Source organism: Impatiens glandulifera, chromosome 7, assembly GCF_907164915.1.
Source record: "Impatiens glandulifera chromosome 7, dImpGla2.1, whole genome shotgun sequence".
Lineage (NCBI taxonomy): Eukaryota > Viridiplantae > Streptophyta > Magnoliopsida > Ericales > Balsaminaceae > Impatiens > Impatiens glandulifera.
The window spans coordinates 90,302-212,509 of NC_061868.1; the positions used below are offsets into that span (position 1 = coordinate 90,302).

The 122,208-nt window shown below is 34.5% G+C and overlaps 4 protein-coding genes across 5 annotated transcripts; 1 reads left to right on the forward strand and 3 right to left on the reverse strand.

Moving 5' to 3' along the window:
• Positions 1-26,579: 26,579 nt before the first annotated feature.
• On the reverse strand, positions 26,580-27,557 carry LOC124910223 (cell number regulator 2-like). The gene is made up of 4 exons (XM_047450842.1): positions 27,390-27,557; positions 27,235-27,306; positions 26,943-27,155; positions 26,580-26,861 (listed from the first exon to the last, which is right to left on the reverse strand). The coding sequence occupies exons 1-4, from the start codon at positions 27,514-27,516 to the stop codon at positions 26,773-26,775; spliced, it is 501 nt and encodes a 166-aa protein (XP_047306798.1). The 5' UTR covers positions 27,517-27,557; the 3' UTR covers positions 26,580-26,772.
• A 13,345-nt stretch (positions 27,558-40,902) lies between these two features.
• Positions 40,903-42,026, forward strand: LOC124944394. The gene is made up of 2 exons (XM_047484641.1): positions 40,903-41,306; positions 41,414-42,026. Exons 1-2 carry the CDS (start codon positions 40,916-40,918, stop codon positions 41,446-41,448), a joined length of 426 nt encoding a protein of 141 aa, XP_047340597.1. The 5' UTR covers positions 40,903-40,915; the 3' UTR covers positions 41,449-42,026.
• An 8,960-nt stretch (positions 42,027-50,986) lies between these two features.
• On the reverse strand, positions 50,987-63,865 carry LOC124945566 (protein PLANT CADMIUM RESISTANCE 2-like). Of its 2 annotated transcripts, none has more exons than XM_047486021.1 (4): positions 63,621-63,865; positions 63,459-63,530; positions 63,161-63,373; positions 50,987-51,198 (listed from the first exon to the last, which is right to left on the reverse strand). In XM_047486021.1, the coding sequence occupies exons 1-4, from the start codon at positions 63,796-63,798 to the stop codon at positions 51,110-51,112; spliced, it is 552 nt and encodes a 183-aa protein (XP_047341977.1). In that variant the 5' UTR covers positions 63,799-63,865; the 3' UTR covers positions 50,987-51,109. The 2 variants fall into 2 exon arrangements, with proteins under 2 accessions (XP_047341977.1, XP_047341976.1); XM_047486020.1 differs by lacking the exon at positions 50,987-51,198 and adding an exon at positions 62,730-63,076 and having other exon boundaries at positions 63,621-63,862.
• A 505-nt stretch (positions 63,866-64,370) lies between these two features.
• Positions 64,371-115,853, reverse strand: LOC124945017 (serine/threonine-protein kinase ATM). The gene is made up of 79 exons (XM_047485381.1): positions 115,543-115,853; positions 115,257-115,365; positions 115,027-115,170; positions 114,088-114,249; positions 113,820-114,015; positions 113,597-113,753; positions 113,374-113,513; positions 113,207-113,294; positions 112,245-112,348; positions 108,939-109,037; positions 108,577-108,633; positions 108,360-108,441; positions 108,076-108,150; positions 106,662-106,703; positions 106,496-106,566; positions 105,298-105,346; positions 105,082-105,153; positions 101,504-101,659; positions 101,330-101,419; positions 101,060-101,238; positions 99,344-99,926; positions 99,163-99,234; positions 98,918-99,070; positions 98,142-98,267; positions 97,714-97,841; positions 97,129-97,285; positions 95,924-95,970; positions 95,783-95,846; positions 95,565-95,639; positions 95,168-95,287; positions 92,427-92,612; positions 90,743-90,864; positions 90,594-90,663; positions 90,379-90,506; positions 89,211-89,352; positions 88,952-89,092; positions 88,306-88,404; positions 88,159-88,205; positions 85,469-85,637; positions 85,148-85,366; positions 84,161-84,232; positions 83,679-83,748; positions 81,315-81,432; positions 81,093-81,216; positions 80,829-80,972; positions 80,323-80,430; positions 79,799-79,846; positions 79,578-79,682; positions 79,370-79,456; positions 76,421-76,735; positions 76,225-76,337; positions 75,230-75,296; positions 74,787-74,861; positions 74,139-74,261; positions 73,714-73,878; positions 73,539-73,637; positions 72,738-72,889; positions 72,444-72,645; positions 72,323-72,370; positions 72,128-72,211; positions 71,772-71,855; positions 71,518-71,598; positions 71,241-71,327; positions 71,063-71,125; positions 69,572-69,712; positions 69,415-69,471; positions 69,243-69,302; positions 69,064-69,158; positions 68,881-68,989; positions 68,133-68,222; positions 66,514-66,593; positions 66,349-66,427; positions 65,788-65,834; positions 65,593-65,692; positions 65,321-65,452; positions 65,092-65,226; positions 64,953-65,018; positions 64,721-64,864; positions 64,371-64,638 (listed from the first exon to the last, which is right to left on the reverse strand). Exons 1-79 carry the CDS (start codon positions 115,615-115,617, stop codon positions 64,561-64,563), a joined length of 9,042 nt encoding a protein of 3,013 aa, XP_047341337.1. The 5' UTR covers positions 115,618-115,853; the 3' UTR covers positions 64,371-64,560.
• Between the last annotated feature and the right edge of the window lie 6,355 nt (positions 115,854-122,208).

A 122,208-nucleotide genomic window follows, 5' to 3' on the forward strand; every position in this document is an offset into this window, starting at 1 on the left:
AAGTTATTATACTTTGAATATTCAAAGTTTCATTTAAATACCTTGGATATTTATAAATAAATAAAATAACATACTATATATATATATATTAACGTTTTTTTTAATTTAAAAATAAAAATTTCATTATGTATAATTTTGTTATTTTTATAATTAAAATAATTGTTTTGAATTGTTAGTTTAGTTGTCGACTAGATTAGATGTTAGATTAAATTTTGCAATTTAAAATTTTGAATTAATTAGTTAGCATTTTTATTATAATTAGAATTGTTTCTTAGAAATACGAATAATTAAAAATAAAATTACTTATTTGTTTTTAAACAAAATATTTTTTATAGGATGAAAGGAGATGTGTGACTCTCCAATAGGCCAATCCAAGATCCACATGCAAGATCTGGATAAGATTTGTGAATGGGGCAAAGAAGATCCAAATCAAAGACAAGTCAACCCGAAATAAGGCCAAGGGAAAGATCCAATTGACAGATCTGACCGATGACCCGACCTATGGCTTGACCCATTCCCGAGATCTGACCCATGGAATCAAATACTAAAAAGGAAAAGATGAATGCAATGTTCACATTCATGATGGTGACGGTTGCGAATCTTGAAGTCCCAATCCAATCATGTGTGGTCAAGGAAAAAAAGAAGTTATCAAGAAAAAAGGAAGAAGTTGCTAAGGAAAAAGGAAGAGAACCGTTGGGAAATCAAAAGAGGAAGAAGGATTCAACCGTGAGTTGAAGAGGAGCATGAAGACTTGGTTACTTTTTGAATTAAAAATTAAAATGACCAAGTATTACATCATTTATCAATTAGAGCTTAAATCCCATTGGTTATGACTTGACATTTTGTGACATGTCAAGTGGAGATTGCTCCATATTTTTAAACATTTGTAGATGTTTAAAATGAAAATCTTTTTCTAACGTCAAGTGTGTTAAATGGGCCTTTGGACCCTAAGGTTTAATGGAATTCCATATAAATACCACCCTTGTGCACTTGCACAAGATACTCTTTTTCACTCTCAAGTGTCCCTAGGCTGCCCTTTCTATTTCTCCACAAAACTGCTCTCTTTAAAAACCTAAACAAGAGCACCAACTAGTGTGTTTGTGAGACGTCCCTGCTCATATATTAATAACTACTACTCAACATGCATCTATATTTAACTTTAAGAGCCCTAGATGAAGCCATATACACCTGTTCTGTTCAAAAAGATATTTTATATATACATGCTGCATCAAACAGCCACAAGTACTACAATAGGATGGCCTATAACCCATCATGCAAACATGTTTCTGTACAAGTATTATACACATACAACATTAGACAGCAAGGAAAGGACCCAAAAATAAAAGCCAAGTGTTGATACAAAAGACAAGTAAATCTACAGCCTCGGTCCCTCCTTCCACACTTCCTCCCACAACTTGCACCTCTCCAAGCCCCATTCCTTCAAGTGTACAAAAGCTAAGGCTGGGTACCTACACCACACACAACATAATGAGTCTAAAGACTCAGCAAGCAATTTAATATTGTAAAACCTGCTGGAATGCTTTTCTTTTAAAAAAGAAAGATGTATACATAAAAGATTCATACTTTCAAAGAGATGATCAGTCCATAAAAAGCCATATGCATGTTTATAAAATATGAGTTAATGGGCCTGTACAGTAACATCTTGAGCCATGTTTGACCCTACACCATTCAGAGCTGATCCTGAAGGCTAGGAATCTGTTTGAGCCATATTTGGAAAAGGCACAATTAGGAGTCCATCCCTAAAAGCCCTAAACCTGTTTGGACCTTCTTTGGGTTGGGCAGCAATAAATAGAGCTCATGCTAAATATTCTGTTCCCATAATAAATTCAGCCAGTACATGTGGAATTGGCTGACTAGAGCTCATGCCAGCCAGCCTCCTCCCTTATCCGTCAATACTCCTTCATCCATCATAGTATGTGCCCATGTATGCATAAAACTGAAGGGTTTCTGTTTTATGAAACTTTATACTTAACAAATCAAGAAACCCTAGTATTTTCTTGAAAAGATGATGACTATTGATATGCTTGATAAAACAGTATGTTTATAAACCAGATTGGTCCATAAAACCCATGTTAAGCCATAAAAACATATATTTCAAACATATATAAAATCTGGGCAGAAAGTACTTGATATAAATAGCTATGTGTGGGTTTTAAGAGTGGTTTTGAGAAAAACTTGCCTTAATTTCGAGATTGGATCAAGAAGATAGGATTTGTTAGGGTTGCTCTTGCTTCTCTTCAAAGCTCCTATGTTTGGCTTATAGAGAGAGAAATTGAAATTTGCTAAGGATGAAAATAAATGGCTAAGGGTTATATTTAAAGGGCTGATATGCAAGGTGGATTGCATGCAGCTAGGCTAAATGGAAAGCATGCAGCTAGGCTAAATGGAAAGCATGCAGCTAGGCTAAATGGAAAGCATGCAAATGGTTATTGTGGAGTGTTTTTAGGATGCCATGTGTCCAAATTAATTAATAGGCAAGTTGGTTTAATTATTGACTAATGAGGGAATTAATTAGGATTAAACTTATCCTAATTATTCTAGTGGGTCCCTTCACATGGGTCCATGCCACTTGCTGTTTTTATTAAAATTTGGCTAAGTATAAATAAAAGTCTCTAGTATACCCTGTCCCTTATACCTTCTGCTATTTTTATAAGTTAACACATAACAATTATATCCCAAATCATAATAGCAGCAGCATATTTATCCCTTCATATTAAGTGTAAGTCTCTTATATCATGGTTCTTCCTACAAACTGTCCCATAATATAATTAGCACAACCCTTTTATATTTCAGTCCCTAGTAATAATAATACAAGTCTCTTCCTAAAATGACCCATAAATAAATACATAAGGGTGAACAATTCCAGAATTGCACCCTTGACCCTACTAGACTTTCCTAACAGAAAAAGATGAGTTTGGACATAACAATTCTACCCTACTTATAAAAATTTCGACCCCGAAATTTACTTACGAAACAGTTCAGGATAATTCTGCTGCATATCCTGCTCTACTTCCCAGGTGGCCTCTTCTACTGAACTGTTGTGCCAAAGCACCTTGACCATAATTACTTCTTTATTTCTTAACTTCCGGGTTTGCCTGGCCAGGATCTGGGTTGGTCTCTCCTCATATGATAGATCTTTTGCTAACTGAACTTCTTCATACTGAATCACATGGTTGGCATTAGGAATGTACTTCCTCAAGTTGGACACATGAAAGACATTGTGAACAGCAGCAAGGCTCGGAGGCAATGCTAATCTATATGCAACTTCACCAACTGCCTCCAGAATCTCAAAAGGCCCTATATATCTTGGATTCAATTTTCCCTTCTTTCCAAACCGAATGATACCCTTGCAAGGAGATACCTTAAGAAACACATGGTCGCCTTTGTTGAAGATAATGTCCCGGCGCTTCTTATCTGCATAACTTTTCTGCCGGCTTTGAGCGGTTAACAACCTTTCCCTGATCTTGCTGACTAAGGAAACTGTGTTGGAAACGATCTCAGGCCCTATTAACACCCTTTCCCCAACTTCATCCCAATGCAGGGGAGTTCTACACTTCTTCCCATAGAGAGCTTCAAATGGTGCCATGCCAATAGAAGATTGATAACTGTTGTTGTAGGCAAACTCTACCAATGGCAGCCTGGATTCCCAATCACCACCAAAATCAATAAGGCATGCCCTTAGCAGATCTTCTAGGATTTGAATTACTCTTTCAGATTGGCCATCTGTTTGGGGGTGAAAGGCAGTACTGAATGCTAGCTTTGTCCCCAAACCTTTGTGCAAGCTTTCCCAGAAGTGAGAGGTAAAACGAGGGTCTCGGTCGGACACGATTCTGGTTGGAATGCCGTGGAGCCTAACGATCTCTTGTAAGTACAGCTCTGCGTATTGATTCATTGAAAAAGTTGTCTTTACCGGAAGAAAGTGTGCTGACTTAGTAAGACGATCAACTATTACCCAGATGGCATTCATTTTCCTCAAGGTCAAAGGTAACCCAACCACAAAATCCATAGCAATATCATCCCATTTCGAAACAGGTATGGGCAGTGGGCAAAGAAGTCCAGAAGGCCTTTGACGCTCCACCTTAACTTGCTGGCAAGTTAAGCATTCACTAACGTACTTGATGATATCCCTCTTCATACCCGGCCACCAATACAACATCTGTAGATCTTTGAACATTTTGGTGCTCCCTGGATGAATAGAATATGGAGTAGTGTGTGCTTCAACCAATAATTCTTGCCTTAAAGGACCTACTGAAGGTACCCATAATCGATTCCTGTGATACACCAGATTATTCCTCGTGCTATACAAAGGTGTCTCTCGCTTCTCATCTCTTTGCTTCCATAATGTGAGTTGTGGGTCATCAGCTTGTCCCAACCTAATTCTTTCCACAAGATCAGGAACAATGGCTAGAGTTGCAAGAATGCACTCCTGCCTTGGCTCAATCACAGTCAGCTCTAATCTTTCAAACTCTTGAATCAGGTCAGACTGGGCAGTAATTTGATTAAGCGAACCAGACTTACGGCTTAAGGCATCAGCTACAACATTGACCCTCCCAGGTTGATAAACGATTTCACAATCATAATCTTTAATCAGCTCCAGCCAACGCCGCTGCCTCATATTCAACTCCTTTTGAGTAAATAAATATTTCAAACTTTGATGATCCGTGAATATTTGAGACTTCTCACCATAAAGATAATGCCTCCAGATTTTAAGAGCAAAGACTACAGCAGCTAATTCCAAGTCATGGGTTGGATAATTCCTTTCATGAATCTTCAGTTGCCTTGAAGCATAAGCCACTACATTCCCGTTTTGCATAAGAACAGCTCCTAGACCACACTTTGATGCATCTGTGCAAACCACAAAGTTGCCTACTCCTTCTGGAATGGTAAGCACTGGGGCAGAAATCAGGCACCGCTTTAACTTATTAAAACTTGTCTCGCATTCATCAGACCACACAAATTTCACATTCTTGCGCGTTAGAGTTGTAAGAGGCAGTGCTATCTTGGAAAAGCCCTTGATGAACCTCCTATAATAGCCTGCTAATCCAAGAAAGCTCCTCACCTCAGTCATATTCTTTGGCGTCGCCCACTCCTTGACTGTTTCCACCTTTGATGGGTCAACTTCCAACCCCTTTGCTGAAATAATATGCCCCAAGAAAGCAATCTGTTTGAGCCAGAAATCACACTTACTTAACTTAGCAAACAGCTGATTTTCTTTTAAGACTTGCAAAACTATAGCCAAGTGTTGCCTATGCTCTTCCTCCGAACGCGAATAGATTAATATATCATCTAAGAAAACCACCACGAACTGATCCAAATACGAATGGAATACCTTATGCATCAGCTCCATGAACACAGCTGGTGCATTGGTTAGTCCAAACGGCAGAACCAAGAACTCATAATGTCCATAGCGGGTTCGGAATGCAGTTATCTTTACATCTTCTTCCTTGATTCTCAACTGATGATACCCAGAACGCAGATCAATCTTGGAAAACACCACAGCACCTTGAAGTTGATCAAACAGGTCATCAATTCTGGGCAAGGGATACTTGTTCTGAACTGTCACCTTGTTCAACTCTCTATAATCAATACACAACCTTTTGGACCCATCTTTCTTATTAACAAGAAGGACTGGTGCACCCCACGGAGACACACTTGGGCGGATAAAACCCTTGTCCAAATAATCTTGCAATTGATCTTTCAGCTCTTTCATTTCTGTAGGAGCTAAACGATAAGGCGCCTTTGAAATTGGCAGTGTCCCTGGCTTCAAAGTTATAGAGAACTCCACATCACGTTTTGGCGGCAAACTTGAAATATCATCCGGAAATACACTAGGGAAATCTCTCACTACTTCAATATCTTCCAACTTAAGTTTCTGCCCAACTACCATAGCACAATTATAAGACATCACCCTAGTGGCTCTTTTCACAAACAGTTGCTGCCTTTTAAAATCTGGACTCGTACGAAACAGAAAGGTCTTCCCATACTGATCTGTTAACACCACTGTCTTCTTATTACAATTAATCTGCGCCTCATGACGGAATAACCAGTCCATACCTAGGATCACATCAAATCCTACCATATCTACTACAACAAGATCTGCTAACATCTTATGGTTCTGATTATAAACTGGACAGGCCTTAATAATCTTATTAGAATTCAGGTGAGAGCCTGAAGGAAATGATATGCTATATGCCATCAAAGACTCCTCAGGTTTTAAACCAGCTTTTTGAACAAAACATGTAGTAATAAAAGAATGTGTTGCTCCAGTGTCTATCAAAGTGTTGGCTAAAATATTTGCTATTAGAAGATTACCCGTAATGATCGTGGTCTTCGGGTCGGCCTCCTCCCTTGTCATCGAGTAAACTCTCCCTGGTGCAACCTCATTCTTCTTGGGACAGTCTCTTTGGAAGTGCCCTCGCTGCTTACATGTAAAACAAACATTGGACCCTTGCATACAGCTCCCTATATGAGTCCTCCCACAGATGGTACATGCTGGAATTGGAGTGTTGGAAGATTTGGCTGAAGATACTGATCCAGCTGGTTGAACCCTCCTTGACTGTTGTGACTGTTGGGGCCTTTGGGAAAATCTTTGGTTATTGTTGTTGTTGTTGTTGTAGAAGTTCCTTGGCTGTTGAGAATGCTGTGAAGTAGCAGCCTGATTATAAGATGACTGGGGCATGGCATTTCGATTGAATGACAGATTGAAAGGCCTCTTCGTTGCTGGACCATGAAACTCCCTCCCTTGATAACTGCCCCTCTTGGCCTGGCCCTCCTTAATGATATCTTGTCTGTCCTTCTCCACCATTAGAGCTCGATCAATTGTTTCTCGCATAGAGGAAGGATTACTAAGCCTCACATTCATACGGATCGTAGGATTAAGGCCCTCAAGAAAGCGATTAAGCTCCATGGAAGCGTTGCAGGTCACCATTGGAGCAAAGTATTTACCTCTTTCAAACCTCTTCACATAATCTGCAATACTAGAATCCCCTTGCTTGATTTCCAGAAATTCCTGCGCTAGCTTGTTTCTTGTGCTCAAAGTAAAATACTTGCCATAGAAAACCTCTTTAAATTCCTCCCATGAGATATTGTTAAGATCAAGCGCTGCCTTAGCACCCTTCCACCAAATTCTAGCGTCATCCTTCAGCATAAACGTGGCACACCTGACCCTTTCCTCCTCTGAAATCTGCATTAACTCAAAGATAGTTTCCATAGCCTGTACCCACTCTTCAGCAACAATAGGATCTGAACTGCCCTTGAACTCAGCTGGCTTAAAGGTCATGAATTGCTTGTACGCAGGGGCTTGCCCTCCCTCCTGGTTGTTGTGAGTACTACTATGATTATTATTCTGAAACATTACCCTCATTTGCTCCGCTTGAAGACGATTCTGCTCCTTCAAGGTCTCAATTAATCCTGTCAAGAGTGTATTCTGATCTTGCTCTGTTGCTGCAGAAGATGATGAAGACTGGGCCTTGGCAGCTTTCCCCATTATCTTAGATCTAAAATCACATATAGACCCTAAGAAAATCTTAGCATATTTTCAAACCATATACACTGAATTCTTATTCTCTATCATCGATCCTAATATCATATTTAATCACATAAAACTTACAAACATTTGAAGGCGAGATCTTGGAGATGAAACTGTAGGAGCTGGAGTGTGGAAGTGCTAAGGATCGGGACCGTTGCTCTGATACCAACTGTGACGTCCCTGCTCATATATTAATAACTACTACTCAACATGCATCTATATTTAACTTTAAGAGTCCTAGATGAAGCCATATACACCTGTTCTGTTCAAAAAGATATTTTATATATACATGCTGCATCAAACAGCCACAAGTACTACAATAGGATGGCCTATAACCCATCATGCAAACATGTTTCTGTACAAGTATTATACACATACAACATTAGACAGCAAGGAAAGGACCCAAAAATAAAAGCCAAGTGTTGATACAAAAGACAAGTAAATCTACAGCCTCGGTCCCTCCTTCCACACTTCCTCCCACAACTTGCACCTCTCCAAGCCCCATTCCTTCAAGTGTACAAAAGCTAAGGCTGGGTACCTACACCACACACAACATAATGAGTCTAAAGACTCAGCAAGCAATTTAATATTGTAAAACCTGCTGGAATGCTTTTCTTTTAAAAAGAAAGATGTATACATAAAAGATTCATACTTTCAAAGAGATGATCAGTCCATAAAAAACAATATGCATGTTTATAAAATATGAGTTAATGGGCCTGTACAGTAACATCTTGAGCCATATTTGACCCTACACCATTCAGAGCTGATCCTGAAGGCTAGGAATCTGTTTGAGCCATATTTGGAAAAGGCACAATTAGGAGTCCATCCCTAAAAGCCCTAAACCTGTTTGGACCTTCTTTGGGTTGGGCAGCAATAAATAGAGCTCATGCTAAATATTCTGTTCCCATAATAAATTCAGCCAGTACATGTGGAATTGGCTGACTAGAGCTCATGCCAGCCAGCCTCCTCCCTTATCCGTCAATACTCCTTCATCCATCATAGTATGTGCCCATGTATGCATAAAACTGAAGGGTTTCTGTTTTATGAAACTTTATACTTAACAAATCAAGAAACCCTAGTATTTTCTTGAAAAGATGATGACTATTGATATGCTTGATAAAACAGTATGTTTATAAACCAGATTAGTCCATAAAACCCATGTTAAGCCATAAAAACATATATTTCAAACATATATAGAATCTGGGCAGAAAGTACTTGATATAAATAGCTATGTGTGGGTTTTAAGAGGGATTTTTAGAAAAACTTGCCTTAATTTCGAGATTGGATCAAGAAGATAGGATTTGTTAGGGTTGTTCTTGCTTCTCTTCAAAGCTCCTATGTTTGGCTTATAGAGAGAGAAATTGAAATTTGCTAAGGATGAAAATAAATGGCTAAGGGTTATATTTAAAGGGCTGATATGCAAGGTGGATTGCATGCAGCTAGGCTAAATGGAAAGCATGCAGCTAGGCTAAATGGAAAGCATGCAGCTAGGCTAAATGGAAAGCATGCAAATGGTTATTGTGGAGTGTTTTTAGGATGCCATGTGTCCAAATTAATTAATAGACAAGTTGGTTTAATTATTGACTAATGAGGGAATTAATTAGGATTAAACTTATCCTAATTATTCTAGTGGGTCCCTTCACATGGGTCCATGCCACTTGCTGTTTTTATTAAAATTTGGCTAAGTATAAATAAAAGTCTCTAGTATACCCTGTCCCTTATACCTTCTGGCTATATTTATAAGTTAACACATAACAATTATATCCCAAATCATAATAGCAGCAGCATATTTATCCCTTCATATTAAGTGTAAGTCTCTTATATCATGGTTCTTCCTACAAACTGTCCCATAATATAATTAGCACAACCCTTTTTATATTTCAGTCCCTAGTAATAATAATACAAGTCTCTTCCTAAAATGACCCATAAATAAATACATAAGGGTGAACAATTCCAGAATTGCACCCTTGACCCTACTAGACTTTCCTAACAGAAAAAGATGAGTTTGGACATAACAGTTTGTGTCTCAAGTCTCTTTCTTATAGTTTTCATCCCTTTTATAAGATCTAAGGAGCAACCCCATTGTAAGCTCCCTCTTCATCTTTTATTTTATTTTATATATATTTCAATGCATTGTCTATTACACATTATAAGAAATGCATGTTTTTTTTTACTTTATTTAGTGTTTGATGTTTAATTTCGTGAATTCTATGTAAATATGTATATTATGTAATGTAAATAAACCTTAAAAAACCAAAATATTAGGCTTAAATAAAACTATAACCGAAAAAACTTTAAAAATTATCAAAATTAACGAAAGACAAGCTTTATAGGTCATCTATGTCTTTAAAAGCCTAAAATCAAATTTCTTTCGATCTAGTTTTCAATATTCTGTAAATAAATCATTTCAGATCGAACAGAAATTGAATTTGAATAAAAATAATAGCACTTGACCGAAGAAATTAAAAGAAAACTTTAAAAATGGCTAAAACTTTAAACTGTCTGCCTTGTTTTTTAGTTTCTGTAATAAATATTCGGTCAAGTTTTGATTTATATTGTATATTATTTTAAAATTAAGTATTATGAACATTGTAGTCCATATAGATCCAACATATAACATAATAAAAATAGATTTGATTGAAAGACATTGAAAACTGATCCTAGAATGGCTACAAATAGACTTTTCTGCACTGATCATCATTTAATCTAGTTAAAGTTCGGTCAAGGTTAGTATTTTCTTGCATATTATGATATTCTTATGTGTTAGGGACAATACAGTCCAAGCATATTTAAAATATAACATGATTTGCATAAATTTGACCCATGATAAGTGATGAAACCATAAAATTGGCTTAAAATTGAGTGTTTTTGCATTGATTTATAATTTCCTTGATTTTAATCCAAATGATGTTCTGTTTTTTTTTTTTATATATTATGTTAATAATATGAGTTAACAAAATTTCAGTTAAAAAATATTTGAAAAGGGAGCCATTTAAACCTACCAAAATGATAATATTAGGGCTGCAGACGTTTATAACTGGATAACGAAGTACCCACTGTAGCGACGCTTGTTCTTCAGCCTTCCAGCGCTTCTCAAGGGTTCCGACTCTTTTCAGGCGACACTTACTTTGCTGCAGCTGCTGGACCAGGCTCCTGACGCTCTGTTAACGGCGCTTGCTGTATTCTTCAGTTTTCTCTTTGTTTATTCTTTATTTTTGTATAAGTTATTTTTTTTAGATTTAGGTTTTGACATTTTATTTATTTGTTTAGTTATGTTTGTGGCTTTTTTGATCCTAGGTTAGAAAAAATTTAAAATTAAACCCTTAATTAAAATTGAACCTATCCCTAACTTAGACTTATAATTTTTTTTCTTGAACTACAATTTTTTATAAAACCCAAAAAGAAATAAAAAGTTTAGGGCATTTATATAATTTACTTCAATAAAGTTCTTAAAAATCAATCTAGACTTAGGCCAATTAAATTTTGATCAATAATTTACTTAATTTTGGTTTTTAGGATAATTTTATGTGTGAATTATTTATTTTTCTTTTTCTTTAAATTTTGTCCTTGTTTATTCTTTCTTTTTCTTTCATCTAGTGCAAACCCTTTTATTGTTAAAATGGAAAATTATAAATAGTAAAGAGTAAGGAATTTAAAAGAAATGCCAACATAAATTAGTAGAAACTTTAGAGACGTTGTGGGACATAACGTCTAAAAACACTGTCCCACACGTAACCAAACGCCAAACTCACTCTCTTAATTTCCTAATTTTTAAAATTAGGTGACGACTCTCTAGTCGTGAGGTTAATTAATATTGAAAAGTTAAAATATGCATATGACATACTTCCCATTAAAAAATTCCCAATCTCTTCCAGATTCGATAAGAATGTAAGATATGGAGTGGTCTACAAAGTCTCATTTTATAAACTTAAAATTTTCAAACCTTAAAATTAATTCCCTCATGTTTTCAAAATAATTTTTTTAAAGAGCATCTCAGATTTTTCAAACTCGTCGATCAAAAAATATTTTTAAAATCGATCACAATTGCCAACAGAATGTTCGACTAGAATGTCGATGTGGGGGTAAAGGAAAGCTATCCTTAGGCCTCTCTTTGTTTAGATCACATTAATCTATACACACGCGAATACTTCCGTCCTTTTTTTAAGACGGGAACCACATTGGCTATCAATGTGGGGTAGTCCATAGTTTTGAGAAATTTTGTTTCCAACCTTTTTTGGACTTATTCTTTAACCTTGGCAACAACCTCAGTTTTCATCCGACTTAACCTTTATTTAACGGGTTTAGCCTCTAGATTAAGAGGAATCTGATGTCAAACGATAGTAGGATCTACTCCAGGCATACCTTGTAAGACTCGGCGAACACGTCTTTTTTGGTCTTTAGCAATTCAATCATCTCATGACGTTCGTCATCACTCAGGCTTTGTCCAATCAACACAATTTGAGGATCGTCCTGAGTATTGAGGTTCACTTCAATTGTTGTTTCAGCCACATAAACGATTTCGTCCTCGTATTCCAAGAAGTTTTTCATTTCAAAATCAAATTCAGACTGGAATGAAATATCATTATCATCTGACATATATTCGAAATCGTACTCTAGAGTTTTATTGGATGCTTTATTACAAAAAGAAAATGATATCTCATCAAGATTGTCATTACAAACTTCTTTATTTATTACAACATCAAACTCTATTTCACAATCCAAAAGGGATGTGATATTGTCATCAACACTCAGGTTGATTCCATGAGCTTTATCATCTGCTAGTAGGTTTGTGAAGTTTATCTTACAAGAGTTTTCATCAACATCCACGTCCTCGTCCGTCAGAGAAAACTTTTATAGGGTTTCATGCCAACAAGCAGTCCTTTTCCTAATCATATTAAGGAATGAATTATGATCAAAAGAACAATCTAAAAAGATTTCTAAACTTGTAGAGAGGGTTTGTAAAACTTGGTTGAAGAAAGGTTTAGGAAAATCAAAACACACTATGGTTTCCCCTTCCTGGATAAACTGGCCATTTAGGACTGGAGGAATATATATATTTCTTATAAATTTTACCTTTTCTGGATTCCTCACCCTCTATCGGAGTATAACCTACACCGAAGTTGTCTAAGTCGTAATAAGACTAGGGGAAAGACGTCATGCCAGTAGCATTCGGCCCTAGACCCATTCTTGGGAAATATTCCATTTTCTGCATGAAACGTAGGGAGAAGAGGCTGTAGGGATTAAAGTCAGGAGTGGAAGAGGAATCATGACATTGCCTAAATATATAGCAGATGTCGAATCCACTTAACTCAATCTATGGGTTAGTGGAGTGAGTTCAACCGACAATGGCTACGACATATTTCTCACCTTTTATGGTGACGAGTTTGCCGTTAGTCATGAAACAAATTTTCTGATGCAGGGTGGAGGCAAGAGCTTTGGCTTGATGCAACCAAGGTCGTCCCAAGATTAGGTTGTATGATGGTCGCATGTTGATTACGTAAAAATCTACCTCAAAAGGTCTATTGGCCACATAGATCGTTGTTCGAAAGCTACCCATAATTTCTCGACGAGAATTATCAAAGCCACGCATGCACATGTATGAGGGAAGAACTTTATCAGTAGAAATGCCGATCTTTTGGAGAGTTTTATAGGGAAATATGTTCAATGCTGAACCATTTTTTGATTAGAGTCATAATAATGAATTTATCAGCCATCTTTACAGAAATGTAAAGAGCCTTAACATGAGGTTCATCGGGAGAAAATAGGTCTTTGTCCTCGAAACCTATCATGTTGATCTGAGGAGTTATTGAGATGATACCAACTAACTCTTCAAGAGTCGTGTTGGCTGGTATACTAGCCTAGCTAGTTCATTCAGAACAGCCTGCCCGTGTTCAATAGAATGCATTAGGATTTCCTAGATGAAAACATTGATATTGGTCTTATTAAGATGAGCAAGAAGATTATCACCAGAGTTTAAAGCTTTGGGCTCCTTCTCCCTTCTTGGATCATTGGATGGTCTAAGACGATTAACTATAGAGACTGTTTTCATGAAACTAGACTGGAAGTCGGCTCCACTTTAGGTCGCTGAGACTTCTCGTTGCACTATTTTTGGAGCACTCAAAATGGGATTGTCAATAATCCACCAATTTCGAGGTACTGCTGGTGGAGGCGGAGCTCGTCGATCCTCCTTCATGGGCCATGGGTTGACCATATTAACCTCCAGATGGTTAATAGGTTCGTCCACAGAAATCAGGTTGAGCTGATGATCGGGCAACAGATTGCTCGCGATTTATGGCTTAGGAATGATCTTTTGATCAATCAAGTCTTGACACTGATGCTTAAGGGCACTACAATTATCAAAAGAGTGACCCTTTATTTGATGATATACACACCATGCCCCTTCAAACTTTCCAAGGAACTCCACACCCTCTCGAAGATCTAAGGGCTTGATGAGGTTCCTATACTAAAGGAGGATAAAATCTTGACTCAGGGTCATGCCCAAATCGTCAAAAGTTCTAAAAGGTCTTGGGACCCTCAGTATTGGTGGTTTTGATTTCTCCGGGACATTTGTTTTAGCCAACACCGGTTTGCTCAAACTGGGTTTAGGAGGAGCCGAGGCCTAATAAGCAGCTGCGACCTGGTGAATTTCGGCATTGTCCTTCCCTTGAGGTCGAGGAGGAGCAACATATGCCTTCACGGTTTTACCCTCTTTTTTCTTTCATTGTCAAAGACTTCGTCAATGTTATTGCCAGTTTTGAAGAGTTTCTTCATGTTTTGGAAAGTTTTGACATCGAAGCCAAAAGAATATCGACCGTTAACATTATCCAGAATCATGTCGATTTGTCTTTGTTCGCTAGGTAGAGAATCAATCTCTTTAGCAACAACTTTCCACCTTTCAATGAAGACCGCAAAATTTTCGTTTTGACATTGTTTCACATTCTTGAGCTTTTTCTCAAGTTGTTCTAAGCTAAGATGCATGCTGAAACGTTCTATGAAGGCTTATGCGAGTTCGTCGATAGTATAGAGAAAAACTATCTTCTTTTGGTGATACCAACATAGGGCTGCACTATCTAATACTGAGGAAATAGATGGGGGACTAGTTGATTCTCCTAGATATAAAGGTGTCATAGCCGTTGTGTATATCTGGAAGAAAGAAGTACATCCAGTCTTGCCTACATACTTTCACAAAGAAGGTAGATTTATCCCAAAAGGGATCATTGCGTGTTCACTAGTTTTCAAGGCATTTTTCCAATCATGGTGTTCATCCAAGCTGCCTTTGGTCAATTGATTGAGCTTCTCTTGGAACTTGTCATAGTTAGCATTCAATTGAACCATTTGGACCTCGTATTCTGTAGGAGGAATGATCATAGGGTTTACCCCTTCTTGGCCATTGGGGTTATCAGCAACCTCTGGATGAGTCCTTGCTGATCTATTATCATCTTCAGGAGGCTCTTCATAGAGAGATGTTTCTTTCACACGACGATTTTGAGGATTGACCCTGATCAGAATGGCCATATGTATGGCTGGTGGTAGATATCGTAACGAGGATGGCTGCTTTGGAATAGGGATGGCAGGCTTAGTCATCAAGCTCGTTAATATCGCCAACTGTTTAGTTACTTGCTGAAGAGTAACTTTCATCTCAACAAATTTAGTTGGAGATATTGTATCTTTATCGTTCTTTGGAGTTCCTTCAGCCATGGCTTGGCGCACAAAATCTCCAGTTCTTGAATCTCTTCTTCGTGGGGTTGTACTTGTTCAAAAGTGACCGACGCACTATTGCAAAGAGAGAAAGATGAAGCTTTTTCTGATGTAAAATACAAATGCAAGATATGAGACATTAATTTAAGAGAACAATGATCTTATTCATGATTCGATTAGATAGACAAACATAGAGTTATATATATAAACATACTCGCAACATTTGTTACAAAGACTCTCTTATTGATATTTTATAAAAGAGTCTAAATGGGAAAACGTCCTAAATCAAAGCAAAAACTTCCTAAGTCCAGACATAGTCTAGTTCGATATAAGAATTCTCTTCTACTTCAGGTTGGTAAGCTCTCTCATACTGGTTAGAGATAAGGTCTTAGTTTTTCCTTCGTCTTGTCGTGATATTTAGCTGAAAGGCATCATGCCATTGGCCAAGGTACTCTGCATGGAGCCTTCGGGTTATAGGCCTATCGTTTGCAATATTAGGTTCTACATGGCTATGGACAAACTGTTTGAACAGTTCATGGGTATGATAGTGAGTGATCCATTCTAAACCCATGAGAAGAACAAGTGCCTTGTCGTACATCATGAAGGTCATCTTCTCGATGGGGTACCAGGGAAGGATGTCCCATGTTTCATTATTATCAAGTATTGTGATTTCATGCAGAGCTTCCCTCATCCTTTAATATTGAACGAAGGGAGATAAAACGCTACTAAATAGAAATGGCAAGCACTTGAGCTTGTCAAGCAACCAGATGTAGAGGATTAAGGGAGAGCCCCTCTTACTCATGGTAGGAGATCGATAAGAGTTGTTCAGACCCATGAGTGTTTCTACCAATACAATTCCAAAAGGGTCTTTGTTGCCTTTACATAGCTGATGTTCTACCTCAACGATCTTTGAGGAAGGCTTGTCGTTTGCTGGCCTGATGAAGTAGTGAGAAAGTAGGGCGGACATCGTGATCATGGATGATCCTGCTTTTATTGGGACTTCTCCATATTTGATTTCCAATTCGGCCCAAGTTGGAAAATTGATGCTCATTCTAGAGATGATGGCATCAGAGGTTTCTTCAGAGTAGTGGTACTCCTTTTGTAGAAGTCTATGAACGACTTTAAATGTATACCATTCTTGTTATCTATCATTAGAATATCCCAGAATTCTTCTATGGTGGGGCACATGATCCTACTTCCGAGGACGTAGGCTCTTTGATCAGGATTCCACCTTTGTTGCATTTCCATCATTAAGTTATTGTTGATTTTATATTTCAGGAACTTCAGGATGGGTTTGAAACTATAGTCTTCAAAGAACCACCAATTTTCACGAAAGTGCTTCATCCACGGGAGCAACTCGACATTCGTCAACATGGCCATCGTGGATGACTGTGACAGTATGAGAGAATGTATTGCAATCATAACAACAAAAGCAAATGCGTATGCAAATAACATGACCTATAGATAAACATCTAGTAAGGTTTTATACATATTTTTCTTTCAAAATAAAGAACTTCCGAGGTTACATTTCAAAATTTCGGAGTTCTTTAGAGTTCGCTTAGTTAATTATACTAGGCTTCTAATCCTTTGCCTCTTTGTAAAAAAGGGTAAGACGTAGGGCTCCTCTTCAAGGGGAGAGATTTCGACTACAACAAGTGGAGGTGACAAAGACTTCATTTTCTTCTTCCGCTTTTTGAAGGTGGAATTCGTCCATGATTTGGTCGATGTAGTCTATGCAATCTATGGGGATTCCCATCTTGATGCAATCATTCTATAGCTCGAGATAATTAGAGAAGTCATTGTGTTGGATTAGAATTTCTATGGACACCACACAGTCATGGCAAGGGGCATGTATTGACGCCCAAACTTCTTGAACAACTCACTAGTGTAGTACGTCGTAATCCACTTGATGCCCATAAGTAAAATTATGGATTGGTCACTCATCAGATAGATCATTTTCTTGATACCGTACCATGGAAAAAGCTCTCGAATGTTATCGTTGTCCTGGACATGGAGCTCTGACTTGACATGCCTGAAGCGTCGATTCTAGAGGGCGGCATCTATCACGTTTCCAGGAAGTGGAGGATGAATACACTTCATCTTCTCTTGAAGTCAGACGTAGAGTATGGTATGAGCTCCTCTAGGAAAAATATGACTCGTTGAGACTCATCCGTGTCTCTGCCAGGATGATCCCAGTAGGATCCTTATTTCCATATCTAAGATGATAGACTACTTCCAAGATTTTTGAGGATGAAGGGCGATTGCTTGAGGGAGTAAGAAGGAAATGAACTACCATAATGGTCATGGTGAGCAGAGAAGTGCCAAAGTTTAGTGGAGGGTTTTTTTCCATTTTGGGTTGCTACCTTAACCTAGTGAGGAAGATCCAAGTAAGTTCTAGTGAGAATCTTGTCTTCCATGGTTCTCGTGTAGTCAAGCTCATCTTGGAGGAGTTGTTTAAGAGACATGGATTCTGTGAAGGGTTTGAGCCTCATGATGTTTTTCTTTGGAACATCATTAAGGCTTTGAACTCTCAATAGTTGGGTAAATCTGACGATCCTCTAGCATAAAGGCGCGGTGCACCGGATCCCAATTGTGCTGCATCTTCATCATGAAGCCATGATGGAGGCTGTGATTAGTGTAATTGAGAGCGGTGTTGAGCCCAAAGGCGTTGTAATACCATGTTGACTCATTGAAGTGGTGGGTCCACATGAATAGATCCTCGTTGTCTAACAAGGCCATTATGCGATGTATAATCAACTTTGACAAACATGTCGTTTGATTTTGATAAAAGCGAACATGCTTAGAGATGTTTAGTATATCTATTATAAATATATGCATGTACAATAAATAAGCACGTACTAAGTTAACTTGTCGAGGCCTTGCTATTTGGGCACGTCCAAACAACGCTTGGATAAAGTAACCATGTTTTGTGTGCTAAGGTTTATGTCGAGGTTTGGGTGGGAAACTCTCCCCACCATCGCTAAGATCGCATCTCAAAGGATGTACCAAAACCGATAGGGGGATTCACTCCGAGTTCCTAGTTTTTTCTCACGCAACATCTCTCGGTCACAGACCGATATGATCAGTCTTCACGTAATTGTAGGAGTACATAATTTCAATCTGGTACTTCTTCACGTAAGTCTGTGTGATATACCCATTCAAGGCAAGTATTAAGGTAGAATCTAGGTATAGGGTAAAACATAAGTACATGTTGGGGTGATGGACCCCTTAAGTTGGACTATTGTGAGAGTGAAATATTATAAATAGCAATTTATAAATAGCTAGAGTTTTGTTTATTTTATTCTTTCAAAATAAAAACAATAATCCCCAGTAGAGTCGCCAAGAGAGTTGTATGCAACCCCCATGGTCTTTGTCTCGTTCCATATCTTAGCACGTGTCAAAAGACACATGACAATATGAATGGACTACCGTGAGGAGGCTCGAGGTTCGGTGCGTTTCAACCTTGGTTTGCATGCCAGTCATCTTTTAAAATGAAACATTTAATTTTTAAAAGATTTTGAAAATACCTGGAGCGGTAAGAAATTAATTATGTAAAAATAATTAATCCTTTGTACAAATTTGAAATAATCCCCAGTAGAGTCACTAAGAGAGTTGTATGCAACCCCATGGTCTTTGTCTCGTTCCATAGCTTAGCACGTGTCAAAAGACACATGACAATATGAAGGGACTACCGTGAGGAGGCTCGAGGTTTGGTGCGTTTCAACCTTGGTTTGCATGCCAGTCATCTTTTAAAATGAAACATTTAATTTTTAAAAGATTTTGAAAATACTTGGAGCGGTAAGAAATTAATTATGTAAAAATAATTAATCCTTTGTACAAATTTGAAATTATTTGGGAGGCAAATAACAAGATAACCTGAACCCAATTTAAATTAATTAAACATAATCAATTTAAATATTATTTATTTAAAAATCAGAGTCGCTAAGAGATTTTATGAAAATCAATAAAATGATACATGTACAAACGTATGTATACCAGAGTGGTTCGTTTTCTGTTTATACTTGAGAAAGGGCTTTCGCGCTATGTCCTCCACACCCGCTTAAGGACGGTTTTCGAAAATCTTTTAAAATAAACAAAGCCTGCTTTTATAAATCCAATTATAACATTCTGTTACGTGCGGCTCATTTAAAACCTCGGCCCTAAAATATTTTATTCATCCGTCTCTCGGCCCAAGTGTCTATACGGGCCCGTTTATGTTTTTTATGGAATAATTCTGTTTTGTTTACTTTCTCTTTTATCTTTCTTTGAAACTGAATTCTGTTATTTTGAAAGTTTGTTGTAACCGAATACTCTTGGGCAAACCAACCTCTTTAAATGGTGATGCCCACCCCACTTTTTGGGGCTATGAATTGAATATTTTGGAACTTGGTGTTTAAGTTATCTCTCGGCCCTCCTCCCCTTCTTGGACCGCTAGGTGTAAACTAGTGGTATTTCTCCCCTCCCCCTCGGCTCTTCTCTCCCTAACCTCGAATTCACCTCTAATTCTATGTCCGCTGCGCTAGAGTGTTGAATTCCATCATCGGTCCCGAACATCAAGAACCCGTTTCTTGAATTAAAGAACTTGAAAGGCTCGGCCATAATTAAAACTCCTAACATCTTGGTATCAGAGCTGGCCGATTCTCAACATGGTAGAAACTCGCCAGCAATCGGAAATGGAAGCGCTCAAGGCCCTGATTGAAAACTTGTCCCAACAAACAGCAGCAATGCAAGCTGCCATAGACCGTAGATTTGATGTTGCTGAAGAAAGAATGGCGGCCCTTGAAAGCGGGGCATCTGGAAACATGCAAGAACCCCGCCCCAGACCCTATGATGATAATTCTTGCCACGGTCCTTCACCATTTAGGCCCCCGCACCCTGGCCAGAACCGCGATCAACACTATGCTCCTCCTACTCGGCTAACCAAGGTCGATTTTCCTCGGTTTGATGGGTCGGATGTCGAGGGCTGGCTAATTTCTGCCGAGCAATTTTTCAGAGTGGACAAAACTAAGGATGCCACTAAATTAGAAATCGCCCCCATTCATTTTTCTGGAGAAGCAAGAATGTGGTACGGGTCATATCTTCAAAACCGAAATCATATGGAGGCCCTATCTTGGGCCGTGTTCAAGAGAGACCTTATGACTCAATTCGGGCCATCTATACATGATACACCAATGAGACAGCTAATGAATTTAAAACAGGTTGGGTCGGTTCAAGAATATAACCTCCGGTACATGTCGATCTCTCAAAAGTTATTACATATGCCAAGGGACTACGTCATTGATTGTTATTTGTCCGGTCTAAGGGAAGAGATTGCGAACTGCATCAGGTTGCGATTTCCAGATTCTTTAAACGAAGCAATGGCCATGGCTAAAGTCCAAGAAGCAACATATCGGTCCTTAATGAGCAGTGGTAACTTGTACAGCGCTGAAGCATCATTGCTGCCCACGCCATCCAATATCAACACAGCCGGGCCGAGCACCAATACTGAATTCAAGAACTCATCATATGGGTCCTCTTCAAATGCAAACCAGGGCCATGTTAAGCAATTAGACTCAGCCTCAATGGATGAAAAGCGAAAGAAGGGTCTATGCTATTCTTGCAATGAAAAATGGCAACCAAACCATAGGTGTAAATCAAAGTTATTCATGGTCTCGGCCAATCAAGAAGATCAAGAACCTGACCAAGAACCTGTTTTGGATGATTTTCCTTCATTGCTCGGCTCAAGGGATGAACCAGCCATATCCTTACATGCCCTGACCGGGTCTAAAGCCTTCCAAACGCTCCAGATTCTTGGCAAAATTGGGAACCTGCCGGTGGTGATCTTGATCGATACAGGCAGCACCCATAATTTTATCAATAGCAGGATTTTGGAGAAAATAGACCACAAAAGCATAGCAACCCAGGTACAATCGGTTAGAGTGGTTGATGGATCTAATGTTTTATGTTCTAGTGTTTGCAAGGACTTGAAGTGGTCGATGGAAGGCAATGAATACCAAACAGAAATGAAGGTAATTTCCATGGACGGATATGATATTGTATTGGGAATTGAATGGCTGATTACTCTAGGCCCGTCTTCTTGGGACTTTGAAAAGCTGACCCTATCCTATGATAAGCAAGACAGAACCACGGTCCTTAAAGGGATTCCTCGGTCGCAGGCCAGTTTGATGCATGGAAACCAGCTGGAAAAGACCCTAGATGAATATATTGTTGCTGCCAAAATGCAAGTAAAGAGTAATCCCGAAGGCCAAACTGTTTCACTCGCTGCAATGACTTTGGAAGATATTCCTAATGATCTAATTAGAAGCTATGGCTCATTCGATCCTGCTATTATGCTGGTTCGGGAAAAAGACTTGGCCTGGATTTTTGAGCCAAGTATGGAGTTTAATCGAAGTTGGAAGAAATTATTTTTGCACCAGGCGCTGGGGACATTGCAGCAACCAAGGCCAGCTTTAAACACTGAAAAACTCGACCTTGGGTGCAGAGAAATTCCAGAAAGGGGCGGAGTGGCAAGCGACCCGGCAGCGCAAAGGACCGCAAGGACCCGGCCAGTTCCACTACTGAAGCGATTCTGCCGAAAGTTTTTTGTGAAAATACGGTCTTATGCTGCGACCTTTGCTGAATGTGCCGAAGCCCGACCGAAGCAATAGTTTTGAAGTTGAAGATGCATATTAGAGGTTGACCAGTCCATGTTCTTTTCGTCGAGGGCGACGAATCTCGAAGGGGGGGGATTATGTTACGTGCGGCTCATTTAAAACCTCGGCCCTAAAATATTTTATTCATCCGTCTCTCGGCTCAAGTGTCTATACGAGCCCGTTTATGTTTTTTATGGAATAATTCTGTTTTGTTTACTTTCTCTTTTATCTTTCTTTGAAACTGAATTCTGTTATTTTGAAAGTTTGTTGTAACCGAATACTCTTGGGCAAACCAACCTCTTTAAATGGTGATGCCCACCCCACTTTTTGGGGCTATGAATTGAATATTTTGGAACTTGGTGTTTAAGTTATCTCTCGGCCCTCCTCCCCTTCTTGGACCGCTAGGTGTAAACTAGTGGTATTTCTCCCCTCCCCCTCGGCTCTTCTCTCCCTAACCTCGAATTCACCTCTAATTCTATGTCCGCTGCGCTAGAGTGTTGAATTCCATCATCGGTCCCGAACATCAAGAACCCGTTTCTTGAATTAAAGAACTTGAAAGGCTCGGCTATAATTAAAACTCCTAACACATTCCTTATCTTTAATTAGTAGTCTAGGGGTCCTAAGTAAGGATAGACTTTAAATAATTGTACAAAATTATTCAATGAAGGGGTGTGTATTTGTTGCGTTAATGTTCAGATTTAACCAAATCTGAAAATATTAGAGGATATTGTTATAATTTAAAAATAAATTCCAAATGGATCCTTATCCAAAACATTGGTTTAGGAAATATCCCGAAAATATAAAAATATCATTTTCAGACCTTTCGGGATTATTTAAAAATGAGTTCGAGATCCAAAAGTACAAAATTTTGAAAAAGGGAAACCAAATAGGCCTTAGGACCGAAGTCCAAGGGTCTGGGTTCGGTTTGGAAGATCTAGGCTCGGTCGGGCTCGGTTAAGATTGGAGTGGTCCGGACTGTGGCTTGGTCGCATGGGTCAAGGGCCGTAGAGCTCGGTCCTAGGCTCGGGAGGCTCGATCCCAAATTCGGTTGGCTCAGTCCCGAGTAAAGTCCATCGGTCTAGGTGCTTAGTCCTAAGCTAAGTGAGGCTCGGTCCTAATCATTGGTCATAGGCTAAAAGGCTCTCGGTCCTAGGTTAAAGTAAGGCTCGATCCTAGGTTAGAAATATCGGTCATAGGCTAAGAGAAGGACTCAGTCCTATGTCAAAAACTCGATCGGGCTGCATAGTCCTAGGATAAAACCATCGGTCGGGCTCCACGGTCCTAGGCTGAAACCATTGGTCGCGGGGCTTGGTCATTTCTTAAGAACACTTGTCCTAGTCCTCAGACCTAACTGATGAACACCGATCTTGGGTTAGAAACTCGTTCCGGGGTGCATTTTCTCGGTCCTAGGATTCTCAGTCCTGGGTTTGTTTTCTCAGCCCTGGCTGATGAACAAGACCGAGGATCATAGGTCCTAGGCTAAAACCTTAGGACCGAATGTTCTTATTTTGGTCCAAAATTTTAGAAGTCTATAACTTTTGATTGGGATCATGAAATTATGATCCGTAAGCTATATTAAGTTCATATGATCATGAAGAATAAAATTCCTAGCATAAATCACGATTTTGAAGCCCTTACAAGGATCAATTTTAAAAAACCATTTCTAAGTTAAATTTTGGAATCTTTTAAATTAAGATGTTTCAAGACCTAATTTTTGATCCATTGGCTTTGAAATGGTAAATATAGTCGATCTAAACCAAAACAAGAACATCATAGCATCATTAAAACAATTTTTGAAGATTGAATCAAAATCCAAATATTTTCAAAAATAAGATTTGATCAAACATGATCAAAGTGATGAAATGGTTGCCTTGGAATTCATCATAACATGCTAACAAACATGTTTAACAACTAATTGGATAAAAAAATCCGGAATAAAAGCAAAAACACAGAATTTCAAAAATCCATTTTTTAAGCTTTATTTTTTAATTTCAATTTGATCAAACATGATTACAATTGCTTGGAAATCATTCAAACATTATAAAAAACATGTATAGAAACTAACTGGATTAAAAAAAATCCAGATTTAAACCAAGAACACAAAGATTTTTAAAAAATAAGTTTTCAAACTTTGATTTTCAAAATTTTTAATTCAGGTTGATTTGATTGATTCTCTTTTAATAGAAAGTTCATACATATATAATGATACACAAAGATTGTGAGGTAATTGTTTGATAGTTTGGTAGTGGAAAGGTAAGTGACTATTTATAGTGTCCTAATGTCGGTCGTGGAGGGATAATTCGAGATGAATTTGACCTCTGACGATCTTATCCCTAATTTTATCCTAACAACTGGAATCCTTATCCAAGGCATGATAAGGCTAGAGGATAAGGGCGAAGTGTAAGCGCCGACAAGAGGAGCACGTGGCCAAAAAAATCAAAGGATTTGATCGCCTATCGGGGAAGCTAAAGCTTCTAGAAGATCGCACGCCGACGAGGTCACGTTTCCAACAAAGTCTGCGTCCTAGTGAAGAAGACGGTCAAAACGACATCGTTTCGGTTAATGGCGTCATGCGTTTCGTTGGCGGTCAGCGGCTTGACTAACGGGGTTAGTCAGTCCCATTAGTTGATCCAATACGGGCGCGTGGCTTTTCCACATCCGGCTGTGTGGGAGCGTCTAAGTTATTGGATGAGATCTGAGTGCTCATTTTATGGTCCAGGATCATGCTGCAAAGATTTAACAAAATTTATGCTGCACAAGATTATACAATTTTATTTTTATTTAAAAGATAATTCAAAATCAATTTTTAATCGCTTTTAAATCCATTTCATCACCAAAAATTTTACAATAAATATTTCTGGAATCATAATAACAATTATGATCATATTTCATTTTGGTATTTTGGAAATTTTGGGCTATTTTATTTGATTGATTTAAGTCATAAATTAAAAATAATTCATGATTAAATCACAATTAAATATTTTCACCCTATTTTTTGGGTCCATTTTGGGTAAATAAATATAATATTTTATCCCCAAATTATTTTTGGAATTTTGAATAGTTTCCACAATTAGGGTTTAATTATTACAATAATTTCCACATTTTTAGGTTTTGTTAACTTGATACCAGCGTAATAGGTACATACCCCTTTTAATAATTTTGTACAATTATTTACCCCATTTAAACATATCCTTGTTTAGGACCCCTATACTACTAAAATAGAATAAAATGTTATAAATAAATTTTTTTAAATAGCTAGAGTATTTTTTTAAAATAATCGTCGTTCTTTGACGGACGTAGAGGACATAACACGAAAGCTCTTTCCCGAGTGTAACTAAGACACGAACCCTTACAAAAATTCTGGTATAAATACGTTTATACACGTAACATTTTATTAATTTTCATAAAATCACTTAGCGACTCTAATTTTCAAATAATTAATCTTTCTAAATTAGTTATGTTTATTTAATTTGAACCGGGTTTGGCCAAATTACTATGTGGCCTCAGATTATTAAAATTTGAATAAAAGTTAATTATTTTTATATAATTAATCTTTAAAGTTTTAGGTATTATCAAATTTTTTTAAAAATTAAATGTTTCATTTCGAAAGATTTTTGACACGCAAGCTAAGATTGAAATACATTAAACCTCAAATAACTCCGCAATGTATTCCCCGTATTGTCACGTGACACACGTGCTCAGCGACCGATGGAGAGCCAATTATCGGTGTGAATTCCCGGGGTTCACATGTGAAATTAAGTAATTAATATCAATAATTGTTTAAATTGAAATGGGTTGAAAGAGATGAGAAGATAATATTTAAGGAAAATAAAAAGAATGGATCTAAAGAGAGATGAGAGATAATATTTTAGGAAAATAAAAAGAAAGATGAATAGACATGAAAAAGATTTCCAAAATTTTGGACACATAATTTATGTAATTGCAGTAATTGCTTTACTCTGACCGGACTGACCTATTGTGAATGATTGCAAATGGACAATATAATTTCAGCCAACCATTCAGAAATTAGGATATTTAGTAGAATAATTTAATTTATTCGACCAGCTTTTATTTCCTTATTTTTTTCTTAATTTTATCTATATAAACATGCATGCATCCAACTTAATTGGTAATGCATGCATAGTGTTTGATATTTTGTTTTTACTGACAATTGAGAAATGAATTAAAATAGGTTTTGATTAAAAATAAATAAAAATAGGATATCTTAACATCTTAATTAATTGTAGTCTTACTTACAAGTGATATTTTGTAATCTTAACATGGTGGATAAGTTAAAGTAACATACTAGTATATTGTTGAGATATTAGGACATGAAACATCTTTTAATGCAAGAAAAACAGTACCAAACAATTGCAAGGATAAAAGAAATCAACTAAAAACGTTACGTAAGTATTACAACGATTCTCTCAAAATTAAAATTAAAACTCTTGACTTTCTAAAATATAAAGTTACATTTTTAAATAATCCACAACTATGTTCAAATCTCTATAAGAAGCCTCTAAAATATTGTCATACATTTTGTTTAATTATACTATCATAACATAATCTAATTTCATTATGTATTAATCTTATTTTTTATATCAAAATTATACACAAAAATATATAATTTTATTTTGTTTAATATCTATTTTTCATGTACCAAGATGATGTATCATTAACATAGGTTAATAACAATAATATAAATCCAACATAAATACATGTAATTAATATAAGAAAACAAACAACAACATTTCTGTTCAAATAACCATGAAACATCAAATGCAGAGGTACAACAAACCAACCAAGCATCAGAATTCAGCAACTTCAAGCAAATTAATAATAAGAACATTATTTTCATAAACAAAATAACATAGTATTATATGGGTGGGTGGATTAACGTGTCATCCCCCCGTACCCTCCACTAGGAGGAGGAGGCACCATTGCAACATCACGGTTCTGCCTTTCAACGTTTCCATGCCATCCTAATTATATATATAGATGATGAATGAATTAATGGTTTTAATAAGGAATTGAAGGTAGGTAAAGGTTGAGAGAGTACTAACCTAGGGACATGTCAAAACCTTGGTTTTTGAGCTCACGGTGTTCTTGACAAAGGGCGCATGTCTCGCAGAAACAATGAATCAAGCAGTCTCCACAAGGGGTTTCAGGGAGAGAATATTGCTTCCTCAACTTTGACCGGTAGCAGCACGAGTAGCAGCACGTGCATCCAACCAACATTAGTATTAGAGTATACAGAGCCCCACTAGCACAACAAGCTAATCAATATTCAAAACAATATATTAAATCAAATCCAATAAAATCATATCATGAATCAATCAATCAATCACTACTTACAAGTAGATCCTCTGTCCACTATCTCCGCAATCCGTCCAAAAGTGATGCATGGACACCAGAAAGTTAAGCAGCCTGCAACAACAAAAGTAGATTACCAATTTTTTTATTAATTAATAAACCAAATTCAAAGAAGAAGAATCAAACAAATTACTTACAGTTTGGAACATCTTCAAAACAGTCACAAAGACCGGTAGACCAATTACTACCACTTCTCTGTTGCTGTTGCCCATATGCCGCAGCCGGAATCGCCGATGCCAGATGAGGGTTTTTCTCATCGTACATTTTCTTTCTAATAATATCTTACTCCTTCCACCAAGGATTAATATTTAGTGTTTGTTGTCTGTCTATATATGTAGGAGGAATTAGGAAGGAGACTAAGGAAGCTTCAAAGAAAAGTCTTTCATCATGTCAACCTCGTCATCCCTTCCCTTTGAAAAGTCTAATTTCAAATTAAATTAAAAACTTAAATGGAATGTCAGAAACTAAAATGTAATCTCTTGATATACTAAATTGTAATGTCTAATATATTAAACTGTAATGTCTTATAGCTTAAACTTTTATGTCATTTAACCTAAACTATAATGTAACGTCCCAAAATTATACTTTTCACGACCGAGCGTCTTCGGTCTTGGATAAGACTTAGGGCCGAGGATACAGGAACCCAGGACCGAGTAGTCTGACCGATGATCTTGCAGATGAAGGATTTATCAGGCAAGTACTTTTTTTTTACTGTTTTCTAAACCCACACAAGGGATATGGATTCAAAGAATTGACGGATATAGGGGAGGATGGCTACCTGCATGAGCTCTTGTAGTCTAATTCCAAATATGACTAAGGAATTGACGGATGTATGCCTTTCCTTTAGGATCAGCTCTGAAGGATTAGGGTCCCAATATGGCTCAGATGTAACTGTAATTGTTGACGGAAGATATACTCTTAAAAACCCTCATGGATGCAATGTAGTAAAATGTCTTCTTTTAAATGTTTGTTGGGTCTATCGACTCACTATGCTTGTGTGGTGTAGGGGAACCCAGCCACAGTTTTTATGAACGGTGAAAGAAGATTTGGAGTCGAGCATGGTGCAGAAGATGCATGTGGAAGGAGGGACCGAGACCGTATGATCGACTTTTATATCACCATTTTCAATGATCATGTCCAAAAGGCACCCTAGAGCTTCCGCATTTATGATCGAAATCACGTTGAAATAGGTGCATGAAAGTAGGATTTTAGGGTCTCACAATTTGGTATCAGAGCAATGATTCTGAACCTTAGTACTTTTACACACATGCTCTTACAGTTGCACCTCCAAGATTTCGACTTCAGGTCGGTAAATTGTTTTAAATGATGTTTTGCATGACATGAAACAGGTTTTCATAATGATTGGAAATAATGTTTTCATGAAACCATTTTCATAATCACAATAGTAGAACTGTCCATATGATCGAATTTTGGGGTCGAAATTCATTATTAGGTGGGTAGTTTGTAACGTCCCAAAATTTTACTTTTCACAAACGAGCGTCTTCGGTCTTGGCTAAGACTTAGGACCGAGGATATGGAAACTCAGGACCGAGTAGTCCGACCGATGATCCTACAGATGATCCTACAGATGAAGGATTTATCTGGAAAAAACTTTTTCTATTGTTTTCTAAACCCACACAATGCTATATGTTCATGTATTTTATATAAACGATGCAAATAGTTTTCAAAGTATGTTTTCATTGCATGTCCATGATTTCTAAAGAATGATGATTTTATATAAGGGATATGGATTCAAAGGAATTGACAGATATAGGGGAGAATGGCTACCGACATAATCTCTGGTAGTCTGATTCTAAATATGGTTGAGGAATTGACGGATGGATGTCTTTCCTTCAGGATCATCTCTGAAGAATTAGGGTCCCAATATGGCTCAGATGTAATTGTACATTGTTGACTGATGATATACCCTTAAAAACCCTCATGAATGCAATGCAGTAAAATGTCTTCTTTTAAATACTTGTTGGGTCTATCGACTCACTATACTTGTGTGGTGTAGGGGGACTCAACTACGGTTTTTATGAACGGTGAAGGAAGATTTGGAGTCGAGCATGGTGTAGGATATGTGTGTGGAAGGAGGGACCAATACCGTAGGACTGAATTTTATATCACTCTTTTCAATGATCATGTCCAAAAGGCACCCTAGAGCTTCCGCATTTATGATCGAAATCACGTTGAAATAGGTGCATGAAAGTAGGTTTTTAGGGCCTCACATATAATGTCTGATATACTAAACTATAATGTCTAATATACTAAATTGTAATGTCTTATAACCTAAACTGTAATGTCTTATAACTTAAACTCTAATGTCTTGTAACCTAAACTTTAACGTGTTTCTAACATTTAAAGTCTAACATTTCTAACAGTCGCGGTCTAACATTTCAAACATTTCATTTCACTGTCTAAAATGTTTTAATCGATTCTTACCTTTCAGTTTCAGCGTTATTATAAAACTTCTTCTTCTTTGTTTTCAGTGTTGGCTTCGTTCAGACTCTTTCTTGTTTTGTTCAGACTCTTCTTTGCTTGGTTCTTAGTCTTCTTGGCTTCCTCATTCTTCGAGAAATTAAAGACCACAATTTATTTTTCTGAATCCTAAACATAATAGAAGGTCACAAGTTAAACAAACTACTGTACTCAAGTAGTTTAAAAGAATTGACATTTTTTTACCATTTTGAGATTGAAGAACGAAACTTGATGTAGAACGGAAATGAGACTGAAAGAGTATTAATTGAACTTGATGTAAAATGGAAACATAATGCAGGCCATTAGAAGAATTCTACGGTTTTAAATCTATGCACTATAGGAGAACAAAAACGGAAAATGTAAAAGGCGATTAGAAGAATGCTACGTTTTTGAATCTTTGGAAGACAGGCGAACGATGGCTACGGTTTGAATATCTCGACGATAAGAGAACATACGATGGCTAAGATTTGAATCTTCGAACGATAAACGCACGATAGTTTTTGTTCACTATGTGGATTTTCTGGGTTATAGGGTTAATAGGAATCCAAAGCATCATGCCATGGCGCGCTCTGATATTTGGAAATGAATTTAATTAAAAAAAAGTTCCATGCTGGCATGCCACGGGGGAGTCGCTAGGGGGAATCGCTACCCAGTCGATCCCCCTATCATTATTTTTTAAATATTTTGTAGATTAAAAATAAAGCCAATGGAGGGAAGAAAGTCGATTTAAAATAAGTTTCAAGGCAGGAAAAGGGTCATGATCTAGTGCAGCCGAAATTAAAGAAAATAGTTGCAGCAGATCATGCGACCATCGAATGAGCACCTAAGCATCATCCAACGGATAATAGTTAACCGCATAACACCAAATCAACTAATGCTCAGGCTAACGTCGTTATTCCAAATGAGGATGAAACATTAATCACTAACAAAACGCCACACTCAGACGCGCATCTGCGCAATGATCCGAAAAAACATCGTTTCAACCCCGAATTGTCTTCTTCCTCGCGATGAACAAGATGAACATCGACCAATACACCACCAAATGACTTGATTCAAAGGCTGAAACTACCACCCTAAATTGGAGATCATTTCACATATGATCATAGGCTCAATAATGGCCTAGAAGGATAATAATGATCGAATGAGGATAAAAGACATTAATGGCCTTTTGTCAAAAATTAGACCCACATGATCCTCTAACCGACCTTTACTGGCTATAAATAGGTTTTTTACCAAGACGACGGTAAGGATAAGAATCTTAAGCCTCCCATCCAACTTCTACAGAATTCGCCTTAGAAATTTTCTTAAGCATTTGAAAATTTTGGAAATTTTGTGTAAAACTCTATGGCTAGTTTATGGATCACTCACTATAAGCGTCAATACATGATGTAATTCAAGTTACGAATTAAAATTGAAATGCATACATTTCAGTTCAACAAGTCCTTTATACTACTTAATTGTTTATTTTCTTGATTTAATTAAATCCTAGGATCGTTTTAAATCTTTATGTTGAAATCAATTTGAACAAATCAAGTTTAATCAAGAATACTCAAAAAGTTTCATAATTCATTCTTAAAGATGTTAGAGTAATTTGAATCATTTCAAATCGGGCTGAAATATATTTACTTAAAAACCCAAAATCTCAAAATTTTAGAAAAATTCAATTCTTGAATTGGTCAAAACTGATAGCCAATATTTATATTATGGTTCAAATCAATTCTAAAATGTATAAAGAAGTTGTTCGTAAGTTCCAAATGTTGAATTAGAATCTTAAAATTAAAAATCTAATTTTCACCCAAGAACTGAATTCGACCCTTTCCTGGTTGAATGATTCCATGGGATGATGATCATATTCTATATGGGAAGACAAAGCTTCTCATATCTTGAATCAACAGATGAAGACTTGTGTCAAAATCTTAAAACATGCACAAAGCTCATTGCCTAAGGTTGAAGTCGACCGATAATCTTCACCCTGGCTTGGTTTCCGACCAAGAAATCTAGCCAGACCTTGCATCCGACCGAGTAAATTTGAACCTAATCAAAAAATGTTGAAATTATTTCCAATATTTGGGTACATATATTATTTAATAATTGTATATTAGTTGTTATCATAATAAAGATTAAAGCCCAAATAAAGTGATCTATTAAAATATAAAGGTTATGGGCTTATTTAGACATCTATAATAAGTATGGGGACATATTTGTGTAGAAGCAGAAATACCATTCATTATTTCGTTGATGGGCCGAATAATAAATGGGTATATTAGGGCTAGGTCCCCAACCCATATAGATAGTCTACCTATTTGTTTCTCTCATCGAACAATAAGGATTTAGTTCATCTCTCAAGAACTCTCAAGAAGGCTATCGATATAGGGTTGGAAGACTTAAACCCCACCCACATCAAACATTCCGATCCAGGTCCAGATCAAGAACGAGAAGATCCACATTCAGATTAAGGTCCAGATCCAAGATCAAGAAGAAGAGAATAACGAAGAACGACTTAATGAACCGTTCTTCATTAAAGATCCAGATACGTTTCTGCAATTACAGTTTATCTCAATTTATCGACATAGAGTATATAGATTATAGACTTGAGGATTAAAGATTTAGACTAAAGAAACTAACAAGTGGTATCAGAGCCATCTCTATGTCTATCTATTGAAATTTAGGTTTATAAGAATTTTAAAACATATTCATATATGTTCTTCATCTATTTCGATCAGAACTAATAAGGATTAGTATAGATCATTGAATTTGTAAGGGTTTAATGATATTAGTAAAGATGATAAGAACTAATAAGGATTAGTATAGATCATTGGATTTGTAAGGATCATTGGATTTGTAAGGGTTTAATGATAAGGATAATAATGATAGGGAAGTTGAATAGGTTTTTTTTTTTGGTTTTCTTTACACGAAGAAAATAATTCTAAATAATATATATATTTGTTATTAATTATAGAATTAATTATATTAATTATTATTTAAATAATTAATTAAAGAAATATATATTATATACAATATATACATATATATGGAATTTAGTAATTATAATTAATTAAAGAATTCAGATTTTAGAATAATAATTAATTATGATTAATTATTATTAATTAAGGAATTAATTAATTATATAATTATGCTAATTTTTTTTAAAGAATTTGTCAAATTAATAATTAAAGAATTAATTAAGGAATTTAATATTTTAAGAATAATAATTAATTATTAATATTATTAATTAAGGAATTAGTTATATATATTGAGGAATTAATTAAGGAATTTAATGTTTTAAGAATAATAATTAATTATTATTATTATTATTAATTAAGGAATGTAATTATATATATATTGAGGAATTATGGAATAAAGAACCCTTCAAATTCTAATTAAGTTTTTTTTTTTTATATAACTTAATTAAGATATTAAGTCATAAAAGAAATTAAGGATGACATTAAAGGTATAGAAAGAAAATAAAATCAAGAATTATATATATAATTTTTAGTAAGAATATTTGAAGAGTTATATATATATATATATAATTAAGAAAGTGAGATACGATTAGATATATAATTAAGAAGATATTAATCAATATATTATATATATAATTAAGAAAGTGAGATATGATTAGATAATTAAGAAGATATTAATCAATATATTATATATATTTTGGTTATATTTGATATATATACAATTTTGTATGAATTTAATAGTAATTATAAAAGAATCTTAACCTATTAATTAAGGAATTTTGAATTTTAGAATAATAATTTATTATCATTCTAATTATATAATAATTATATAAGTATGTAAGGAATTAAGGAATTCAGTTTTTTTGGAATAATAATTAATTATTATAATTAATTTAAGGAATTAAAATAATAATAATAATATATATAAGGAATTAAGGAATTCAGTTTTGGAATAATAATTAATTATTATAATTAATTTAAGGAATTAAAATAATAATAATAATATTTTAATTAGTTAAATATTGAAGAAATATTTATTCGTGAAAATAATTGTGAATGTATTAATACATTTATATACAATTAAGAATAAAGTAAAATATATTATGGAATTCTAGAATTTTAAAAACTTTAATATATATCTATGATATATGTTATGATTTTTGAGAATTAAGTAAAGAAAAATAGTTACTTATCATGTTTATAATCTTTTATAAATATTGATTACATTAAGTTTGTAATATATATTTAATGAATTAGTATAAAAACGATGTATCATCCATTTAATTTATGAAATGTATTGAATATATTCAGAAATTAAGAAAAAGTCAATTTATATAAATATATTCAGAAATTAAGAAAAGACAAGAATAAAGAGATTATTATTTTTAATAATAATAATAATTTATAATTAATGAATAAATAAATATAATTAAGTTATTTATCAAGAATTAAGGAAATCAATTAACCTAATAATTGATAAATTTAGAATTTTGGGTAATCTGTGTAATTGATTATTTAATTGTTTATTATTATTATTATATTTGGATGAATAATCAATCATGTTATATTACACATTCGAATATATATACATATTTCGGTCTTATGTATATATTGTGTTGATTGATATTAAGAAATAATTGAGTGATTAGTAAAATCACAATTACTTGTTTTATGTAACACATATGGAATTTATGCAATTTTTGATACATAAAACAACATTCGGATTTTCGGTATTAATAACACATTCAAAAATTTGGTACAATTTTAGGCCCACTTAAATTTGTAATTATGCGGTTGTTAATCGGCCCAAAGGAAGATTAATAATTGGTCGGATTGCAAATTTAAATAATGTACAAATTATTAATTTATAGAACATATTTGTTTTATAAGATTAAGACGGTTGTGTTTGTAACTATGCGATTATTAATCGAACAAAAGGAAGTTTAATAATTGGTCGAGTTACACACTTAAAGTATGTACATAATTTATTAATTTATTAAATCAATTAATTGAAGCAACATCCTACTAAAGTAGGCTCTCTTGTGAAAGTTAATATGTTTTATAAATTAAGAAGGTAGTGTGTATGTATTTCATGCGGTTATTTAATCGGCCCAAAGAAAGATAAATAATTGGTCAGAATAACATTATGCACATGTGGTAATAAATATGTAACAATTATTCGGTGGGCCATGTGAATAATTGGAATATCCAAAGATAACCAATTATTTGACAGGACTTATTGTTAATATTTGATTACTACAAAAGAGTACCGTTTGCAAGTTAATATTTAATGTCCAAAGACTAAATATTAATGTTGCGTTTGGTATCTTATGATGAGACGTACCATTATTTTGAATTTATGTGATTATTAAAATTTTGTGAGTATGGTTGTTCATTTGTTTTGTTATCTAATCAAGTTAACACTTCTGCTTATACGGATTATTTTTTTGTCAACATCTTAAGTTCATTTTATATGATATAATTTTTAAGACATATTTAGAATTTGTTGTATTTTTAAGAATTATATCTAAAATGGTTAAAATTGCTAAGGGTATTATTAGAATAAAGATTTCATAAATAATATATGTTTTATTTTGTTTCAAAAGTAATGCATTAAAGTCAGAGTTACAATAATGTATTCTCATGCATCTAATTTGGATTTTCTTATTTACACTTAAGTTAATTGATGTGAATTGTAGTTGTCTAAAGGGAGACATAGTCTCTATATGAACTCACATCAATTGTGTGTAGGAAAAATAAAAGATTGAAACAAAAATAACATAAATAATGTTCACTTAGCAAATACCTTAATACATAATAAAGAAATAAAGTTGTAAGAATTGCAGATATTGCACCTAAAAGAAAATTACTAAAGAAAGTGGTGCATAAAAGAATACATATTATAGTTTGTTTTGTTTGTTTTAAGAGTAATTTAACTTCAGTACTCACACACATTTGATGGTAACTTCATTATTACTATATAAAGTAAATGTGTTGATTTACGGTTGAGTTAGTTGTCAAAAGTCAATTGATGGTGAAAGAAACATCGGTGTGGACATTGGCAATTCATATTAAAGATGAAGAAATAAAGACCTACTTTAGATACTCTTTATTTGGAAACAAACATTTATGGAATATCTTCATGTAATTGATTCATTTGGAAGGAAGAATTAAGAATTACAACTTATATATGGAATAAAGATTTAACTAAAACAACTAGAGAATTCTTTTGGGGTTGTCCAGTTAAGGTCAGACCTTATAGGTCTAAAGAAAATAAACTAGACTAAAGAATTTCTAGATGTTAATTATTGGATATTTTGAAAGATCTAGAGATAAATTTAGTCTCATAAGTACTTCAAGATTAGCCTTGAAAATAAATATATATACATAATACTCCTTAAACAAGAGTTTAATGTATGTTCTAGATTATATGAATCAAGAAATTAAGTACATTTATGATGTTGGACAAATACTTGAAGGATCCTAGTTTGGATCATTAAGAAAGCAACCAAACAACTAATGTGATATTTTAAGAACAAAACATTACATACTCATATAGTGAAATCGAATCGGATAGAGATCATTTGGTATTTTGATTCGATTTTTTTTTGGATACCAAAACAGTCGGAAATTCGTGCCACATACTTTTAGTTTAATTATTAGTTTAAAGAATTAATTCTTGTAAGAGTGTTAAGCAGACACTAGAATTAATTCGACATGATGGCAGAATTTATTAGGTGTTTTGTGACATTCAATTAAAGAATTTGACTGCAAAATTTTGTCACGAGGTTGCAAATTATGGATGATATAGAAAGACCACTAAAGTTATTACGTGACAATAATTTGCAGTTCTTTTACTTTAATAGTAATATGAGTTTGACTAAGTCGAACTATTTGGAAAATAAATAATTCAGAATGTTTATTTATCTATTAAGCATATTTGGACAAACTCTAAAATTACGGATCCGTTCTCTAAATATTTGTTATCCGAGGTCTTTCATGAACATATTGTTCATATGTATATTACATATTTAGATGATATACAGTTTTAGTGGGAGTTTGTATTGTGATGCTTGTATAGATACAATTTGGAATTTATGTGCACATTAAAGATTTAGTTTCTAAAGAAATTAAAGATTTAGTTTTTAAAGAAAATCAAGATTTTAAAGTTATTCATATTGATCTCTATAAGGAATAAAGGAGGACCAGTTGGTATTAGACATGTTAAAGATCACACTACATGTTAATCCACACTACACACCCATGTTTAATCTATGTCATTTGATTGTATTGACATATGTGACTATTGAGGGTTAAGTTACGAATTAATGTAACAAAAACCGCTTTAATCCTATGTTGTTATAATTGATGGACGAGATTGATATAGATGTATTTGTAATGATAACAATATTTTGAGCTCTTAAGGTTATAATATACAATTGAAGGAAATATTATATGACCCAAGTGGGAGATTGTTGGAATTATTTCCAATATTTGGGTACATATATTATTTAATAATTGTATATTAGTTGTTATCATAATAAAGATTAAAGCCCAAATAAAGTGATCTATTAAAATATAAAGGTTATGGGCTTATTTAGACATCTATAATAAGTATGGGGACATATTTGTGTAGAAGCAGAAATACCATTCATTATTTCGTTGATGGGCCGAATAATAAATGGGTATATTAGGGCTAGGTCCCCAACCCATATAGATAGTCTACCTATTTGTTTCTCTCATCGAACAATAAGAATTTAGTTCATCTCTCAAGAACTCTCAAGAAGGCTATCGATATAGGGTTGGAAGACTTAAACCCCACCCACATCAAACATTCCGATCCAGGTCCAGATCAAGAACGAGAAGATCCACATTCAGATTAAGGTCCAGATCCAAGATCAAGAAGAAGAGAATAACGAAGAACGGCTTAATGAACCGTTCTTCATTAAAGATCCAGATACGTTTCCGCAATTACAGTTTATCTCAATTTATCGACATAGAGTATATAGATTATAGACTTGAGGATTAAAGATTTAGACTAAAGAAACTAACAAAAAATTCTAGCGCCCGATCAAAGAAATTCGGCCTAACCTAGTTTTCGACCTAGAAAACCATTTAGACACCCTTCCCAATTGAAAATCAATGCGTGCGACCGAGAGTTCAACCTCCGCATTGACCGGGCATCCGGGCCCATTGACTTCGGGCCAAATTAAACCCCAAACATGCATGTTCGATCCATTTCGTGACATGGACACCTATATAAGGGCTTGTTTGTTTAAGGATTTTGATTTCTAATTGTTTTTAACAATTAAAAGCCCTAAATTATTTTTAAAATATCTGAAAAAATAAAAAATGATATTAAAATACTTTTACATTTTTTTTATAAAAAATATTTTAACAAAGGTCTGTTTGAATTTATTTTTAATTTTTAATTCTCTAAACTGTTATTTTTTAGGTACTTTTTTCTATAACTTTAAATGTAAGAAAAACTAATACATGTATACAAATTGAAAAATAATTGATTAAATAAAATATAATTAAACCAATTTTTTAAAAAAATAGTCAAAATTTATGAAGTAGATACCGTTTTTTAACGGGCACGAATGATATAGCGCGAAATTCATTTTTCGAGTGTCACCAAACATCGAACTCAATAGAATTTTTGAAAAATTACGTTTATACACGTATACAAATATTTTATCAATTTAAAAAATTAAAATCAATTGGACTCTATATTCAAATAAACAATTTTTTTAATTAATTTAAAAAATGATTTTCTTAATCATATATAATTTGATTATTATAAAGTTATATATTATTTAAATTTGATCATAAAATTAAATATTTTTATAATTAATTTTGAAATACCAAAATACATTTTTTATAATTTTTTTAAATAAAATATTTTCAACACATAAAACAAAAAAAAAATTAAACATAGCTTTCCGGTAAAAGGAATCTTCGGACGTTACATGTGCAATATTGAAAAACACATTAACTTAGATGTGTAAATTTTAATTTTAATTAATAACATGATTTACAAAATAAATGATAGCTAATAGTCCGTTGGAGGAAACTTCTAAACATTTGTTAATTTAGATTGATTAAGTTTGATTTAAAGAAAGTTAATTAAATTTATAAAATTTAATTAAATTAATGGTCAACCTTTTTTTTTATTAAAGAGTCATCACTTGATTAAAAAATATCAAAAATATTTTTACATATCTGATCATTTTATCAGATATTATTCTTGTTGAGTTTGATTTTAGTGATACTTGAGAAATGACTTTTACGTTTGTCCATTTTACCCGTTAAAAATAATTTTTATTTCACAAAATTTTGGCTTTATTTAGAAAATTAGATTTTTACATTTTATTTGTCTAATTATTTTTTCGTTTTTTAGACATAAATTTAAATTTGACATTTTAAATTTTAAAAAATTAAATAAATATCAATATCTGCTATTAATGTCAAAAATTGTGAAAATGGTATTTGAAAATACCAATTTAAAGAACTTAAGTTTAAAAATAAATCTAAACGGTCCTTTAATAAAATATTTTTTTTATAAAATATTTAAACATCATTTTCAATTTTTTTTTAAAAATGGTTTAACCCTTTAAATGTTGAAAATCATTTAAAATACAAAAGGATTAAACAAACGGGCCCTAGACTGGGCTAGACCAGGCGCTAGGTGGATTGTCAGTCGAAGGTGCACGGTCTGGGAGCACATTGGGCCAGCTGATGCGCGGTCTGAGTCAGGGTCAACGCGGTCTAGTCTTCAGTCATTGAGAAGCGCATGGGTAACTTAGCAATGTGCGCTACACTTGGACGTTGAAGGATGGGTTTTGGCCTAGTCCCGGGTCATCTTAAATTTTCAATCAGACCAAAATAGCAAGTTTTAGTCTGGGACTATGAAACTCTTGTTGGAATTAAATGGTTTAATTAATAAATTAAAGTTTAATAATTGGGATAACTACCCACTAATTAGTAATAACTACCCATTTGGAATAACTACCCACTAACTAGTAACTACCCATTAAGGTCTCTTTGATGGAAAGAGAGGGATTATAAATATAGTGTTAAGGTCCCTAAGGCCATTATCTCATCTAAGAAAAACACCATCGATAAGAGATAAATCGGTTTTAGAAGATCGAAACTTTAAAGTATCAAGAAGAATGGCTGGAGGTAAGTTTAAATTATTTTTCCGCATTAGATCTAAATAAAAGAGTTGTTAGATCATTAAGTATATAAATTCTACATTTGGTATCAGAGCCTTAAAAACTTCTGCCTTCTTTGTTAATGAAACTTATTTATAATATTTCTGCACTAATTCAAGAAAGTTTCGTTCATTTAATTATTATGGTTGATTCACGTTATTTATAATTTGAGTATATTTTATAAATGTTATTGTGAATTAAAATGTCAAATGATTCGATTGATTTAGCTAATTAAAGAATAGCCACAGCATCTTTAGTTAGGCTGAAAAATAATTGTTTGGAATCATATTAACATTATTGTAATTAATTTCATTAATATAATAGATTTTATCCCACAGGAATTTCTATTATTTGTATGTGATTAATTGGGATGAAATATCATGTTATATATTTTTTTAATTACCCACAGGAGTTAAGAAAATGAATGATTTGATAGTTTTATCATAAGGTTATGAATGTATCTGACTGAATTGAATCTTTAGCCCACAGGCAAGTTTTATGTCATTAGATATATTTTAATTTAAGCATGATTTACATTGGTAAACATGATTTTGTTTATTTGCCTCAACTTATTTTAAACATGTATAATTGAATTTTACAGTTATGATACCTGGTACTGTTACTGATATCAAGTGTGAGATTCCCGAACTTGTGGGTGATAATTATAAGATCTGGAAAGAAAGGATTTTGCTTCATTTGGGATGTTTAGACATTGATGATGCTATAAGGAAAGATGAGCCAATCATTGATGATGAGAGTACTACGGATGATTTACTTCTTCATGAACGATGGGATCGATCTAATCGTCTCAGTATGATGTTCATAAAGACTAAAATATCTGAGAGTATTCGTGGCTCAATTGAAGAGCATAAAAATGTCAAAGCATTACTGAAAGGAGTTGATGAACAGTTTGCAACTTCTGATAAAGCTCTTGTCAGTACTCTTATAATCAAGTTCACAACCACGAGGCTCACTACTATGAGGGGTGTGCGTGAGCATATCATGAAGCTACGGGACATTGCGGCTCAACTAAAAAGACTTGAGGTTGATATGTCAGAGTCTTTCCTGGTGCACTACATACTAGCGACCCTTCCATCTGCGTACGGAGCCTTTAAAGTCTCCTACAACACACATAAGGAGAAATGGTCAATTAATGAACTTATGACCATGTGTGTTCAGGAAGAGAATAGGTTGTCAATGGATTTGGGTGAGAGTGCATTTACAGTTACACATGGAAAAGACCAGAAATCTCATAAGCCAAAAGGGAAAGGAAAATTATCGGCAACCGGAGGGATTAAGAAAGACCCAAAGGATATAAGGTGTTTCTTTTGTAATAAGAGAGGACACGTTAAAAAGGATTGCCTAAAGTATCCGATATGGCTTGAGAAGAAAGGTAATTTAATCTCTTTTGTCTGTTATGAATCTAATATGGTTGATATTAATTATAACACATGGTGGATTGATTCTGGTTCTACAATCCATGTTTCTAATACCTTACAGGGTATGCGAAACCTAAGGAAGCCAACACCAAATGAAGAACGCATCTATTCCGGAAATGGGATGCAATCACGTGTGGAGGCTGTTGGGACATGTTATTTAATTTTAAGTAGTGGTTTTAATTTGTGTTTAGAAAAGACCTTTTATGTTCCTAACTTTACTAGGAATTTAATTTCTATTTCAAAGCTTGTACCTTTGGGATACTCTTTCAACTTTTATGGAATGTCGTTTGCTTTATTCTATAAATCTAGTAATGTTGGAAATGGTACACTGTTGAATGGTCTTTTTTCTATTAATTTACAAAATGACGCTGCTTATAATACTTTACATGATCAATCTGGTGTAAAACGTTGTGTTATAAATGAAGATTCCTCTACTTTATGGCACCGTAGATTGGGACACATTTCTATTGATAGAATTAAAAGATTAGTAAAAGATGGAGTACTTAGTACTTTAGATTTTACTGATTTTAATACATGTGTGGACTGCATTAAGGGAAAGCAGACCAATAAATCCAAGAAAGGTGCTACAAGGAGTACAACCATTTTAGAAATTATCCATTCAGATATTTGTTGTCCTGATATGGATATGGTTAGTCCGAAATACTTCATCTCTTTCATTGATAATTACTCACGATATATGTATATCTACTTTCTTCATTCTAAAGATGAAGCTTTAGACGCCTTTAAAGTATTCAAGGCGGAAATAGAAAAACAATGCGATAAGCAAATTAAGATTGTGAGAACAGACAGAGGTGGAGAATATTATGGTAGATACACTGAGAAGGGACAAGTGGCTGGTCCATTTGCTAAGTTTCTTCAAGAACATGGTATTGTGCCCCAATATACTATGCCTGGTTCTCCGGACCAAAATGGGGTTGCAGAAAGAAGAAACCGGACTTTGATAGACATGGTACGGAGTATGATGAGTAACTCCAATTTTCCAAAGTCATTATGGATTGATGCTCTAAAAACGGCTGTGTATATATTAAACCGAGTTCCAACCAAGGCTGTCCCAAAAACACCATTTGAATTATGGAAATGTTGGAAACCGAGTTTGCAACATATACGCGTTTGGGGATGTCCGTGTGAAGTAAGAGTTTATAATCCGAAAGAAAAGAAACTAGACCCAAGGACTATTAGTGGATATTTTATTGGATATGCCGAAAGATCTAAGGGTTATAGATTCTATTGTCCTACTCACAGCACTAGAATTGTGGAATCGAGAAATGCAAAATTTCTTGAGAATGACTTGATTAGTGGGAGCGACCGATCCTGGAACATCGTTCCAGATAAAGATCATTATGATGTGCAACCATCATGCCCAAGTGATAGATTGATTGTTGTTAACAATAACCCTCCAGTACAATCGGTTATTGTAAGAACAATTACTGAAAATCCACAAGTTGTTGAAAATGAACCAGTAGATCAAATTTCTCAAGAGTTACCTGAGAGAGTTATGCAACCAGTTGATCAACAAGTTTTACAAAATAATGTTGATCCAACATTAAGAAGATCTACTAGAATAAAGAGATCAACAATATCTGATGATTATATTGTGTATCTACAAGAATCGGATTTTAATGTCGGAGCCGAAAATGATCCTGAAACATTTTCACAAGCTATAAGTTGTGCAGAATCAAAATTCTGGCATGACGCCATGAAGGATGAGATGGATTCTATGACTGTCAATGAAGTCTGGGATCTTGTCGCGTTGCCTGATGGTGTAAAAGCCATTGGATGTAGATGGGTCTTCAAAACAAAGAAAGACTCAATGGGCAACATTGAAAGATATAAAGCAAGACTTGTTGCTAAGGGATTCACTCAAAGGGAAGGAATTGACTACAAGGATACATTTTCTCCTGTATCAAAGAAAGATTCACTTCGCATAATCATGGCATTAGTTGCATATTTTGATTTAGAATTGCAACAAATGGATGTGAAAACGGCTTTTCTCAATGGAGAACTAGAGGAAGAGGTATACATGAAACAACTTGAAGGATTTTCCTCTAGTAATGGTGAACATTTAGTATGCAAGCTTAAGAAATCCATATACGAATTGAAACAAGCTTCCCGTCAATGGTATTTGAAATTCCATGATGTTGTCTCTTCGTTTGGTTTTGTAGAGAATGTTATGGATCATTGTATATACCTAAAGGTCAGTGGGAGCAAGTTTTGTTTCCTTGTTCTATATGTGGATGATATTCTACTTGCTGCAAATGACAAGGGTTTGTTATATGAGGTGAAACAATTTCTCTCTAAGAACTTTGATATGAAGGATATGGGTGATGCGTCTTATGTCATTGGCATTAAGATACATAGAGACAGAAAAAGAAGAGTTTTGGGTCTGTCTCAGGAAACCTATATCAATAAGCTTTTAGAAAGATTTCGGATGAAAGATTGTTCACCAAGTATAGCTCCCGTTGTTAAGGGTGATAAATTTTGTTTGAACCAATCCCCAAGGAATGATCTCGAAAGAGAACAAATGAAAAACATTCCATATGCTTCTGCTGTTGGAAGCCTGATGTATGCTCAAGTTTGTACAAGACCTGACATTGCATTTATTGTTGGGGTATTGGGAAGATATCAAAGTAATCCAGGTTTAGACCACTGGAAAGCTGCAAAGAAAGTGATGAGATACCTTCAAGGAACGAAGGATTACATGCTTACATTTAGACGGACTGATACTCTAGAAGTGGTAGGCTACTCCGATGCAGATTTTGCTGGATGTATTGATTCACGAAAATCAACATCTGGTTATGTTTTTATGCTTTCTGGTGGAGCTGTATCTTGGAGGAGTGCAAAGCAGAGATTGATTGCAACCTCCACTATGGAAGCCGAATTTGTATCGTGTTTTGAGGCTACTTCGCATGGTGTATGGATGAAGAGTTTTATTGATGGGCTTAGAATTATGGATTCTATCTCTAGGCCATTGCAATTGTTTTGTGACAACTCAGCTGCAATCTTTATGGCTAAGAATAATAAGAGTGGTAGTCGAAGTAAACACATCGACATTGAATACTTAGCCATTAGAGAACGTGTTAAGGAAAAGAAAGTGGTCATTGAACACATTAGCACTAAGTTGATGATTGCTGATCCTTTGACTAAAGGCATGCCACCAAAGAATTTCAAGGATCATGTAGAACGAATGGGACTTAGTTCTGTTTTATGATTTTATTTATTGTAAGAACAATGTTTTAAGTGAAACTCTAATAAGTAATGATTTCTCATATTTGATTTACGTTATGCGCATATTGATCGTTTTTGAGAAATAATAAAGTTCGGACCTAGAATAAACATATGGTTTATTCATTGAGTTTTATGGGTTGTTATTGAGAAATGTGATGCATTGTGATACATAGAAGATGATTCTCAATTTTAGAGGATTTATCGCTATGATTCATGTATCAAATTTCTTATTGTGATATGATTTTATTTATTAAACCAAGTGGGAGAATGTTGGAATTAAATGGTTTAATTAATAAATTAAAGTTTAATAATTGGGATAACTACCCACTAATTAGTAATAACTACCCATTTGGAATAACTACCCACTAACTAGTAATTACCCATTAAGGTCTCTTTGATGGAAAGAGAGGGATTATAAATATAGTGTTAAGGTCCCTAAGGCCATTATCTCATCTAAGAAAAACACCATCGATAAGAGATAAATCGGTTTTAGAAGATCGAAACTTTAAAGTATCAAGAAGAATGGCTGGAGGTAAGTTTAAATTATTTTTCCGCATTAGATCTAAATAAAAGAGTTGTTAGATCATTAAGTATATAAATTCTACAACTCTACTAATAGATTTGAGGACATGTGAAGCTTTGTCTCCCTATTTAAAACTTGTTTGAGATAGTTCGGAGATATCATTCACCCGATAAAGGGATTGTTAGATCTCCGACTAAAAGTGACTAAAAAATGAGATTTTGTGTTTGTGAGTTCCAATTTGAATTTGAATTGTATCAAAAGATTTAGTAGGTTCATTAGGGTTGAAACTAACCATTTAAATTGAACTAGTTGTTCATCTTAGTCATTTTCTAAACTTAAATTTGAAGGTTTTTTTTGTAAAAAATTTGAGCGAACAATCTTTAAAGTTCTTAGAATTAATTTGAAAATATTTCTAACCTCATATAAAAGGTGTTAGGATACTTTTGAGATCACTGTTCTTGAGCTAAAAATTCAAGAACAAAAACCTTAATCTTTAGAAATTTCAATTCAAAATTGGGTCTTTCCAATTTAGCTTTATTAATTGAAATTGATTTCGATAGAAAGTTCTTAAATAATCTTATAATCATATTTAAATAAAAAAACCTAAGAATTGTGCAATATTGAAAAACACATGAACTGAGATCTATAAATTTTAATTTTAATTCCTAACATGAATTACAGTATGAATGATAGCTTGTAGTGAGTTGGATAACACCCCTAAACTATTGTTGAAAATTTTAGATGGATTAAAATCGAACTTATAAACTTTATATAAGATTTAAAAAAAACTTTAAAAGTTTGAAAATTTTAATGTTGAAATTATAGAGCTTGATTATGACTTGAGGTTGATTTTTTGTTTTTTTGTCTTGGCCAGTGATCCCTTTTATAACCTCCTTGAGTCGGTTGATGAGCCAAGTTGATTGAATTAAGGACCAAAGACATTAATGACTTTGTCTTGCTCGATCAATTTTTATCTATTTAGGTCATAATTGGACTACTTTTAGAATGATGGGTTCCGCTTCTTCTTTGAAGTGTGACTAATCTCCGCGGGTTAAGCAAATAGTTCATTAACACATTTAACCATTTAACTAGGCGCATAACTTGTCGTCTGACGGGCTCAAACTCAAGACCTCAAGGAGGCTGGGGATATCCATCTCTTGTTGTCTCTAGGCTAAATGATGGATGATCATAATGAGACTTATGATCATAGGAGAAATGATCAACAAGCTAAGGTGGTCATTTGGCGCGAAATGATCAACAAGCTAAGGTAGTCATTTGCCTTTTTGAAATTCATCATTTGGTCAAGTATTCACGAAGTTTAATTTTTTGAAAAATCAAATTTCACGTCTTGTTCTTATCCTGGCGTGGACAAGATGAACAAGAGGCAAAACATCGTCGTTCGTCCTTTGGCATGGACGCTTTTGCGCGCCGTTTACATTTGGTCTGCGTTCCGTCAGCATGTGCGTAAGCCTTGTTGATTGCGCACTACGTGGCCTGGGCCTGATTTGATTTGGGTCAAACGGCTTTGGCCCCGTTTGGCTTTCACCCTTCTTATTTTTGTATTTATTTTTATTTAATTGAAAAATAAATAAAATAAATTAATAGATATTTATTTTTGTCTATTTTATATATTATATTGTGTATTTTAGGGTTTTTATTTTTAAGCATTTTGGGATTAAAATGATTACAACATTTATCCAACATAATTATAATTAAACCCTAAATTTAATTAATTTATGTTAATTATATAAATCTTCTTCCAAAATACTTAAAAACAATAATTAAAATTGATCAAACGGTCGGATGACATCTTATTTGAAATCTCACCATTTTGAAATCCTTATTATTAAAATTATACATAACAAAGTTTTGTATTCACGGTTTTAAAATGTCGTTAACTAATTATCTTAATGACATTTATAAATTAAAAATACAAAAAATTCAATGTCACTAATATTTAACTACCGAATTTCAGCGAATTAAAGTTTTGACTACTAAATTCCAGAGTAGTCAAAATTCTCACTTCGCTAATTAAATTAGTGATATTGATATTTTATTTATTTATAAATGTTATGAAGATAATAAATTAATTACGTTTAAAATTGTCTATACAAAACCTTATTTTGTATAACTTTAACAATAACTAGTCATAAATTGTGATGTTTGAAAGAAGATATTTGTAATTATTTTTAGTTGTTGCAGCAGGATCTTGAACAATTAGATGAGCGTTCAGGCATCATCCAACAATCCAGGTGCTCCCACACAGTCCGCTACAACGAATCAAGCGTGTATCTTCCATATTGGAACAACTAACGGGATGGACTAACCTCGTTAATCAAAATTGCTGACCGCGGATAGAACACAAACGACATTTGACGAAGCCACACTGTTTTAGTTTTCTTCTTAGCCGGGACGTAGGGCTCGTCGGATTCACGATCGTCGTCGGCATGGTTCTTCAAGAAGGGACAACTAATGCTACGGGCGTCCTTATCCCTTCAAAATTTAAGCCTCATCATCACCGACAATACCTCTTATCTAGAAGCTTTATCCTGTCCTAGATAAGGCTACCACAGATTAGGGATAAGATCATTGGAGGGCATTTTCGACTTGAATTGGCTTACCCCAACCGACCTTAGGGTAATATAAATACTCCCTAATAATTTATACAACAAATCATTAAACAATTACACAATACGACCTGAATCAAAGATTGAAAAATCAGTCAAGAACCGGTTTTTGTCAAAATCTTCTTCAACGACTTCTGCTTCGATCTAGGCTTTTGGATAGTCTTTAGTACATCCAATGAGTGTTCTCCAAGTGTTGGTATTAATCCAGAACGCTTGAATTTCAGTTTGTAATTGAAAATTTGATTTTTTTTCAAATTTTCTTGTTTGATCGGATTTGATATGTTCTAGGACTTATTCATGTGATTTCTATGTTTAGAATAATTCCTTATATCATGTATGAACTTTATGTTAAAAGAGAATCGATCAAATCAACTTAAATTAAGAATTTCAAAATTTTGAGTTTGAAAACTGGATTTTAAAAAAAAATTGTGTTCTTGGTTTTAATTTGGATTTTTTGATCAAATTATTTGTTATACATGTTTGTTGAAATGTTAGAATTATTTCAAGAAACTGTAGCATCGTTTTGATCATTTTTTTTTTATCAAATTGTGTTTTTAAAAATTTTGGATTTTGATTCAATCTTTAAAAAAATGTTTTAATGCTTGAATAATGTTCTTGTTTTGGTTGTGTTTAACTATATTCATCATTTCAAAGCTAATGAAACAAAAATTAGGCCTTGAAATGACCTAATTTGAAAAATCCCAAAATTTGACCGTGAAATGTTGTTTTGAAATGGATCTTTGTAAAGATTCAATAATAGTAATTTATGTTAGAGCTTTTGTTCTTCATTATAATATGAACTAACTGTAACTTATAGATCATGATTCCATGATCTAAATCAAAAGTTATGGACTTTTAAAATTTTGACCAAAATAAGAACACCCGGTCCTAAGGTTTTAGCCTAAGACCGGTAATCTTCAGTCCTATTCTTTAGCCGCGACCGAGAAAACGAACCCGGATCAAAACATGGGACCGAGAAAACTTAGCCTCCGATCGAAGATCAGGATTGGCGTTCTTCAGCTTCGACCAAGGATCACGACCTATGTTCTTGAGGAAGGACTGAGCCCTAAGACCGATTGTTTTAGCCCAGAACTGAGGACTCCAACTGAGTTTTCTAGCTTAGGACCAAGCACTCCCTTTAGCCTATGATCGATGTTTCTAATCTTAGGGTCGAGCCCCCACTTAGCCTATGACCGATAAAACTAACCATAACCTTAGACCTAGGACCGAGAACTACCTAACCTTAGGACCGAGAACCTAGACCAGTAGACTTGACCTAGGACCGAGCCTCTTAGGTCTAGGACTGAGCATCATGAGTTTGGGACCGAGTCTCCCGAACCCAGAACCGAGATCTTTGGTCCCTTGACTCATACGACCTGAGCTCTAGTTCGGACCACCCCAGTCTTGAACGAGCCCGACCAAGCCTAGATCGGCTAACCGAACCCAAACCCTAGGACTCGGGTCCTAAGTCCTGTTTGATTCTAATTTTCAAAATTCAAAATTATTTTTGTAATTTTGGAACCCGAATCTATTTTCAAATAATCCTGAAAGGTTAGAAAATGACTAAGGCCCCGTTTGGAATTTATTTTTAAATTCTAATGCCTTCTTCTGACATTTTTAGGTTTTGTTAACTTGATACCAGCACAATAGGTACATACCCCTTTTAATAATTTTGTACAATTATTTACCCCATTTAAACATATCTTTGTTTAGAACCCTAGACTACTAAATAAGAATAAAATGTTATAAATAATTTTTTTTAAATAGCCAGAGTATTTTTTTTAAATAATTGTCGTTCTTTGACGGACGCAAAGGACATAGCACAAAAGCTAGCTCTTTCCCGAGCGTAACTAAGACACGAACCCTTACAAAAATTCTGGTTATTGATTTTCATAAAATCACTTGGCGACTCTGATTTTCAAATAAATAATATTTCTAAATTAGTTATGTTTATTTAATTTGAACCGAGTTTGGCCAAATTATTATTTGGCTTCAGATTATTAAAATTTGAATAAAAGTTAATTATTTTTATATAATTCATCTTTAAAGTTCTAGGTATTATCAAAATCTTTTACAAACTAAATGTTTAATTTCGAAAGATTTCTGACACGCAAACCAAGATTGAAATGCATTGAACCTCAAATAACTCTACGATGTATTCCCTGTATTGCCACGTGACGCACATGCTCAACGACGGATGGAGAGCCAATTCCCGGGGTTCACAATGTGAAATTAAATAATTAGTATCAATAATTGTTTAAATTGAAATGGATTTAAAGAGATGAGAAGATAATATTGAAGAAAAATAAAAAGAATAGATCTAAAGAGAGATGAGAAGATAATATTTTAGGAAAATAAAAAGAAAGATGAATAGACATGAAAATGATTTCCAAAATTTTGGACACATAATTGACTAAATTGCAGTAATTGCTTTACTCGGACCGGACTGACCTATTGTGAATGATTGCAAATGGACAATATAATTTCAGCCAACCATTCAGAAATTAGGATATTTAGTAGAATAATATAATTTATTCGGCCAGCTTTTATTTCCTTATTTTTTTCTTAATTTTATTTATATAAACATGCATGCATCCAACTTAATTGGTAATGCATGCATAGTGTTTGATATTTTGCTTTTACTGACAATTGAGAAATGAATTAAAATAGGTTTTGATTAAAAATAAATAAAAATAGGATATCTTAACATCTTAATTAATTGTAGTCTTACTTACAAATGATATTTTGTAATCTTAACATGGTGGATAAATTAAAGTAACATACTAGTATATTGTTGAGATATTAGGACATGAAACATCTTTTATGCAAGAAAAACAGTACCAAACAATTACAAAAATAAAAGAAATCAACTAAAAACGTTACGTAAGTATTACACCGATTTTCTCAAAATTAAAACTCTTAGACTTTCTAAAATATAAAGTTACATTTTAAAATAATTCACAACTATGTTCAAATCTCTAATCTCTATAAGAAGCCTCTAAAATATTGTCATACATTTTGTTTAATTATATCATCATAACAGAATCTAATTTTTTTATGTATTAATCTTATTTTTTATATCAAAATTATACACAAAAATATATAATTTTATTTTGTTTAATATTTATTTTTCATGTACCAAGATGATGTATCATCATAATAACAATAATATAAATCCAACATAAATACATGTAATTAATATAAGGAAACAAACAACATTTCTGTTCAAATAACCATGAAACATCAAATGCAGAGGTACAACAAACCAACCAAACATCAGAATTCAGCAACTTGAAGCAAATTAATAATAAGAACATTATTTTCATTAACAAAATAACATAGTATTATATCGGTGGGTGGATTAACGTGTCATCCCCCGGTACCCTCCACTAGGAGGAGGAGGCACCATTGCAACATCACGGTTCTGCCTTTCAACGTTTCCATGCCATCCTAATATATATATATAGGCCCGGCCCTGGGGTAAGGCAACCTATGCAGTTGCATGGGGTCCCCAACTTTATAGGCCCCCAATTTATATTATTAATATTCTTTTTCTTTTTTTTTTCTCTTTTCATATTAATATATTTATAATTTTTTATTTACTCGTTTATATCTAATTTTATTTCATATTATATATAAATATTAATTATATTAAACGCTATTATTTGGGCCTCTTTTCTAACCTAATATATAATTAATATTAGTAATATTAATCATAATTTTTTAACCTAATCGGATAAGCAGAGCGGCGGCCGCTCTTTTCTAACCTAATATCTAATATTAATAGTATTTTTTAACCTAATCGACTAAGTGACCATCATTTAATCATTTTATATTATAAGTTTCTAAGTCTAACCCTAAATCCTAACTAATCGGCCGCCATCATTTTATATTCTAAGTTTCTCCTAATCGGCCGCCATCATTTTATATTCTAAGTTTCTCAGTCTAACCCTAAATTTCAGCCGTAATTTTCTATTTCATATCTTTTAACTTATCTCTTGATTCTATCGATCTTCAAATTCATATAATAATTTTCTAATCCTAATCCCTACTAAGTCGGAGACTTCAAGTTTACAAATTCATAACAACAATCATATTTTGAGGTAATGATGTTACTTATTAGTTATTTGTTTAATTTTTTCTTATTCTTATTGTTTATCTTTAATCTTTACTACCTTATAAACTAAAATATCAATCATTAAATTTTTTCTTATTGTAAAGTAGTGATATCATATTATCAATATTATCTCAAATCAGGCTATTACAAAAAACAAATCTCAAATCAGGCTATTACAAAAACAAATCACCCGCCAGGTATTTTTTTTCCTCATTTTTGAAGTCTAGATCTAGTTAAATACTTTTACTAAAAATTAGTTTAAATATTTTAGGTTAACATGACGAAGAAGACTATAAATGATAAAGATCGAATAAGATTTCGGAAATATGAGTCTGGTGCTTCTAAAAGAAATATCAAGAAACGACATGAGGCAATGACCGAATCATTAGTGGGTTCGATTTCAAAATTGTTCAATGCTAAAAATTAACGTTCTCTACATTTAAGTCAAGATGATAATGAAGAAAATGATAGAGTAAGAGTAGAAGATGAAATATTGGAAGAGCCTGTTATTAATCTTGAGAATGAAGTGGTCCAAGTGGATAATGAAGAAAATAATAGGATTGAAGATAATATACTTGAACAACCAATGACTACGGATGTTAATATTGAATTTGAAAAGGATGTTGACGTTAATTATGATCCAGGGTTGTGGGGAAATATGAATGATTCAAAAAGGATAATGTTAGTTCAACGAGGTCCTATTAAGATTCTAAAAGATAAGTTTCCTAAGGATAATATAAGTGGGAGACGTTTTTCCTCTAATTTTTACGTTTCTATTCTTCTCAATGGTGAGAAACAAGAAAGGAAATGGCTCGTTTATTCAAATGAGTTGAATAAGGTCTTTTGTTTTTATTGCAAATTATTTAAGCATAATACAATGACAAGTAGTTTGGCCGGAGATGGAAATAATGATTGGAGTAACCTTTATTCAAAGATTAAAGTCCATGAAAGTAATTCGGAACACATCCTCAATGTTCTAAGATGTAATGAATTGGAGAAAAGGCTACAACAAAATACAACACTTGACAAGAAGAGGGAAGAACTAATCAACAAAGAGACAAATCGTTGGAAGTTAATACTAACTTGAATAATTGGGAGTGTAAAGTATTTTTCACGAAATAATTTGCCTTTTCGTGGGTCTAGTGAGAAGATTTATGAGAATAATAATGGACTTTTTTATCAGCTTATTGAATTTCTTGCGGAATTTGATTCTACTATGAAAGAACACCTTCAAATGATGGTAGATAAAAAAATTCACTATCATTATCTTAGCCACAAAATTCAAAATTAATTGATAAATTTGTTGGCGGAAGAGATAAAAGAAAAAATCCTCAAGAAGATTTCAAAAGCTAAATACTTTTCCATTATCCTAGACTGTAATCCGGATATAAGTCATCAAGAACAAATGACTATTGTTATAAGATGTGTGGATATTGATGATATTATTGTCAAGGTGCATGAGTTCTTTCTTGGGTTTATAAATGTTGAAGACACGTCGGGGCTTGGACTTTTCAAACGACTAGAAGATGTTTTGATTGAACTTCACCTCAACATTGATGATATAAGAGGACAAGGTTATGACAATGGCTCCAATATGAAAGGTAAACATCAAGGTGTACAAAAAATGTTACTTGATGTAAATCCTAGAGCATTTTATATTCCATGTGGATGCCATAGTTTAAACCTTGTTATATGTGATATTGCAAAATCTTGTGACCAAGCAAAAGATTTTTTTGGATATCTTCAAAAGATTTATACATTGTTTTCGGGTTCAACGCAACGGTGGGATCTTCTTAAAATATTTGTGAAGAATTTGACACCAAAGCCCTTGTCGACGACTCGTTGGGAAAGTCGTATTGAAAGCGTTAGAGCAATAAAAAATCAAGTGGTTGAGTTTAGAGATGCTCTGGTTGAATTATCTATTACAGAAAAGCATGATCAAATTGGGAGGATAGAAGCTAAAGGCTTGTGGATGTCTGCTTTAGAAGATTTTGAGTTCTTAATTAGCTTATGCATTTGGTACAAACTTTTAGATAAAGTTAATCGTGTTAGTAAATTGCTTCAACAAGAAGATATAGAAATTGATGATGCAATTACAAGATTGAAGGAGCTCATTATATATTTTGAAAATGTTAGAGAATGTGGTTTTGAAGATTTGATGGAGGAAGCTAGAACTCTTGCACGTAAAGTTGACATTGATCCAGTGTTTGTTCAAAAAAGAGTTTCTCGAAGACCGAAGAAGTTTGATGAGGGTGTGAATGATTATGTCGGTGGTAATCAATCATTAGAGGATAAATTTAGAATTACATATTTTCTCCGCATTATAGACCAAGCTCTTACATCGCTTCGGGATCGGTTTGAACAACTTGAACGTTTTGAAGAACTCTTTGGATTTTTGTTCAATGGAAAATTCAAAAGTGTTAGTGAAGAGCAATTGAGGCAGGATTGCACTAAATTAGAAAATTTCTTGAAACACAATCAACAAATGGACATTGATGGGGATGCGTTATTTAAAGAGCTCATTAATTTGAAGACAATATTACCGGCAGAAGTAAAAAGATCAATTGACATCCTTAATTTTACAAGGTCATTATGGGAAGCAGGTAGTTTTCAAAATGTAGGGATCGTTTATCGAATTTTATTGACTATACCGGTTACTGTTGCTTCAGCAGAGAGAAGTTTTTCCAAGTTGAAGTTAATAAAGACTTACTTACGAAGTACAATGTCACAAGAAAGATTAAATGGATTAGCGATGATACCAATTGAAAAGGAGTGCTTAGAACAATTAGAATATGATGACTTAATTGAAAATTTTGCTTCCAAAAATGCAAGGAGATGTATGTTTTCATAGTTTGTTTGTTTTTTTAGATCGATATGTGTGTTTTCATAGTTGTTAATTATTATTGTATATTTTTTTCATATAAAACTTATTATATTAATGTTTTTGATATTTATTATGAAATGTTTTATATATGAGATATTGTTGTTATATATTTAATTCAGATTATATATTTTGTTAATTAAAATATTTATAATTATTAATTAAAAAAAATTAAAAAAAAATATTTATAATATTAGGGGCCACAAAATGTAAAATTGCATTGGGCCCCAATCCTCAGGGCCGACCCTATATATATATATATAATGAATAAATGAATGGATGATTTTAATAATAAAATTAAGGAGTTTAAGGTAACCTAACCTAGGTAAAGAGAGAATATATATACTGACTGACCTAGGGACATGTTGAAACCTTGGTTTTTGAGCTCACTGTCACGGACCATTGGTATGGGGTGCACATGTCAAGCCTACAAGGTGCATTTTCCAGAATATTCATGTCTTGGGTCATTTCTGAAACTCTCTAGAATCCTCTAGGAGTTCCTGGATTTTTGTTGGTTACGGAACTCTCTAGATTTATCCAGGAGTTCCCTTTTATGAGTGAGGTCATGGAACTCTCTAGATTTATCTAGGAGTTCCTCTTTTGTAAGTAGGGTCATGGAACTTTCTAGAATTCTCTAGGATGTTCCTTTTGTATGTAAGGTGGAAGAACTCTCTAGAATTCTCTAGGAGTTCTCATGTATAGGTGCTAGTAGAATTCTCTAGAAATATCTAGGAATTATTGGGTCTATGTTAGGTAATAGAAGTGTCTAGAAAACACTAGGTCTAGGAGGATCTAGAATGATCCATACACTTGTATATAAACAAGTCTAGGACACTCAACTCAAAACAACCATTGTTCAAAACACTCAACACTTATAATACCTCACTCTTGTAAGCAATAAACAAGATATTCTCCAAGCTCTTTCTCTCTCAAATTGTTCCATCTTCTTACATATTTTAAGAGGCTGACTAGCTAGGATTGCGACAATCTAGCCTAGTGTCGCACGGGAGCGAAAGTGGTATCGCATCCACGTTTGTGCTTCCGCATTGAAAGAAGAGATGGATTCAAGTTCCAAAGTCACAAAGGTTTCGACCGGAAAACAGAAGGACAAGAGGTCCAAGAGGGACAAGTCCGTCGAGAGGAGTGTCGACATGGAAGCGCGGGTGACCCGGCTTGAGGAAGGCATGTCCGAGCACCAGGAGGCTCTCGAAGTGTTTAGCGCGGTGGCCGAGAGGGTGACGAAGTTGGATGAGGCTGGTGAAAAGTTGGAGAACGAGGTGATGGGGGTCATTAACAATATGAACCGGAGCATTCGTGACGAAGTGCTGGGATCGGTTCGAGGGGAGGTTAATGATATCCGCCATGAAGTGCTCGAGACAATCTGGGGAGAAATCCATGCGATGGTCGAGGCCCTCCGGAGGGATATCTTGGGGAGGCTAGAATCGATGGAAAGGCGGATTGGGAGGAATGGAGGGGAACATAGAGGTGCGGCACCTCAACGGATAGATGTTCCTAAGACAACTCCGTTCAAAGGCTCGAGGAGTGCAAGGGAAGTGGAGGACTTCCTTTGGAACATGGAGAGGTATTTTCGGGCATCAAACATACTAGATGACCGTGGCAAGTTGGAGACAACACTTTTTTTCCTGCAAGAGATGGCACTACTGTGGTGGAGGAGGCGGGAAGTAGACATTGAACGAGGTACGCTGCGAATGGAGACGTGGGAGGACTTCAAGACCGAGTTCAAGCGCCAATTCTTCCCAGAGAACGCCGAGTTCGAGGCTAGGAAAAGGTTGAATCAACTTGTGCACGACAGGAGCATCAAGGAGTATGTGAAGGAGTTCCAGGAGTTGATGCTTGAGTTACCGAGTCCAACGGAACAAGAGGCCATGTTCGCGTTTGTGAATGACCTTAAGACTTGGGCGCAATTGGAGCTGCAAAGGGCCAAGGTGCGGGACGTCTCCGAGGCAATCGCGGTTGCAGAAAGACTGTTAGAGCTCAAAGTGTTTGTGGATAGGCCGAAGATCCTCAGGGACGAGGAGAAAAATCGTGGGGGAGACCGCCCACGTGACCAGGAGAAAGGTGGGGGAGACCGCCCACCTAGGAAGGGGCATGCACATAACAACTCTGTGGGGAAAACCGACGACTTGGGTAAGCCAAGAGTGTGTCAGATTTGTGGTGCTCATAATCACATAAAGTTTATGTGCCCATTAAAGGGGGAAAAGGTTGCAGCAGTGAAAGGACATGAGTCTTCCGGGGAAGAGGATGGGACTCGGGTGGGTTCCTTGAGACTGCTCAACGCTGCGAAGACTAGTGTTGCGAAGCCGATCAAGGGAACTAAGAGTGGCTCTTTGTTCGTGGAAGCTTGGATCGGGGGAAGACGCATTAAGGCACTAGTGGATATAGGGGCTACGCACAACTTCATGCGAGAAGGAGTAGCCAAGGCGTTGGGTCTGCGGATCAGCCCAACAAAAGGGACGGTGAAGTCCTTTGATGTAGCCAAGCCAGTGGCCGGGGAGGCTAGGAAAGTGCACACCAGGATCGGAGACTGATATGGGACGGTCTCGTTTACCTTGGTCCCAATGGAAGACTACGACGTAGTGTTGGGACTACAATGGTGCGATCAGGTACGCGCTTGCATAATGCCTTATTCCGATTCCTTAATCATTTTGGATCACGGGAAGTCTAGCGTGATTCCAACAAGGAGAGAATCAGAGGGAATAGGCATGTTCTCGGCAATGCGATTCAGCCGAGGTCGCAAATGTGGTAAAGGGGCTTTTACCACTTTTGCTAGGGTGGATGATGGGGACGGTTCCAAAAGGAAAGGACAAGTACCAAAGGAAGTCCAAAGGAGGTGCAAGGTCTTCGAGCGGCTCAAGACTAAAGGCACGAAACCATCAGATCCACAAGGTTTGGCCACAGGCAACGTGGGCCAAAGTCAGTCCGCCTTCACTCGCGTCAAGTGCATAGGAAAGGAAGCAGGGCGTGCAGTCAGGAAAGGGGATGGTGAAAGGGGGAAGTTGCCCCCGCAACAGTTAAAGTCTCTACGGTCTATGCTCAAGGGGCTTGTGCGCAGATTCGAGAGACCATTTTCAATCGAGAGACGTGTGAGAAATATCTAATATCGGTTGGAGCTGGCGGCCATAGGTGCACCCGATGCCGTGACGTGCAAGGGGGAGGAAGAGCACTTAGGGGACGCCAGGAAGAAGATCACCATGCATCGTTCTAAGGTCGTTCCGAGGTCGGCCACGACTTAGGTGGGGGAGAATGTCACGGACCATTAGTATGGGGTGCACATGTCAAGCCTACAAGGTGCATTTTCCAGAATATTAATGTCTTGGGTCATTTCTGGAACTCTCTACAATCCTCTAGGAGTTCCTGGATTTTTGTTGGTCATGAAACTCTCTAGATTTATCTAGGAGTTCCCCTTTTATGAGTGAGGTCATGGAACTCTCTAGATTTATCTAGGAGTTCCTCTTTTGTAAGTAGGGTCATGGAACTTTCTAGAATTCTCTACGAAGTTCCTTTTGTATGTAAGGTGGGAGAACTCTCTAAAATTCTCTAGGAGTTCTCATGTATAGGTGCTAGTAGAATTCTCTAGAAATATCTAGGAACTCTTGGGTCTAGATTAGGTAATAGAAGTGTCTAGAAAACACTAGGTCTAGGAGGATCTAGAATGATCCATACACTTGTATATAAACAAGTCTAGGACACTCAACTCAAAACAACCATTGTTCAAAACACTCAACACTTGTAATACCTCACTCTTGTAAGTAATAAACAAGATATTCTCCAAGCTCTTTCTCTCTAAAATTGTTCCATCTTCTTACATATTTTAAGAGGCTGACTAGCTAGGATTGAGGCAATCTAGCCTAGTGCCGCACGGGACGAGGTGATATTCGGCGACCGAGTTTCTTCCCGTGACATCGCGGTGTTCTTGACAAAGGGCGCATGTCTCGCAGAAACAATGAATCAAGCGGTCTCCACAAGGGGTTTCAGGGAGAGAATATTGCTTCCTCAACTTTGACCGGTAGAAGCACGAGTAGCAGCACGTGCATCCAACCAACATTAGTATTAGAGTATACAGAGCCCCACTAGCACAACAAGCTAATCAATATTCAAAACAATATATTAAATCAAATCCAATAAAATCATATCATGAATCAATCAATCAAATACTACTTACAAGTAGATCCTCTGTCCACTATCTCTGCAATCCGTCCAAAAGTGATGCATGGACACCAGAAAGTTAAGCCTGCAACATTAACAAAAGTAGATTACCAAATTTTTTATTAATTAATAACCAAATTCAAAGAAGAAGAATCAAACAAATTACTTACAGTTTGGAACATCTTTCATCGCAGACTCCCACTAACTAATTCATCAGATTTAATTGCTTCCTCAAAGCATTCCGGTTCACCTCTATCTGTCAACAAGATATAGTTCAAAAATGGAGACCACCTCTCAACTAGTTTTTGATTCCTTGACGATCTTCTCAACTGTATAACCGGTGTTTGCTGATTTACCTCTGGGGCCACATTCTCAACAATTTCGTCTTCAACAACACATTGTTCTTCTTCGACAGTCGGTATATATTCAGCTGAAAAATCTCTCAAATTGACTATACTAGTCTCTTCCAACTTGGAATCACCATCTGATGTCTTCCCAACACAATCTTTGTAGAGAACATGTTCATTGAAGATAACATTTCTGTTACGAATGATCTTCCGATTTTGATTATCCAAAAAACGATAACCAAACTCGATATCACCATAACCAATGAAAAAACATTTATTAGACTTTGGATCAAGCTTGCTCCTATCACATTCATTAATATGAACATATGATAAACAACCAAACAGTTTCAAATAAGAAAGGTTTACCTTTTTATTGCTCTAGGCTTCTTCAGGAATTCTGAATTCAAGAGGAACAGAGAGTCCCTTGTTTATCAAATATGCAGCAGTATTAATAGCTTCTGTCAAGAAGGTTTTAGGCAGCCCTGCATGCAATCTCATGCTTCTAGCACGCTCGTTCAATGTTCGATTCATTCGTTCAGCTACTCCATTCTCTTGAGGCGTTCGGGGAACAGTCTTCACCATACTGATCCCATTCACGACACAATACTCTTTGAAATCTGAATTGATATATTCATCTCCGTTGTCGGATCTCAAGCACTTAACTTTCTGATTTGTTTCATTTTCAACCAAAGCCTTCCATTTCTTGAAAATAGCAAATACTTCAGACTTGTGCTTCATAAAATATACTCATACATTTCTTTTCGAATCATCTATAAATGTCACGTAGTATTGTGATCCGCCAATAGAAGAAACATGTGCAGGTCCCCACACATCAGTGTGTACCAACTCTAGCTTTTCTTTTTTGAGCTCCTTCCCAATTTTTAAGAAACTCACCCGTTTCTGTTTTCCAAGAATGCAGGTTTCACATAACTGATGTTCAACAGACTTCAGTTCTGGAATCTGTCCATTCTTCAAAAAAAATTTGATCCCTTTTTCGCTCATATGACCCAACCTGCAATGCCACAGCTCACCGTTCTTTGAGTCATCAACTACAGCAACAACTGATTCTCTACAAGTTGAAGTCGTGTATAACGTTCCAGTTTTGTGACCTCGAGCAACAACTATTGCTCCTTTAGTCACCTTCCACGCACCATTTCCACAACTGAAATTGTGACCTTCTTCATCAAGTTGTGTAACAGAGATCAAATTGCGTATTAAACCTGGAATGTGTCTCACCTTATTAATCTTCCAAACAGAACCATTTGCCATCTTTAATTTGATGTCCTCATGCCAACAATATCTAATGGCTCACCATCTACGAGATAAACTTTCCCACAATTTCCAGCCACATAATTCTCCATTAATTCTTTGTGGGCAGTGGTGTGGAAAGACGCTCCTGAGTCCAAAACCCATGAATCTATCAGGCTATCAACAGTCAAGTAACGCATCAGTGACAGATTCTGCAACAACGTTGGCTGCATCATTTTTATCATCACCATTTTTCTTTGGTGCTTTGCAGTTCCTCTTTAAATGACCATGTTTACCACAATTACAGCACTCAAATGTCCGCGCAGACTTGGACTGACTCCTCCTGCTCCTTGACATAGATCTACTCTTATCTCGGTTGAAATTTCTATCATTACCTCTTCCCCAGTTTTCCACATTCAGAGCAGAACTTTTGAATGTTTCACCAGAATCAATTTTACGAGCTTCTTCAGCAAGAATACGATCTCTAACTTCAACAAATTTCAGTTTAGCATTTCCAACTGAATTATTAATTGCTGCCCTCATAGGTTTCCAACTATTTGATAGAGATGCTAACAAAATTAGGGCACTAACTTCATCCCCAAAATCAATCTCAACAGATAGCAATTGATTCACAATTGTATTGAATTCATTCAAATGAGTAGTGACAGAAGTACCATCAACCATTCTTAAGAAAAAATAGTCTTTTCATTTAGTATACCTTGTTGTTAGCAGATGATTTCTCATACATATCAGAAAGAGCTTTCATTAGACCCATGGTGGTCTTCTCCTTTGCTACATTGTGAGCAACCGTCTTGACTAGCGTCAATCGGACAACTCCCAAAACTTGTCTATCAAGGAGTTTCCATTCAGCTTCATCCATCTTCTCTGGTTTCTCACTCAAAGGAACATGAAGCTTCTTTCCATAGAGATAATCTTCAATCTGAATTCTCCAGGAGGCATAATCTGTCCCATCAAATCTTCCAATCCCATGTTCTATACTGTTCTTTTTTGCCATCATTTCCAATGCTCAGATCTAGCCTAGCTGCTATGATACCAGTTTTTAGAATTTGTATATTCCAAATCCGACCTGCTTGAAAACAATCTGTAAAAAACACAAGAATACACAGATTTATAGTGGTTCACTCAAATTGAGCTACATCCACTTCAGCAACCATCAAATTTCACTATGAAGAAGAAGAAGAAATACAGAGTTTTTGCATTACACTTTATCTCTTTAAAATTCTGTCTTGTTAATGTAAACCCTTAATAATCACATATTTATAGGGTAAACATTCAGGTAATAAACCTAAATAACTTTGGTCAGGCCCAAGCCCAAAACCAAAAAGAAAACCCAATAAACTTTAATTAACAATGTAGAGTTTATTATAAGTGTAGGCTCCATAACTCAACAGACACTTTTAAACTCTGGTTAAAACTTTTAGATGTATTAAGTTTGATTTAAAGAAATTTAATTTATAAAATTTAATTAAATTAATTGTCGCCACTTAATTAAAAGACATAAAGAATATATATATATATATATATATATATATATATATATATATATATATATATATATATATATATATATATATATATATATATATAAACGTAATTTTATCAAAGATTCTTTTTGAGTTTGATGTTTGGTGATACTCGAGAAATGACTCTTACGTTTGTCCAACGTACCCGTTAAAAACGATCTTTATTTGCCCAAGAATTAAATTTTTACGTTTTATTTGCCTAATTATTTTTCATTTTTTAGACATATATTTAAATTTGACATTTTAAATTTTAAAATATTAAATAAATATCTATATCTGCAATTGATGAGTATAATAGACTTCTATCTTTACCATCTAAAATGTTACATAAGTATTACAACGAAACTCTCTCAAAATTAAAACTCACACAACTCAAAAGGATGTGATACTCTCAATTGTAAAGACTTGACTTTTAAAATATTTTGTTGCATTTAAAAATAATTTTCAACTACATCAACATCAATCATTATTTTGTCCAAATATCTTTAAGAGCCTCCAAAATATTGTATTATCATAACATTTAATTTAATTTTGTGTTAATGTTATTTTCTTATATCCAAATTATAAAATATATATATATATATATATATATATATATATATATATAATTTTATTTTGTTTAATATATTTTTTAATGTACCAAAATGAATATTTAAACTAGGTTAATAACAATAATGTAAAGCCAACCTCTAAATATATATATCATTATAATAATATGTGCATGAGATAAATACATAGAATTAATATATGAAAACAAACAACAACTCTGAACATCAAATGCAGAGGTACATACAACAAACCAACCAAACATAAGAATTCATCAACTTGAAGCAAATTAATAATAATAATAATAAGAGCATTTATTTTCATTAAAATCAATAAGCATTCATATACTCCCTTATATATATATGGGTAGGTGGGTTGATTAATTAACGTGTCATCCCCCCATACTCTCCTCCACTAGGGGGAGGAGGCACCATTGCAACGTCACCACGGTTCTGCCTTTCAACGTTTCCATGCCATCCTAATTATTGACAAATGATTTTATTAATAATTAATTAATTAATTTAATTAGGAATTTTGAAGGTAACCTAAACTTCTGACTGACCTAGGGACATGTCGAAACCTTGGTTTTTGAGCTCACGGTATTCTTGACAAAGGGCGCATGTCTCGCAGAAACAATGAATCAAGCAGTCTCCACAAGGGGTTTCAGGGAGAGAATATTGCTTCCTCATCTTTGTCCGGTAGAAGCACGAGTAGCAGCACGTGCATCCAACCAACATCAGTATTAGAGTATACAGAGCCCCACTAGCTCCACAAGCTAATCAATATTAAATCAAATCAAATCATATCATGAATCCAATAAAATCATCATATCATGAATCAATGAATCAATCATTACTTACAAGTAGATCCTCTGTCTACTATCTCCGCAATCTGTCCAAAAGTGATACATGGACACCAGAAAGTTAAGCAGCCTGCAACATTAACAAAAAGTAGATGTATACCAAATTCAAATAATAATAATAATAATAAGAAGAAGAATGAAACAAATTAATTAATCTTACAGTTTGGAACATCTTCAAAACAGCCACAGAGACCGGTAGACCAATTATTATTACTACCTCCTCCTCCTCCTCCCTGTTGTTGTCCATATGCTGCAGCCGGAAATCCACTACTTACCGGCTGCCCATATACGACCGGTGGCGCCGATGGCAGATGAGGGTGGTTTTTCTCATCGTACATTTTCTTTCTAATAATAATATATCTTACTCACTCCTAATTCCTAGCTCCAAGGATTAATATCTAGTCAGTCTGTCTATAAATAAATAAATAAATAAATAGGAGACTAGGGAAGCTTCAAAGAAAAGTCTTTCATCATCATCCCATCCCTTCCCTTCCCTTCCCTTCCCACTTTGAAAAGTCTAATGTCAAAAGTAAATTAAATTGTTTTTTCCTCTTAGCTTCCATTTGGACGTTAATGAGGTTGGGCTAATATTTCCAGACTAAAATGTATAACAATTCAAACAATAATATTTATTAATGATAAATATTGATCAAGCGTGTGAGATACTACTCTTATCATTTGTTTAATTGTCTGTCTGTCTGTCTGGTGAAGGCCCTATTTAACTAACTTTGATTGGATTTGACTGGATAAGATAGCTTCTTTCCATTTCGATGACCTTTCATCAAACTCTTTATTTATTATTACTGTCACAAATCTTCATGTCCGCGTCAGCTCATCCTTTTTCATACATACATATATATTTATAAGTGTTGTGTAGCTTTCTGAGAGAATGTTTCTTACTTTCTTTCTTTCTTTTAAAACAATTGAACATGAATCAAAAATAATGTCAAAAAAACCAACTGATCCAGATCGATCACTAGGTCATACAAGATTTTTCTAAAACTTTGTTTAATGGAAAAAAAAATAATCAAATATCTCGTCGTCAACATTATCTTAAGGGAAAACAATAAAAAATAACAAAGGAATAATCCATCGCGTTTTTACAGCCAAGCTCCCCATCCGGGAAACATTTGGCACAATCGATCAGGATCAATAGCATCTTGTATCAGTTGTTGAACCTGCAAGACCAAATTTAAATGAATCTCAACTTGATTAACGACGACAACAATAAGAATAATAATAATAATATAATCTACATACCTGGCCATGCTCGCTTCTCATTTCACCTTCTTCATATCCATCCAACTTCTGTTTGACACGCATCAGTGCACGCGCTGCATCCTTATTTCCTTCGTATTCATCTTCTGAATCTTCTAAGCTGGTTTCCAAATCATCATCCGTTTCCTGCCCCAAATAATACAGATCTCACTACTTAATTTACACTTAATAGTATAAATACTTCCTGCTAGCCCAGATAAGTTTGTGTACACACCTTCTGTCGTTGCAAAGCCTTTAGAGGGGACAGAGCCCATTTGTACAACGGATCATGAATAAAAACCTACACGATTCTAATTTTGTTAGCAACAACATAATTGTTTTTGATAAAAATAATATATATCTTTGTACTTTACTTGAACAATAGTTAAAAGTGCTTCTTTGTTGGAGCGCATGACATGGAGTGTTTCCTCACAGCATCTCCTGAAAACCCCTTCAACACCTGTAACACCCATACCATCTATGATGTCTCTCGTTAATCTGAAAGGTACCTGCAATAAATTGTTTCGACGAGATGTCATCATAATTGTAATCATGATGAACATTACTAAAACCGACACAAAAAAACGTTTGTGCGAGACAAACCCGTTCAGGCGTTTTCAGCATCAACCCTTGTTCAAAGGCAACGCCAAGATCAATATGAACAACCTCTGCAGTTGCCTGATCTATTAAAATATTCATTGAATGTCTATCCCCAAGACCCACAATGTAGCTTACCTGAACAATAATAATTTTAAGAGTTTGAGTAAAATCTTTCTTCTCGATTAAATAATTTAATTAGCAGACTAATTTTTTTAACAGTTCAGTAAAATCTTTCTTTTTTCTTCTTGATCAATCACCAATCACAATTTACCCACCATAGAACTAGCCGCTACACTCCGAGTATAGTCAAGCCTTTTGTCGAACCAGTCAGCGGGATGTAGAAATCTCTCCAAGAAAAAATAATGCATGACAGGCCTTCACAGAGAATGACTGAATTATAATGTGTCAACTAAAAAACATCACATGTATGGGCATGTTATATATGTATTATAAGAAAAGAAATTATAAACCTGAAGTTTTGGCAGACTTCTTCAAAAGCTTTACGCTTGTTATGTTCCTGAAAATCAAATTAATTTTTTTGGTAAATTGTTTCAAGAGTAACATGGGGCTACTATATGTTATTTCCATCATTGCAAGCTACTAAGAACGAGTAAAGATAAAATAAGGTCCAAGAAGAAGGAGCCGTATTTAGCTGCTAGGGATTTTAAGGGTGAATATGAAGTGTGATTGAGCAGAAAAGTTTCAGCTTGTTTTCTGTAGAATTTTTATTTTTTAAAGTTAATCTTTTTTTTCAAGGAAAAACCTTGTTTCATGAAAAAGTGGATTATTTGGGTTAAATGACTGAACGATCCTTTATATATAATATTTTAAAATGTTATAAAAAAATTAAAGTAAGGGTATTTCAGTTAATGAATGAATGATGAAGCGATTCATGATGGGATAAGGGGTTGTTAAATCCAATTTTTTTTTATCAAACAAGGCCTTTTTTTATGTACATAGTGCATGTGAAACTATGCTCCAACAAAAAGTTAGGAAATCTTATCTGCCTAAGAGAAGCATGTGATACTTGCCTTAGCCATATGCTCCCGACATTTGGGAAATGTCCAATCGTCTACACCATATCGGCCATGGGCTCCACCATTTCTTGTACTAAACGTCAAATATGTAAAAGCTAGATTATTTAAGCATTACTGATGTGATTGCATGAAATTGGTAGTACAATGGTAAAAACTCACCTCCCTATAAGATATTCACCAAGAGGAAGAGTTCCGTTTACCCATTCAAGAACACCAGCACTTGGAGTAAATGGTACAACCTGTTTATTAACAGAAGATAATAAGAATAATACATTGAATGTCAAACTGAATCATGAGTGAGATATTCTGAAATGAACCAAGAAAATAGGATGTGGACCCTCCCTACTAATATCACCATACCCTATACCTTAAATTTTGCATCCGGTTTAGGTCACTCTTCTATACAAAGATTTACCATAAGATGTGTCTCATCGGCCAACTTGTAGGCCATAGTTAGAGTTTTATCCGGAGCCTTAAATTTGGAGCTAATCACTCTTGGTTAATATGTAGTCTTTCTATTTTATTTTTATTTTCACCATTTAGCATAGAACTTGTTCACCAGCTCATAGTTCATGCATATATTGTTCAATTTTAGATTATTTTGTATACCATCTATAATGTAGTCACAAACTTGAAACTTGTTTTACCCAAAATTTTATGTCACAGTTTAATTATAGTAGGGCGATCCCCTTTTCTAGCCTAGCGGCAACAAGAGGTGGATATCCCACAACCTCCCTGGAGGTCCTGGGTTCGAACCCGTCAAGCAATAAGTTCCGCTCACCTAGTTAATTGGTTAAGTGTGTTTGTGGGCTATGTACTTAACCCGCGGGGATTAGTTGCACTCCGAAGGAGAAGTGAAACCCAACGTTCTCAAAAATAAATTATAGTAGAGCTGTGTACATGAGATTATTTCTTTAAAATGCTTTTTTTACTTTTGTACCTCCAAAGCACACGGCTCTTTTGTATTGGAGTGGATTGTCGTTTGGTTTACACCTTGAAGAACCGCCTGTGACAGCTAGGGTTGATTTTGTATTTAATGTCTAGATGAGGTGGAGAGGAGGATATGCTATTTTGATGAAAGTCTGTAATCCTCACCTTTATTCTATTCTAACCTCACTTTACTCTTCTATTTGCCCATCTTCTATCTGCCTTCTCACCCCCTTTACTGTACTGTTATAGCTCACAGTTTTCATAGGTTGAACTAGATGATATTGCAAATAGTAAAAGAAAAAATCATTGGACCTATTAAAGTAATCAGGGATACTGGTTGGCTACAAATCTCCTGATACCCAAGGACCTTTACAACAAGATTGCCTTTGTAAAAGACAATACAGTGGTGAATAGGAGGAAATATTGGCTGCTCGTGAGACACTTCATCTATATCTCTCACACATATTGGTTTTCCTGTTAGTGTGGTAGGCCAATGCATGAGCAACTCTACAAAAGAACACATTAACGCAGTCCATAGAATCTTTTGATATCTAAATAGAATTCTACGCAAAGGATTGTTGTTTCAAAAGAATGAGGATTGTGACATCCAGTATACTTAGATGCTGAGTAGGCTAGGAATATTTGTGATGGACAATTGGCCAGTGCACACAAGTTTGGAAATCTAGTCACTTGGAGTGGCAAGAAACATTCGGGCAAAGTAATTTAATATATATCACGTAGTGTAAAGAACCAGTCCAATAGAACAAGATAAAATGAATATATAAATAAAAATAATGTCATGAAGGTAAAGTAGGAGATTTATCTATGTAAGAGGTTTCAATCTTTACCTTATAAGTTCTTATTTTTAATCTCCTTTTCCATGTATCTCGATGGTTAAGCAAAAATGTGTTGACTAGACTGAAAAATTGTTCCATCACCTGCATATCCAATAAAAAAGTACATCCCCAGTCATTAAGAACAGTCAGTTAGTGATGGTCCATTAACATTTAACATGAATAGTTAGAGGATGAAAACTGAGATTCTCACCATATAAAATTGCTATATTCTGATATCCTTGAAGAACAATAGAAAGGTTCAACAACAAAAGCATGTGATAACAATTTTTCAGTAGTTTACCAAACTTGATAAATGTGAATTTCTGCATCACTCAATTGACTAATATCTTCCCTTGACCTCTTCAAATATTATATTTTGTGGTTATTAAATCTGAACTCAAGATAAGTTTCCAAACATGCTGCATTAAGGGTTTAACTATTCTATTCTTCTTTGTTAATTTTTAAACCAAGGTTTTTTCCCTGGAGGATGCTAGCAAAACATCTCATCGCCACCCACTTCAATCAAGTGCTTTCAGTGACAATCAAAGGTGAGACAACCTTTAAGTCTCTTATCACTTGAGCTACCTTGGTTGGTGGGTTCAAATATTATCTTTTCTCTTCCAGAATTTGGGTACAACTATTTTGCCCCTAGTGAAGCTAATAATTAGTTGCATTATTTGTGTTCACAAGCTATAGATATTTCAGTTTGCAGTTAGAACTAGCTATATAAGGAAACAAACATAATTATGAGAGGCCCTACAGCATCTTGACGTAGGTCATCATTTCCTGATTTTGCTAACTGTCGGTATTTGTTACCATCAGAACCAAAGCACTCAACAACTTTTGGAGCATTTATGCCATTCATGATCCTGCATTTTGTTAGAAAGGCATTACAAATGAGGAGAAGAAGCATGTAGTTAGCTATTTCAGATAACAGACATACATCACTGTATCTGATAAGCCTCTAAAGTATGGGAAAGAGCCTTCGGGGTATTCACAGCTTCTATCAACTGGAAAATTGGACGTCACCACAGGCACCTGAAGTGTCAACATAAAGCACAATGCATGTGAATGCTTTACAAACTAAAAAGAAACTGATAGAGGATAAGTAAAACTACTTACAAGCTCAAGTTGGCGAACACCCCTAATATCTCTGGGTAGGGTAACTTTTTTGTTGGTATCCTGTTCACCTTATCTCATTAGTAATTTTCCTTTACAGGGTGTTATACATAATGGAGCAATGAAGATCCCTTTAAAGTGATTAATAATAAGAGCTGGTAATTGTGAGACTAACCTCTCTCTTAGTTTCTAATTCAGCAAGTTTGATGTAAATCTCCACCATTTGCTTCATCTTAGATGAAAATTGAAAAAGACAAGCATTCTTAGAACTACCAAGAATAAATATATACAGGAGAGATTATTAAATGAGTGAAAAGAGAACAAAAACTCACCTGCCTAATAGTTGCTCCATGATATGAAGACAACTCCTTCAAGAGGTTCTCAGCTGCAAGTTTTTTGTCCATATCCACCACAAATGAGTTTCTGCTGCGCTGCTTGTCCTTAATACGATCACCATTTGCAAGGGCAAGAAGCTGTAGACATAAAGCATATGAATGTTTAGAAGATAAACTATATACTGTTATGAGAGGGGTCTGCGGCTAGCGGTTAATTTTGATGTTATTCCATTACTATAAATAAGGAATTATAGAGATGTCAACTTTTTATTAGAAAAAAGAACGCAAGAAGAGTTCAAATATTACAAAGTCGTGAAATGGGAAGAAAAAAAACAAAATAACAATACAAAGTTGGAAATGAGCCTTTAGCTCGTGTTTTTATTTCTTCCAGCCTAGAGACTAAGAGTAGGACCTTTTAAATTGAATTGATGCCTTTCTTGAATGAGTATTTGTCTATGGCGCAAAAGATAGTGAATTGTTTAGTGAAAATTTTATCTGTCATCTAGGATTTCTCTCCTCTTTTGAATAAAATAGTTCTCCGTTTTCCTAAAAAAAATAAAAATAATAAATCTCTCCTCATCTATGGCTATATCATTCTCAATTTGCTCTTAGATTGTTAAGAGCTCTTCTCTTCTTTTCTCATCTCAAACTCAATTCTCTTTCATATTGAAATCTTCTAATTCATGTAATGCTCAGTTAGTTTAAGCCTAATTCTTGTTCAATGCGTATCACTGGTATTATAAGAGCACTCCTTAAATGTTAAATGAAAGTGGAAGTCATGGCTTGGGGTCATGCTAACTTCCTACATTAAAAAAAAGAACCCTAGTACAAGAGCACTATTCTTGCATGTGAGGTGAATCTGAAGGCATGAAGTTGTAAGACGCAACTTCGAAGTTAATCCAGAAAAAGGATTGGACGGAATTCCGCAGAAGATTGGAGATTTATTGTTTCCGGAACTAAAGAAGAAGAAGATGAAGATTCGAGGAATTCAGTAGCAAGGAGAGTCACGACAGAGCTTTTGCTCCTTGACTTGTGCACGACGAAAGTGCGCAGGCATTGCTGCGAGATCAATTATAGTCGTAGTTCACATTCAGATCCAACCAAAAGTTGAAGACGATCAAAAGTAGATTCGAAGAAGACGATCGATCATTAATTGCACCAATGAGTTAAGATCTCAATAGGAGGTAGCATTCGTCCGCAATTCTTTTATTTATTTTTTTGGGAAAACGGCATAGTGCCATTTTATTAAATAAAGTCCCAATGTCTTTACAAACAAGTTTGGGCGAGAATTGGATTTCTTGGATCTGCTTTTGCATCTCGACGGCCATGTGTCCTGTCATTATTAATGGTAGCTCTAAGGGATTTTTTTTTAATGTTCGAGAGGCCTTATCTCCATTCCTGTTGGTTATGGAAGCTCTTTCCCACATTGATTAATCGACATGAATGATCTTACTAAAACATAAGAATAATAAGAATCAGTGTACTTACCTGAAAGATGGTATGATATGGATGATCAATAGCCATCTTTTTCACAAGAGCAACCAATGCGAACTGTAGGAATAACAAATTAACAGAAAACAGAAGGTTTGTGATTGAAATGTATGATATAGCAAGTAGTACGGATAAAGTACAAATGAAAATTGGATATATCATCTCTGCTTTATGCCTGAAAACTGTTAGATGCTTGACCATCCCTTGACCCCATCCTTGAAGCTATCTGATAAACCAGTGGTAAGAATTTGTAGGATTGAACCTGCAAAATATAACAGATAAGAATTTAAAGGGAATTTATGAAGTATTACAAATTTTAATTTCCAATTACAATGTTCTGGCATTAAACACATTTAAGAAGTATTAAAATTTTGATTTCCAATTAGAACTAATGAGCAATAATTCCATCACCACCAAAGAAGAGGACCAAGAACCAATAGAGCCCATCTTACCTCTTCTATGGTTCTGAGCATGGCATCTATAACTATTTGACTAGAAGAGGGGCTGAACCACAAGGACAAAAGACGAAACACCTGAAACATTGATAATCCCCTTTGTTGAGTGAATGGTGTAAAGAAAATATGATTTTGAAACTTTACAACAATAGTTCCAAATTCATTTTAAGAGTATAGCATCAAATAGAGAAATGGATAAATCTAGCAGAAAATGGCTGTGTTCTTAAGAAGACATGGAACAAATGGATTACCACTCTAACATCATATTTATCACCAATCACAAGACAACGCTCATACCCCTCCAGGGCCACGATAAGGAAATTGTCCCTGTCACCCTACATAGTAGACGAAAACAAACATAACCAGATATTAGTTGACAGGAGAACTATGAAGGTTGACTATGAAGGAAGTACATTCCATAATGAACTCAGGAAATGGACAATGCATAAAATAGCTGAAGTTCTCTTGGAAAGAGTCTTAGACCATATGCAGTCACACATGCAAAGTGTCCCCCATCCCCCAAAAAATACAGGAAAGATATAAAATGTTTCATCTTTGTTAGTCGTGAGAAGTGAAAAATTCTAAAAATACGAATCACAAAGAGAACCTGCAATTTTTCGGCCTCCTCTTTGTCCATTGCAAGTTGCTTTTGTAACTCTAGAATTTTAACTGAGTAGTCTGTTTTGTCCCCCTGAGTACAACAGATTTAAAATGATAATACAAATTTTTACAATTTACTTTACCATTTCAATTATAGTGTATGTATGACATGAATTTTTTTTACTATTTATTGATGGATTACCTTGGATGAACTTCTTAATCTTCTAATAAGAGCTTCCAACTCCTTTGTCTGCAAGTTCACATAAATAAATGAATTTTGATGCACTATCATCTCTTTTGCAGTCAATTACAAAATAAATTACTTTGTGTTTTCTTAATCTCATTGCTGCCTTCCATTCACTGGAGTTGAGTCTATCTTCATAGCTTCTGAACAATGCATCTGCATAATGGGCAAGGTGGAAACGAGTTTGACTTTGTCTTGCAACAGTCTTTGAGCTTGGGTCTTCAATATCCTCCGTAACAGTAACAGCACGCTTTAAATACTTTTCTAGTATTGTTCTCGAACTACAAATTATAATCACACAAAAGGAAAAACAATCTTATTGAAGGACTCAAAAATCTTGATGGTTGTCAAATTGCAATGACGTCTAACTAACTTGCTAGATCGGGTTTCAGCAAGCCACTTCCCAACTAATTGACATGCATCAGAAATAACTTCACTGGATTGGCAGTTTTCCAAGATATACTTTCCTAGGTTGATAGCCATCTCATGTTGACTTTGCTTCCGTAAAAGCTTAGCTTCTTCAAGCTGAAGAAAGATGAAGAATCTCATTACCATAGCTTTCATCCATTGAAGAAGTAAAACATTCTCGAAGATATAAAAATTTAAAATGCAGACATCCATGTATATAAATAGAATTGTTTAAGTGGGGGGTCATGGTTGTGGATTGTCATGCGAGTTCTCCTCTAATTCCAAATGTATATAAATAGAATTAGAACTATAATATATTTTCTATAAGTATGTTGACTGTAAGTGAGTGGAATCATCCTCTATGCAATTGGTGTTGAAATTAGACTTGGTAATAGCAAAATTATGTTCAATTAATTTATTATTAATAAATAAATTTAGTTTCATTACTTATATGATTATCACAAGTTCATTGAATAGAAAAAAAAGCTGTCGCAATTTTATGTTACGAACTAATTTATTAAATAGGATATTATGAGATTTGTCTTTGTAAATGTTAAAAGCATATTCTATTCCATATAAAATAGTAAACGAATGAATTCAACAGAAGATGTTGATAAGTCAACAAACTATTACTAATGAATTCAAAATCTCTTAGAAGGAGAGTCAATTTAACTATTATTTAAATATTATACCACAAAATAAAGTGAGACAACTAAATATAAATTAGAAATATAGTACTCCTGTCAAAGTAGTAGTAGGCTCTTACCCTTCCATGCCAATAATGGTTGGAATATTGCTCACCCATCCCTGCGCAGATATATTTGAACTCATGCAATGCTTCAGCAGCTTGAGAAAACCTAGAACCCTGCAATTTTTTGTTAAAAACAAGTAACCTGACTATACTTGATGATACATATTAAGGAATTTTATTTGTATGATACCTTCCGAAGAGTTGATGCAGACTTCAGAAGATGTTCTATTGTGCATTCCTTGCAGTTCAAAATTTGAAGTAAGACTCTTCGGAATGATATGAAGGGTTCTAACAAACTCATATGCAACTGTGCTCTTTTTAAAATACAACCCCAGTCTGTATTTAGCCAAGACAACTGCATACAAGTGTTCAGAGTTACTACACAGTAAAATATAAATGTCCTTTTTAGGAACAAACCATTGGGTCTTGATGTCCTTCATGCATTACTCTACATTCCTTTTAAATATTTGTAATAGACAATAGTGCTCACGGAGTAGGGAACGTAGACATCCAATCTTAAAGGAAATTTGCCTTGAGTTGACAAAGAAAATTCAAAAATAAAACATATTCTTTTCATATTACTGTGGCATGTGAAAATGTGGAGTATCATGGCACCTGATCCATATTAGGTATAATTGGCTTAAATAACAATTTGCCCATCTTTGCATGAAATTTGTTCTTTTCGCATAGAGAAGCTGGCCAACGCATATCCCACGCCATGTTAAGATGGTAAATAATCTGCAGTTTGTGAAGAAGAAAAAGAAGTGCAGAAAATATTAACCTAAAAAAGTTCATGTTCCTTGATTAGGTAAATAAAAGGACCACCATAAGAATTGACTAAATTCTAATAAGACAATAAGTACTTTATAATATATATACAAAAAATTGTGTGTTTGGGGGGTTATGAGAAAAGGAACAATTGACCTTTATATAACAACATTGATAAGGAATTTACATCATCTTAAAGATAGACTGAATCAGGTGTAAGATTAGCACAAATCAGATCAGGTATCAATATGATAATCTCCTTTTCTTTTCTTATGTGTGTATATAATGCTGCAGAACCTTCCATCATCTTATTGGAATCTAATTTTCTTTGATTTTGTTTCATTTAACTTGCAGCTCGTTTTGTAATAATTAAATGTTCCTCGAGTTCACAAATAATAATGCTGCAGAACCTTAATTGTTGTGGAGTATAAGTAATATAGGTTTACTATGAGCTTTATGCCTATAAATCTTATGAGTCATCCAAGAAGGTAGAACCTGAAGCTTAATTATAGTTGAATGAATGTGGTCAGTGTTTTCCTTGCTGGCACGACAGATGGACAATACAAGCTCCTGATAAAATCAATCAAAAATTAACTTAACTTAGGCAGTGTTTGATAAAACTGAAAATTAAAATCTGAATAATAAATTTTAAGTACCGGATAATTTAAATATCTATAAATAAAAAACTGAATTAACCAAATAAATAGATCTAAACTTTAAGTACTCAATATCTAAGTTGATTTAATACAATTAATAAATTGATTTGATAATATAATTAATATCTCAAACTAATATCTGAATACTATTATACTCTTTTATATTAATTATATTAGTTAATAAACTCAATATATCATGGCACCTAATCCATATTAGGTACACTGCCGTAGACTATTTTGGAGAGTTCCATGCCTGTGAAAATTAAAAGAAAAAAATATAACCTGTTTTGACTTCCACACTTTCGAATGAAATTCAGAAAAATCACCCTGTTGCAGTGCTCTCAAACAGCTGAAATTTGACGAGTAAAATGATCAGATACACTAAATGTGATAAAGCTAATAAACATAAATTAAACAGGTACTCCAAACTAACCACTTGCATCAGTTTCCTGATTTAGAGTAGCATGATTTCAATCTCAATAAATGCTACACATCAGAAAACTTTCATTTGAAAGCTCAGAGTATAATAAAAAGTAACATGAATGAGATTTCATATTAGCACACTAGGCAATATTTACATCATATAACGTTTCTGCAAGAAAACAAATCCCTTTACCATATACCCGGAGATCAGTATTTCTCCAGTAAATCAATTAAGTTCACCAGGATTCATATTGTCAACCAAATTGTTGATATTCCATAATCAGTAATCATGCTCCTAGAATGCCTGAATGTAACACACTTTTTTTTCTATATGAATGTAACACACTCATTTAAACTAAAAAACATCATGCCTCCTGGTATATTTCTAGAGATAATTGGTATTTTACCTATTCAATTGTTTTGACATTGATTTTTCCCTTCAAATCCAATCTCGTTGGAATATTCCCTAAGAACTTTTAAAATGTTTTGATTTTACACCTAACTAATGTTCCCAGTAAACAATGTCAATTGGCTAAACTTCAAAAGATTAAATATTTCGAAAGGAAAATTAAACTTGGTAGGGTTTGAGGGGGGAAATCAAAATCAGACGGAAAAATACCAATTATCTCATATTTTTATCATGAGCACATGATTTTATTTTCCCTCAGGTTGAGATCCAAGCAATATATATAACTTTGTTATTTTCCTAAGAAAAAGTATTTAATAAAGTATAACTAGATTCCTGTAATCATATGATTTTATCACATTGATTCACTTTCAGATACAAGAACAGGATAGGAAATCAATTCAATCAAGTCAAATACTCTTATATGGTTTTGTCTTAGTGCCAGTACCTGTGCAAATTCTCATTAAAATGAACAGAAGTTCTTTCTTGATTCAAACACGCATCAGATCCAGTGTACAAAAAAGAGAAATCCCACTTCCCTGTACGCCATGCAGCCTCATACTGCGAGGTTGAGGAGTACAAAAAAATAGTAGTTAGCATGTACAAAAGCTTCAATGAAAAAAGATGAAAAATTAATAACAAACCTGGAGTTCATGGAATTCAATGTCATTCTCAAAATTGGAATTTCGTGAAGTCAAACTTTGACAGTAGAAGTCCAGCACATGGTTGCAGCCCATATGCTGCAATGATCTAATGAGTCCTTTATGTGATTTCCTATGTGTCATATGATCTTCCAGTGGAGGAGAACATGGATGAGTAGTTTGTTGAGGAAGTTCCGATGATACGTTTATAGCAGTGCTCATTTGCATATTTATGTCTGATCTAATTTTGAGATCATAGTATTCAAGAGCTTTACTCCAATTTCCCTCATGTTCAAAAGTAATAGTTTGAGAAATCAACTGTAAAATAGCATTAGATGAAAAATAAGAAAAACAGAAACATATACAGGTATAAGTGATCAAACAAAGCTGTGGGAGATCAATTATAAGTATGTCAGCTACACACATTCAGCCTTTAGTACTAAGAATAAAGAATTGTTTAACTAGAGGAAGAAGGTGAAACCCAAGAGAATAGGTAAGTCTAAAAACTGAAGCAAGAATATCATGTATGCACAATAACTTTTCTATGAATAGAGAAGCTTTACTAACATACCTAAGCCCTTGGGGAGATTTGTGAATCATGAATCTATAGAAGAATGAGGTGGATCCAGTTACATTTAGCCGGTTTGGTTTCCGTGCTTTTAAGAAAAACTGTGGTTGTACCCTAACCCCAAAGAGATTTTTTCAATTTGTTTTTGGGTAGAGATATTTTGAGTCTAATTAAAAAGTATCACATTTACATTTGGCCAATGAAATTGTGGCTGGATTATGATCCCAAAGATTTTGAGACAGTTTTGTTTGGTAAAAGAAGTGTAGAGTTGGAGTTTAAGTTGGATCGCAAGCTGAGTCATGGGGTTGTGATTTAACTACCAGCCAAATGCAAGTGAGCTAGATGAAAATCCAATCACATAACTCCTATCCAAAATATCCAATTTTAACCTAGAGTCCCACAAGCTAGTTCTATCAGGAACTCATTTAGGGAGATATGCATATGAAACCAATATTGTGACATATAGTACCATATGTTACAAAGGATGACAAATTTATTTTTGTTCATTTTCAAATTCTCAACCAAGAGAAACAAATCTTTCAATCTATGTACTGCATTAGTAGATAACCAAGAACCCAATTAAAAGGATATTTGAAAATGGTCAAAATGACTTGAACCCACAGCGCTTCTGAAAGAATTTGAACTATGCCCTGCACTCTACCATTGAGCTAAACAAGTCTTCCCAATTATAAGGTTATTGTAGATAATGTTCCATAATTATGGTAATTATTGTATTAGCAATTAGTTATTTTCAAAGAATAATATTAAGATTAGTATCCTCATAAATAGCTCCTCGTTTATAGGATGATAGATAGAACTTGTTTATTTAAACAACCCTCTATTGTGTAGTAAGATACCCACTTTCCTCAATATCACTTTCCACGTGGTATGAAAGCTACAGTCATGGTAATCAAACAAATCCTTGCTCTCTGAAATCTTCTTATCACTAATGGAACAGCTTTCCACACTTATTTCATCTCATATCCTAACTATACACCTTTACAAATCAAAGCCATACCTAGAGTCATTTCCAAACTTAATGTGACCAACTACCTTTAATGCTCGTGTTTGTATCTCGGAAGGAAGAGATGACTATCTCAATGTGGAGAAAATCATTCTAAAAAATCAAGTCTCATCCTACAAGCAATGGAAAATCAACAACCACATTAGCATGTCATGGTCAATTACTTCGATGACCAATGAGTTGAGAGAAAACTATCTTCTCTATGGAACTTCACAAGAAATCTTGAAACCTACTTCAATGCCCACAATACTGTGTAACTATCCACATTGAAACTGTCAGAACCTAGAGGTGATCAACAATAAGGCAAGGAGATGTGTTGAAGTCACTGCTTTTGTACAAACAAGAGATAGAGAAAAGGAGAGTATTCAAGTTCCTTCATGGATTGAATAAAGAGATGAACGAGACTAAGGGAAGAATCATGGGAACCAAACCACTTCCTAACCTTGGAGAAGTATTCTATGAAGTCAAGACAAAAGAAAGCCAGAAAAGAGTAATCCTTGAAGCCAAACCTTCAAGATCTGAAAAATCCAATCATTCAAGTTGTTTTTGGTGAGTATCATTTAATTCAGGGAGGCAGTTAAGACTTGGAGTTTTCAGCAAGGGCATCCAAATTTCTTTTATTTAGCAAGGCTGTTTCCTAAACTTTATCAATAAAGATCCAAGTAGTTTGCTAAACATACCATGAAAGTATTCCCTAAACTTCCTTATATGTCCACACAACCTCTCTCTTTGATTCATAGTATTGTTGAACAATAACCCTTTCAAGGGCTAAGTGGTTTATCACCCTTAAGATCACACTCGAATGACATGGAAATACCTTATGAAAGAAAATATACGAGGTAAACATCATTTAACACTTCCACAAAATGGTTCTAACCCAATTTCAAACTCCTATTATTAAGTCCATAACATATACAATGCTAGAGAACCTTTTAGTTCTCACTTAGAAACGTATCTCTCCCTTAATGGAAATTGTCCATACCAGTTCATGTGTGAATACTCCGCAACAAAATGGGATAGCGGAGAGGAAAAACCATCACTTACTACAGGTTGCAAGAGCTATAATATTCACCACCCATATACCTACACAGGTTACACTCTTCTGGAGGGATGCTTCATTCTATGGATGTTATTTAGTTTGAACAGGAATCATTCTTTACTGCCAATGAGATTCAAGGGGAGAAAACTAATGAATCATCTAAGGTTCCTACAGTTCAACCTTTTATTGGTCAATCCACTATTGAACAATTCCCACCTCAACATATTGAGGAGCTCAATGCATCTTCAATTCAACCCATTTGCAAAATCTACAAAACACGTACTATAAGATTCCAAGGCATTAAAGATCAAAACATCAGACCTTGTGTGATTGTATGATTCCGTAAAGGCTGTCTGGTTCGTTAATATGAGTAACAGCAGAAACTAACACTCCAACATGTTCAGGAAGCTGCAACAAAATGGCAAAAAGAAAATTTATTAAAGAAAATGCATCATTCAATGCAGAAGATTGTGATGATCATATAAAAGTATCCCAGTATACAAAGGTACATCGTGTATGAGCAACTTACAGTGTCAAGAATGGAGAAGTCTGGGCTTCCCAATGTGAGCCTATTAAAATATTCCTCACACCAGTATTCCACATAGAGAACAGAAGAAAAGCAAGCACCACAAATCTGTTGAAAATATTCCAATCTTTATTAACAGTTGTACATAGGGTATATCTTCAAATACCTTTTGGGCAAAAACTGATTTTTCAACTGAGTCAGTAATTACATAAATTGGTACTTACAATAGCTGATCTGGCAGCCACAAGATAGTCTACAGAAAGCCAATAAACCTGATACAATTCATAAGAGTTAGAAGATATATCTATAAAATAAGCTCACAATTATCTACTAGATAAACCGAATCTGAAATAATAAACAAATAGTTGGAAATATATATATAAACATCTAATGGTACATAATTATCAAAAGTTATCTACTAAATAAGCAAATCTCAATAAAATTGTCTGTTCTTGAAAGATGTTTCGCATATCCCCCTCCCAGAAATATCCTTAGAACCTGCATTCAGAAGATTGCACCTCATATGGCTATTAAGGAGGATAAAGTCGTTGGTCCTTATGTGAGAAGGTCATAGGATCTGAACAGAAGATAATTCAAGAACATTTTTTTGCTTATTGCTCTTTCTTTTTTAATTATTTATTCAAACTTCCAGTCTCACTTCATTATCACTCATTGGCTGTTCATGATATGGCAATAATATTCCCATGTCACAAATTATCATCCTATTGACAAAATTTTAAAATTGTACCTTTTCCCATCCTGATGATAGCAGTGTCACTGCACTCAACGTTCCAGTTGAGTCTTTGATCTTTACAGAGGCCGAACGAGATTTTGATCCATAACTAGATTGCTTAACCTGAATCCAACAACAATTGAATGTACACTTCATATGTGACAAAATTCATCAACAAAACTTTGAGAAAAATAATATACTATAAAAACTATAAGAATACAGCAAAATCAAGAATTAGTTCATTTGTGGATGAGTGTGCCACATCTTTTTCTTAAGGGTACCTCTGATATTATTGATGAAAAAGGTCAACTATCAATAATATCAGAGGTACATCTGATATTATTCATCAATAAAACGAGAAAGTTTATCTCTTCTCTCTAAATTTCTTCAATGACCTCCATTGCAAATTAATTCTTCAGAAATTAAATATTTTCTAGTAGAGTTATAAATGAAACAAACAAGAGAAACAACAAAATTAAGTTAAGATAACCAAAAGACAAATCATAAATTAAAAAACTAACCATTTGACCCTCTCGCTTGAAAGAAACAGGAGAGGAAGCAGTTTTTTCCACAACGTGAGATACTCTTAGTTCATTAAGTGCATCCAGAAAGAGTTGAATAGATTTTGTTAACTTATTTGATTCAGTAAATATGTTTTCCAGCACCTGCACAATAGAGAAACTACATGCTAAATGGCCATGGTGTCATGCAAAATAAGTTATACAATGCTCAATTACCCCTTGTGCTTCTAATACAAGGAAAACTAAAACTGCTAGAAAAGGAACCTGGAGAGAGATTATTTTGCATAGATCAACGTTCAGACCCTTCCTTCCAGCAAGATTAACTAGCACTCGCGGAAATATAAGCTCGGCAACTTCTGATTTTAATAGCACAATATCTTGGCATAACCTGACGTCAATAGAAATAAATATATATACATAAAAAAAGGCCCAAATGTAAGAGAATAAACATGAAGAAATATTTTGCTTCCTCAGAATAAGCAATACCTTAAAATGACATCATCACAGTAACCGATCAAAGCATATAGAAGAGGGCAAATCCATGTTTCAAAACTTTTCCCGTGTGTCTTCCATAAAGTGGAATTATCGAGTGAAGTTGCTTCATCTGACAATAAATACGGCACTAGAGTCAAAGTACAACCCTAATATATTTGGCATTAAAGCTTTAGTTAAAATGACGAGGAGGGAAAAGAAATACACGTACATTAAAATAGAAGAATGCAAGGCAAATAACCACTGCATCATGGATTTCTTACAAATGGAGAAAACTAAGATAATGAGGATGAAATTCCCCAATTAACAGATTATATCAACTTGAATAATAGGGCTAATGCATGTAGAATCAAAACTGCCTAACTATGAATCAGGATTTCTCTATAACTCTATAAGACATTCATACTTCACAACTATCCAAGCTTAAACTTTTTTTTAATTAAGGAGAACTAGCCATCCAAGCTTAACCTTTATACTGAACCAACGGTCTCTTTCTAAAAAAAGCTCAAGGTGCATGCATGTTGCATGAGGCAAGTGACTATGACGAAACCTAAAATACAACATAGTTCCAAATCCAACCATAATGACTATTTGGGTGTGTTTGTTAACCCTAGAATTGGCATTAGAATTGGAATTGGAGGGTCCAATTTTAATTCTTAAGTTTGGTAATCCCTTCAATATTAAGAATTAAAATTGAAATTAGAATTCCAATGAAATTCAATCTAGTGTAATTTTATAGTTCTCAATTCCACTTTTTTTTAGGTCGGAATTATAATTCTAATTTTCTTTTTATATTTTTTCAAATAAAATAACTTATTGTTTTATCATATACAACACGATTAAAGTCTTCAATCGATAATTTTCTTTGAAATTTAGGATGTTAAAATATCGAACCAATGTCTTTTTTTTTAATTACTATATATATATTGAACCATAATTTTAAGAAGTTAACATGTTGAACCGATATTTTTTTAAATGGAAATCGAAACTTAAAACAATCTCTTGACACTTGAGCTATCATAATTGGTTGTGTCAAACCAATATTTTAATAAAACAGATAATATATATTAAAATTATTTTTTTTACAAACATGTGAATTGGGATTGAATTACAATTCTATAGTTTTCCAAACATAGGAATTGAATTGTAACTCAATGTCAATTCTAAGTATTGGAAATGGAATTCGAATGCCAATTCCAATTCCATTCCATTCATCCAAACGTACCCTTAGTGATTATAGACTTTAATCATGAAACTATCTAGAAAAAATAGATTTACTCGCACCCCATTCATATGCATGAATAAAGAATCCCAAACTAATGTTTTTGAATTATGGTTAGCAACAAACATAACTCTGTGCAGATATTGTACTAATGTGGGAAGTGACCTAATCACATGGAGTATGATTAAATCACATTGCTTAGTTAAAGCACAAATATTATTGTGTTATGAATTATACTATCCATGAATGAGCACAAATTTTCTTGAGATGAGCTCATGGTTATGTATTATGACAAGTGAAGCACTATTCACATAGTGAAACATCAAGTAACTACATCAAAATACCAAACACAGAAATTGATTATGATGAGGATTGATGCGATGGATAAGAAGGATTTGGTAACTTTGTACACTCTTTTCATTGAACAACTCACTAATGTGTTTCTAAAATTTCATCTCACCATTTCTTTTCATGTATGTCTAGCAAATTGGACATGATCAATTTATATGCTCCAATTTAAAGGTTATTTTAGTGACTCTTTAGAAAATATGAAGTTTACAGTTAAGATATTATTCAAGACCTGTTAGGATCAATATGCCTTAAGATTTCGATGCAAGTTACACAACACCAATTGAGGAAAGCATAAAAAAAACACAAATACCAAATTTATAGTGGTTCGGACAAAACTATCCTACATTACCAAGATAGACTATGCCTTTCCACTGGCAAGTGTTACAAAGATTGCTCTCTTCCCGAATGTATATCCCACACAAAGGTATAGCATGATTACTACTCTACTACCATGTTAGTTTAAGATAATTAGATGAGAGAATTTTGTATATTATTGCTTGAAAATGATAATTACACTAGTAGTAAATTTATACAAGTAAATGAATAAAACATCAGTTTCCACTCTTTCTAACTGCTGACCACTAACAATACCACTAAATATAGTATTTAACATATCTACATGAAGTATACAAAAGGAGATATCACTAATGATATGTTCACTATATCAAGTAAGAAACATAGAACTACCATATTTACTTAGAAAACATTTACTAAAAATTATCTTAAAATAAATGCAACATTAATTCATGAGAATCCACTACATTATCCATGTTAATATGAGATACCATTATAATTCTTCTCATGATCCAGCAACGACTTCTGAACCAACTCCATGTTAACACCTTTAGAATGGACCTAATGAATCCACCACAAACAGTTAGCTGCAATATTTTTCTGGCGAAAAACTCAAATAAGGACTTGAACTTCAATGATAAATTCAAAATTTTGCGAGCTACACTAGTGGGTTAGAATCACTAGTTTCTATATCTATTAGACTACCTCACTTTCAAGGAAATTATCATGTTTTTTTATGAAATCCTTGTTCTAACACCTGCTGGACAAGAGAGTTCTAAGCAATAGGAAAAGGTTTTATTTGCAAAGAAATAAAAGTCAGATATACTATCTAGGATTCATTACCTAGAAATAGAGATGTTATAAGAGAAAACAGAAGTTCGGATAATAAGACAGAGAGGTCTACAAAAAGGAGAAAATTCAATGAACCATGATATGACGAAATAGGAAAAGTCACATGCCATGAATCACTTACCTCAAATAGAGCCCTTTCATAAGAATCAAATGATAGCAGAGCTCTTTGACCCCTCTCAGTGGAGAGAATCCCCTGGGGTGGAAATGGACAACCAAGAGTCAATCCACAACAAGTTAGCTTACATAATATTGATTTATACTAACAACACAAGACTGTCAAATATGTTTTGATAAGAAAAACTTGAAAACTATTTTATATAAACTTCAAAAGGATATTTACATAAAAATCTTGTTAAGGTATTAGCTTATGTTAGACTTACAACACTAGATAAAAATAGTATTCCTACAACAATACAATTGTGCATTTGTTTGTAGGTGTAAGTGTAGAGTTCTCATTGTAATAATTCTTCTATCAATAAATTCTTACTATCATTTGGTCCAATCAATTGGAAGAAACAGATACATGGTATTCCATACAACCTAAATTATTGGAACAAGATCTCATTACAGCAATGCACAGAAATGGTAATATATTTATGCAACTTTTAGCATGAACCTCTACATTTCTGCTCCGAAGAACATAATTCCCAATTTTCCTGTAAATAAAGGGCACAAAGACAAAGATCACAATAACTAAGATTAAAGAAAGATACTCCCTAATTAGAAAATGTAAATAAAAGTTATTAAACAAGAGAGATTAAACGCAGACAATGTCTATTTATTTTAATTGTATTGTATGAATAACATGTACATTTGGCCTTACTACACTACCTATCATTTATAATTATGCTAGTGAAATAAAATTATATACAATAAAATCAAATAAGGTAGTGTCCCTCTAATTATTTTGATTTGGTGACACATTCCTTATAGGGATAGCTGACTTTTAATCAATATTTACCACAAAAAATAAAACATAAAGCTTGGTATTGCATTAAAAAACAACACCTTAGGTAAACAAAGCATTTTAAAAAACATAAAACAGCAGTATATCCGCATTGGATAAAAACTCATAAAAGAACATATATATATATTATATTATTTGCACCTGTATTGCTCTTGATGACAAGTCAATCATTTTAACTGCATCATCCATCAAGTATTTCTTTAAAAGCCGCAGAACAGAAACAAGAAGCTCTTCAGATATGCCAGTATCATTCAGTAAAGCAAATTTTGAGGCACCCTCTTGATTCAGTAGTCGGTGAACATAGATTTGGTCAAACACCATAGGTGGAAAAACAACACAGTGTGGATCCTCAATTCCAACCTTTTACAAAAACCATAAGATGAAGCAAATGAGGAAACTGAATTTGTCTGCAAATCAATTTTACAGACCCATCTATTGTAGAAATAAGAGGAATAAACATACCCTGGATATGAAATCGGAAATCAATGACAAAAAACTGTTGGCATCATTCAAACTACAATTTCGAACAAGTGCCCAAACAGCATGAATAATTTCTTTGTCAGAATATCCTCCATCACCAACTTTGTGAAATATTTGTCCCATGACTAATTTCTTGTGTAATGCTTTCATACTGCAAACAAATAATATCGTTACAATCATATTGGAAAATATCATTCGACGGCATGCAGCTCTATAATGAATCGACCTTTGCATATTGATTATTATTACTTTAGTTGAAACTATAGTAATTTTTGGTGTTTAATCTCCATATGAAGTTTTGTGCAAGTCAACTAATGCAAAAAAACAAGGGTGAAGAAATGATACATCTTCTACATATATCTCTAAATCATCAATCTAATAGGCATTGTTACTAGTTTGTGCAAGGTAGGTAGACAAATCTCTGATGCCTCACTCATCGTCAACGAGTGCATTGACTCCGTCATTAGAAAAAAGGAGAGGAGTTGCCTTTGCAAATTGAAATTAGACATCGAGAAAGCTTTCGATCATGTCAACTTGGACTTCCTTCTTTTTATCTTTGAAAAGATGGGCTTTGGGAAAAGTGGAGAAAGTGGATCAAGACATGCATCTCTTAATCCAGGTTCTCTATCATTATTAACGGTGGTGAAGTTTGCGGGTTTTTCAAGAGCTCGAGGGGTCTTAGACAAGGGATCCTCTTTCGCCCTTTTTGTTTACGATCGCAGCTTTTTGAGAGGGAAGCCACTGCAAGGCTCTTAACGGGGATAAATTTTGGAACATTGAGACGGTTAACTTCATTACTATCTTCTTTTCACAGATGACACACTTTGTCTTGCAATGCCCACTTCCGATAACCTCCGTGTTCTTAGGAAGATCCTCATCATCTTTGAGGCGTGTTCGGGCAAAGCTTTTTTTCAATGGTGACATCCCAAACACACATGCATTAGCTGGCATTTTGGGATTCAAAAACAACCATCTTCCTTCTAAGTACTTGGGTTTTCCCTTGTAGTGAATACTAGTTGTAAGAACATCTAGAATTCTATCATTGAGAAAATGGAGACTAGATTGGCTCTTTGGAAGAGAAAACTTCTCTCTAAGGGTGGCATACTTGTTCTCGTGAAGAACTCTCTTGCCACAATTTGCACTTTCACTATGTCTCTTTTCTATCCCAATCTCTATGACGAAACTTTCTCTGGGATAGCACTAACTCTACAAGGGTAACTCATCTGGTTCTTAGCATCTCTGAAGGTGGTCGTAGAATCAATGACATCTCTTTTTAACACTTCTTTCATTTGCAAGTGATGGTGGAGGTTTAAACATGAGAATGACAATCTTTAGAAGAATGTCATCATTGTCAAGTATGGACTTTGCAATAATGAATGGATCTTTCAAGGAGATCTCACAAGAGTAGTAGCCTCTAGGGACACATTACAAAGACGTGAAAGACACTTTACCCTCTCCTTCTCAGTGGGAACAGAAAGAAAAATGATTTCTGGAAAGACATGTGGCATCTTAGGGGGAAATTGGTCGACTCTTTCTGGACTTATACGAGATCTCTAAGAAAAAAGAAAGCTAGAGTGGTTGACTGCTATAAACTTACTTCTGGCCTCATTGAATGAAAAATCACATTGTATCGCCACATTTCGCTCGCTAAAAAGGACAAACTGGCCAGCTTAGTGAAGACCCTTAGGCAAGTTACAATTCAACTGGAGTCTGACGATAATTTCATTTTGATTGGCTCTCCGAATTTTAAGATTAGTATCATCTACCATGCGACCATCCAAGGGGCGCCAACTTGGTTCCCTTGGAAGGAAGTGTGGAAAGCCAAAATAAAAACAAAGGAAGCAATCCAGGGAGGACTTTAATTACTGTCAAACTTAAAAGGAAGGGGATGCATTTGACCAGTATGTGTTGTCTCTATAAGAAGAACAAGGAAACTATCGATCACATTATTCTCCATTGCGACTTTGCCAGAGACATGTGGGCCCTTCTGCAGAACATTCTCAACTTTCATTGGGACGTGTCGCTTAGCATCGCTGACTTTTGGGGAAATGGATAAGGTGGGGAGCAAGCAATAACATCGGTGACGATTAAAAGCCTACACTCATCATCATGTGGTGGACAATTTGAAAAGAAAAGAATAGAATAAAATTCCAAGAGAAAAGTTTTGGAGTTGAAAGAATCAAAGACTTTATGCTCCATGAGTCTGCTTCTATTCGAAAAAGGGAATTTTTTACTGGTTGAGAATATTTTGATCTTATTGGCATTAGCCTTCTTTTTTCTCATTATGTTCTTTTGTTTTTGTTTCTCTTCTCCCTTCCATCTGTAATTCCTTAAACACATCTTGCGTTTTCTTTTATTGAAAAGTTGACCTTTTTTTAAAAAATCATTCCAATAAGTTACCTTTCAAGCTAGTTAAAGTGACTATAAAAGAAAAATACATTTAACATATATATATAGCTTAACTTTAAGTCTCAAATCTCAATGTTCCCAATAACTGATTTTATATAAGCATTTTTGTAAAAACATTTAAGCATTTTCAATTAAATAAATGGATCTAAACATATACTAAAGTGATCCAAAACAGTCATTGCTTTTGCTAAGATATTGATGAGAATCTGAAAATTTTGTTCACTTCAACTAGTTATATACTAGGCTAGGAAAACTGCAAGCACCTGCATACAAGCAATCTTGGGGGAAGACTGCAACTTCTCCTTGCCAACTGTAAATCATTTGTACAGAAAAAGAACAGAGCACAATAGATAGGAAACGTAAGTATAATGATGAAAAGTTAACAAAATAAAATTTCTACGTTACTATACCTTAAGCAAGTGATCCTTAGGTGAGTAATCCCGGCATAGATCTTGATGGAACTCTCGAATCACACTAAGTGCGTCTGATTCAGGGAATGGTTCAAGTTCCTGAAAAACAAAACCTCATCATTACAAGTCCCAATATATAGGTCTCTTGTTCAGACAAAGCTGGATGGAACTAGAGAGAACAGGCATAAACAAGGACAATGTGGACATGTTGGAGAGAATATGTAGACAAGAAAGAACATTATCCTTATTTCATCACAACTCTGCAAATACAAGTATTTATATAACTTAATCAAATACTAGTTAAAATATTATCATATATTCTTATTTTACTAATTTATCACTAATCCCTTTAAGTTTTATTTTGTAAGTTTAAGCTTGTATTAAATTGATTGTAGCAAAATGTGACTTCAAATGTACAAGTCACCAATCAATATAAAGAAATTAAAACAAAGAAATTGGGTTAGAGTAATGGACTCTACAAAGGAAATAAGAACTAGAGGGATGTAGTCCCTCAACTTTGAGGATTATAATAAATTTATTACTAATAAATTAAGGTTGAGTTAAATAAATGCAACCTAATGCAGTGTTAGTGTCTAGCTACAAAATATCTATTGGGGAAACCTTTAAAGATTTGGAAAAGACATACTCTGATATAACCATGAAGTGATGAATCAGCATCCACAATAAGCTGGTACAGCAATTGCATGAATTCTGATGAAGGTATAGCAGGATGTCCATTGACAGATTTAGCATCAACGCAGCAAGCAACTAAGCCAGACACCAAAAACTGCACCAGAACAATGAATTTGAATAATGAAACCATTGACACCATTGACACCAAAAACTGCACCAGAACAATGAATTTGAATAATGAAACCATTGACGCTTGTTAAGAATATATATACCTGAAGCTGTTCACCCAGTAAAGCAGCACTTTCTGTTGAGGAGTTGCTTTTAAAGGCCTCAAGCAATTTGGAAATGATTTGACAAGATTGGTAAGCTAAACTCTGGAAACCAGTGAACTGCCCAGCCAAATTGAGAAGATAACTGTAAAAAATCACATACAGGTTAATAAACATTACACTGTCAAATATTTTGTTAAAAACAGAAACAAATCCAACAGTTTTCTAACAAGTGGAGATTTATAAACATAAGTTTTCAATAAGACAAATAAAGCCTAAAGGTGCAAACAACTAAGCTTGTTTAAGCTATCATGTGCCTCTCTCTCATATATTTACATATTTTAAGAAACCATGTTTAACGGTGTAGACATTCATTTTTTACCCTCTTTAGGGTAAAACACGTTATAAACAGCTACATGGTCCATCTGCAAGCCACACTTGTCATGTCAACAATGACCAAAATGTATACCCTAAAACATTATAGAAAGGGGGCAAGACTATCTTTTGAGACCATAGATATATAGAGAATAAAAATAAAGTAAACCAGTTTTTGAACCCTCAAACATGGCTTCATAAATTCTTTCCCCCAACTTTTAATGCAGAATAGAAGTATAACCTAATTGTCGTGATTAACGAGGAAACAATGAAAGAAAAAATGAGGGCAACATATCCAGACCTTAGCTTATGAAATCCTTTCTAGAGAAGCATTCTTTAAGAATATCAGTTTATTTCCTGGACCGTCTGCTGTTATACATCAATTCTTAAATTTCATAGAACAGGAAGTGCAACAAACTATACTCTGTAATGGATGGTAGAACTCTTAATTGTGAGATCTCACCAAAGTTGCTATTATTACCATATTAGTCAGAACTGCAAGATGAATAGAATGCAATGTCTTTATTGATATTAGTTCACACCATGAAATATCTTGAGTACAGAATCCATTCTAACATATTTTTATGTCTGATCACATTGTTCTCCGTTTCATCATTGGTTATCACATAGTTAAAGAAAACTAATATATAGATATATACACCTCACTTAACACAATTTAGTAGTATCTATCTTTTTCAAAAAAAAATTAGTAGTATCCATAATTATAAAAAATGGATCACTGAAGCAATTCAGCTCCACCCAGAAATGACATTGTAGTTTAAATACATGGACTCACTTAAAACTACTGGGAACTGCAGCCCTATGTCCAAGAATATTGACAAGCACCTCTATTCCAGCCAACCGGTGACATTTGTGCCTGTAGTTGGCTGCCTCTGTAACTTTATAATGCATTTCCACAATAAACTGCATGAACATAATATGAAATTGAATCAGAAAAGGTGAACATCTTAGTTTCATGATATAAATATCGGGTGTTGTTTTGAGTAGTACCATGAATACTCTATCTGGACGAAAAACATTTATCTTGTCAACAACACTAACATTACTTGGGGAGTCATCCCTACAATAATAGGAATCCAGTTAGCATAATGTTTGTTAAGAAGACAGTGTATGTCCAATTTAGCAAACAGTGAATATACATTTCCAAGAATCCATCAACAACTGTCCGAATGGCATGGCCAACATTGTCTTTGGAGAAGAATGGAACTGCAGGATCTGATGCACAAGATGCGAGAGAGAAAATGTGACTGACAATAGACACCTGTTACCAAAGGTAGAAAGAAGTGAATAAAAGAAGACAGAAGAAAGAAAGACACTCATAAACTGATATATTTGATTGTGGTTACAATGCTGAAATCGAACAGTATAAATACTGAAAATAAGACTACAAAACAACAAAGAAATAAATCCAAGAAAGAGTCGCAATGAGATGAGAAGCCTAAGCATATCCTAGGGAGACCAAAATAATAAAAGAGAAAGACATACTTCTACACTCCCCCTCATGTTAGGTAGACATGTTATGAATGACAACTTGCCACATAACACTTAAAACAGAAATAAATTGGGCTGATAATTCAAATGATGATAATCATACTCCCCCTCAAGCTAGGCGTTAAACTCCACCATAAACGACGAGACCTGGAAGATCTTGATTCAACACAAAAAAGTGGCTTTGGAGACAATCAACGAATATAGGGCCGATGTGAAAAGTTTCACACAACGGAGTCGTGGACGGGTGCAAAATTTCTATTCAGAGGCACGAAACTAAGTATATGCGGAGTAAAATGTCTCGCACAGGAGTCATGGAGGTCTACAGATTTCTATCAGAGGACACGACAATGAATGCATTCAGAGTAAAATGTTAAAAAGAACAAAAAAAAATTTATCCGGATTTGAAGGAGTTCGGAAATAGAAAACTATAATTCTTTTTTCGAAATTTGCTTTCTTCTTTGTTTTTGTAGAAAATAAAAACCAAATAATCAAACATGCCCAAGGTCTAAATGCAAGTAACAGGCAACAACTTTGTTTTAGCGCCGCAGGAGATAGAATTGAAGTCCCCGACAATGGCTACTCTGGACATTGGCAGAGGTAGTAGCGGAAGACTACCAATTTCTTCTCGTGATTGAAAATCACAATCTGATACCATGAAGGGGGAGATTATGAAGAGAGAAAGAGACCGATAAATTGATATATTTGATTGTGTTACTACGCTGGAATGGGGCAATTTAAATACTGATAATAAAACTAGAAAACAAAAAGGAAATAAATGCAAGGAAGAGTCCCAATGAGATGAGAAGACTAAACATTATCTTAGAGACACCACCATAATAAAAGAAGAGATATTTCTACAAGTAAGCAACTAGAAATGATAAAGCAAAAAGAATATGCAGGATTGGAAAAGTAAACATATGACAAAGAAAACTATTCTTGCAATCAATCAAATTAGTTATCAAGCTTAATTATTTAAAATAGGCAATTGGTGACAATAGTCTATTTTGTGCAATGCAACCAAAGAATCTAATAAGTTGGACATGTAAAATTTGGTACGACCAACTTGATAGGGAGTTTAGAAATTGGCAAAGATTCTTGCAAATCAAATTAGGATGGTTTATTTGACTAGATACTATTTCCTTGAATATGGGATGTCTCTTCGCATATTTTCTCATTCTCACAGTTTATAAACAAAATAGAGTATTGTGCACAGAGTGAGCCTGATCACTTGTTAGTTCCTTTCCTAATTATGCCATATGATTTTATATAAGAAAAAAACATAAAATAAGCATTAACACACATAACAAATACTAATTGGGCAAAATCGCAAACCATATGTTTCCTTATGAGTACGTCTCTTTCTTTCTCGGATATGTCAGCGATCTTTAGCAGGGAATCTTGAAGTACACCATCTCCCTTTTCCCACCCAAACTTCTTGCGGCAGTGTAACAAAATGCAAACTGAAAAGATAGGGACAAAATGATTCTTCACTAGGTACGACATAGGTTGATGAGCAATCTGAAAGAAAAAGAAGAAAGTCAGTAAAAATAATTGGGGGAAACACTTAATAAGCAAGGTCATAAAAAAAACTAACATGTAGAGGGGGGTGTTCATTAGTTAGAAATTAGAAGTATATAAAAAAAGGAGAATATGCTTAACAAGACAGACAACAACTTACTCTACAATAAATTTTTCTCACTCTCCTGATCCAGCCGAAGGAGCTATTGAGCTCCATAGGCAAGCAACCATTTCTCACCGGAAAAGCGGTTGCCCAAAAATCAATGACAAACTTTTGAAGCTTGGGATACCAACAATGTCCTTGTCATGTAACGGGATACAAAACGGACAATATAATTTAAGACTCTGTACAGAAGACGTTCTCTCAAGACGACAACACCTGCCGCCTATTTGAGATTGAACTCAACGTTCACAATCTTAACAATGTAAGCGATGTTTTTTTCTAAATAATTTGAAAATGATCACCACTTCATTTATGAGAGTGTTACTAAAGGGTCAATTGAACATTTGTACGTCACCTCACACAACCAAATGGACAACATACTTATTAAAGAACTTTTGTAACAACCCCTAAAATAACCACACCTTACAAGTTAGTCATTATGGTGAGAGCCCCATAAATCCAATGTGGAATCCAAGTCTCATTCATTACCATTAGATCATAACAATTTGGTTGTTCATTTTTATCCATAACTACCAAGGTTGGTTTGATTGATCAGACAAGGCCTTGGTTACTTTTTCCTCATAAAACAGAGGAAACAGTAAGGTCTGCATGATTTTGGGTGAGTATTTTGTGTTGAGTGGGTTATTGATTTTTAGAGAATGAAGAAAGAGAGGCAACAAACCGAAATTTTTACAATGAGTATGTCAATTGAACCTTGATCGCGCGATAAGATTTGCGCATAGCAAATCAAGATGCTTATGAGAAGCATGAATGAAAATTACGAGACAATCAAAGTACGCCAAAGTTATTGTTCCCCGTCAAAGTTCATGAAGAAAAAAAGTCCAAACGAGTATGTTACTACACTCTTATTCATCAGGACTATTTGAATGACCATTTGGAGTCTTCTTTGTTTACTCTCGAGGAGTATCATGACCTATGTCAAATCGCTTTTATTTATTTTTTTAAAAAGGTTAACCTTTTATTGAAAAGAACGCAAGAAGCGTTACAAAGGGAATGGAAAAACAAAGCAAGAAAATAAAAAATGCAACAAAAGAATTTTAAATGCCAATAAGATCAAAAAGTAGTCTCGTCCGGTACAAGCCCCCTTTTTTGGATTGAAGGGAACGTATGTAACATAAATGCTTTGAGTCGTACTCATAACATTTCCTTTCAAAGACTCTTCTATTTCTTTCTTTTCAGATCATTCACCATATGATGAGAGGGAATGATTTTCATTTGCGCGCAATGTTGTTGCAATAACTCCAGTCAATCCATTTGACCCAAAAGTCGACAATATTTGTCAAATCGCTTTTATAGAGCTTGAGAATTCTAATCTAGATGATTTTGATACGGACACTTCTATTCATGGTCGTTATTGTGGTGACCATTTGGAGGACAATATTTCACCAGTTATTTGTGACGAATAAATTCCAATCAAGCTACATTGGTCATGATGATCATTATCAAGTTATTGGTGACAAGAATAAATTCCGAGACATAAATTTTTGGAGGCCTTGAAGAGCGAATCTTAGCCTACAATCCAGTATATCAATCATTTCATACATCAATTCTGTATGAGGTATTTTATGTGGTTCGAGGAACCGCACAATTTTGGATACCTTATTCAAAAAAGTTAAGATCCTAGCACCAAGGAGGGACACTAAAAGATTCTTGTGGTTTGAGGAACCTCCAGATGAAGTGAGCGATACTTTTTGGATAACACTTGTTACATGTGCTAGGTTATTCTTGTGGTTTGAGTCATTCTATCGTATTATGAACCCGATGGCACATGACTTGTTATTTGGTTGGTACTTCAATGTGGATGTCGTGGATAAAAAAGTCTTTCAACTCGATACAATCCTTGAGGACAAGGATTTCATAAGGGGATGTATTGTCACTAGTCACACTAGTGGAGGCATATAAGATTTTTTTTTTAAAATGTGAATTTTTATTAAAAAGAACGCAAGATGTGTTCAAACGCAAAAGGGAAGGAAAAAACAAAACAATATAAAAGAAAACAACATAAGAATTTTAAATGCCAACAAGATCGAAAAAATCTCATCCCGTACAAGCCCCTCTTTTTCGGATTGAGGCGAAAGCGTGTAACATAAATCCTTTGAGACGCTCGTGAGTCCATGATAAATCTTGATTAAAATTGGGTATTAAGTAAGCTACTTGTGAGTCCATGATAAATCTTAATATGCCCAATTTTAACCAAGAAATCTATATTATGTAAGCTAAGAACATGGGAAAGATACAATCTAAATCTGTCCAAAATGACAAATATAAGACCCATGACAATTTTGAACTGTAATCAAAGATAATGCACAAATTTAATCAATTTAATGTAACTAGCAAGGCACAAACAATAAGAAGAAGTAAAGCATGCAACCTTTGAAATCCAATTTAGGCTGGAGATATCATCTTGCAGAACTAGAGCTGGGAGAAGCCATTGACTACAATACTGCACAAAAGTAATAGGCTCTAAACTTGGCATGAAAACATCCCTTATCTGCACAGATTTAGAAGAACCGGCATTAGCCTTTTATTATATATCTCAAGCCACAACAAGGACATTTGTGCAAAAATGATGATTGGCTAGCTGGTCCATTGCAAGAAAGTTGATTAAAAGTCTTCATAGCTTGTTTTCTTTAAGAAATGTAACTAGTAACAATTTTGATTTCATGTGTTCATAACATTTGTCTGTTCTCTTTCTTTAATAAAAGGTTCATCATTTCCTCAGAAAAGAAAAAGGACATTTGGGCAAGATATAGGCAAAAAAATAACACCTCAATAAGAGAACATAAGCTCACGCCACATTCAACCCAGAAAAAGATGATAGGACCAATAAGTTCCTCCAAGTACTGCAAAAAGTGAAAATCCAATATAAGTGGCAGTTAAAAGATGAATGAAATTTTGAACTAATTGAGAGACAATACTCATTTTAACACACAAACTGAAGAGAATAAATTATAGTCAAGTGCAGAAAGTTAAGCAAAAATATCACCTTTGACCTGCTAGTGTATTGGAGCTCTCTAGATAGATTATCAAGAACAACAAAGACCAATTCCCTGTAAATGAAAATGACTAAACTATAATATATGGTTGACATGTTGGGATCATACAAATTCTCATAATATATTTATACCTATGACAAGGATCAAGGGCAGAAACCACGCATATCATATAAACGGCCTGCAAAGAATATAAGACATCAGTACTTGGGCATGACTATGGAAGCTCACATATGTCAGTATCAACAACAGATGAAAATTATATACATGAATAAAGATGGATGGACAAATCTTAATGAGCACAAATTTAGCAATAACACAGCTCAATAATAAGCATGGTGCTAAAATTAGAACGGTGAAAATAGGGAAAACAGCACACCTATACATACTATATAGAAATATATTTATGTCAAAGAAACTTCATAGAGGAGGAAGAAGCAAGCAGATGAGACAAAACACTAGCTTGCATTTCATCCATCAAACATTGCCAATACACACTATACTAACTATATTTAAATCTCACCCCCTCATTTGTTGTATGAAAGAAATTCCTTTCTTTTTTCTAAGCAACTAATGCCTTAGTACTTACATACTTTGTAATATATATTTTATTTTCTATCACTTCCATATAACAATTTAAACACAAAGACAGAGTATTAAAATTCTCATATTCAACATTTGAATTGTTCTTATCCATCCTCTTAAAACGTTTATCAAAGAAATGCCAGCTCCATATAGTGGAAACATATATCAACATGAGTTTTTAATAAGACGAATTTTGCAATAGTAACAAAGTTGCAATGCGATTTTAGATACGAAACACCTTTTTAAATAGAACAGGTGGTATGCCTTCTAGTACGCTGGTGGTTGGCCTTCTAATAAACAGTATATATAATTAGTTTCTACTCAAAAGTTAGTAAGGAAAGCCCCAAGAGAACTGAAATCTATTTTTCAGTCTTTCAGACAAAACTAGTTGTTATCACAAAGATGAAAATTCAATCATTGTCACTGTTATAATACTTAAAGCCATCAGATTTGTTTGTTCTAGCAGTTATTGCTACTCTTGATGATTCAGCATAAACATTGTATAGAGATAAACAAACGTTGTCGGTGTATTGAAGAGATGAACTTTGCCTGTTTGATTGTATTGAATGAAATATATTATGTAGTATCATCTCTTTTATAACTCAAACATATTACATTATGGAATGAAAGAAGAACAATAAGAAAAGCCAACTATTATATTTCCTTGTTTCCATGTTCTAAACATTGTATATAAAATGTGACTAGGTCTAGAATTCAATAAAGAATATTAAAGGGGTAGGTTGGTAATATATACCTCCAATTCTACTTTCTCACTCGACAAAGCCAGATGCATTAGAGTTATAACAGCAGTTTCCACCATCAGACGAGGTTGTTGACCAGCAGCTAGCACATCCTTGGCAGTAATAACTTTTTGGTTAGATGCAGTCACCAACTTGGCACCAAAATTTGCACTGAAATTGCAGCAGACCAGAAAAACTTAGTGAAGAATCTAGAACCCAATGCATTTCTTTAGCCTAAATGAAAAATAATCCATTAAAGATTTACAATGGGACAAACAGCCAATGTGATGCCTCAATAAGAAAACATACGGAAAAAATTTCAACCAGATCATTTCCTGAAAATGATGAAGCTGATAACAGAAGTGAATGTAATAGACTGGAAACAGGCCTAAAAATTGGAGTTTAAACTGCCAGTCAACCTGCTTAGTAAAAATTGACATGAAGGCATGTTAGCATAAATTTCATATGCCTATAGCTCAGCGTGATAAATTGGTGACTAGAAAGACAAAACGGACGAACACAAATACCAACTTAGTCTAAGCAGCGGAAAGATGGAATTCAAAATAACACAATCATAGTATGTATTAATAATAACACACCATATATCCTGGAACAATTCAGCATGACCTTCCCATGTTTGAAAAAGAGTACCAATTTGTTTTGCCAGAAGGAGTCTAACTCGGTAATCAGGATCCTTTAGCATAATGAACAGCTTCTCAATCATTCCCTGCTTAGGGCACACCAAACATGCACCAGTCATACAATGGATTAAGAGAAGAGACACAAGGATATTGATGAACTAAATATATGATGGAATTCAAATTTATATATCATAAGCGTATCTCATGCAATGTTTGTTATTTATATACAATCTTTACTTTTCCAAGAAATAACAAGAGAACTTGAACATGATTATTTGGTTGTGACATGGGGATGTCGAACACCAGAAAAATGTAAAAACTTATAAAAGGTTGAAGCAATAATAGGAATGATTCTTAAGACAAGAAATCCATGTTCCAGCAATCACCTGGCCAATGTGAGGTCTCAATAATACGAATTTGTATATACAGTTGACCAGCTTTCCACGATTAGGCCAATCAGAGACATCTTCTTCTGCAATTCTATTAAATAAGTTTGCAAGAGAAACCAAGCTCTGCATGTCATTAAAATGAAGCAAAGTTATGCATCTTAAGATGGAACCTTTTTATATCAATATAATAAGAAAACCAACCAAGTTCAGTAATCTATAGTGTAAACATCTCACAAGGTCAGCTTTATATCATTAAGAAGCGTGAATGTGAAATGTTTTCACAAGGGCAAATTATAATTTATGGAGATATTCTGATATAACTACACAGAAAGAGATGAAATAATTATTCCTCTTTCTCCAGTATTTAATATTGTATTATCTAGCCAATGAGAGATAGATTTATCCAGGAGCGCAGTAAGCGCATGGAGGCCCCGTCTCTATTGACAACACACCGGAGCCTCGCACAATCAGAGGAGAGAGTCATGAGTCGGTAACGCATGGAGGTCCCGTCTCTATTGTGCTTTATCATGGAATGATCCTGGTTTCTTGCCCTAGGAGTTTAGCACTTCCTTCAAAGGCCAAGGTCAAACCCAATATTGCATGCAAGTTGCCTAAATTCAACGCTCGTTGAAAACAAACTAAGTTTCAGCAACTACCTAATCTTCCATAGCAGAGGCGAGATTTTCAATTGAGATTAGCCTTCCTACTCATTAGTGACTATATATTACCAAAACTGAGGTCTTGTTATTGAAATGTATAAAGACAAGACATACCTCTTCACAAATTATGTCCCTTAATGATATATTAGATCCATCATTGGCAAAGGATATCAGGTTTTCTAGTACACCACACATAGCATCTAGTACATTGGAACACTGAAGCTTAAGGCTTATCCGCATGTCCACCACTCTATTCATTAGAAAAACCTGCATCCATGAAAAGTGTGTGCAAGTAGTCACAAGAAGGGCATCAAGTGAGATAACTGATTAATTGATCAATTGTGGTTAAAATGACGTACCAAATCCATGAACTTTCTGGACGAGGGCCAATAAGGATGCTTACAAAGATCCAATAGAATACTTTCTGACACCTGAAAAAGATTAGAGGTATTAGAAGTGAGATTTTAGGACAGATAACATTATGAGTATGTTGACTAAGAGATGTCATATTAAAAAGGTGTGAGCACTTCGGCACAATACCATATGATCACTTTCTTTTTCCATGATGTTGAAGAGAATTTCCCATGTAACAACAGGTAAAACAGAAAAGGATGTGGACATCAATGTCAAAATATCAACTTTGAACTTCTTCATGGATATACAATTGGAGCTGGCAGTTCTGCTGCCGATCATGATTTCATTGTTGGAATCATCACTTAAGTCCAATTCAATGTCCATTACTGTGCCTTTATTGCTATTTACTTTACCAGAATCTGAGGCAGAAGAGCTTGGCAGATCTATCTCAAACCCAGTAAATAATGTAAACTTCAAGCATTCCTCGTATACTTTGGAAAGAGCTTTCAGAAGCCTCTCAAATGACTGGCTTATGGTTGTATAAAGAACCAAATCAGGACTTTGATTTTTCCATTTGCTTAAAAGAGGAGAGCCAGCGAAACTTTTAAAAGCATCCACAACAGATTTTGTGTCATCAAAGATACTTCTGGAACCAAAACAGCTTCTTATGTCTTTTAAACTATTTTCAACCATGGAAGTAGCATAATCCAGCAATCTTAATAAGTGATTGCCTAATTTAGATAGGAATGGCGGAATTGCTTCATTTATCCTGAAAGCAGGGTGAAGCATATTACTAATAAGCAATCCAAAAAGATGTACTGTAACTGGATATAACTAATAAAACAAAGGTTATTCGACCAATAAATCAGTTTCCCCTTACTAAGAAGGGGACAAACGAATATTCAATTAAAAGAAAGACATAGGATACACTGTGATTTTTCCAAAACATTCATAAATCATGTAGAACATATACAACAGAAGATTAGATCGGACATAGACCAGATAAGAGGAATGTCTGTCTTGAACAAGATTTCAGACAAACCCAATAGAAGATGGAACTCGTCATTTCATAAATACCCTTTGGGAAAAATAATACTAAAGGAGCAAAATCATTTTTTCTAATGTAAGACACAGAAGACATTGAAAATCATCAGATGCTGTCACTGGTTATGCCTTCATTTCCACATTGGTAAACAAGAATTGAAGCACCTAAAACCAGAAGCATGGTCATTAGAGCTTTTTTCTAAAAAACATTAAGAATAACAGTTCAAACACAAGTTGGAAAAGTGATGAACTGATTCATAATGTGAAAAACATTAGAAATATTGGCCCTATTTTTAAAAACACAAAGGAATTCTCCAATCTCTAATATTCAAAGCAATATTATCTATAGTAACTGTTTTCTATATTCAAAATAAACACTCACATACAACAAATTCAAAAAAGATTAGAAAATCACAAGTTCCCAAATAAACTCTATAACATTAGATAGTCCTAGTTTCTATCAATATAACATTAGATTGACCTAGCTGCTTCACATTATACATGAAAATATTGTCTCCTACATGATGGGATAATAAAATAACAACCAAAAGAAGTAATTATTTCCCTCTATTTTCCATCTCTTACATTTGGAGGCTGCCACTTGAATCCTTAATAAAGCTCAAAACAAGCAACAACTCCTGACTCTAATGAAAACAACCTATGAAGGATTCCTTAGGGTAAAAGGTAAGGCATCTTTCCTCAAGTTTAACACCTCACATCAGGAGAAGACTCCAAGGATGGGATCTATCCAAACAAAAGTCCAAGCATAGTACTAAAACATCATTTGATTAACCATCCAGATAAATCCACATGACACAAATCTAAACTGATTAAATTTCATTTAATTGCCTAACGGACCTCGACATATATGAGCTGAACATGAAATTAGATATCATGGCACAAAGGAGGAAGACATCAGACAGAAGCATCTTCTCAATGTCTTTGTCATCAAACACTTCAAGAATTTGGTTTTCCATCTTACAAAGTAGCAATTCTCTCAACTGCTGAGGAAGACGTACATCATCGTAGCTTTGGGACTGAAAATGTGAACATTGAGAACAATAGTAATAAGCACTATCAAACATAGAAACAAAAGGAAAAAGGAAAAATGAAAAAATTAATAAGCACCTTAACATCAGATCTAACACCAATGTTTGCCAAGGCCTCCACAGAGCAGTCAAAAATGTCAGGCATATCTCCATGTTTATCATCTTCTGCCTACGCCAAACCAAAGCGGATTAACAATGTAATTCATTATCATGTGTGCATTCATAAATAATGACCTGAAAATTTGAGACATACTTTTGCCCATCCATCTAAATGCTGAAGAACATCTGTGAATATATGCAGATGTGGAGCTCCTCCAGAATTGTGAAGTAAAGGAGTACAACCAGTTGAAAGTGCATAAACAGCTGCTGGCAGCACAACAACTATGAACTCATTTAGCATGAGATGATCCTATAAGGTAGCAAATTGAAATTAAAAATGTCTAAAGCGGAAAATAAATAAACACTTAAATCCAAGACAAGGTAAAGTTCACGAGATAAAGAAAAAATGAGGACAGAGATCACCTCAAATGCATTAGAATATATGAAGTGTTTATTGACTAAATTTTTCAAGAGGTGCCATCTAATATCTGATCCTCGTGCATGAGAAGGGGGAGTTATTCTTGTGGGAACCGGTGGGGAGCATTGGAACACCGTCAAAGATGTCTTTATTCGGATGATGTGTGCTATATGGCGGTATCCTGACGGATGGCAAACTTAGGCGAAGAGGCATTATACGGTTAGCCAATGTCATCTTTGTGGTCAAAATGAGGATAAAGCAGACCACATTTTATTGCATTGCCTTTTGTCATACTGATTTTGGACTTCTTGTGGTGTATATTGAAGGTGGAGTGGACCATGCCTAAGTCCACTGTCAATTCTGGGAGGCCTGGATTAGTTTTTGTAAGTTTATCGTGATCAAGAAAAAGTGGCTACCGATTTCGGTCATCATTTGGTGGATTGCCCGGTTTAACTCAACCGACAATTTTTTAAAGTGTTGTCTGGTTAGGATCTTATAGGGTTTCCTTGTAAACACTCTTGTTGAGGTGCGAAGTGGAAAACAAGTGGCATAGGTATATTAGGGATCACCGTGAAGAGCTCAGAACAAAGTAAAGCTCTTCTCCGAATTTTCCTTATGTGAAGCATTTGAGATGTTTGATGTGGGCTTCATCATTCATTGAAGCATACACATCTTGATAGTCTATGATATTTAGCCCCGCTTTCTTTTTCTTTTGTCAATGTTGCTTACTCAACTTCTTTATGAAATGAAGTTTGTTCCGTAGGATTTTGAAGGGCCACGATGACACGTGGTTGGTTAATTACAAGTATTACATAGTTAGCAGATAATTCTTATGTTTTTCTTTTATATAATATTCTTAGTATTTGATTTTCATTAGGCTTAGATTTTAGTTTTTTAATAGGGTCAGAGTCCACTTTGATGACATTATCTAAAAAATAATTAATATGAAAGAAGTTTATCTAAATCTTGTCTCAAATTCTCTTTCTTCCCCTTTCTTGATTATATTCTACAACACAATTGAGTGTCTTTTATCATTTGTATTAGAGCTTCGATCCTCGCAATTGTACATTAGCTATCTATCTAACTTGTTTTTCTATGTTCTATCTTTGATTGGTCAGTCTTTTTTTAGGTGAATTCTTTATTAAAAACAAAGCAAGATGCCTTCAAACATTACAAAGGAGAAAAAGCAAAGCAAAAAATAAAAAACAACGTAAAAATTTGAAATGCCAATAAGATCGAAAAAATTTCAGGACCCCTTTTATCGGATTGAAGTGAACGCATGTAACATGAATCCTTTGAGATGATCGTACCCAAAAAATTTCCCTTCGAAGACTCTTCTATTTATTTCTTTCCATATTGTCCACCAAATGATAAAGGGAATTTGTTTTCAGTCGTCCGCAATGTTGTTGCTAGCTTGTTAATCCATTTGGCCCAAAAGTCAATGACATTTGTTGGTGTATCCCATTAAAAATGAAGGAGGTTTTGCAGAAGAGTCCAAATGCTATTTACAAAGTCGCAATTAAGAAGAATATGATCAATAGATTCTTTTACTCTTCAAACAAATGTTGCATCTCTAGCCAAATTAAATTCCTTATTTTCAGTATGTTAGATGTTAAAACTCCTCTGTTGATAGCTTCCCAACCAAAGAACGAAATTCTTGATGGAATTTTTGCTTTTCAAGGAAACTGGGATGAAGTCCTTGGGAGGGACGCATGGTAATGTAGTTAATTTTGAAATCGGGAGAGTCGGTCAGAGAACTTGTCATTGGTCTCTAGGTGAATCGAAACATAGGTTAGAGCATCCACGAGAAGAGTCCATCTTCTCTCCTCTTCGATGGATAGTTGTCTATTTAAGGGGATTCTCCAAACAATTTGATTAGATGTGAGACGAAAACAATCTGTTACTTTAGTATTATTACTAGAGATCTCAAAAAGGTCCTAAAAGGAGTCAGACAATTTTTCGCTAGAGTGCCACGGATCATTCAAAAAATCGACTTTCTTACTATTGCCTACCGTGAAAATGAATAAGGGTGAAGCTTCTCCCATGTTATAGTGATACGACCACAGAGAGAGGCATTCATTTGTTTTGAAGTCCTTACTTGGCAATGATTGCTTTTTCCAAAGGTTTGCATTGTCGTTGAGACCTCCAACACCATTTACAGAGAAGAGAAGTGTTGAAAAGGGAAAGGTCTTTGATTCCGATCCCGCTTGTCAGAGAAAAAAGAACTAATGGATCTTGTAGGATTCCCAATAATCGGTCAAGTAAAACGGAGCATTTATCTCGGAAAAACTCAGGCGATTAATCAACAAGAAGCAGTTTTCTTGCGTCAACAACGTCAAGCTTCGTTGTGTCCCATCTCACCAAGTGAGTGATTCTAGAACAGTTGGAGCTGCCCCAAAAAAAAATTCTAATTATTGTGGCCATTTTGTTGGCCACCGAGGTAAGGATAGAAAAGAGGGACATAGTGAATGTTGGGATTGTAGCGAGAGAGTTCTTGATGAGGACGAACCTGCCGCATTAAGAGAGAAGTTTGTTCTTCCCAAGAGCTAGCATGGTCCCCATTTTCTCGATGATAGGATTCTAAATCTCCTTGCAACCGAATTTATCACCGAGAGGGAAGCCACGATACTTCGAGGGGAGAGAACCAATTCTAAACCCCATGATGTCAGCCAATGACTTTTAGAAACATTACAGATGAAAAAAAGTTCAGACTTTTCTCGATTAATCTTTAACCCTGAGCACGCATCAAAAAGAATAAGAATCTTCTGGAGAGAATGAAGGTTTTCCCTTATAGGCTTAGTAAGACAAAGGGTGTCATCGGCAAAAAGCAAGTGAGATATGTAGTTGGGCCTTCTCGTTGTTCCCATATTAACCCCGTGAAAAGGCTAGCATTGGTGGCTCTCTCAAACAATTTGAGGTCAGTTACAAAAAGGAAATAAAAAAATCCTATCATTGTCCTCACTTTATCTTCCAAAAGCTTATATGCCATTATTGGATCCCAGAAGCTTCACGCCATCAAAAAGCCACAAAACCTACAAATGCAGTCACTCATATCTCTCTAAGCATTACTAAAATAAGAATAGCATAATATCTTCTTACTATAACTTCTAGTCATGGATATAAGATGATAGCATTACAAAGTTAAACCATGTTTACCTTGGCTAGAAGATAGCTATAGGAATTTTGTTATTTCTATGAAAATCTTTTAAATATAGAACATAAAATGATATTCAGAGTTGCAAAAAAAATGACAGTAGCTTAAACAGCAAAACTGTAAAGGCAATGTGGTTATTTCAGGATATACAAAAACTAACCTTGAAGTTCAGCAGGGCCATAACAGACCTCAAGAGATTTTCTCTTATGTATAAACTGTCTCGAAGATCACCCTACATGAACAAGAAAAGAAGCACATTAAAGCTGAAGACGGAACTTCATAAATCCTAAGAGAACAACCTTTAACCAGAAAATCCTATTCAAGAAAGATAGAAAATAATACACCAAAAATTATTAAAGAAAGCTGATCCACTTACATTAGAGCCTCTTCTTGAGAAATAGCAGGAAATGAAGCATAATATGGACCTGAATGGAAATAGTAAATGCATAGTAATCAATTATATTTGCCAAACAGCAATATATGACAGAATAAACAAACATGTGATTGTAAATCCAAGATTAAGTACTAATTAGAAAAAACATACACGAGAAAAGTTGACATTTAAAGCAACCTGCCACAAGACTAAGATAGGTAATCAAGAAAATATTCATAACAGAACACAAAATCCTTGGATAAATTCATTTTGATAAACAATAATGTACTTGGATAATAAGATTTGTTAGTTTTAACATGTGCTATTTTTAAATTTAAGACGATAAAATAACACATTTCATCTCAAGTTCAAGATTTTCAACTTTGGAGTTCTTACAGATTCTGTAAAAAAAAAGACTAATTGTTACCCTAAACCACATCAACAAAATTCTATATATGGAAAACTAGAACCTTCAGTTCTACAACAATTTATGGAAACTTTTGCAAAGATTCCAAATGTTTTTGTCTACTCTTTGAAATCTCTTTTATTTTAATGATAAGGGTCAACTAACCACCTCTTTCTTAAATAACAAAAACCCTCTCCACTCAGTTCCTAGTGTTGGTTGCTCATTTGAAATTATCATTTTACCATATAATTCTTTAAATCAATAGTATTATGAGATTTCAAAGTTTATCAATGATGTTGAACTTGGTTTCTACTTTCAATAATAGAAAGAAAACTCACATGTTTATGCATGCCAATACAACAAAACTTATTGAAGCGACATTTCCTAATAGTGTTACCAACAAAAACTACTTAACTTGTTCATGAAACATCAAAGTTATGGGCCACGCTTTTGACTGATGACTAAGAATCCCTATGCAGTTCAAGGAGGATCATCTAACAAGCATCTAGAGGTGTTCAACCATGTGGGTTGCGATAAATTATTTGTTAATCAAGTTAGGAATTGGTACAAGGCCTTTCAGTAACTTCAGTTGTCATTTGAGTTCCTTAAGGATTATTAAATTCAGATTAGAAGCTCCTTAAGGTAAGTCTTAGAAATGCTATCAACCATTTAAAGTCACGTGAATTTTACATTTTAACTCGCATGGTTTTGTTCAGCATAAGGAAAACTCTTGATTAATGATAATGTGGAAAACTTGGCAATATGCAGAATGAAGAGCACATTTACATGACTCACATTGATGGAAGCCGTTTAAAGAACCGAAGGTCCCAGAGATCTTTCGGTATAACAAATCTATTAATTGGATCCTGATTGAAACAGAAGATTATACCGAGGAATAAAATAAAAATGGTCTACAATCAACACAAGGTGACAAAAGTTATGTGAAGGAATTCATGTTTACTTTCATGATCATGATCCCAAGAAGCATGAAAGCAGCATCAGCCTGCATATGAACAAAAGGAAATTAAGCACTGCTTTACTATCCACAACAATTTTTCATTATTAATAATGTTTTAAAAAGAAACAAAACTTGGTTCCTTGAAGATTCCATTATGCGGAGAGAAAATACTTCCAGGAAGAACTTTCTTAATGGTAATAAATTACCTTCAATGGGCAAAAGAAAGTACAATATAGTTAAAAAAAATTGTCAACCAGCATCTCTGCTGCTGCTACCTATTTACCAACTTATGCAAATGAGAACAGGTGATAAAAAATATGAATTTAGCATCTATTTTAGTATAGATCTAAAGGATGAGAAAATTGTTGCATGCGTTTCACCAAAAGAATCAGGAAGCAGAGAAATAACTGGGACTTATAAATATTTGAGGGTAAATTTACATAAAAGAACCTCTCTATAATAATTTTTTTGTTTTGTGAAAAGCCTTTCTCTATGAAATTAATACAAAGTTTTATCCGTTCAAATTGAAGTTAACAAAGGTAAGCATAGATATGACCCTTGTCTAGATACATCTGAAATACTTTCAGCAGTATTAAAAAAATAATGCATGTAAGAATCAAAATCAACCAATATTTTTTGTTGGTGCACTTCTTTAAATAGACAGGCATGTAATGGCAGTATTTATACAATAAGACAAAATTACGAAGGTGTTACGGAAACACAGCATATATGATATATAATGAGAACTCACGCCTATAATTCTAGGCTACAAACCATAATTATAATCATAAGAAAATCCTAGATCAAATGAACCCCTTATACCTAAACATATCTCTATTTTAGTAATGTTATTTTGTTCAATACTCTAATATTCCTTAAATCCAAGTTGGTAAATGTTTAATCAGCTGAAACAGGCAACAGCAACAACAGGAACCATCACAAATGAGTCAAGGTTATAGAATGGCTCATATTGAATGCAAAAGTGGCACTCCCCCTTAACAAAATCTATGCATCACAAAAAGATACAAATTAAATGTCATCATGTAACACATCTAAGGTTTATAGAAAAATTATACAAAAAACAAGAGAATATAGATAAGAATTAGTTTTGTCTTTCAACATTAAACATCAACTATCATAAACCCTAACAATTCCTCTATTTATAATAAACGTTATAATGAATCAGCTAACTACTAATGGGCTAAGCCCGGCCCATTACATCACGTCTATCCACCACTGTATCTGTTGCACATTCCCCCATAATATCTTTTCATACCCATGCCAAAAAAAGTTGTTAGTTTGCACAAAAATCTAAACTAGTAAACCACGCATCAATATTTTAGAAAAATCTTATCTATAGACAATAAATGATATAGATAAATTACAAGCAGGGCATGCCCCCAAGTTAGATACTTACAACGGCTGGTACATTGGTGAAAGTAGGCAAACCATGCAATACGCAACTCCATACCATGTGCCAACTACTTTCCAGCTGCAAATATTCACAAATAAGACAATTCCACAGACAAGTTGGGTATTTATCTTCACAGCATAAATGTTGAAAATAAAGATGTGAATCATTTTTAAATGTATTTACTGACAGCATTTGTTAATGAAGAATTAAGTACTGATTTTCTGCAAAGGTGATCAAAATACTTCTAGAATAATTTAATACATGATTCAGAGAAATAAGTTAAATACCTCGCTTGACAAAGGTGATGCAGTTGGCGACAACTCCATTGTTGGAACATCAAGCAGCAATGAAGAGAGCGTGTGCAGACTCCTTTAAAGGTGGTCACAAAGGAGAAGCACAAATATTATTGTTGATTTTAAGGTAAAAGTATGTAAGTATATTTCAACTCATATATTGTCAAGAGTAGATCAAGAGGATCTACAAGAAGACCTATGAATTACCTACCGAAAAGTCCACAGCAATCCTTCATAAGCTTGGCTTGTGTTTGCATCATTCATTATTCTGAAACAGAGTTATAAAAGCAAAAATCACATAATTAGATGCCAAGTAAATTTGGGTCATGCTAATACAATAGTTAAATAAAGGCAAGAAAATCTATGAATGGTAACATAAGTACTTTCAAAAGAGAACTTGAAATTCGAAATTAACAAAAAAAAAAAGTGATGAAGTAGATGCATCTAACAAATCCACTAAATTCTAACCTATATTGCTCATTAACACCAAAGAAAAATAGTTTGGGAGAAGAAATGGCCCTAATAAAGTTGGTGAAAATCTGTCAAGCACTCTAAGATTCTCAGGAGACTCACCTTTCTAAGCTTGTACAAAGACCTTGAAACCAGTAGACAAAAAGTTCCTTCTTTACACGGCTTGAGAAATTACCAACAAGAATGCAAAATGCAGCGTTCCTGGTATAACATTCTACATTATGTGCTAAACAATATATAATAAAGATAAAAAAATAAAAATATCTGAGAAAAATATATAATAAAGATGAAAAGACAAAAAATTGAAAAATCATTGGTTGATGTATTCTAATAATGTAAAAGGATAAATTATCAAATTAATATTGTCTATAAATTAATAGATAATTGTCCTTAAATATTTCTTGAATCTAGTCACTGATTCTAGGATATAATCTCTACCTAAAATACCTTAATTTTATAACAGAATCCCTACCTAAAACGATCGCATGATTTACGGGACTGAATATATTATAAATATAAAGGGTATTGGTATTATCCTCACCATAAAGATTATTACATTTTTTTTACTAAGAACTTATCATGGTATTCGAGCCAAAATCGTGAGAAAAATCCTAAACCTAAACTTAATTATGTGCCTACGAATAACATGGTTGTATTTGGAGTTGTTTCTCAAGCTTCAGCTGCTGAAGTGTGTTCACCTTTCTCCTCAGGATCCACAATGTATTCATTCTCAAATCCAATTGCAAGCTACAAACTCAATGGGACAAACTACCTGCACGATCCTAGTTGATGTACGCGTTTGAAAAAGGAAAAGATGAATACTTGGTGGAAGAGATGAAGATCCCTACTAAGGGAGATCCTACATATAAGGCGGGGAAGATCGGCAAGCACACTGTTATGATGTGGTTGGTCAACTCTATGACCACTAAAATGGTAAAAGATTTCCTACTATATGGAACTGCTAAAGAAATATGGGATGTTGTCAAAGAGGCTCATTCCAAACTAATAACACATCAAAAGTGTTCCGAAGTGAAGCAACCCTCCAAGAGTTAAGGTAAGGAGGCAGGATTGTGTTGAATAAAATCTGGCAGCAGCTTGACATGATCAGGGTTATTGTATGGAAGCATGTGGATGATGGAGAAAGAGGTTTAGCAAAGAAGAATTTTTAAATTCTTACTAGGGCTCAACATAGATTATGATATGGTGAAAGGAAGGATAATGGCTACCAAACCTCTTCCTAGCCTTCAAGAAGTGGTGCTTGAAGTAAAAAAATGAGGAAAGCAATTCAAGGTCAAACTGGCACCCAATCCACTAAAGTGTTTTCCCTAAATAGCTCAATATTCAGAATTGAGACTCAAAAAGCACCACAAGGGAAGAATTAGTGTGATCACTACAAGAGGACAGGGCATACCAAGGATAAATGTTGGAAAGTCCATGGGAATCTAGATTGGAAACCAAGGGAAATGGTAAATGATGTTCTATATGATAAGAATCAAGGAGGTTTCACTAAGGAGCAATTCACCACCCTTCAAAAGCATGAGTACATCCTCTCTAGCCTAGCGGCAACAAGAGGTGGATATCCCCCAGCCTCCCAGAAGTCCTGGATTCGAGCCCGTCAGGTGGCTTCGAGCCCGTCAGGTGGCAAGTGCTGCGTCTGGTTAAATGTGATTGTGGGCTATGTGCTTAACCCGCGGGGATTAGTCACACTCCAAAGGAGAAGCGGAACCCAACGTTCTCAAAAAAAAAACATGAGTCGACTTTCAAATCAACTTTAGACTAGACTAATAGCACAACAAGGTAATTTGTCTACTGCTTTGTTTTCTTTCCAAGACCAATACAGTAACTGGATCATTGACTCAGGAGCTTCAGATCATATGACGGGTAATCCTACCTCTTATACAATTATCACACTTCAAAAGGTTGTGTGACAGAATTACTGTGGTAGGAGAAGCATCAGTCAAGATTTTCAAAGGAATTATCCCTAACAAGAACAAAAGGCACAATTCTTTGTCCATGCAGAGTGAACTCTACTATTGAATTATCATTCTGAACTCCTACTTTTCCGTTTGAACTCACAATTATATATTGGTTTTCTCCCAGCGTTGCAAACTAGAAAATATTAATAACTATAAGAAAGGAAGAGAATCATTTGTGTTATAACTTCAAGGACATCTAAATCTCAGGAAAAGTGACAGTAGTTGCAATGCATGATTTAGGTTCGGTTATATGCAAACAACATCAAAGATGAGTACCCTGATCCTTACAATGAGCAATATCTCATCCTGGATATGTATTTACTCTTATATTCCATCACAACTTGTAAGCAGTTCTAAAAAGCATGGGACATGAGAAACAAATGACCCAAGTTCTTTAAAAAAAGTACAAAGTCAGCATACAAAAACATTTAAACAGGATCCACTTTCTTATTTCTTTTGAGGTGGGAAATGGAAGAAGGATTCACTTTTGGCTCCCCAATGGTAAGCCCCATGGTAAGCTAGCAGTCACTTCTAACGACTTCTTCTCAGTTTCCAACCAAAAAGATGTCAAGATTGCAGATTTATACATTACATCAGGTGATCAAAACATAAGGAGGATTCCATCTCAGCTCTCATCAACTTATAACCCGAGGGTCAACTTACTTGGTGGGATTCTCTTTGAAGTTGCTATCGATCCGTTGATTAAGGACTCTATCAATCTAATCAGCGATCCAAACTTCGAGGTTAGTCATATTTACTCAACAGCAGCCCTTCTTCTTTCCCTTAAAATGACTTATGGAAAATCAAGTTACCATCGAGAATCACGTTCTTTGTATGGGAAGCCATTCACGGTGGCATCCTTACTCAAGACAAACTCATGAAAAAGGGCTTTCATCTGGCAAACAGATGTGTTCTTTGTGAAAGTTCCGAGGAGACAGACAACCACCTTCGCATTGCCAAATGGCAAAGGAAATTTGGTCTCATTCAAAACCTCCTTAATTACAATGGGAGATCTTATTAACTGTGGGGGAATGTTTTGAAAAATGGAATGAAAGGAGCACTCCTAACAATATTTGCACAAGCTGGAAGTCGTTCATTCCAATTATGTGGTGGTTTAATTGGAAAGAAAGGAACCGGATAATCTTTCAAGGGAAAAAGCATGGCAACGCTAAGATCAAAGGCTTCATTCTCCATACACTCGCATCTATCAAGAAGAAAGGAATATGGAACGGATGGGACTTCCTTGATCTTATTGGAATCTATTTTTTCTTCGAATTTGTTTCATTTCTCTTTCAGCTCGTTTTGTACTAATTGAATGCTTCTCGGGTTCACAAAAATTTATCTTTAATGAAAAGTTTACCCTTTCTCAAAAAAACATTTAAACAGCATGCATGATAACTATTAAAGGGCCAAAAACCAAGTCAGCACTTACCACAACCATTTTCCTTTGGTTAATCCATCTTTTAGGTAGGCAGCAAAATGATCCTTCTTAACTCTCTTCTCTGAACTTGGCATCTTTGATGTGCTAATGAGTGCCTAAGATACAAAGCAATATTATCAAACTACATAACATCTGTTGATTAACTTCATAATTCTATAATATGTAAAATTGGAAATAAAAGAAGTGAGGAAAGTTCAATGTGGCCAAGCTACAATATTCATAATAAACACTATGCTTATTTTTAGTGTAAATATGATTAACTGTCATAAGTATTTATACCGTACAAGTAGGATACATAATGGGCCAACACACAAACTTAACACAATCTCTTAATGCTGGACTATACAAATCAACCCAACTTATATACACCAATGACAAACAAACTACGAGAAAAAGATTTAGTGACGCCGTAACTGCATTATCGCGAAGAGCTCAAGACTAGAAGGGTTGTTTTGCCTGACCGCTAAGCGATTGTTATGAACCAATTGTTAAGCAATGGAAGAGTAATGAACATTAACTATGGACTTAATATCCTCAAGGCAACCATGAAATCATTATGAAACAAAAGATATTGTAGAAATCTTAGTAATGATATACGGAAAAGGTGGCTGTAGCTTGTGGTGGTGTATGGGAGTTGGCTAAGAAGATTAATGCTCCAAGACCATGCTAAGTTTGTAAGGTAAATTGTGACTAGTTTCATTAACTAATAAAATCATACATATAAGCTACATAATGGGATAAAGTCTAAACCACGTCATATCTCTGACAAATGTATCCTTCATATATATGCGAAGTCAACTTTTCACATCAAACTCAAATTTTCAATAAACCACGAAATATATGAATTTAGATAAGATTCCTGACAAATGTACACCAATATAAAAATAACCATAAGCATGGAGCATATAACACATGCAAGTCTAAAGCATATCCATAAAAGATTGAACAACTACCCGGTAGAATACAAGAGCCGCAAGCTCCACCAAATTAAACTGTGAATTTGTCAAGTTCCCAAATTTGTCCTCTTTGATAGTTTCATTCCTGAGCAGACAAAATATCAGGTATAAACTATTTAAAGTGCTTCAAGAACTTAATAATGTTTCTGTATTAAAGAAGTTACCGATGAGGATTAGAGATGGAAACACTATTTTGATCTAGCTCCCTGCCGATTACATCCAATAATTGTTCCACTAAAGTACTTCCATCAGTGGAACCTCTAGTTAAACTTAGTTGTACTCTAGCATATAGAATAAGTGTGTCCTGCAAAGGAAAAATCAGATAATCAATATAATTTATTTACCATCAATGGTTAGATGTACAAAGAATCCAAGTGTTCATCAAACCTTTAGGCCACGATCATGAGTTGCTAACCAACTACGAAAAACAAACAGTTGCACAGCCTCGTGTATTTCCAATGATTGTTGGGCTAGATTTGGACCATCTTTCAACAAATATGTATTGACGCATTCAATCAGCTTCCTTGAAATTTTTCCTTCATCCCTGATAATTTGATCATAAGAAAATATTCTAGCTTCATCATGTATGGAAAAGATAAAGATTTTATACCTTATAAAAGAGAAAATACTAATAAATCCTTCAACTATATCCACTCTGATATCATCTGGAAAATCCCCTGGTGGATTTTCAATAAGTGAATGTAGATTCACTATGCAACGAAAAGTATCTTCTTTGGGATTAAAATGATTACTGCTTTCCCCACTCAAACTTGTTTTCACCTTCTGCATGTAAAGACGCACCAGATCTTGCAAAGAGAATTTTTACATGAGACTATAAGAACTGTAAAAACAACTGATGATGTGTAAAAGAGACTCACTGCAATAGACCCTCTTCCTCATGTGAAAACGATAATCGCTCACTTCCAGGAGATGTCGGAGGATAATCCCGTATTCAGATTGAAAGCTAGGAATATCTTTCATGATATCCCAAATATGGTTATAAAGTGCTTTCACAATAGATAATAGAAGCAAGTTCTTCCCTGTAAAGAGAATGTCAATAAGATAATTGAATCAAAGTACATTTCGAATTTACTCATTTTCCTATATAACGCATTCAAGAAAACAGCACATGTATAAAATGGCATGGATGTATATTGTTGAGTTATTTAAAGGAAATTGAAACGATTACTGAATTACGTAAATTATAACCAATATCTACATGTCCCTGAAAATGTGAGGAATAATGAACCACAAAAGTATAGTTGGGCTAGCAATCACACAAAAATCGGCCACTACATAGTCCCCCTCATGCTAAACAACATTCTCCCAAATGCTCTGACCACTTTATTGGAATAAAATAAAGCATATCAATATCCAAAACATAACATATCTAATAGATAGATATAGAGAATAGATATTCAGGTTTACTCATGCAGTGATAACATTATGCCCTCCATTCTATCCCTGGTCATAGTGACTACTTTATTCCTCTATTTCATAAGAAGTTTCTGTGGAAATCCAACTCAATTATGTATTACTATTTTGCATTCTAGTTTCCACATACTCAATGTACCATAGTTCTCAAATTTAGTCATGCCTACCGCTGGTAAATACCATGTACTCATAAGCATTAAGGATATGGTCACCATCCAAAGCTTCTTATTCTAATCAGGAAACTGTGTGCTTCGAAAAGCACAGTTCAACGTACTCCAGATCATGGGGGAAGCAAACATTAGATATTTGGGATGGGGAAGATTACATAGATAAATTTCAATAATATTTAGTCAGCCGAGCAAGTTTCACAACCATCAAAATACCTGAAAACTTGTCATCTTCAGCTCGTTGTACAACAATGCGTAATGTCTTTGCAAAAGACAACTTTGGCAATCTCCTCTTGCTTGAAGATATCTCCAGGGATATACATTGAATAAGAAGCGTGATAATAAAAGGCCATGTCTCAGCTGCATATGAATATCCTGATCATACCACGTTCTAACTTGATGAATTAATTTAGGTAATCTTATAAATGGTCGATATATGAACTTACAATTAGGTATGTCATTATGCTTGAGCATCGCAGTCTTCTGACCAATATATCTACAAAAGCTAACTGATCTTTCCCCTTCTAACCACGTGTTTAACAACTTAATCCCCTCCTATAATCAGACAAGCAAACACTAAACTGAATGGCGATAAATAAAACAATAAGATCAATCATCACAGAATGTTTATTTGTTCATCATTTCCCCACTTATTCACTTTCTTGTGTAGGGATGATCCATTTAAATTGAAAAATAATGAATTGAAAGTTGTTGTAAGCTTCAGTTACTTACTTCTCTTGTTTTTGCTTTCTCGGAAGAAAGCATGATGACGATCTCCTCCACGTCCCTTGAAGTGACAAGGACCATATTTTGACAGTGTCGCAGCAATCGAAAGAGGATGACAGTAATGGAGATGTTGAATTTGATATAATTAAAGCATTGAACATGTAGGGTTTACGGATCATGAACCTCAACTCTGTAAAGATAGAGAAATGGCGGGAAGCAGTGCTAAGACTTTCAGTCTAAGCCACCGACTGATTGTCAGAGACGAGACTAGGGCCGGCCGAGTCCTGCACGATTCTAATCATCTCTAACGTGAGTCTGCAACCGGTTCTTTTTGTTGATATAATTAATTCACATCATTTTCTCAACACAAAACAAAAATTAATTTTAAATTATAAATTCATGTAAATAAAAAAAATAACACAAAATTCAAAGAAAAAACTTATGAACGATTAATCCGGTTTATTTTTAGTTATTTCATTTTCGGTCGATCCGATTTTAACAAGTTTATTAATCATGTTAAACAGGTCGACTTGATTTTGACCCGAACAAAAAATATACATGACCTTAACTTGATTTTTTCCGTATTCGGTCCGGATCATGTTTTCGTGTCGGGTCTAAAATTGACGATCATATTATTAATTCATGTATTTTTAAATTATATATATATAAATTAAAACTAATAATAATATAATAAAATCCAATAAATAAAAGTGAAAAATCATATAATCTCGCATACATTAATATTTTTTAAATAAAGTATTGACGCATTTAATAATTATAAAAAACCACAAGCATCAATTCATTTTATACATAAAAAACGGAAATAGATAAACATCCAACACCCATCTATGTAAAAAATTTCGCTATCCTATATTAATCTTTTTGTTATCTAGTTATAACTTAATTATTTTAAAAAATTATTTATCCTATCAATATTTGTTTAATAGTTCATTTTTGTAATTAGTTAAGTCAAATATTATCAATTTTAAATACAAAATATTTGGGTCATTTAATTAAAATAATTCAGTTTTTTATTGATCAATATTTATAATTTATAAATTTTCAAATCTAAATATTTTTTTTTGTGTTATTGAGGTAAGTTATTAGTGTAAAAATAGTTAAAGATGTGGAATTTGTGACTCGCTTATTTTTGAATTATAAGTGTGACTAGCATCTAGAGTTTTTATAAAGTGTGACTAAATTCATTAAATGATATATCAGTTTTTGGATAATTTCGGTGAAGTTTGGATTGATGTTTTTGGATAATTTCGGTGAAGTTTGGATTGATGCGTTAATATGAGAATAATGCATATTTTGGTTATCATCTCGATTATTTTTTAATAAACTATCGAATTGAAAAGAAATTGTTGAAAAATAATTGATCGTAGTTGTCTGATTCGTATAATTCATACTATTGTTATTATTACGTTTTATGATATTTTTTTGAAAAGTCGGTAAAATCTATTGGGAAGTTATTTGTTTTTCTTGAGAATCTATGAGCTCAATAACCAGCTCAGTAACGCGATTGAATTTTTTTTCTTATTTAGGGCGTGTTTTATTCAGCGTTTTAAACCGAATTTAGTGTTTCGATAATAATCTGTTACAACGGTGAAGGTGACTTCACAACTGCTCTTTACAGAAGCTCTTAATAGTCAGTGATTTTTGTCTCGGTTCTTTGATTACTCTCTCTTTAGTTTGTTCTTCGGAAGTAAATACGTTAAGCATAAATGTTACGATATACACAGAGAGATAATCATTTGTATCATTGCATAAATAGTTTATCTTGTGTAAGTTGAATAGACAGTGGTCTGTTCAACAAGATAATATGAGTGCTAGAAGTTCAGAACAGGCAAGTTTTAAGACCTGTAATCTGAGTGGGTTTGTGTAAGGCTATACAAATCAAAGTCTTCTATTGTAATTCTTCTGGAAACAGAAGAAAGAGTGACGTATGAGTTTTATCTCCGAACATCTATAGAATCTTGTGTTGTTCATTCATTGCTTCCTTCACTCATATATTCGTCGCTTCAAATCCCGCAAGCATTTTCCGCACTTAAAACCGTTCAAGAGATTGCTATGGTCTGTTAAAAAATAGAAACATATTTTTAGTCCTTAACAAGATTAAAATCGCAATTAAGTGAAAAATAGAAAAACAATATGCAACCCCCTTTTTATTGTTGTCTTCGATCCTAAAGACCAATGATCGATGTTCTTGAGTTAGGGTCGAGCCCTAAGACCGGTGTTTTTGAGCTAGGACCAAGAAATCCGACCAAGGATTTTCACCTATGACCGAGAAATTTGATCACTTGGGACCGACTCCCAAGTCTTAGGACCGAGAGATCCAAACCCATGACCGAGGATCTCAGCCCAAAGCTAGCCCCATACGAAGAGGTTTCTATACCTCGACCAAGAAACCTAGTCCTAGGCTAGTCTATGACCGATAGGTTTTATACGTAGACCAGTAATTTCAGCCAATGACCGAGCATCATTGGCACCTTGACCTAGGGACTCCGATCCTCCAACTAAGTATCCTGAACCCCGATCGAGAGCTCCCTCGGTCTAGACCGAGTCTCTCCGGTCCCCGACCGATAAAACAGATCCAACCCTTAGGACTCTAGTCCTAAAACATGTTTCGTTCCACTTTTCAAAACCCAATTTTTTTTTTAAATTTTGGAACCTCAATCCATTTTCAAATAATCTCGAGATGTTAGAAAATGATATTAAAATATTTTTGGGATTTTTTTCCAAATAAATATTTTGACTAAGACACTGTTTGGAATTTATTTTTAAATTCTAATACCTTCGGATACTTTTTAGGTCTTTTACTCAATCTTTGTTAACCCGCATGTACGCACATTTAAATAGTTTTGTACAATTATTTACGTAATCCAAACTTAACCCTTGTTTAGAACTTCCGAACTATTAATTAAAGAAAATAAACATTATAAATAAATCTTTTGATAGCCAGACTTTAAAAAAAACAAAATCGTTTCTATGGGCACGGAGGACATAGCACGTAAGCTCATTCTCAAGCGTAACTAAATAACGAATCCCTTATAGAAACTCTAGTATAAGGTACGTTTGTATATTTACATTTTACTAATTTTTCTAAAAATCAATTGGCGACTCTATTTTCATAACAAATCCCCATATTATTGAAATTTGAATAAAATTAATTAATTTTACATAATTGATTTTAAAAGATGACACGTACTATTAAAAAATTTAAAAAATAATGTTTTATTTACAACAATGTCTGGCACGCAAACCAATGTTGAAACCATCGAACATCGAGTCACCCCGAGTCCCCGTATTGTCACGTGTCATTCAACACATGTTAAGCTACGGACTAAGGATTTTCCTGGGGTTACAATATTAAATATTATTACAAATATAAAAAAAAAACAAATATTAAAAATAAATAAGTTGAGTTGTATGAGTTGAATCAAACTTATACTAAGTTAAATCCAATCAATTTTTTTAAGAGCAAATAAGCAAAGTGTAACCCTAGAAAAACCTTTGTACGGTTTTCACATAAAAGCTCGAGGTTCGAAAATTTATGACCGAATTTACGTCGGACCACTCGATCCTGGGTTCCCGTATCCTCGGTCCCAAGTCTTAGCCAAGACCAAAGACGCTCGGTCGTGAAAAGTATAATTTTTTGGATGTTACAAACTACCCACCTAATAAGGAATTTCGACCCCGAAATTCGTATATAATGGGTCGTGCAACTATTGTGATTATGAAAATATTTTCATGCAAAACCTTATTTTAAAATCATTAAGAAAACAGTTTCATGTAATGCAAAACATTATTTAAAACAATTTAGAGACCTGAAGGCGAGTTCTTGGAGGTGCATCTGTAGGAGCATGTGTGTGAAAGTACTAGGGTTCAAAACCATTGCTCTGATACCAAATTGTAAGGCCCTAAAATCCTAATATTCTACACCCAATTAAACGTAGATTTGGTCATATATGCGGAAGCGCTAGGGTGCATATTTGACATTTATATTGAAAAGGGTGATATAAAAGTTGGTTGTACGGTCTCGTCCCTCCTTCCACACGCATCTCATGCACCATGCTCAACTCCAAATCTTCCTTCACCTGTCATAAAAATATGTGGTTGGATACACCTACACCGCACAAACATAATAAGTCGATAGACCCATCAAACATTTAAAAGAGTACATAAAAAATATTTTACTACATTGAATCCATGAGGGTTATTAAGGGAATATCATCATTGGCGAATCTACAGTTACATCTTGAGCACATATTTGAGACCTTAGACTTTGAGAGATGATCTTCAAGGTGAGGCATACATCCATCAATTCCTCGTCCATATTTTGGAATAAAACTAACATAGCTCATCTTGGTATCCATCCTCCCATATTCATCAATTCCTTCGTCATGATCACCTTGATTCCATATCCTTTAACTTAAAAACATAATTCTTTAGAAAACATGGACTTGCAATGAAACATGCTTTGAAAACATTATGCATCGTTTATATAAAATACATGAACAAATAGTATTGTGTGGGTTTAGAAAACAATAGAGAAAGAGTACTTGACTAATAAAACCTTCATCTGTAGGATTATCGGTCGGACCACTCGGTCCTGGGTTCCTGTATCCATGGTCCCAAGTCTTAACAGAACCAAAGACGCTCGGTCGTGAAAATTAGAATTTTTTGGATGTTACAAACTACCCACCTAATAAAAAATTTCGACCTCAAAATTCGTATCCAATGGGCTGTGCTACTATTGTGATTATGGAAATATTTTCATGAAAAACCTTATTTTAAAATCATTAGGAAAACAGTCTCATGTAATGCAAAACATTATTTAAAACAATTTACAGACCTGAAGGCGAGTTTTTGGAGGTGCATCTGCAGGAGCATGTGTGTGAAAGTACTAGGGTTCAAAACCATTGCTCTGATACCAAATTGTAAGGCCCTAAAATCCTAATTTTCTACACCCAATTAAACGTAGATTCGGTCATATATGCGGAAGCGCTAGGGTGCCTATTTGACATTTATATTGAAAAGGGTGATATAAAAATAGGTTGTACGGTCTCGGTCCTTCCTTCCACACGCATCTCCTGCACCATGCTCAACTCCAAATCTTCCTTCACCTGTCATAAAAATATGTGGTTGGATACACCTACATCACACAAACATAATAAGTCGATAGACCCAACAAGCATTTAAAAGAGTACATAAAAAACATTTTACTACATTGAATCCATGAGGGTTATTAAGGGAATATCATCATTAGAGAATCTACAGTTACATCTTGAGCACATATTTGAGACCCTAGACTTTGAGAGCTGATCTTCAATTCTTCGGCCATATTTTGGAATCAGACTAACAGAGCTCATCTTGGTAGCCATCCTCCCATATTCGTCAATTCCTTCATCATGATCACCTTTATTCCATATCCTTTAACTTAAAAACATCATTCTTTAGAAAATATGGACTTGCAATGAAACATGATTTGAAAATATTATGCATCGTTTATATAAAATACATGAACAAATAGCATTGTGTGGGTTTAGAAAACAATAGAGAAAGAGTACTTGACTAATAAAACCTTCATCTGTAGGATTATCGGTCGGACCACTTGGTCCTGGGTTCCCGTATCCATGGTCCCAAGTCTTAGTAGGACCAAAGACGCTCGGTCGTGAAAAGTAGAATTTTTTGGATGTTACAAACTACCCACCTAATAAGGAATTTCGACCCCGAAATTCGTATCTAATGGGCCGTGCTACTATTGTGATTATGGAAATATTTTCATGCAAAACATTATTTTAAAATCATTATGAAAACAGTTTTATGTAATGCAAACCATTATTTAAAAAAATTTACACACTTGAAGGAGAGTTCTTTGAGGTGCATCTGCAGGAGCATGTGTGTGAAAGTACTAAGGTTCAGAACCATTGTTCTGATACCAAATTATAAGGCCCTAAAATCCTAATTTCTTACACCTACTTAACCGTAGATTCGATCATATATGCGGAAGCGCTAGGGTGCATATTTGACATTTCTATTGAAAAGGGTGATATAAAAGTCGGTCGTACGGTCTTGGTCCCTCCTTTCACACGCATCTAATGCACTATGCTCGACTCCAAATTTTCCTTCACCTATCATAAAAAATGTGGCTAGGTATACCTACACTACACAAGCATAGTGAGTCGATAGACCCAACAAACATTTAAAAGAAGAAATTTACTACATTGCATCCATGAGGGTTTTTAAGGGAATATCATCATTAGCGAATGTACAGTTACATCTTGAGCACATGTTTGGGACCTTAGATCTTGAGAGCTGATCTTCAAGGTGAGGCATCCAACCGTCAATTTCGTTAGCACATGTTTTTGGAATCGGACTACTATAGCTCATCTTGGTAGTCATCCTCCCATATCCGTCAATTCTTTCATCATGATCACTTTGATTCCATTACCTTTAACTTAAATACATCATTCTTTAGAAACCATGGACATTCAATGAAAACATGCTTTGAAAACATTATGCATCGTATATATATATATATATATAATACATGAATAAATAACATTGTGTGGGTTTAGAAAACAGTATAGAAAGAGTATTTGCCTGATAAATCCTTCATCTGCAGGATCATCGGTCGGACCACTCGGTCCTGGGTTCCAATATCTT

Excerpts from the sequence above, each read along its gene's own strand:
- LOC124944394 (XM_047484641.1), top strand. The coding sequence starts at position 40,916 with ATGAAGCTACGGGACATTGCGGCTCAACTAAAAAGACTTGAGGTTGAT. Across the intron at positions 41,307-41,413 it reads GATATGGCTTGAGAAGAAAG|GGTATGCGAAACCTAAGGAA; the intron begins GTAATTTAATCT and ends AATACCTTACAG.
- LOC124910223 (XM_047450842.1), bottom strand. The coding sequence starts at position 27,516 with ATGTACGATGAGAAAAACCCTCATCTGGCATCGGCGATTCCGGCTGCG. Across the intron at positions 27,307-27,389 it reads TTTTGAAGATGTTCCAAACT|GCTGCTTAACTTTCTGGTGT; the intron begins GTAAGTAATTTG and ends TTGTTGTTGCAG. Across the intron at positions 27,156-27,234 it reads AGTGGACAGAGGATCTACTT|CTTGTTGTGCTAGTGGGGCT; the intron begins GTAAGTAGTGAT and ends AATATTGATTAG.
- LOC124945566 (XM_047486020.1), bottom strand. The coding sequence starts at position 63,798 with ATGTACGATGAGAAAAACCACCCTCATCTGCCATCGGCGCCACCGGTC. Across the intron at positions 63,374-63,458 it reads AGTAGACAGAGGATCTACTT|CTTGTGGAGCTAGTGGGGCT; the intron begins GTAAGTAATGAT and ends AATATTGATTAG. Across the intron at positions 63,077-63,160 it reads AGGTTTCGACATGTCCCTAG|GATGGCATGGAAACGTTGAA; the intron begins GTCAGTCAGAAG and ends GTCAATAATTAG.
- LOC124945017 (XM_047485381.1), bottom strand. The coding sequence starts at position 115,617 with ATGGTCCTTGTCACTTCAAGGGACGTGGAGGAGATCGTCATCATGCTT. Across the intron at positions 99,927-101,059 it reads TTCAGCTCATATATGTCGAG|GATAAATGAAGCAATTCCGC; the intron begins GTCCGTTAGGCA and ends CCCTGCTTTCAG. Across the intron at positions 65,835-66,348 it reads GTCGGGAGCATATGGCTAAG|GAACATAACAAGCGTAAAGC; the intron begins GCAAGTATCACA and ends TTTGATTTTCAG.